The sequence below is a fragment of the Mustela putorius genome, unplaced genomic scaffold (genome assembly GCF_011764305.1).
Source record: "Mustela putorius furo isolate JIRA1106 unplaced genomic scaffold, ASM1176430v1.1 tig00000460_pilon_pilon_pilon, whole genome shotgun sequence".
NCBI classification, from domain to species: Eukaryota; Metazoa; Chordata; class Mammalia; order Carnivora; family Mustelidae; genus Mustela; species Mustela putorius.
Genome location: NW_025421389.1, coordinates 6,211,800 through 6,342,126, shown reverse-complemented (window position 1 = coordinate 6,342,126; position 130,327 = coordinate 6,211,800). Strand labels below are relative to the sequence as shown.

Genomic DNA, 130,327 nt, shown 5'->3' with positions numbered 1-130,327 from the left:
AACAATCTTTGATATTTGTGTTAATTAATACATTATATTTGATTAATTCTTGGAAACAACAACTTAAAAAATCCTCCCGTAACAAATGTGAACTATTAAAATATATAGGCCTCTTCTTTATTGTTAGGAATTTGACAAATTTAGTAAGTTGGGAAATTAATAGAAATCAATTTGAAATTTTGATTAGAAGACAAGGATATTTGCATAAGATCCTCCTAACATAACAATTACTTCATTACAAGCACTTATTTTCCTGCGATGGGAAAAGTTGATTGGAAATAGAGTATTTTCTGTGACATATGAACTGGTGTTCTGAGGGACTAACACCTGCATTTTCAACTGAAAGCAACCCTTGTTTTTTCGTTGAATAAGTTCTGTATGAAGGTAATGCTTGCCCTTATCATGGTGTGGGGAGAGAACCTAGGGATATAAAAATGCTTAAAATGTGATTCTTGGCATGAAAGAACTTATCACATCACTTGCCATCACTAAAGATTAGCTCCTTGGGCCAGAATCAGAGCCCCCTGGTCTTGGGTGCCTCACGCTGCCCCCAGGGAGCCTGGCTGGCTGAGGTCCACACAGAGCCACTTTTGAAGGAGAGACCTCTTCTGGGAGCTTGCAGGAGAGACAGCCATGTGGAAAGCCTTCCTAGAGTTGAGACATCTTGTTTCTGCATCAGCCGTCTGCATCCTGTCTCTGGTGCCTGACCTTTCTGAATGAGAGCTAATGACCCAACCAGCTATCCCCAACCCCTGCAGCTTCTTGGAACCTCTTTCTCTGCCTTGAAATAAGCATTCTGACTCTTCAAATGTTAGCATGTCAATCTCAGAAATAATTGTCTCCTTTCCCCCATAAAAATGGATGCAAGTTGTTTAAGGTCTTATAGTTTATCTATAGATAAATCAGATCTAAATGGCCAGTTCTTTTCCAATGCCACTGATTCTTGGATGGGTGACCTGATACTACATATAAACCTGACATCAACCCTACTCATGTGGAGAGCTCCTGGTATCAGTTTCCACACATTCCTGAGCATGTAGGATCTAACTAGTAAGTGATGTCCAAACTCACCAGAAGATAGCTGTTATTTCTTCCACACATGCTTGCTTACAGGTGGATTCACTGAGGCATGGGAGCGTGCAGTGTTCTTTGGTCTGGTGACCACTTTTATTTTCAGTCCATTGCCCTTAGAAAAAACTCAAGTAGCCATTGTTCTTAACATCAATGGTCCAATATCAGAAGACAGCATGACATGATGCAGAACTGCCTTTGGCAACTTGTTTTCTTTTTTAAAAAATTATGTTATCAAAGTTACATATGTAAATGACTATAAAAGTCAAATAATTTCTCAATTATTAGTTTTTAATAAAAACTCAATATAGTTTTTAATAAAAACTATAGCCTTCTTTCCCATCTCTCTCCATTGTTCTACATTGTTCTCCATAGTCATTTTCAAAACTTTCACCTGTTTCTTCAAGTTATTTTCTCCAGATTTCTAAATAATATGCTTAAATTCCTACATATTGATTTTCAATTTTGAATCAATTTATTATTCCTTGATATAAAAATTAGAACTTATGGCTCCTGGACTCCTTTTACTCATCTACATAGTCTTTCTCTCTACTTATCATCCTAGTACAGTTAAACCATGATTTTTGGTTAAATCAATATTCATATTTGGTTAAATATTTAATCATATTTGATCAAATTAATATGCATATTTTCTTTTTGGAAATCTTAAGTCTTGTTCCAGTTGACAATTGAGATACCAAATAAGATAGAATTGATAGATATTTGTCTATATTACAGTCTTTGAAATAATAAATTTTCATCCCACAATGTACCTATAATGTTGATATCAAATAATATTATATAAAATATAACTGGTAATACTAATGTAAACACTAATATAATAATTAGTATTGATAATTATTAGTATTGATAATATTATTATTAATACTAATATAAAAACTAACATAAAAACAAATATTAAGAGAGAGATGTTGCAAAATGCAAACACTAAAATATCTAGTTTGAACTGACTTTCTGTTATGGAACAGTAGGGATGATGTAAAAATTTGGGATAGGCTTTAGGCAGGATGCCAGACTTCAAATTAATTACTGACTTAAATATTAAACATAAAACTATAAAACTTTTGGTAATAAGAATAGAAGAAAAATTTCAGGATGTGGGACTAGGCAAAAAATTCTTAGACTTAACACCAAAGCATAATCCATAAGAGAAAAAATAGATAAATTAGAGTTCATAAAAATGACAAGTTTTTGCTCTGTGAAAACCATTTAAATATATGTAATATCTTAATTCCAATATAGTTAACATACAGTCTTATATTAGTTTCAGGTGTGCTAATATATACACCTGATATATACACCTGTATAGTGATTCAGCAATTCCGTTAAACATCCATTGCTCATCAGAAGTGGACTCCTACATTCCCATCACCTATTTCACCCCCCACCCCCACCAACTCACCTCTCCTCTGGTAACCATCAGTTTGTTCTCCATATTTAAGAGTCTATTTTGAAAGACCCTATTAAGCTAAGGCTATGATAAACTATAGACTAGGAAAAAGAATCTGTAAACCACATTTCCAGTGAACTGCTAGTATCTGGAATATATAATGAACTCTAAAAATCAAAATAAGAAGCAATGCAATTAGATAAAATACATTTCACAGAAGATATATATGGCAAAGCTGCACATAAAAAAATGTTCAACATCATAATTATTAGGAAATGAAAGTTAAAACTACAATGAGATATCACTACACAATTATCCAAATGACTAATATTTAAAAAATAAAGACAATAGCAAATCCTGGTGAGGATCAGAGAAATTGGATTGCTCATACATTGCTGGTGGGATTATCAGTGGAAGACAATTTGGTAGTTTCTTTAAAAACTAAAGGTGGATTTACCACATGACCCAGTAATTTGTCAGAGAAATAAAGTCTTACATTCACACAAACACCTGTACATGACTATTTTTTTCATAGTAGTCCACAGTTGGAAGCAACCCAGATGCCTTTAATGGGTGAATGATTAAGGAGACTATGGTACAACCACGCACAGGATACTACTCAGTAGAAAAAGGAACGAACTATGGATATACTTAAAAACCCAGATGAATATCCAGATAACTATGCTGAGTGAAAAAAGACCAACCCCAAAAGATTACACACCATATGATTCCATTTATATAACAGTCTTGAAGTAACAAAATTATAGAAATGGTGAACAGATTGGTGGTTGCCAGAGGTAATGAATAGATAGGAAGTAGAGGGTATGGGTGTGGCTATCAAAGTTCAGTAAGAGGGTTCCTTGTGGTGATGAATTCTCTGTATCTTGATACCATTAGTGAAACTAGGCAAAGGGCACAAGGATCTCTCCCTATTGTATATTAAAATTGCATATGAATCTATAATTATCTCATAACATAAAGTTTAATTAAAAAGACATTAACCGGAATAGGAGTTAGATGAAATGATAAATAATAACCCACTAAGAAAATAACATAAATTCAAATATAAGTAAAGGAAAAATTAAATTTTAAGTAGAAATTGACATATCCACCATAATAGTGGGGACTTTTAAGACATTTCTGCCTTAAGCTCATAGATCCAATAATAAAATTTAGTGAGAACATAGATTTAAACAACACAATTACACAAGCTAGACCTAGTGGACATATATAGAACCCATCACCCATCAAATAGAGACTGAAAATACTTTTGAAATAGCTATAAAAATTGATCATGTTGGGCAAAAGTTTTATTTTTAAAAAATCTTATTGAGAATCTTTATCAATCAATAAAAGACTAAAACCCAATGGAAAATTAGTTATAGTCACAATAAAGGAAATCATAAAATATGAGACACAAAAATTTAATACATTTATAAAATTTTGTTTAATCTCACTAAGATTTAAAATAACTTATGTTCATTTGAAGATATTCTAGATTCCAGTATGCCAAAAAGGCTGATTCAGTGTTATCATTCTTTGTTGCTGGGTATGAGACTTTCTAGAAAGCATCATGCCAATATATTAACAGTTACCTAAACAGTCCTATAGAAAACAAAATCACAATGAGATACCACCTCACACCTGTCAGAATAACTAAAATTAACAACACAAGAAATGACAGGTGTTGGTGAGGATGCAGAGAAAGAGGAACAAGCTTGCTCTATTGGTAGGAATGCAAATTGATGCAGCTACTCTGGAGAACTGTACGGAGGTTCCTCAAAAAGTTAAAAATAGAACTACTCTATGTTCCAGCAATTGCACTACTAGGTATTTACCCAAAGGATACAAAAATACTCATTCAAAGGTACACAATGCCCCCCTATGTTTACAGCAGGATTATCAACAATAGCCAAAATATGGAGAAAGCCCAAATGTCCGTATTTCCATTGACTGATGAATGGATAAAGAAGATTTATATCTATCTATCTATCTATCTAATCTCCACATCTATAATGGAATATTCCTCAACCTTCAAAAAGAATGAATCCTGCCATTTGCAACAGCATGAATGGAGCTAGAGTTCATTATGCTAAGCAAAATAAGTCAGTCAGAGAAAGAAAAATACCATATGGTTTCAATCATATGTGGAATTTAAGTAACAAAACAGATGAACACCTAGGAAGAAGGGGATATAGAAAAAAAAAGAGAAAGAAGCAAACCATAAGAGACTTTTAATGACAGAGAACAAACTGAGGGTTGATGGGGAGAGGTGGGTGGGGGATGAGCTAGACTGGTGACGGGCATTTCAGAGGATACTTGTTGCCATGAACAACTGATGTTGGATGAAAGTGATGCATCAGCGAATGCTACTCCTGAAACCAATATTGCACTGTACATTAACTCACTAGAATTTAAATAAAAATTAAAACACTTCAAAAAAATTAAAACAAAACATGCTTATAAACTTTTCATCAACAATTCAACTTCTACAAAAAAATTTTAACATCTACTAGTAAGCTTTGGAAGAGATGTGACAAATTTCGAAAGTCAACATCATATAAGTTGCATTCCTTGAGTCTCTGATCATAATGCAATAGCATTAGAATTTTGGAAAAGACAAACAAACACATGCACATACTCATAAAAAATCACACATCAAAGAAAATCATAATAGGTTTTGAAACATATTTATAACAAAGTGGAAAAATCACATGACATTTTTATGATGAGCTTAAAAAATAATTAAAAATGTAAAGCTTTTACAGTTGCATCGAAATAATAAAATATCTAAGAAGAAATTTAACTAAAGATATTAAAGACTTGTAGACTGAAAACTATGACAGAGATTAAAGAAATTGAAGAAGACAAATAAATGAAAAGATATCACATGCTTATGGATCAGAAGAATTAGTACTGTTACAATTCCATACTACCCAAAACAAACTACAGATTCAATAATGTTATATGGTGACTACAATTATCATGATGAGCATTGAGTAATGTATAGAATTGTTGAATCAATACTGTATAGTAATCAAAACAGTATGGCAGTGGCATTAAAACAGACACAGAGATCAGTGAAACACAAAATAAAGAGGCCAGGAAAAAATGCATACATTTACAGTCAATTAATTTAAGACAAAGGAGCCAAGAATACACAATGTGAAAGGATTGTCTCTTCAGTAAACAGTGTAGAAAATACTGGAGAGGCACATGTAAAAGAATGAAACTGGACCACTTTCATACACCATTTGTAATAATTAATTTAAAATGGAATAAAGACTTGAATGTAAGATCTGAAACCATAAATCTTCTAGAAGAAAACATAAGTAATAAGCTCCTTGACATCTGTCTTGGTGATGAGTTTTTGGATTTGACACCAAAAACAAAAACAGCAAAAGCAAAAATTAACAAATGAGACTACATTAATCCAAAATGTTTCTGCATAGAAAAGAAAACATTTATCAAAATGAAAAGGCAACCTAGAAAATATCTTCAAATCATATATTTAATAAAGGGTTAATATCCAAAAAATATTTAAAAATTCACAGAACTCAATAGCAAGAAAAAAAAATCCAATTAAAAAATGGGCAGAAGATCTCAACAGACATTTTCCCCAAGAAAACATACAGATAGTTGATAAGTACATGAAATCATGGTCAGCAGGACTAATCAACAGGGAAATAAAAATCAAAGCCACAATAAGATATCACTTCACATTTGTGAGAATGGCTATTGCCAGAAAGACAAGAAATATGTGTTATCAAGGGCGTGGAGAAAAGGGGACCCTTGTATATTGTTGTGGGAATGTAAATTGATATAGCCACAATGGAAAACAGTATGGAGTTTCCTCAAAAAAGTTAAAAATTGAAGTACTGTGTGGTCCAGCAATATCACTTGTGGGTATTTATTCAAGGGAAACAAAAACACTAATTTAAAAAGATATCTCCTTCCCCATGTTTACAGCAACATCATTTACAGTAGCCAAAATATAGAAGTAAACCAAGTGTCCATCCATGGATAAATGGTTAAAGAAGATGTGGTGTATATATACAGGAATAAAATTCAGCCATTAAAAAGAAAGAAATTTTGCCATTTGTGACAACATGGATGGCCCCTGAGGGAATTATGCTAAGTGAAAGAAGAATAACAAATATTGTCTGATCTCACTTATATGTGGAATCAAGGGAAAAATCATAAGAGAACAGAGTGGTGGATGCAAGAAGCAAGGGGCTATGGAGGTGGAAGAAATGGGTGAATGGGGTAAAAAGGTACACAGTTCCAGTTGAATAAGTCAATGGACAGCATGGTGACCATAATTAATAATACAGTATTGCATGTTTGAAAGTTACTACGAGAGTAGATCTTAAAAGTTCTCAACACAGAAAAAAAATGTGTTATAATATTTATAGACATTAATTTATACTTATTGTGGTAATCACTTTACAATATGAACAAATATTAAATTGTTATGTTGTATACCTGAAACTAATATAATGTATGTCAATCATACCTCAATTTAAAAAAGAGAGAGAAGGGAGGCTGGGACTAAAACACATTTATCTTGGGGCGCCTGGGTGGCTCAGTGGTTTAGGGCCTCTGCCTTCGGCTTGGGTCATGATCCCAGGGTCCTGGGATCGAGCCCCACATCGGGCTCTCTGCTCAGCAGGGAGCCTGCTTCCTCCTCTCTCTCTGCCTGCCTCTCTGCCTGCTTGTGATCTGTGTCTGTCAGGTAAACAAATGGAATCTTAAAAAAAAAAAAAAAAGAAAGAAAACACAATTATCTTATTTATTTATTTTTTACTAAAGCATAACTAACATGCAATCTTATATTAAGTTTAAGGTGTACCACAAATGATAAACTAATAAGTCTAGTTACCATCTGTCAACATGCAAATTTAATACAATATTGTTGTCTATAGCCTCATGCTGTACATATCTGTGACTTAATCATTTTATAACTGGAAATTTATATATCTTAATCCCCTTCACTTATTTCACGTACCGCAATCTTCTTTCCTCTGGCAACCATTAGTCCATCCTCTGCATCCATTAGTCTAGTTTTGTTTCTTCATTGTTTTTTAGATTCCACATATAAGTGAAATCATATGGTATTTACCTATTTATCTTTCTTGTTCCGACTTATTTCACTTAGCATAATGCCCTCAAGGTCCATCCCTGTTTTTACATCTGACAAGATTTCATTCTTTCTTTTACGGCTGAGTAATATTCCATTGTATGTATATGTCACATCTTCTTTATCCATTCATCTATTAATGGATACTTAGGCTGCCTCCATTTCTTAGCTATTGTAAATGTTGTTGCAATGTTTATTTTTGCTTTTTTTAAAAAAAACATTTTATTTATTTATTTGACAGACAGAGATCACAGGTAGGCAGAGAGGCAGGCAGAGGGGGCAGGGAAGCAGGCTCCCCACCGAGCAGAGAGCCCAGTGTGAGGCTCGATCCCAGGACTCTGGGATCATAACTCAAGCCAAAGGCAGAGGCTTTAACTCACTGAGCCACCCAGGTGCCCCTATTTTTGCTTTTTGAGTTAGTGTTTTTGTTTTTGATTTTCAGATAAATACCCAGGAATGGAACTAGATGGTAACTACTCATGGTCTAGATGGTAATTCTATTTTTAATATTTTGAGGAATCTCCATACTCTTTTCCACAGTGGCTCACCAATTTACCTTCCTGGCAACAGTGCACAAGTGTTCCCTTTTCTCCATATCCTTGCCAACACTTGTTGATCTCTTCTCTTCTCTTCTTTTTCCCTTTTCTTTTTCTCTTTTTCTTCCTTCCTTCCTTCCTTCCTTCCTTCCTTCCTTCCTTCCTTCCTTCCTCTCCTCCCCCTTTTCCCTCTCCTCCTCCTCCTCCTCTTCTCCCCTTCCTCCCCTTCCTCCTCCCCCCGACCCCGTCTTCTTCTTCTTCTTGTTACTAGCCATTCTATCAGGAGTGAGGTGATATCTTATTGTGGTTTGATTTGCATTTCCCTGACAATAAGGGATGTTGAGCATCTTCTCATGTACCTCTTGGCCATCTGTACATCTTCTTTTGAAAAATCACTCAGATCTTCTATCCATTTTTGAATTGAGGTTTTATTTTGCTATTAAGTTGTATGAGTTCTTTATACATTTTGGATATTAGTTCCTTGCCAGAAATAGGATTTGTAAATATTTTCTCCCAGTCCATATGCTGACTTTTCATTTTGTTGATAGTTTCCTTCACTATGCAAAAGCTTTTTAGTTTGAGATAGTCCCATTTGTTTATTTTTGCTTTTATTGCCTTGCCTGTGGAGTCAGTTAAAAAAAAAACAACATTAAGACATATAAAAGACCTTTCTGCCTATATTTTCTTCTAGGAATTTTATGATATCAGATTGGACAATCAAGTTTTTTTTTTTAATTTTTTTATAAACCTATAATGTATTATTAGCCCCAGGTGTACAGGTCTGTGAATTGCCAGGTTTAAACACTTCACAGCACTCACCATAACACATACTTTCCCCAATGTCCATAACCCTACCTCCCTCTCCCTACCCCCTTTCCCCCCGGCAACCCTCAGTTTGCTTTGTGACATTAAGACTCTTATGGTTTGTCTCCCTCCCTTCTTACCCCCAAACCCCCACGTTGCATCTCCACTTCCTCATATCAGGGAGAATATATGATAGTTGTCTTTCTCTGCTTGACTTACTTCACTCAATATAATACCCTCTAGTTCCACCCACATCATTGCAAATGACAAGATTTCATTTCTTTTGATGGCTGCATAGTATTCCATTATATTTTTTATATATATATATATATATATATATATATATATATATATATATATATATATATGCCACATCTTTATCCATTCATCTGTCGATGGACATCTAGGTTCTTTCCATAGTTTGGCTATTGTGGACATTGCTGCTATAAACATTGGGTGCATGTGCCCTTTTGGATCACTACATTTGTATCTTTAGGATAAATACCCAGTAGTGCGATTGCTGGGTCATAGGGTAGCTCTATTTTTCAATTTTATTTTTAAAAAAATGTTTTTAAGATTTTATTTTTATTCATTTATTTATTTATTCATTTATTTATTTGTTACAGAGTGAGGGAGAGAGATCACAATTAGGCAGAGAAGTGGAGGGGGGTGAAACAGGCTCCCTGCTGAGCAGAGAGTCGGATGTGGGTCTCGATCCCAGGACCCTGAGATCATGACCCAAGCTGAAGACAGAGGCTTAACCCACTGAGCCTCCCAGGCACCCTATTTTCAATTCTTTGAGGAACCTCTATGCTGTTTTCCAGAGTGGCTGCACCAGCTTGCATTCCCACCAACAGTGTAGAAGGGTTCCCCTTTCTCTGCATCCTCGCCAGCATCTGTCATTTCCTGACTTGTTAATTTTAGCCCTTCTGACTGGTGTGAGGTGATATCTCCTTGTGGTTTTGATCTGTGAAATGCTCTTGGCTTTTTATTTTTGTTTTCATTTTTTTCTTTCAGGCTTGTGAGTATATCATGTCACTCCCTTCTGGCCTGCAATGTTTTTGCAGAAAAAATCTCCTGATCATCTTATGGTAGTTCCCTTATATGTAATTGGTTTTCTTTTGCTGCTTTTCATTTTTTTAAAAGTTTTTAAAGATTTTATTTATTTATTTGACAGAGAGGGAGAGAGAGCACAAGCAAGGGGAGCAGCAGATAGAGAGAAAGGGAGAAGCAGCCTCCGTACTCAGCAGAGAGCCCAATATGGGGCTCAGTCTCAGGACCCTGGGATCATGACCTGAGCCAGAGGCAGACACTTAGCCAGCTGAGCCACCCAGGCGCCCCTCTCTTGCTGCTCTTTACTTCGCTGTTTCTTTTTAATTTCTGACACTATAATTAAAATGTGTCTTGGTGGAGAACCATTAGGGTTTATCTTTTTGGAATTTTCTGGGATTCCTGCATCTGGGTGTCTGTTTCCTTCCCCATGGTAGGAAGGGCTTCTGCCATAAATTTGGGAGTTCTTACTATTTTCTCTTTTTCAGACACTCAGACACTTATAATGCAAATGTTGGCCAGCTTAAAATTGTCATATAAGTCCCTTTAGATATCTTTGGGTTTTTTTTTGTTTTTTGTTTTTCACAAAAGTAGTAAGATATTCAGCCATTGTCTCCTCAAATAAATTTTCTGCCCCTTTCTCTCCCTCTTCTCTTTCTGGGACCACTATAATGCTATTGTTGGTCCACCTAAAGTTGTCACATAGCCCCTTGAGGTATCTTCACTCTTTTGCGTTCTTTTTTCGTTTTGCTACTCCTATTAGATGGGTTCTAATGCTCTGTCTTCAAATTTGTTGATCTTTTGTGGTTCAACAAAACTCAACTGCATTTTTTTTTCAGTTCAGTTTTTAATTTTTTTAGCTTTATTACTTCTATTTAGTACTTCCTTTTACTTTGTATTTCTGTTGAGATTTTTACTCTTTTTCATTCTTTCTTCTCCTGACCTTGGTGAGCATCTTTATAAATTTTATTTGAACTATCTATTAGGTAAATCATCTATCTCTCTATTCCATTAAGATCTATTTCTGGTGTTATCTTATTTTGTTTGAAACACATTTCTCTGTTTCTTCACTTTCTTCAACCCTCTGTGTTAGTTTCTTTTCATTAGATAAAACAGCTCCTCTCCCAGTATTGAAAGAGTATTCTCTTGTAGGAGACAAACTTGGGCTTGGCTCTAGGTTATCTAGCTCTAGGTTATCTGGCCCTAGCTCTAGGTTATCTCTCAAACTTTTGTCATTGTCCAGGCTGACTACTTTATTTTTAGTGGCTCCCAATAGTTAGTGAATGTGTGTCAACATCTGTCAGTGTCCCAAATGGGACCTGGATGCAGGTTGACTGGGAATCAGACAGTCAGGGATCAGGTTTTATTTTTTAATTTTTAAAGATTATTTATACATCTAACATTTGAGAGAGAGACCAAGAGAGTGGGGTCGGGGGGAGAGGAAGAGGGAGAGGGAGAAGAGAATTCAAGTAGACTCCTCGCTGAGCATGGAGCCTGATACGGAACTCAATCTCATGACTCTGAGATCACAACCTGAACCAAAGGCAAGATTCAGACACTCAAATGACTGAGCCACCCAGGTGTCTGGGCATCATTTTTTAAAGTACACAAATACACCTCTTTCAGGGGAAGACTAGTGAGTGGAGTTTCTGTTTGCTCATTCTGTACTGAGCCCTGGGGTGATACCCAGTTAGAAACCGTTTCTCTCTTTGCTACCATACCACTAAACCTGTGAACACAAGCCTTGGTGGGCACCAGAGCTGGCTATCAAGGGATGTATCCTTTGGGTAGCCACCACAAAAACCAGGGTGACAGATGCGTACATAAACTGGTTATTTTTGGAGATGTTAATCTCACATGAGACAGATTGAGAGTGTGAAGATGGCACCTCCAGCCTCCCTAGTTTCTGGAGAGGATTGTAGTTAGCCCCTAGATGTTAATTAATTAGAAACTTACCCCTCAGGCTGCAGCTATGAAAACAAGATAATAGCCATCTTTCACAGATTCTAGAGACCTGGAGAAAGCAGAGGAAGAACTCAAAGATAGCATCCACCAGCCTCTGTCTCCAGAGAACACCTTAGTAGGCTCCTTGTTATATACCAAACCAGAAGCCTGCCCCTTGGGCTGAGTTTCAAGGCAAGCAAAAAGATCACTTTCACAGAAATAATGGGCATATGTTTCACTTTGTTTTTTGTACTGTGCCCTGAAAGTGGTCACATGTCCAGAATGGTCTCTCCATTTGTTAGAGTCTTAGGGGTCCTACAAATGCAAATCCTCCTGGCCACCAGAGGTAGGTGATCAAGGGGCTTTCTCTGGGCAGCAGCCATGAAAGCTGGAGTAGCAGATGTAGAAACTTGGGCACCAAGTCCTTGAATAGCTTCCCCTTGGGAGATACCAGATCTCTGGAGCATGACAGAAAGAGGGTAAAAATAGCAGCCACCCTCTGAGATCTCTGGAAAAGATTAAAGTCAGCCCTTAGATGTGTGTTTAATTAAAGGCCTACCCCTCAGGCCACAACTATGAAGTTTAGCTAATAGCTCTTTCAAAGAATGGCTGGGTGTCTTAGTCTGTTGCCCCTTTGCTCTGTCCTGGGGGAGATTGGTTAAGAACCTCTTCTCCATTTATTATAGTCCTGTGGGACTCATAGCAGAGCTCTGTTAGTCATTAGAGCCAGATAATCTAGATATGTCACATGGCTAGCAGCCACAAAAATTGTGGTGTCAGACAAAGGTATAGCTGCTTCCCAGGAGCTATCAGTGAGCTGGAATGAGGCGGAGAGAGAAAACAAGGATGGCACTTTCCAGCCTCCATCTTTGGAGAATATTTCCATAGGCCCCTACTTATGTGTTAAATTAGATGCCTCTGCCCTTTGGGCCAATGCTGTTTTATTCTTTCTTTTCTTTTTTTTTTTTTTTGAAAGGGGAGGGGGGAGGGACAGAGGGAGAGGAAGAGAGAGAGAGAGAGAGAGAGAGAGAGAGTCTTAAGCATGAAATGGGGCTTACCTCAAAATATTGAGATCTTGACCTGATCCAAAATCAAGAGCTAAATGCTTAAGTGACTGAGCCAACCAGGTGACCCAGGCCAATGCTTTAAGATAAATAATAAGCCTTTTCCACAGAAATTCTGGGAGCTTTTTGGTCATCTAGCTGTCTCTGTGCTGACCCCTGGGGTGAATGAGTTCATACATGCAAGCCCTTTAAGAACTGTTCTACAGTTTTCTATAGGCTTGTGGGTATCATTGGCTTTCAAAGCTAGATGTTTTGGGGACTCATCTCTCCAGCACAGGTCTTAAAAGTTGAAGTGCCAATGCAAAAGAATAAAACTAGACCATTTTCTTATACCATTTACAGAAATAAATTCAAAATGGCTTAAATATCTAAATGTGAGACACGAAACCACTAAAATCCTAGAGAAAAACACAGCCAGTAACTTCTTTGATATTGGCCATAGCAACATTTTACTAGATATGTTGCCTGAGGTAAAGGAAACAAAAACAAACTATTGGAATGACATCAAAATAAAAATCTTCTACACAGCCAAGGAAATAATCAACAAAATTAAAAAACAACCTACAGAATGGGAGAAGATAAATGCAAATGACAAATTCAATAAAAAGTTAGTATCTGAAATACATAAAGAACTTGCCAAACAGTCCCCAAAATAAATAATCCAATTAAAAATGGTTAGAAGACATGAGTAGATATTTTTTCAAAGACGTACAGATGGCCAACAGACACATGAAAAGATGTTCAACATCACTCATCATCAGGGAATTGCAAATCAAAACTGTAGTGAGATATCACTTCACACCTTTCAAAATGGCTAAAATCAACAACACAGGAAACAATAGAAGTTGGAGAGGATGCAGAGAAAGGGGAACACTTTTGCACTGTGGTGGGAGTGAAAACTGGTGGAGGCACTGTGGAAATCAGTATGGAGATTTCTCAAAGAGTTAAAAATAGTACTACCCTATGGTCCAGAAGTTGCACTACTAGGTATTTACCAAAAGAATACAAATATACTAATTCAAAGGGATACATGTTTATAGCAGCATTTTCTACAATAGCCAAATTACAGAAAGAGCCCAAACACCCAGTGACTGATGAATGGATAAAGAAGTGGTATGTTATATACAATGGACTATGACTCAGACCTCTTGAACTCCAACCTCCATTCTTCATTCTGTAAAGGCATTCACTTACACATCACCTTCTTATTAGGCTTTCTTCAGCTACCTTATCTGAGATAGTGTCTTCCATATCCCTAGCTTTCCTTTATCTTTCCCGGTAGTACCCACCATCTAACATAGTATAAGTTTTACATATTTATCTTTTCTGTTATTTATCTACCATGTTGAAATATAAACTCTATGAGGGCAAATTTTTATTGGTTTGTTATTTTCCTTTGTTTTGTTACTAGTACCCTGAATAGTGCTTGGAATAATATAGGTTCTCTATAAGTATTCATTATTCAGTGAATAAATAAAAATTAAAGCATGGTGTTATGCAGAGAGAAAAACTGTGTATTATTTTTAGGCCCAAGAAAGAGATCTCAAACATTTAAACACCATGTGCTTAACTGGGATGATCTAATTACAACTTGATGAACTTAGTAAAATGATTCTAAAATTCATCTGGAATAATAAATGAATAATCAGGAAGACTCATTAAATAGAATAACAAAGACATGGACTTGAGCTGTATAATATGTGTTTGATGAATTAAAAATATTCTGATCTACTATAGAAAACAAACAGAAAGAATAAAATTCAATGTTTTGTGAGGCGTAGATAAATTAGTCAGCTGTGAAACTTGTTAGATGAAGTAGGTAGATCATATGTATATAAACATAGGGTTAGAAGGACCAAACAGAAAATTAAATGTTTATGACATTCTGAGAATGCCACCTTAAAATTTTGCACCCTATATAGTCCACTCTAATGAAACCCTGTACATAAGCCTAAATGTTCATAAGTTAAATGTATATGAAGCAAATGAGGCCCTCAAAATTCATGAGGTCCTAATTCCCTCCCATTAGTGATACTAATTCTGGTTTTAAGGATCTTCTACTCAAAAAACATTGAAAAGGGGAGGAGTTAAGATGGGAGAGGAGTAAGGGGACCCTAAGTTTGCCTCATTCCTTGAATGCACATAGATAGTTATCAAATCATTCTGAACACCCAAGAAATCAATTGGAGGTCTGACAAAATATATGCTGTAAGTCTACAAGCAGAATAGACACTATTTGGAAGGTAGGAGTTGCAGAGATTTGAATCCAGTGTGATACAGCTGAGGATATGGCAGCAGGAAAGAAGCCTGCTTAAGGAGGCTATTGCAAAGCATTTTAAGCAGCGTAGTGCAAAATTGGAAATTTTAGAAGTCTGCTGTAGTGGGGTGATATGCCTGGCTTAAAGATGCTCAGGTGGTGAAGCAGGGAGAATCCAGGTGTAACAAGGTAGTCTGCCGATCCCCGGGATTGCAAGAAGAAAGTCTGGTGCATAAGTGGGGCACTATTCCCAGGCAAAGGAGCACGAAATCTGGCTGAGAACAGTGAGTATGTTAAGTGCCGGCTTTCTGCTCTGTGTTGCCATAAACTACGAACCACTGCATGGTCATGTGATCATGTTCCTGGGATAGGTGCAGCAAAAAAGCAGAAGCATAGGGAGACCTCCCTCTCCCAGGGGAAAAGCACAAGTCTGCTCCATGGGAGTCCCTAAAATTTGGAGTTTGAAACTGAAGTTGCATGCCTGAAATAAAAATAGCTGGACACAGACCAGGTGAACACAAGAGTTCTGAGAGAAACTGGGGAGACAAGAGTGATTGATTGCTCTTCTGCGAGGGCTCACTGAAGAGTGGGGGCACGAACTTTCAGCTTCTGTGCTAGAGAGTGGGGCACTGCCATATTCATTGAGCCCATCAGTGCTAAAAGCCTTCAGGGAGCAAAACAGTGCTACCTGAGTCCAGAGCTGTTACCCCAAGCTAGGCCTCCCTGCACACTGGAGGTACATTTCAACTTTGGTATGTCTACCTGAGAATCAGCACAACAATCCCCTCCCCCAGAAGACCAGCACAAACTGCTGGATGTCACCAAATTTACTGATCATAGAGGGCTGCAAAGCTTAGCTATTGTGAAAAACAGTAGATAGCATTTTTGTATTTTTATTCTTTAGTCTCTTAGTATTATTTTTTCTGTTATGTTCTTATTTTTTCAATTTTAAATTCTTTTTTAATTTTAATTTATATATGTACTTTATTTTTGTTTCCTTTCATTGTATTTTCTTATATATATTTTCTTTCTTATTTTAGGGTCTAGTTTTTTTGTTTGTTTTTGTTTTTAACAAACAGAGCAAAACACACAAATGATCTAGGTTGTTTTTGTTTTTGTTTTTGTTTTTTTTTAATTTCTTCTTTTCTTTTCTGGACAAAATGATGAGGTGAAGAAATTTGGCCCAAAAGAAAGAACAGGAGGTAGTACTTATAGCCAGGGATTTAATCAATATGGATACGAGTAAGATGTCTAAACTAGAATTTAAAAAAAAAAAATCATAAAGATACTAGCTGGTCTTGTAAAAAGCATGGAAGACACTAGAGAATCTCTTACTGTATAGATAAAAGAAAAGAAGTAAAATCTAGTTAGGCCAAATTTAAAAATGCTATAACTGAGATGCAGTCCCAAGTAAAAGTCATATAAATGAAGATGAATGAATCAGAAGAGTGAATCAGTGATACAGAAGATAAAATGATGGAAAATAATGAAGCTGATAAGAAGAGGGAAAGAAAGCTATTAGATCATGAAGGTAGACTTAGGGAACTCATTGATTGCATAAAGCAAAATAATATACATATTATAGGACTCCCAGAAGAAGAGGAGTGGGAAAAAGGGGCAGAAGGCTTATTTGAACAAATTAAAGCTGAGAACTTCCCTAATCTGGGGAAGGAAACAGGCATTCAAATCCCAGAGGTACAATCAAAATAAAAAAAAAAAATCAGTCCACATTTGACATATTTCTCTTGGAAATTACAAGAGAAAGAAAAAATCCTAAAAGCAGCTGGAGACAAGAGGTCATTAAACTACAAAGGTAGACATACAGGGGTTGGCAGCAGACCTGTCCACAGAGACCAGGTAGGTAAGAAAGGACTGGCGTGATATATTCAATGTGCTAAATGGGAAAAATATGCAGCCAAGAATATTTTTTTCAACAAAGCTATCATTCAGAATAGAAGGAGAGATAGTTTCCAAAACAAAAACTAAAGGATTTCATGACCACTAAACCATCCCTCTGAGAAATATTAAAGGGGGAGCTTTGAGTGGAAAGAGAGCCCAAAAGACCAGAAAGGAACAGAGATGATCTACAAGAACAATGACTTTACAGGTAATACAATGGCACTAAATTCATACCCTTCAATAATTACTGTGAATGTAAATGGAGTAAATGCATTAATCAACAGACATAGGGTATCAGAATGGATTAAAAAAAAACAACAACAACAAGACCCATTGCTATGTTGCTTCAAGGAGACTCATTTTAGACACAAAGAAACCTCCAGATTAGTAGGGAGATGGAAGAACATTTATCATGCTAATGGACATCGAAAGAAAGCTGGAGTAGCAATCCTTATTAGACAAACTAGATTTTATTTCATTTTTTAAAGGATTATTTATTTGAGAGAGAGAGAGAGAGAGTGTGTGTGCACACACAAACGGAGAGGGAGAATCAGCCTCCCCAATGAGCAGAGAGCCCAATGTGGGGGTTTGATCCCAGGATTTTGAGATTTTGACCTGAGCTGGAGGGAGATGCTTAACTGACTGAGCCACCCAGGTGCCGCCAGAGAAACTAGATTTCAAGCCAAAGACTGTGATAAGAGATGAAGAAGGACACTATATCATAATAAAGGGGGTCTATCCAACAAGAAGATCTAGCAATTATAAATATTTATGCCCCCAGATTGGGAGCACCCAAATTTATAAATCAATAATAAAAATAAGAAATGCATTGATAATAATACAATAATACTAGGAAACTTTAACACCCCACTCACAGCAATGTATAGGTCATCTAAGCAGAAGATCAACAGGGAAACAATCGCTTTGAATGGCACACTGGACCAGCTGGACTTCACAGATATATTTGGAACATTTCATCCTAAAAATAACAGAAGACAAATTCTCCTTGAGTGCAGATGGAACATTCTCCAGAATACATCACATACCGGGTCACCACTTAGGCCTCAATAAGTACAAAAAGATTGAGATCATACCATGCATATTTTCAGACCACAATTCTATGAAACTTGAAATTAAATGCAAGAAAAAATTGGGGATGATCACAAATACATGGAGATTAAAGAACATGCTACCAGAGAATGAATGAGTCAACCAGGAAATTAAAGAATTAAAAAATTACATGGAAACAAATGAAAATGAAAACAAGACAGTTCAGAACTTTTAGGATGCAGCAAAGGCAGTCCTAACAGGAAAGTATATAGCAATACAGGCCTTCCCCAAGAAGCAAGAAGAAAAGTCTCAAATATGCAACCTAACCTTACACCTAAAGGAACTAGGGGAAAAAAGAAATAAAGAAATAAAGAAATAAAGCCTAAATCCAGAAGTAGAGGAGAAATAAAGATTAGAGCAGAGATTGCTGAACTGGAAATTAAACAAACAAACAGAACAGATTAAAAAACAAAACAAAACAAAACAAAAACAAAAAAACCCCTCAGAGCTGGTTTTCTGATAAACTGCAGAAAAAGAGAGACTCAAATGTCAGCAGGGAACCCCACTTCCTGTCCTTGTTTCTTGAATTTGACCCAGAAAGAATTCAGAGTCAAATGCTTAGTAAGCAAGCATTTATTAGCAGCCAAAACAAAAGGAAGGTAGAGCAGACTATGAGACAGACAGACACACACACAGAGGTAAGGAGAAAGAGAGAGAGAGTGCAGGAGCCCTAAGGTGTCAGCACTTCCATCTTTTTAGCTACATTTTCTTTCTTGTTCCTTTGGTCCCCCCCTTCCCTTCCCCCACTTCCTCATTTCTGTATTTAGTCTCCTTAGGGTGAGCCATTTTGATTATTTGCCATCATTTCTTATGAAAATGGGGGTGGGGAGGTGAAGGGTATGGTGTGTGTGTGTATCTCTGTGTGTGAGAAACTGCAATGTAAATGTATTAAAATGAAGCTGTGGGTCCTTTGAGGACAGTGGTTACAGGGAGTTGCATCTGCATTTCTCTCAGGGATTTCTCCAACTATTTATGCTCTGGAGGTGATTGGTGGGTTCTGGCTTTTTCAACATTTGGAAAAAACCCGTCCCTGCTCATGTCTGGCTAACTGCCTACTCTTTCAAGAAGACTGGAAATTCAAAGATTGATAAGAACAAGTTTGGAAGATACATTGAAAAAATGATTGTAGCCAGAAAGCAGAATTTTAAAATCTTACTTCTTGGTGATGAAATAAATTTTATTGCAAGTGAAATTATATAATTTGGTAGGTGAAACTGTGGGTAATGATATGAAAATGTTGGGATTCAGGAGCAAATGGTCCAGAAAGAATTGTTGAGGTGACTTTGGTGCAAAAAAGGTGGTTTTATTAAAGCACGGGGATAGATCCTTGGGAAGAAAGAACTGCACTGGGATTATGAGGAGTTGGTTACATACTTTCAAGTTGGGAGAGGGTTAGGAATAGCATAAGTCTCTAAGGAATTTGGAAGCAAGGTTCCAGGACCTTGAGGGGCTAGCTATTGTTAGGAAAGGTCATTTACTACTGTCTAATAAAATCTTAGTCATGAGACCCTTCAGGTGTATATTTTCAGGCCCTATGCTTGGGGATGATTACCAATACATATGTTGGGGGGCAGGGACAAACCAAGTTTCCAAAGGAATTTTTATATATTAAAGTAGACTTACAGACTTACAGGTTCTGGGGCGGGGAAGAGGGAAATGTGTGGAGGTCGGACTAGGATTGTCTTTTTTTTTTTAAGATTTTATTCATTCACTTGGCATACAGAGATCACAAGCAGACAGAGAGGCAGGCAGAGAGAGAGAGGAGGAAGCAGGCTCCCCGCTGAGCAGAGAGCCCAACATGGGACTCGATCCCAGGACCCTGAGATCATGACCCCAGCCTAAGGCAGAGGCTTTAACCTACTGAGCCACCCAGGCGCCCCCTAAGATTGCCTTTTGCCTTTAGCAAAGTACAAACATTCAGGGGCACCGGAGTGGTTCAGTCCGCTCAGGCCGTTAAGCATCTGCCTTTGGCTCAGTCCTGGGATCCCCCTCCCCATTGGGCTCCTTGCTCAGTGGGGAGTCTGCTTCTCCCTCTCCCTCTGCTGCTCTCTCTGCTTATGCTCTCTCTGTGTCAAATAAATAAATAAAAGTTACAAATGCAGTGATCAGAAAGAGGCACCTGCACCCCAAAATTTATAGTAACAATATCCACAACAGCTGAGACTTATAAATGGAGCTTGATCTCCCATCCAGAGGGAGCCAAAAGCTGAAAGAAGGAGCAGCACAACCACACAGGTGCAGTTGCACCGATGAAATTAATTTAGAGCCTCTCCACCTCTTCTTCGGACCACCCATTTTGCCTCAGATGTCCTTTTTCCTGTGGAGGCAAGGGCGAGGGGTGGAGAGGGAAGCTGTAGACCTGTAGTCCCCAACTTTAGCGTACATTAGTATTGCCCAGAGTTTCAGATTCTGTAGGTCCAAAATGGGACAGAGCATCTGCGAGTTGATAAGGCTCACCCACACCACACTTTGAGCCGCTACTCCCAGTTACTAGCAGTAGGGTAGGCAGTGTGAAGGAAAATGGTCCTCCTCCTCCAGGATGTCCTCAGCACCTAGCACGGGGCGGGGGGCGGGGGGCTGTGGTTAGTGAACGCGCGCTGAAGCGACCCAGAGGGAGGAGCTGTGGTCGCTGTGGAGAGGAGGACACCCCTGTCCCCAACCTGGACGCTCCGGGAATGAATCTCCTGCCGCGACCCAGCGAGTGTGCCAGTGGCTCTGCTGAGCCGGCTTCCCTCCCGCAGCGCCGGCCTGGGAACCGCGCCTAAGTGGGTCCCGCGAAAGAAAAGGGGCGGAGGGGCAGGCGGCCCCGAGTCAGCACTCGGGGTTAGCAGCTCAGGACTTGGGGGAACGGATGGAAAGCCGTCCGCACTCCGCTGACAGCGCTCCTCAACTATTAGCTGTCACAACTGACGGAGTCCCCGAAGGCCAGAGCCGGCCTCTGGCTGACCAAGAGGGCACAGAGGGCCCGCTGAGCTCACTACGACGGCCGCACTTCTCTCTGCAGAGTCGGGGCTGCGGCTTATCAACCCCCCGGGCTCAGGGGCTGGGGGCGGATCCCCGGAGGGCAGGGAGAGTACACGGGGAAGGATGTGCTCGGCTGGGAGGTGGAAGCCGTTCTGCCGTGGAGCGGGGGCGGGTGTGGGGGAGGATCTGCCCGGGGCGGGGTGGGGAGCGGGTCGGCGGAGAGTGAGGCCTGCGCGGGGGGTGGGGGGGGGTGCTAGTCTGAGGTCTGGGAAGGGCGCGGGTGGTGGGAGGTTACTGCCGGCTGAGGCTACCCCGGGAGAGCCCGCAGCCGCTCTTTTCCCGCTCTGTCCCCCGCCTGGCGGCCGCTGCCGACCTAACGCTGCGAAGTTGGGGAAGGAGCAGTCCGGCCCAGGGCAAGGTAGACTCTGGCCCGAGCGCCCACCGGAGCACCCACGCCCGAGACAGCCCCGGGGCCTCTCCGCACCTCCCGCGCGGTGGCCTCTCCCAGCGCTGGGGCCACCGGCAGCTTGTCAACCTAGACAGCCCCTCGGGTTTCCTTTCTGGAATTTTTCTCTAGGCCCTTCGGTCAGGTTCCCTGGAGGTTCTGCTTTGTCCCGTCTGTCTTCTCCCCGGAAATCTCGGAGCGTCGTCTGATCTCAGTCCGTTGCCCCGGACTCTTCACGCCCACAGTAAGGAGTCGAGTGGTGCCCAGGGGGTCTGTCTTCTCTAATCCCTGGGCCCCATTCTCTTTTCCATCCTATTTCCCTACAGAAAACTGTTGCTTTCTACCCTCCCAACTCTGCCTGAGGGAGTCCTCAAGAAGCTCATGATAAAGCTGAAGCCTATGGAAGCGACACAGATGTTTTACCGATTGCGGCGACTCTTGTTCAGAAAACATTAGTTGAGCATTCCTGTAATTCAGGCGCTGCTCGGGGTAGCCAGCACTCAGCCACGCCCCATGCAGAGTGCTTCCCCACGCTGGAAGCTGCGCTGCGCCGGGGCTGGGCTAGGCCGCCCTGGTTCTGCCTACATCGGACCCATAGAACTTTTGATACCTAAGGAAAGAGCATTTGCCCCTGGGTGAGCAGCATGAAGAAGATCAGTAGCCACACGAATGCTGAGTGTATTCTGGGAGCTAATTAGATGGCGTCCTACAGTAGCAGAGAAGTAGAAAATTGGGATGGGGATAGAAATTGGCACCCAGCTACGGCTATGGAGAGAGTGCTACATTCCAGGGAGTGTTCTCTGATAAGCAGGGCTCATTCCTTACTAGTAGAAGGTCTCTCGCATATTTTGGAGAGATTATATTCTATTCTGTGAAATTTACTGGACTGACGCTTGATCTTCTCTAAAATGTAACAGGGGTCAGAAAACCCAGTTACTATCAGGAGGCTCTTCGTTGAAGCTGCAACACCCCCCCCCCCCCCCGCCCCCGGGTCTGTCGTGGGTCCTGGTCCTGCCTTCCAGTGAGGCCACTTCTGTGCTGCTCACCCACCTCTGCAAGCAAGGCCTCACTCAGCTCCCACCTTCTTCTCTGCCTCCAGGATGTCTGACTTCAGTTCTGTCCTCTCTGTTTAGCATGCTGACCTTTTTGTTGAGACCTGTGAGCATCCTGTACCTGTCTTCAGGGTTATTGGTAACAGCTCAGTTTGGAGGAGGCTTCTCACCCAGGTATGTTGGAGAAGGGTTGGGAAGTTCTCTTTGCACTGGAGGCATGCCTAGGGCCCTTGAAGGAAAGGCCTTTTGGATTTGCCCAAACTGTGTGCCACATGGTAACATCTTGAGGACTTCATACACCTTCTTTGTCCTTGCAGGATGAATCAAGTTTCCCTGACTCCCTCCCACATAATAAATCGCAATGTGGGTCTGAAAGTTGAAGGCTCAAGCTTCACACTTGATGGCTTTCCTTTCCTGATCATAGCAGGTACTATTCACTATTTCCGGGTGCCCAGGGAGTACTGGAGGGACCGCTTGCTGAAGCTGAAGGCTTGTGGCTTCAACACTGTGACCACGTGAGTGTTGGCCTCTAAGTAATTAGTTCAAGAATTTGTAGTCTTAATTTCTAGTTCTGAGACGTTATTAGACCAGTATAAGGGTTGACCCTTTTTGTATTTTCTTCATTATTCTTAGGATGTCTGAGTCTCCACTTGTTATCTCCAGAATATCCATTCTGTGGATAGAGCCTGCTCTGCTTGCTCTGAAAGGGCTCCCTTTAAACAGACTGTGGCCTGCATGTAAAAGTCTAACTTTCAAAGGCATTGGTCAGTACAGATGGATGTAGGTCAGTGGTCCCTAACTACTGAAGGAATTCAGGCACAGAGAAGTCTCTCTCCTCCTTGGATATCTTCACTTGCTATAGGAGTGATGAATCCTAGGATAGAATTCTGTTCCAGAAACCTTGGTCTTTGAAGATAGATTTCACTGAGAATCAGGCATGGCGAGTAACAAAATTATCCTCATTCTACAAGCTGAAATTAACAAAAATTAGTAATTTCTTTCTAGGCTTCAAAGCTTGGAAAGTACTTATCCATTACTGTTTTGATATCAGTTTTAGCTGTATTCTCCTTTTCAGTGTTTTGATTTTTAAGATGTAGGTTTAGAAGAAAAAATATTTGAGTGGAATTTGATTTGGTGAATGATGGAAGTGATATTTATTTATTTTTTAAAAATTTTTTATTTTTTAATAAACATATAATATATTATTAGCCCCAGGGGTACAGGTCTGTGAATCACCAGGTTTACACACTTCACAGCTCTCACCACAGCACATACCATAACCCCACCACCCTTTCCCGAACCCCTTCCCCCAGCAACCCTCAGTTTGTTTTGTGAGATTAGGAGTCTCTTATGGTTTGTCTCCCTCCTGATCCCATCTTGCTTCATTTATTCTTTTCCTACCCCCCAAGCCCCCTGCATTGCATCTCCACTTCCTCATATCAGGGAGATCATATGATAGTTGTCTTTCTCCTATTGATTTATTTCGCTAAGCGTAATACCCTCTAGTTCCATCCCCATAGTCCTAAATGGCAGGATTTCATTTCTTTTGATGGCTGCATAGTATTCCATTGTGTATATATGTATATATATATATATATATCTCACAGGAAGTGATATTTAAAAGCATTTACCCTGGAAAGAACCTAGATGTCCATCATCAGATGAATGTATAAAGAAGATGTGGTATATATACACAATGGAATACTATGCAGCCATCAAAAGAAATGAAATCTTGCCATTTGTGACAACGTGGATGGAACTAGAGCATATCATGCTTAGTGAAATAAGTCAATCGGAGAAAGACAACTATCATATGATCTCCCTGATATGAGGAAGTGGTGATGCAACATGGGGGCATAAGGAATAAGGAGAAGAATAAATGAAACAAGATGGGATTGGGAGAGAGACAAACCATAAGTGACTCTCAATCTCACAAAACAAACTGAGGGTTGCTGGGGGGAGGGGGGTTGGGAGAAGGGGAGTGGGGTTATGGACATTGGGGAGGGTAGGTGCTTTGGTGAAGTGTGTAAACCTGGCGATTCACAGACCTGTACCCCTGGGGATAAAAATATATTATATGTTTATAAAAAATAAAAAATTAAAAATTAAAAAAAAGCATTTACCCTCTAAACTGTCATAATGCTTTTTACACATCACATCAAATATTTTTTTCTTTTCATATATACATTCTTTTTAAAGGGTTTTAGGCTTACAGCAAAATTAAGCATAAAGTGTAGGTTGTTAATTAACAGTGGCCACTGAGAGTTTTTATTATGAATGGTGTTGAATTTTGTCAATACTTGGATCCTGTCTTCATTTCCTATAACATTAATATCGTAATTTTCTTCCTGAAACATACATTTGCCAGATATGGAATTTGTGTGATACTATGTGATATAATGAGAAATATATATTCAGTCTTCATTCCCAGTTCTGCTACACAGCTCCTAGAATACTTGGACTTTCCTGAGTGAAAATGATCAGAAGAGCATTTTTTGTTACTCATAACAAGACTTTTTTAAGCATGTTCGAATTTATGTTAATGAAGTAACTTTTAGAAAGCCTCTCAGGATGAGGAAGAACTGGTTGCCAGGGAACTAAACTGCGTGATTGGAGAGTTTGAACTTTCAGCATCTGCCCCTACCAACTCTGACATCTAGAGAGGGGAGAGGGGCCAAAGGTTGAGTTACCAATAACCAATGATTTAATCAACTATTCCTACATAATGAAGTCTCCATAAAACCCAACTGACAGAGAGATTGGCAAGCTTCCACGTTGGTGAGCACACTGAAGTGCTGGAAGTGTAGTGTGCCCAGAGCAGGCATGGAAGCTCCATTTACCTTTCCTATACTTTTTCCTATGCATCTCTTCTATCTGTTCCTGAGTTGTATCCTTTATAATAAACTGATAAAGCTAAGTGTTGCCCAGAGTTTTTTGAGCAGTTCTAACAAATTATCAAACTCGGAGAGGGGGCCATAGGAACCCCTAATTTGTAGGCTGTTGATCAGAAATACACGTGATAACCTGGGACTGGTATCTGAAATGGAAGAGTGAGGGGAACATCATGTGGGACTGAGCCCTTAACCTGTGGGGTTGTGCCAACTGAAGGCAATTAGTGTTAGAATTGAGTTAAATTGTAGGACACTTGGTTGGTACTGCTAGGAATTGGAGAATTGCTTGGAGTGGAAAAACCTACATATCTGGTGTCAGAACTATTGTGAGACAAAAATGAGACAAATTTTCCTTGAAACTGGCAATTTTTGTAGCACTTAAAAAAAATATTGTGCCACTTCCTTCTGGCCTCCGTAGAATAGGGTTATATTCCATGTCTCATAATTGACTATACTTCCAAGAGGGATTCCTCCCTAAGTAGAGCATCATTTCTCTCTGTCTGCTTCCAAATTTTTTCTTTTCTTTTTAGTTGTCTGTCTGTCTTCTTTTTTTCTTCCTTCCTTCCTTCCTTCCTTCCTTCCTCTCTCTCTCTTTCTTTCTCTCTCTCTCTCTCTTTCTTTCTTTCTTTCATGTTTCCATTAAAAAAAGACTTTAATTTTTAGAGTAAGTAATTTTAGGTTCAAACAAAATTAAGAAGAAGGCACAGAGATTTTCCATATCACACCAGCACCTGCCAGTGCCAGGACTTCCCTCATTGTCAAAATCTCTCATCAGAGTGGTCAACAAACCTACACTGACACATCAGCAATCACCCAAAGTCCATAGTTTACAGTGTAGTTTACTTTTGGTGTTACATATTGTATGGGTTTGGACAAATATATAATGACACATATCCACCATTAATAACACCATAGAAAATAGTTTCACTGTCCTAAAAGTCCTGTGCTCCACCGTTCATCTTCCTTCTCCACTAACTCCTGGCCACCATTGATCTTTTTACTGTCTCCATAGTTTTGCTTTTCACAAAATGTCATGTAGTTGGAATCATACAGTATGTGGCCTTTTCAGATTGACTTCTTTCATACAGTAATATGCATTTAATTTTCTTCTTGCATATACTTTCATGGTTTGATCAGTTACTTTTTCAGTGATGAATGATTTTCCATTGTGTGGCTGTATCATGTTTACTTATCCATTTACCTATTGAAGGACATCCTGCTTGCTTCTGAGTTTGGGCAATTATGAATAAAGCTGCGTGTCTATGTGCAGGTTTTTGTGTGGCCATGGTATCAACTCATTTGGGTATATACTTAAGATTATATGATAAAAATAGATTTAGTTTTATAAGAAACTGCCAAACTGTCTTCCAAACTGGCTATATCATTTTTCATTTTTAGAAAAGATTTTATTCATTTATTTGACAGACAGAGGTCACAAGTAGGCAGAGAGGCAGGCAGGGAGAAAGGAGGAAGAGGCTCCCCACTGAGCAGGGAGCATGACGCGGGTCTCGATCCCAGGACCCTGGGATCAGGACTTGAGCCAAAGGCTGAGCAGAAGGCAGAGGGTTTAACCCACTGAGCCACCCAGGCACCCCTCATTTTGCATTCTTATTATAAGTGACAGAATACATAAAAAAGAGAGTTCCTATTGCCTCATAGCCTTGGGAGCAATTGGTGGTGTTATTGTTCTAGATTTTGGACATTCTAATAGGTGTGTAGTGGTATCCTCATTCTTTTTTTCTTTTTAAAATTTTATTTATTTATTTGACAGAGAGAGATCACAAGTAGACAGAGAGGCAGGCAGAGAGAGAGGGAAGCAGGTGCCCTGCTGAGCAGAGAGCCCGATGCAGGGCTTGATCCCAGGACCTTGAGATCATGACCTGAGCTGAAGGCAGAGGCTTAACCCACTGAGCCACCCAGGCGCCCTGTGGCATTTCATTCCTATTTTAAAATGCGATACCCTAATGAGATAACATGTTGAGCATTTTTTCACATGCCCATTTTCCATTTGTATAGGTTTTTGATGAGTTGTCTGTTCAGATCTTTTATACATTTTACTTGCATGTTATTTTATTGTTGAGCTTCAAGAGTTTTGTATATTTTAGATAATAGATCTTTATGAGATAAATCTTTGGCAAGGGTTTTTCTCCCAGTCTGTGGCTTGTCTTCTTATTGTCTTGACAATGTCTTTTGCATAGCATGTTTTAAATTTTTAACGAGGTTCAACTTAATTATGTCATGCAATGTGCTTTTAGTGTTGTACCTAAAAAGTCATTGCCAAACCCAAGGTTATCTAGATTTTCTTCTATATTATCTTCTAGGAGGTTTATAATTTCATACTTTACATTTAAGTCTATGATCTATTTTTAGTTCATTTTCATGAAGGTTATAAAATCTGTACCTACATCATTTTTTGGTGTGTGCATTTCTTGGTTGTCCTGTTGTTGCAGCACCATTTTTTAAAAAGACTTCTTTTTTCTCTTTACTGTATTGTTTTTGCTCCTTTGTCAAAAATAAGTGGACTGTAATGTTTGGATATATTTCTACACTCACTATTCTGTTTCCTTGATCTACTTGTCTGTTCTTTCATCAGTGCCACACTTTTTTAAAATTTTTTTTTATTTGTATAAACATATATTGTATTTTTTTTAAAAGATTTTATTTATTTATTTGACAGAGAGAGATCACAGTAGGAGAGAGGAAGGGAAGAGATCACAGAGAGAGGAAGGGAAGCAGGCCCCCTGCTGAGCAGAGAGCCTGTTGTGGGACTCGATCCCAGGACCCTGAGATGATGACCTGAGCCGAAGGCAGCGGCTTAACCCACTGAGCCACCCAGGCGCCCCAAACGTATATTGTATTTTTATCCCCAGGGGTACAGGTATGTGAATCGCCAGGTTTATACACTTCACAGCACTCAGCATAGCACATACCCTCCCAATGTCCATAACCCCACCCCCCCAAACCCCCTCCCCCCAGCAATCCTCAATTTGTTTTGTGAGATTAAGAGTCACTTATGGTTTGTCGCCCTCCCAATCCCATCTTGTTTCATTCATTCTTCGGCTACCCCCTTAACCCCCCATGTTGCATCTCTACTTCCTCATATCAGGGAGATCATATGATAGTTGTCTTTCTCTGATTGACTTATTTCATGAAACATGATACCCTCTAGTTCCATCCACATCATCGCATATGGCAGGATTTCATTTCTTTTGATGGCTGCATAGTATTCCATTGTGTATATATACCACATCTTCTTTATCCATTTATCTGTTGATGGACATCTAGTTCTTTCCATAGTTTGGCTATTGTGGACATTGCTGCTATAAACATTCAGGTGCACGTGCCCCTTCAGATCACTACGTTTGTATCTTTAGGGTAAATACCCAGTAGTGCAACTGCTGGGTTGTAGGGTAGTTCTATTTTCAATATTTTGAGGAATCTTCAAGCTGTTTTCCAGAGTGGTTGCACCAGCTTGCATTCCCACCAACGGTGTAGGAGGGTTCCCCTTTCTCCACATCCTTGCCAGCATCTGTAATTTCCTGACTTGTTATTTTATCCATTCTGACTGGTGTGAGGTGATACCTCATTGTGGTTTTAATTTGTATTTCCTTGATGCCGAGTGATGTGGAGCACTTTTTCATGTGTCTGTTGGCCATCTGGATGTTTTCTTTGCAGAAATGTCTGTTCATGTCTTCTGTCCATTTCTTGATTGGATTATTTGTTCTTTGGGTGTTGAGTTTGCTAAGTTCTTTATAGATTTTGGACACTAGTCCTTTATTTGATATGTCGTTTGCAAATATCTTCTCCCATTCTGTCAATTGTCTTTTGGTTTTGTTAACCAAAACCTTTTGCTGTGCAAAAGCTTTTGATCTTGATAAAATCCCAATAGTTCATTTTTGTCCTTGCTTTCTTTGCTTTTGGCGATGTTCCTAGGAAGATATTGCTGCAGCTGAGGTCAAAGAGGTTGCTGCCTGTGTTCTCCTCAAGGATTTAGATGGATTCCTTTCTCACATTGAGGTCCTTTATTCATTTTTAGTCTATTTTCATGTGTGGCGTAAGGAAATAGTCCAATTTCATTTTTCTTCATGTGGCTGTCTAATTTTCCCAACACCATTTATTGAAGAGGCTGTCTGTTTTCCATTGGACATTCTTTCCTGCTTTGTCGAAGATTAGTTGACCATAGAGTTGAGGGTCTATTTCTGGGCTCTCTATTCTGTTCCATTGATCTATGTGTCTGTTTTTGTGCCAGTACCATGCTGTCTTGATGATGACAGCTTTGTAATAGAGCTTGAAGTCCGGAATTGTGATGCCACCAACTTTGGTTTTCTTTTTCAACATTCCTTTGGCTATTCGAGGTCTTTTCTGGTTCCATATAAATTTTAGGGTTATTTGTTCCATTTCCTTGAAAAAAAAAAAAAAGGAAGGTATTTTGATAGGAATTGTATTAAATGTGTAGATTGCTTTAGGTAGCATAGACATTTTCACAATATTTGTTCTTCCAATCCAGGAGCATGGAACATTTTTCCATTTCTTTGTGTCTTCCTCAGTTTCTTTCATGAGTACTTTATAGTTTTCTGAGTATAGATTCTTAGCCTCTTTGGCTAGGTTTATTCCTAGGTATCTTATAGTTTTGGGTGCAATTGTAAATGGGATTGACTCCTTAATTTCTCTTTCTTCTGTCTTGTTGTTGGTGTAGCGAAATGCAACTGATTTCTGTGCATTGATTTTATATTCTGACACTTTACTGAATTCCTGTACAAGTTCTAGCAGTTTTGGAGTGGAGTCTTTTGGGTTTTCTGCATATAGTATCATATCATCTGCAAAGAGTGATAGTTTGACTTCTTCTTTGCCGATTTGGATGCCTTTCATTTCCTTTTGTTGTCTGATTGCTGAGGCTAGGACTTCTAGTACTATGTTGAATAGCAGTGGTGATAATGGACATCCCTGCCGCATTCCTGACCTTAGCGGAAAAGCTTTCAGTTTTTCTCCATTGAGAATGATATTTGTGGTGGGTTTTTCATAGATGGCTTTGATGATATTGAGGTATGTGCCCTCTATCCCTACACTTTGAAGAGTTTTGATCAGGAAGGGATGCTGTACTTTGTCAAATGCTTTTTCAGCATCTATTGAGAGTATCATATGGTTCTTGTTCTTTCTTTTATTAATGTGTTGTATCACATTGATTGATTTGTGGATGTTGAACCAACCTTGCAGCCCTGGAATAAATCCCACTTGGTTGTGGTTAATAATCCTTTTAATGTACTGTTGAATCCCATTGGCCAGTATTTTGGTGAGAATTTTCACATCTGTGTTCATCAGGGATATTGGTCTGTAGTTCTCTTTTTTGTTGGGATCCTTGTCTGGTTTTGGGATCAAGGTGATGCTGGCCTCATAAAATGAGTTTGGAAGTTTTCCTTCCATTTCTATTTTTTGGAACAGTTTCAGGAGAATAGAAATTAGTTCTTCTTTAAATGTTTGGTAGAATTCCCCCAGGAAGCCGTCTGGCCCTGAGCTTTTGTTTGTTTGGAAATTTTTGATGACTGTTTCAATCTCCTTACTGGTTATGGGTCTATTCAGGCTTTCTATTTCTTCCTGGTTCAGTTGTGGTAGTTTATATGTCTCTAGGAATGCATCCATTTCTTCCAGATTGTCAAATTTGTTGGCGTAGAGTTGCTCATAGTATGTTCTTGTAATTGTTTGTATTTCTTTGGTGTTAGTTGTGATTTCTCCTCTTTCATTCATGACTTGATTTATTTGGGTCCTTTCTCTTTTGTTTTTGATAAGTCTGGCCAGGGGTTTATCAATCTTATTAATTCTTTCAACGAACCAGCTCCTAGTTTCATTGATTCTGTTCTATTGTTTTTTTGGTTTCTATTTCATTGATTTCTGCTCTGATCTTTATGATTTCTCCTCTCCTGCTGGGTTTAGGGTTTCTTTCTTGTTCTTTCTCCAGCTCTTTTAGGTGTAGGGTTAGGTTGTGTTCTTGAGACCTTTCTTGTTTCTTGAGAAAGGCTTGAACCACTATATATTTTCCTCTCAGGACTGCCTTTGCTGTGTCCCACAGATTTTGAACTGTTGTGTTTTCAATATCATTTGTTTCCATGAATTTTTTAAATTCTTCTTTAATTTCCTGGTTGATCCATTCATTCTTTAGAAGGATGCTATTTAGTCTCCATGTATTTGGGTTCTTTCCAAATTTCCTCTTGTGATTGAGTTCTAGCTTCAGACATTGTGGTCTGAAAATATTCAGGGATTGATCCCAATCTTTTGATACCAGCTGAGACCTGATTTAGGACCCAGGATGTGATCTATTCTGGAGAATGTTCTATGTGCACTGGATAAGAATATGTATTCTGTTACTTTGGGATGAAATATTCTGAATATATCTGTGATTTCCATCTGGTCCAATGTGTCATTTAAGGCCTTTTTTTCCTTGTTGATCTTTTGCTTGGATGATGTGTCCATTTCAGTGAGGGGAGTGTTAAAGTCCCCTACTATTATTGTATTATTGTTGATGAGTTTCTTTGATTTTGTTATCAATTGGTTTATATAGTTGGCTGCTCCCACGTTAGGGGCATAGATATTTAAAATTGTTAGATCTTCTTGTTGGACAGATCCTTTGAGTATGATATAATGTCCTTCCTCATCTCTTATTATAGTGTTTGGCTTAAAATCTAATTGATCTAATATAAGGATTGCCACCCCTGCTTTCTTCTGATGTCCATTAGCATGGTAAATTGTTTTTCACCCCCCTCACTTTAAATCTGGAGGTGCTTCGGGTCTGAAATGAGTTTCTTGTAGGCAACATATAGATTTTTTTTTTTAATCCATTCTGATACCCTGTGTCTTGATTGGGGCATTTAGCCCATTCACATTCTCGGTAACTATTGAGAGATATGAATTAAGTGCCATTGTATTGCCTGTAAGGTGACTGTTACTGTATATTGTCTCTGTTCCTTTCTGATCTACTACTTTTAGGCTCTATCTTTGCTTAGAGGACCCCTTTCAATATTTCCTGTAGAGCTGGCTTGGTGTTTACAAATTCTTTCAGTTTTTGTTTGTCTTGGAAGCTTTTTATCTCTCCTTCGATTTTCAATGATAGCCTAGCTGGATATAGTATTCTTGGCTGCATGTTTTTCTCGTTTAGTGCTCTGAATATATCATGCCAGTTCTTTCTGGCCTGCCAGGTCTCTGTGGATAAGTCTGCTGCCAATCATATATTTTTACCATTGTATGTTACAGACTTCTTTTCCTGGGCTGCTTTCAGGATTTTCTCTTTGTCACTAAGACTTGTAAATTTTACTATTAGGTGATGGGGTGTGGACCTATTCTTGTTGATTTTGAGGGTGTTCTCTGTGCCTCCTGGATTTTGATGCTTGTTCCCTTTGCCATATTGGGGAAATTCTCTCCAATAATTCTTGCCAATATACCTTCTGCTCCCCTCTGTCTTTCTTCTTCTTCTAGAATCCCAATTATTCTAATGTTGTTTCGTCTTATGGTGTCACTTATCTCTCAAATTCTCCCCTTGTGGTCCAGTAGTTGTTTGTCCCTCTTTTGCTCAGCTTCTTTATTCTCTGTCATTTGGTCTTCTATCACTAATTCTTTCTTCTGCCTCATTTATCCTAGCAGTGAGAGCCTCCGTTTTTGATTGCACCTCATTAATAGCTTTTTAAATTTCAACTTGGTTAGATTTTAGTTCTTTTATTTCTGCAGAAAGGGCTTTTCTATCTCGCGAGAGGGTTTCCCTAATATCTTCCATGCCTTTTTCGAGCCCGGCTAGAACCTTGAGAATCGTGTCTGAACTCTAGATCTGACATATTACCAATGTCTGTATTGATTAGGTCCCTAGCCTTTGGTGCTGCCTCTTGTTCTTTTTTTTTTTTTGTGGTGAATTTTTCCTCCTTGTCATTTTGTCCAGATAAGAGTATATGTAGGAGCAAGTAAAATACTAAAAAGGGTGGCAAGGACCCAGGAAAATATGCTTTAACCAAATCAGAAGAGACCCGAAATCATGGGCGGGAGAAAGGAGATTAAAAAGAGGTTCAGAAAAAAAAAAAAAAAGAAACAATTAAAAAAAGAAAACGAATAAAGAAAAAATATAAAAAAGAAATATATATATATATTAGATAAACTAGTTAAAAATGTTAAAAAAAAAAGAAAAGGGTAAAAGTTTATAAAAGAAATTTAGCAGAAGAAAAAGAAATTGAAGAAAAAAACCAACACAAATTAAATTAACTGCAAGAGTAATGAATCATGGGGAGAAAGCCATGAGTTCAGTGCTTTGCTTTCTCCTCTGGAATTCCGCTGCTCTTCTTGGTATTGAACCTGCACTCCTTGGTAGGTGAACTAGGTCCTGGCTGGATTTCTTGTTGATCTTCTGGTGGAGGGCCCTGTTGTAGTGATTCACAAGTGTCTTTGCCCCAGTCAGAATTGCAGTGCTTTTACCAGGGGCTAAGCTGAGTAATCTGCTCAGGATCGCTTTTGGGAGCCTTGTTCCCTGAACACTTTCCATAGAGTTCTGGAGGACGGGAATGAAAATGGTGGCCTCCTAGTCTCCAGCCCAGAGGAGCCGAGAGCTTGGGGCCCCACTCCTCAGTGCACTCTCAGAGAAAAGCGCCCAATAACTCCCATCTCCCTGGCCTCTGGCCGCACTCCGAGCTCACCCAGGCTGCTACCGGTTCAAGGTAACCCTGAGCTGAGAGCTCACTCCTCGGCTCTGACTCTGTAGCCAGCTTCCCCATTCTAATACCTGTAAGCTCTGTGACACAGACACCCCCGATCCTTCTGTGACCCTGCGGGACCTGGGGCCACGCTGATCCTGTGTGGGCATCACCCTGGTTTAGCGTCTAGAGTGATGTCCCTCAGCGGAACAGACTTTTAAAAGTTCCGATTTTGTGCTCCATTGCTCCACCTCTTGCTGGGAGCTGGCACCCCCCCTTCCCTCGGTCTATCTTACCGTGGCTTTGGATTCGCTTCTCCGCCACTCCTTTCAGAAAGTGGTTGATTTTCTGTTTTTAGAATTGCTGTTCTTCTTCTCTTCGATCTCCCATTGGATTTATAGGTGTTTGCAATGTTTAGATAAGCTATCTAGCTGATCTCCTGCTACCTGAGGTGGCCTCAGCCTACTATTTCTCCGCCATCTTGACTCCTCCCCTTCAGTGCCACACTATCTTGATTGCTGTAGCTTTATGGTGAGTTTTGAAGTTGAATAGTGTTATCTGTCCAGTGGTTCATTGCTCTTATGTAGGAAAATGATTAACTTTTGTATATTAACCTTGTTTTCTGAAATCTTGCTATTGATCACTTAGTAGTTCCAAGAGGGTTTTTTTTTTCCCTTTGGTCTTTTGAATTTTTTTTCAGATATTTTATTTATTTATATATTTGTCAGCGAGAGAGTGAGAGAGAGAGCATGTGCCCAAGCAGGGGAGTGGCAGGCAGAGGAAAAAGGAGACTCCTATTGAGCAAGGAGCTGGATGTAGGACTTGATCCAGAACTCTGGGATCATGATCTGAGCCAGAGACAGCTATTCAACTGACTGAGCCACACAGGCATTCCTCTTTTTAGTTTTTTAATAGACAATGCCACTAGTGAACAAAGAAGCTTTCATGTTTGTCTTCCCAATCTGTATGCTTTTTATCTAATTTCTTATTTTATTGCATTAACTAGGCTTTCTGGTACAATGTTGAAAAGACCAGAGATGGGAGAAACTTCCGTTTTGTTCTTTTTTTTTTTTTTAATTTTATTTATTTATTTGACAGAGAGATAGAGATGCCAAGTAGGTGGGGGGGGGGAGAAGCAGGCTCCACATTGAGCAGAGAGCCAGATGTGGGGCTCGATTCCAGGACCCTGAGACCATGACCTGAGCTGAAGGCAGAGGCTTAACCCACTGAGCCACCCAGGCGCCCAAGCTTCTGGTTTCTTATGATTAAGTTTGTTGTTAGCTATAGGTTTGTTATAGCTATTCTTTATGAAGTTGAGGGAGTTCTCTTTTCCTAGTTTACTGAGAATTTTTTGTCACGAATGGGTGTTGGATTTTCTCAAATGCTTTTTGTGCATCTATAGGTAAAATTATGTGAGTATTTTCTTCCTTAGCCTGTTGATGTGATGTATTGTATTAATAATTTTTCAATTTGAGTCTTCAGTTGACTGGATGAGCCCTATCCCATTACAGAGGGCAATCCATGCTACTCAGTCTACCAGTTCAAATGTTAATCTCTTCCAGAAACACTTATATACTGTTTGGCCAAGTGCTGGAGCACCTGATTGCCCAGTCAAGTCAACATGTAGGATTAACCATTACATCAGCTGTCTCTCATTCTAGTTTTTGGGACAGCAGTTTTCCCTGTGACCTGTCTCCTCTGATGGATAAGTGAGTTGTTGCTTTTCAAAGCTTCCAGCTTTTCAGCTTTGTTCTTATTGTGAGGATGGAAGTGACAGCTTTGAAGCTCTTTACCTCTTGGATCAGAAAGCAAAAGTCTTTTTGATGCCTTCTGTAACTTAATGAAAAACTTGCTCACTTTTTCTTGTTTTCCTCATTAAAAGGTTTGGCCGAAATTACCTACTACCTTAATGGTAGTAAATATTCTCAATTCCTTTTTTCCCTGTTCTTCTTCATTTAGTTTTATTTTAAAGTAATATTTGATTAAATCTTAACATTTGGATTATAAGAGTTTAGCTCGATGAATTTTGGTAAAGTGAACATACTTCTGTAACCAACCCCCAAAGCTTTGTAGTACACCAATATCTCAGAAGCTCTACCACTCTCCTTACAGTCATGACCTTCCACCAAAAGATAATTACTACTCATTATTCTTGGCCTGTTTTTGAGTTATTGTACTTTTCTTCTAAGAAAGGGAGCCTGATGCGGGGCTCCATCCCAGGACGCCGGGATCATGACCTGAGCCAAAGGCAGAGGGTTTAACCCACTGAGCCACCCAGGCACCTCTCTTCTATAATTTCTAATTTAATAAAATTTTATACTTTTATTCAAATAAGCAATTTCTATTTTTTAATAAAATTTTCCATCAACTAGAGTTTGAAATTCCTTTGTAAACAATTTTGGCATTATATTCTAAAAGTTATTTTAATATCTTTTGCCATATTCTATTTCTCTTTAATTTCCAATTTATCATGCATTATTTTCATTATTTTCCTGTTTTATAGATCATTTTTTAGCTTTATTGAGGTATAACTGACAAATTAAATTGTAATTGATAATTAATTAGCTAATTAATTAATTTGAATAGCATAGTGTAATTAATGTTCCCCCTTTTGGAGACAATCTGGAGGTTATCTGGTACTTTGGTATAGAAAGGATTTGGTCCCATATCTTACTGGCTTAAGACACTGAAAGGCAAATAAAGTTGGTAGTTCAGACATCCATGGTCTGGAGTGGAGTAGGAGGTGGATAGGGTAATAATTTAAGATAAATGAGCAGAACTTGGATGTGGGCTCCACTTCTTGTTCACAGAGGTAGTTTGTCCTGGGTAGGTGCTGGGGCAGCTGAAGGCACGTTTTACTCCTCAGGCTGGGTAAATGTTGATGGGTGGTTTCATCTGCTCAGTCTGCCAGCTCATTGCTCCAGAACCACAGCTGGAACTTTCTCTGGGTCCTTTCCACAGAGTTTCTGGTGTGGATGACTCTCTTGTTGATGTGGATGATAAAATCTCCACAGTGGTGCCAGGGGTGGCCTTAACTGAGTTGGTGCGGACCATGTTGGGGCCTTCCTAGATGATGGCATTATAGACCATGATCATTATAGGGCCAAGCTCCTGTAGCTGTGGAGGGCCTGGTAGAAGGGTTCCTCTGCAGACTATAGGTCATAGTAGTACTCAGCAAAGAGGCTCTCTGGAACCTGCAGCATCTTTTATTTATTTATTTTTTTAAAGATTTTATTTATTTACTGGAGAGAGAGAGAATGAGCATGAGAGGGCAGAGGGTCAGAAGGAGAAACAGACTCCACACTGAGCAGAGAGCCCGATGTGGGACTCGATCCCAGGACTCCAGGATCATGACCAGGGCGGAAGGCAGTTGCTTAACCAACTGAGCCACCCAGGCGCCCTGGAACCTGCAGCATCTTTATCCCCAGCTTGAAGCCTCTCCTCTCAAAGTCCTGGTCCTTTCCCTGATGAGTTACTTTCACACTCCATGTGGCTTCACTCTGACCAATGTCCACTCTCAGGTCCAGGAGAACCCTCCTGAACTGAGGTGCACGAGTAGGCTCAGCCTGGGCAGTTGCGTCACACATATGCCCCATAGTGGAATGCTCCTGAAGAGGCCACCTTGCCACTGGCTGAACACTGTGAGTAATATTCTTCTTGATGTCAGAGTCCCCCTTCCCCCAAAGGGAGCAACTGTAATATATTTAAAGTATACCAGGTGATGATTTAATATATGTACACATTGTGAAAGAATTCCAACCTATAATCTACTTAACACATCCGTGATTTACATATTTATCTTTGTTTGTTTGTTCTGGTGAGAACACTTAATTCCTACTTCCTTAACAAATTCAGTTGCACAATATAGTATTATCAATTATAGTTACCATGTTATACATTAGATCCACAGACTTTATTCATCTTATAATTGAAAGTTTATATCCTTGTACCAATCTCTCCCCATTTCCCCTTACCCTCAGGCCCTGGAAGGCACCACCATATTTTGTTTCTATGAGTTAATTTTTTTAAAAAAGATTTTATTTATTTATTCATTTGTTTATTTAATATTTTCTTTTCTTTCTTTTTTTTTGTGGTCTGTGTATTTTAAAATTTAATTTAATTTATTTTTTTTCAGTGTTCCAAAATTCATTGTTTATACACCACACTCAGTCCATGTAATATGTGCTCCCCTTAATACACACCACCAGGCTCACCCCATTTTATTTATTTATTTGAGAGAGAGAGAGAGATTGAGAGAATGAGTGGAAGGAGGGGCAGAGGGAGAGGCAGACTCCCTGCCGAGTTTAGACCACCCCCCAACAATGTGGGACTCTATCCCAGGACCCTGGGATCATGATCTGAGCCAAAGGCAGATGCTTAACTGAGTGAGCCACCCAGGTGCCCCTTTTGTTTGTTTGTTTGTTTTGGTTTGCTTTTTAAAGGTTTTTTTTTTTTTAAAGATTCCACATATAAGTGATATCATCTAGTATTTGTCCTTTGCTGTCTTTTCTTTCACTTAGCATAATGCCCTCCAGAGTGATTTAAATTGTCACAAGTGACAGGGCTTTCCTTCCTTTTTTTTTAAGGCTAAAACATATTCCTGTATATGTGCATGTGTTTGTGTTTCACATTTTCTCAATCCATTTATCTGTCATCAGACACTTAGGTTGTTTCTATACCTTGGTTAGTGTGAATAATGCCACTATGAGCATGGGAGTACAGATATTTCTTTGAGGTAATGATTTTATTTCCTTTGGCTGTATACCAATTTGAAATAGGATTGAATCATATGATAGTTCTATTTTTAATTTTTGGAGGAAACTCCATACTGTTTTCCATGGTGGCTGAACCAACTTATACTTCCACCAACAGTGCTTTAAGTATTCCTTTTTTTCCACATCCTTACCAACCTTTGTTATATCTTGTCTTTTTGATGATAGACATCCTAATAGCTGTGAGGTAATATCTCATTGTGGTTTTGATTTGCATTTTTCTGATGATTGGGGATGTTGAATATCCTTTCATGTACATGTCGTACATTTATACATCTTTGGAAAAAATGCTTACTTATACAGTTTCTTTGTCCATTTTTAAATTGGATTATTTGTTTTTTGCTCTTGAGTTGTGTGGGTTTCTTGTATATTTTGGATGTTAACCTCTAATCAGCTTTTGCAAATTTCATTAGATTTGCAGGTTTGTAAATATATTCTTCCATTCCTTAGATTGCCTTTTCATCCTGTTGCTGGTTTCTATAACTGTGTAGACCTTTTAGTTTGAAGTAGTCCATCTTGTTTATTTTTGGTTTTATTGCCTAGGCTTTTGGAGTCAAATTCAAAAAATCATTGCCAAGATTGATGTCAAGGAGCTTACCTTTGTTTTTTTCCCAGCACTTCTAAACATTTAGGTCTGTAATCTATTTTGAGTTAGTTTTTGTGTGGTGTGAGATAGAGGGCTAGTTCATTAATTTGCATATGGCTCTCTAGCTTTTCCAACACCATTTAAGAGACTCTTCTTACCTCATTGTATATTATTGACTGTTTTGTCATAAATTAATTGACTATATGGGCATGGGTTTATTTCTGGACTCTCTATACTGTTCCATTGACCTATATGTCTGTTTTTATGCCAATTCTATACTGTTGCAATTACTACAGCTTTATAATATAATTTGACATCAGGAATTGTGATGCCTCCAGCTTTGTTCTTTCTCAAGATTACTTTGGCTATTCAGTGTCTTTTGTAGTTTCATACAAATTTTAGTTTTTTTTTTTTAAATTTCTGTGAAAAAAGCTGTTGTAGCTTTGATAGAGATTTCACTGAATCTGTAGATTCTTTTGGTTGGTATGGGCATTTTAACAATATTAATTCTTCCAATCCTAGAGTATGGAATATCTTTCCATTTTTTTAAAAGATTTTATTTATTTATTTGACAAAGAAAGAGATCACAAGTAAGCAGAGAGACAGGCAGAGAGAGAGAAAGGGAAGCAGGCTCCTTGCTGAGTAGAAAGCCCAATGAGGGGCTCAATCCCAGGACCCTGAGATCGTGACCTGAGTCTAAGGCAGCAGCTTAACCCACAGAGCCACCCAGGTGCCCCTATCTTTCCAGATAATCATGTTGTTTAATTTCTACATATTTGTGAATTTTCCAGTTCTTTTTTTCTCAAAATTGATTTCTATTTTTCAGACCATTATGGCAGAAAAGATACTTGGAATGATTTCATTTTTCTTGAATTTATTAAGACTTGGTTTATGGCCTAATATGTGATCTATCCTAGAGAATGCTCCATGTGCACTTGAGAAGAATGTGTGTTCTCTGCTGCTATTGGATAGAGTGTTCTATATTTGTCAAATAGGCTCATTTGGTCTAATGTGTAGTTCAAGTCCAGTGTTTCCTTATTGGTTTTATGTCTGGATGATCTACTTATTGGTTTTATGTCTGGATGATCTACCTGATGATCTACCTGTTGTTGAATTAAATCATTTTTTAAGGATCCTGAATTCATTTCCAAAGTTTTTATATAAAGTTATATATCTAAATTCTTAAATTCCTAATTTGCTCTCTGTTTTTTTTGAATATATAAAGCTATCACTATAGAGTCTTAAAACTCGTATTTCCATTTTACTCTTCTTACCTTTGTACTATATTGTGTCATAGGCTTTGTTATGAGCTACAGAATTCATGATACATTATTATTTTTCTGCTTTGAACAGCTAGTTATATTTGAAAGGAATTTAAAGTGATAAATATCTTTTTTATTTACCACATATTTATCATTTTTAGTGCTCTTCAAGACCTTTGTATAGATTATAATTTCCATGTTGTATTTCCTTCTGTGGAAGGACTTCCTTTGACATTTCTTGTAGTGGAAGTCTGTTAGTAATGAATTCTTTTAGCTTTTGTTTTCTTGAAAGTTGATTTTTTCATCTTCTATTTTGAGGGATAATTTCACTGAGTATAGGTAGAATTCTAGGTTGACATGGTTTAATTTTGTTTTCATTTTTTAACTTCAGTATCTTAAAATGTTTCTTCATTTTCTCCTGACCTGCACATTATCTGATGACAAATCTGCTTCTTATCACACCTCCCCTTTGTTTGCATTTAAGATTTTCTCTCTTTCTTTGGTTTTTAACAATTTGATTCTAATTTGCTCGGGTGTAGATTTTTTTTCCTAAATTCTGCTTGTGTTTCACTGAAATTCTTGAATCATGTAGGTTTATAGATTTCATTAAATGGTAAAATTGTGGCTCTATTTCAACTACTATTTTTGCCTCCCCCCTTTTTTCCCCGGAGTGCAATTCCATGTATGGTAGACTTCTTGGTGAGAAAGCATAGGTCACTGATCCTGTATTCATTTTTATTTTTAGTTTTCCTTTTTTCTACTTTCCATTTTGGATAGTTTCTTTTGTTCTGACCATTTATTCTGTTGTATGTACTCTGTTATTAGTCTCAGCCAATGTGTTTTTAATCTCTGCTATTAATAGTATCAAGTATTTTTTGTTGCAGATGCTATTTTTTAAAATTTAGAAGTTCCATGTGAGTCTTTTTAGTATCTTCTATTTTTCTCCTTATCATGGTTATGCATTCCATTACTTATTAAAGGTATGGTACATACTTGTTATACCTTTTTAGTATTTTATTTTTCTGCTCCTTTCATCCTATATGTCCTTTCTGGGATTGTTTCTATTGCTTGATTTTTTTTTTCTGCTTTGTGTCACATTTTTCCGATTTTGCATTCCTAGTAATTTTCTTAATGTATCCCAAGTATTGTGAATCTTGTTTTGTTGTTTGCTGGATTTCATTTTATTCATTCAAAAGTTCTATAAACTTTTCAGCTCTTGCTGGTTTCCATTTTATGGTTAATGGGTTTTTCTTTTTTGCTATTATAGATATGGATTTAAATTTTCATATATTTTCATTAGTATTAAAAAAAAGAAATTTGTGGTTCCACCTCAGAGGGTGTTACATATATATTTATCTACCTGAAGTTCAGCATCAAGGAACGCTATTGGTTGCTTGGATCTGCACTGGGGATTTGAAGGATGAAAATTTTTTTTTAAGGTTTTGTTATTTATTTGACAGAGAGAGACACAGTGAGAAAGGGAACACAAACAGGGGGAGTGGAAGAGGAGAAGCAGGCTTCCTGCGGAGCAGGGGTCTCCATGCAGGGCTCAATGTGGGGCTCATCCCAGGACCCTGGGATCATGAACTGAGCAGAAGGCAGATGTTTAATGACTGAGCCACACAGGCTCCCCTGAAGGAGTAAATTTTTAAGCTAATACAAAGTTCACTCACACACAGAGTCTTGGCTATTGAAATCTTCAATTTCCTTCACAGTAGAGATAGGCCAGGTGCTATCTTAAAACTGGAGGAATCAATATGGAATAAGGTCAAATAAGGTAAAATATTTTTATATTTCTCTTTTTTCCACTGCAGGCATATTCCCTGGAACCTTCACGAGCCAAGAAAAGGCTGGTTTTATCTTACTGCAAACCTGGATTTCACGTATGTCTTAGTGCTGTGGTTGCTTCTTTCCATGGATTGAAGACAGGGGCTAGACTCTGGGATCAGATGAATAAATGCACCTTACTTTCTGTTTGGGAAATGATCAGGAAGCTCTGATAATTCTTTTCCCTGGTTTGAAGCCCTCTTGAGCAGTGAATCTGTTATTTGCAATAGAGCGTAGAGCTTAGTGTTTTTGGTGTATTTTATTTACAGTGTGGTTTAGGAAGTCTGCATCTTAAGTGCTGCAGTTTTAATCTATTATGAAGAACCTGCTGTCTCAGTTATAAGAGGATATTTCTGGATGATAGTTTACAAGATTTCTAGTATATAGCACAGAGTATACATGGTCCCCAACTTACAACGTTTTGACTTACAGTGTTTTGACTTTATGATGGTATGAAAGTGATATTCATTTAGTAGAAACTGTACTTCAAATTTTGAAGTTTGGTCTTTTTTCAGGCTAACAATATGTTGTACTATACACTTTTATGATACTGAACAGCACCGGCTAACAATAGTTCCCAGTCAGCCTTGCAATCATGAGGGTAGACAGTGATATACTTACAACCAATCTGTACCTATACAACCATTCTGTTTTTTCATTTTGAGCTTAGTAGTCAGTAAATTACAGGAGATATTCAACACTTAAAAAGGCTTTGTGTTAGATGATTTTGCCCAGCTGTAGGCTAATGTAAATGTTCTGAGCACATTGTAGAGTAAGTTAAACTAAGCTATGATATTCAGCAGGTTAGGTGTATTAAATGCATTTTTTTACTTACAATATTTTCAACTGATGATGGGTTGGTTAGGAAGCAACCCAATAGTAGTAAAATACATGTAGCAAATCTTCAGGAAGATCTATAATTGTTTATTCAAAAATATGTATTAGCTATCTGCTAGAGTTTAGACATTGTCTTTGGTGCAGGGATAGACAGATAATACTCTTTGTACTCTTAAGACTAAAGATTCCCTATAGAGAAGGAGACAAATATTATACTAAAACCACACAACCCAATTTATGGGAACAGATCAGGAAAGGTAACAGTGAAGTTATAGCTAAAGTAATTAAAATGTTGAGTAGGAGATTGCTAGAGGGGACTGAGTGGAATTTTAGGAAGAAGGTCCAGCAAGGGCAAAGTCAGAGATGTGAGAGAACATTTTTAAGTTACTTAAGGTGATGTTAGCTGCTATAACAAGTAAGCTTCAATGTCTTTAACAATAAAGATTTTTTTCATTTAAGTAAAATCTAAAATAGGTATTCCTGGTAAGCATTATGTCTCTTTTCCAAGAAATAATTGAAAGATTCAGGATCTTTCTATATGTGACTTCACCATCTTCTTCATATAGCTTCCAGGCTGCTATACTGCATCAAGTCAGCAGTGGAAGAGAGAGAAGGAAGAATCTTTTTAGGAAATCAGAACACATTGCTTGTGTTCACATTCTGTTGGCTTGAAGTCAGTCACATAGCAACACCACCTCAATGCATGCGAGGCTGGGATATGCAGTTGAGCTGTATGCCCAGGAAGAAAAGGGAATGGCTTTGGTGATTAACCTTCTGCCATACATTCTATTTTCTGGGAACTGCAGATAATGCTGTCTGGTTCTCCTATTAGTTTAACTAGAGATAATGCCAAAAAATGAAGCTGAATAGATAGTAGTAGATAGTAGAACACAGCTTGCCTTTATATTTACTATGCTTCACCATTTGGAATCTTTTCTGAAGTCATTGGGAGTCATTTGAAGAATTTTAATTTGGAAAGTTTGTATGTACATTTAGAAAGATTGTACCAGCAGTATTTTAAAGAGGCAGTATAATAATATAGTAGTTGATATTTCATTTCTGGAAGCTCTCAGATTGTACTTTTAGTTCTTCCATTTTCTGAGAATATGACCTTTAGGAAGCTCCAACTTATTTAAGCTTTTATTTCAAGCTTTATTTAAGCTTTTTATTTCATTGTAAAATGGAGATGATATTGATACTTATCTCACTGAACTGTGAAATAAAATAATAGTCTTAAAGAAGGCTATAGTGCCAGATGCTGATACAAGGTAAAAATTAATTTTTACCTTGTATCCTATTTTTGTTGTTGATGATGATTATTGATGGGACTGGAGAAGCACTGGAAGAAGGTAAGAAGAAGGAAGGAAAGCAGTCAGAAAACCACTGTCATAACTCAGGTGTGAAATAATTAGTGCTTTAATAAATGTAGTGGTACTAGAAATTAAGAGGAGTTTCATATTTGAAAACATTAAGTTGGAGGAATAAACATGATTTGGTGACTGACTGAAAGTAGGAGACATAGAAGAAGGAGGAACAAGGTTTGTAAGAATCTGCCTTAGCATGGCTTTCTTGCATGGTGGGGGCAGATGCATGGGGAGGAGTAGTCTTCTGGACTTGTTTTCTAGAAACATAAATGAGCCCCTTTGTAAGTGAGTGTAGGGCTCCATGTCTCTCTGGTTCATGCCACCTACAAAGACTTTTGTAGACCAGGCTGGGAGTTCCACCCATTCTAACCTCAGAAGAGAACTCAGTGATTCCAGTCTCAGCCTGAATAATAAATGATCCTTATTGCTTCGCTTCCCAGGACTTTTATATCCATGGCTTCGGAGGCAGAGCTGTGGGTAATTCTGTGTCCAGGTCCTTATATCGGTAGCGACTTAGACCTTGGAGGCTTACCCAGGTAAGTTCCTCTCTGAGGCCCCTGACCATGACTCCATATGGGCCCCTAGTACATACAAATGCAAGTTAGAGCAAAGGGTTTTGCTGGTTTTCTGTGTACATTTTTAACCTATACTATTTTCCCATTTAATGACATAGAAAATAAACTTCGATTTATTGGGATTTTGTAGTATTTTTTTTCTATAAACTTCCATCACAATTCTGCAGTGTAAATAAGATAGAGCATTTTTTTTTATTTTAGTAAAAACTAGTGGCTGCCACATAAGCAATACCTTTGTAAGTTCTAGTTTTTGTGATGGAGGTACAAGTAGTAAGAAATTGGGTCAATTATCTCTTTTTAAAAAGGGGCATTCCCTCTTGGTAACTTCCAATCATTTTTTATTGTAGTAAAATACACATAACATAAAAACTTACCATTTGAAAGTGTACAGTTTTGTGACAATTAACTACATCAAAAATGTTGAACAACCATCACCACTGTCTAGTGCCAGATTTCTTTGTCACCTGAAAAGGAAGCCCTATGTCCAGTCAACTCCCATTATTCCTTCCCCCAGCCCCTGGCAACCACCAGTTTGCTTTCAGACCCTGTCAGTTTGCCTATTCTGTATATTTCATATAAATTGAATTAGAGAATATGTGACCTTTTGTAACTGGCTTCTTTGCTTAGCATAATGTTCTCAAGGTTCCTCTGTGTTGTAGCAGGTACAGTTCTTCATTCCCATTTTATGGCTAAATAATATTCCATCAAAGAGCATTTTTTAAAAACTTTGAAACAACTTTACAAAAGTCTCACTCCAGACTAGGGGTTTGTAAAACTTTTCTGTAAAAGGCCAGATAATAAATACTTTCTGTTTTGAGAGCCACATACATAGTCTGTTATGACTACTCAATCCTGTTCCTGTAGCATGAACACAGCTGTGACAACATGTAAACAAATGGATCTGGCTGTGTTCCAATAAAACTTTATTTTGGAAATAGACATTGGCTCTGATTTGGCCTATGGGCTGCAGTTTGATTTCGGGGCTCTGGATCATTTCATCAGTACACAACTCTGATGTGGTTAAGGTGCTGAGCTATTTGCAGCTAGAATGCAGATTGCTTTTTTAAAGATGGATTAAGATCTGGCAATACACTGTTCTAGTGTGGCTGTCCTTGTTTTCCAGCCTCATGCTTGAGCATTTCTTATTCCTGTTTCCCACCACAAGAGTAATTCTTACCTTTTCAATCCTAGCTGGTTACTCCGGGATCCAAAAATGAAGCTGCGAACAACTTACAGAGGCTTCACTAAAGCAGTGAATCACTATTTTGATAAGATAATTCCCATGGTAGTACAACTCCAGGTAAATCCAAATTCACCATTCTTATGACCAAGAGAAGTAATTGCTTCAGCTGATTTCCTGGATAAAGTTAGCCTATTTTCTATCACACAGAAGAGGAAGTGCATATATAGCAGTTCGTTCCAATTCCTTATTTAAGAAATACCAGGTTTTTATTACCTTGCTTTTCTGCCTGTTTCCTATCTGCTGCCAACTGGAAGCCTTTTCTCTGGCAGTGGACTTGAAACTGGACTCTGTATATTTTTGTTTTCTCTTTCCCATTGTATCTTTGCCCTCAGTCACCATAAATGGGAAATTAGTGGTAGTCCTCAAAATGCCTAAATATGGCTTCTAAAGGTAACGACTTGTCAGTCCTTCACACATAATAGATTAGATGGGTGACCTTAAGTCAGCGATTTTGTAAAAGTTGAAATTTATTTGTTTTTTAACATCCCTCCACCACAATAAAGCCATGATGCCAAACATAATCATTGTTTAGTGATACTATATTTCTAAAATGGCTGGAAAACAAACCAAAACAAAACAAAACAAAAAGGACTATAAACCAGATAGAAAATGAACAAAGGGAGAGAACAAAAATTTAACATCTATTAGGCATCAAGATTTCTGTGAGGCAATCAACAATTACCTAGCATATTTCACTGCCACAGTAATCATTTGAAGGAGATATTATCATAGATTAAATGGAGGAAATGACAAACTTGTATGTGGGTAGGAGAGGGCTTCACAGAATGTGAATCTGAATTTACTATGGAGAGTTGGTTCTTAACACTGAGTATCTCAGTTGATCAGACTCAAGAAAGCTATTAAAACTACTAAGTGACTAAAGAGAATCTGTGTGCCATTTGGGGAATGTGGAGATAATCCTTCAAAAAGATTAGAGCTATGCTATCCAGTACAGTAGCTATATATATGCTTTAATTTGATTTAATTAAAATCAAATAAAATTTAAAAATAATTTCCTCTTTTATACTAGACACATTTTTAGTGCTCAGTAGGCATGTGTGGATACCTACCATATTGGGCAATGCAAACACAGAAATATTCATTATCAGAAAGTTCTGCAGGACAGCATTGTACTAGCCCACCCCAAATCAGACTTCTCAGTCTTGCAACTCCTGGAAAACTAAATTAATAATCAGAACTTTGCTTAGTTAACACAAAATCAGGGTCTGAGGCAGTTTGGAGGCCTTAAAAGCATTTTATAATGGTGTTATAAATCAACACTTGCAATGAGTAGCTGCCTTTTAGAACTTCTAGTTGTATTGATCTGGTTCTGGATCTGTCAATTTCTGGATCTTCCCTCTTTATCTATTCTATAACCTGCTATATTCATAATTGGATAGATGGGAAAGGGGAAGAGAGAAGCAGGTTTTGAAAAAGTTTTTCAGTGTTTGTTAGCAGAAGATGACATTTACATTTTTCAATGTTTGTCAGCAGAGGATGACATTTAAAGGTTTGAGAAACACTCTTGTGGGCCTTTTGTCCTCTTTTTTCCCTATCAGGATATAATGCAGTCATTCCTTGCTTGCTAAAGATTCTTCCATTTCAACTCTTTCCACCCAGTTGATCCTCAACCATGATGAATACAGGTTTTGATGTGCAAACACTTCAATGACACTTACACATGGTGCTGGGTGTTGTCCAGATTCTTACTTGCATGGTTGGTGTGCAGTTTAATCCTTAGAAATCAACACTATTTCTATTTTTGTATGCTGGGAGGAGTATCTCACGCTTCCCCATGTATCTCTGAGGGTAGGTTGAGGAGTTGCTGAAGTGGGCATGATAAACCTCAACTAAGGTGTGACAGGTGCAAGATATGAAGAGAAAATATATTGGCTAGACTGGTGAGAACTATAAAGATAGGGGATGACTGAATATGTTACCATCAACAGACAGGAATGAGTAGGGATGGGAAATGTGAAGATATTTGCAAGAGGGCATAATTACAAGAACAGAAGGGATGTGACTTAGCACAAAGTTGGGATTAATAAAGAACCATGAGAAACATCAACATTTAAGAGGTGGGTAGGGCAAGAGGAGCTCACAAAAGAAAACTGAAGTGTAGTGACCAGGCCAGAGGCAGGCCAGAAACTAGGAAAGAGCAATAGGAGACCACAGATGAGAGGTTTCAAGAAGGAGAAGGTAGCCAAGGATGCCAAATGTTGCCTAGAGAGATAGTAAATTTGAATTTAAATTTATTGCTTGAACTTAGCAAAGATAAGGTATTGTTAATAACATAGGTAGAATGGAAAGAATGGGAATGAGTAAAAGAGTAAATGAGTAAATGAGAGAAAAAGAAGTCAAGTGTTAGTTCAGGAATATTTCAGAGTTTGTCCATGAAGATGAAGAGGGCAAGATAGTGGGCACTGGAGGGGGAAGTGGTCCAGGCAAGTTATTTTTAACATTGGACTTTGTGTCAATTTAAATGACAATGGGGAAGGTTTAGTAAAGAGGGAGATGATGATATAGAAGACAGAAGGGTAGTCCAAAAAGAGTGAAGTTCCTGAGAAGTAAGGAGGATGAGAGACATTTGACTCATTTAACTGGTGCTAAGATAGAAAGGATGGAAGTGGAGGTGTGAAGCGTCATGCTTAATGCATTGAATTAAGGGAAGAGGGTGGGAGTCCATTAATAGGGAGTACTAGAAAAGGTAGGATTCTAGGAGCAGTTGACTGCTGACTGTGGAGTGAGAGAAATTGCCTGAATTATAGTGTAACTTGCAGTTGAGTTTAGGAACGTGTTATTTTTATGGCACTCTAAGTATGTGTGTGCAACAGCAAAATTGAGAAAATCTAGCCTTTCCCACAGTAACTTTACTCTCAAACTCTCATCTCCTTGACCCTCAGTATGGAAATGGAGGCCCCATCATTGCTGTGCAGGTTGAGAATGAATATGGTTCATATCATCGGGATAATCGTTACATGTCTTATATTAAAAAGGTAAGTGCTCCTTTCAATTTCCTCCATGTTCACATATTTTTTTCCTCATTTTGTTAGTTTGTGGAGCAAACTAACTATCCTGAGTAGCTATAGCTTGCATGATACCATGGAATATAAAGATGAATAAGGTCCAGTTTAATTTTTTTCATGCATTTATGTCTTAAGACGAGAAAAGAAACTACCTATATAACTCTCAAGTTAAGACAGACTGATGTTAAAATATTTTTCTTTTCTGTGAACATCATAGCTCTCTTTTGGTTGGTGTTTGTATAATACATACTTTTCTATCCTCTTACTTTCAATTATTCTGGATTCATATGCTTTTTTAAAAATTTTTTATTTTTTATAAACATATATTTTTATCCCCAGGGGTACAGGTCTGTGAATCGCCAGGTTTACACACTTCCCAGCACTCACCAAAACATATACCCTCCCCAATGTCCATAACCCCACCCCCCCTTCTCCCAACCCCCCTCCCCCCAGCAACCCTCAGTTTGTTTTGTGAGATTAAGAGTCACTTATGGTTTGTCTCCCTCCCAATCCCATCTTGTTTCATTGATTCTTCTCGTACCCACTTAAGCCCCCATGTTGCATCACCACTTCCTCATATCAGGGAGATCATATGATAGTGTCTTTCTCTGCTTGACTTATTTTGCTAAGCATGATACGCTCTAGTTCCATCCATGTTGTCGCAAATGGCAAGATTTCATTTCTTTTGATGGCTGCATAGTATTCCATTGTGTATATATACCACATCTTCTTGATCCATTCATCTGTTGATGGACATCTAGGTTCTTTCCATAGTTTGGCTATTGTGGACATTGCTGCTATAAACATTCGGGTGCACGTGCCCCTTTGGATCACTACGTTTGTATCTTTAGGGTAAATACCCAGTAGTGCAATTGCTGGGTCATAGGGCAGTTCTATTTTCAACATTTTGAGGAACCTCCAAGCTGTTTTCCAGAGTGGTTGCACCAGCTTGCACTCCCACCAGCAGTATAGGAGGGTTCCCCTTTCTCCGCATCCTCGCCAGCATCTGTCATTTCCTGACTTGTTGATTTTAGCCATTCTGACTGGTGTGAGGTGATATCTCATTGTGGTTTTGATTTGTATTTCCCTGATGCCGAGTGATATGGAGCACTTTTTCATGTATCTGTTGGCCATCTGGATGTCTTCTTTGCAGAGATGTCTGTTCATGTCCTCTGCCCATTTCTTGATTGGATTATTTGTTCTTTGGGTGTTGAGTTTGCTAAGTTCTTTATAGATTTTGGACACTAGTCCTTTATCTGATATGTCGTTTGCAAATATCTTCTCCCATTGGATTCATATGCTTAAGGAACATACCTTATAAGCAGTATATGATTAGAATTTGTTTTTGTTACTTCATTATGAAAATTCTTATCTTTTAAATGAGTTATTTGGCTAATTTAAATTTAATATAATTACTGACAGTTGCATTTATTTATTTTAAAAAAAATTTTATTTATTTATTTGACAGACAGAGACCACACGTAGGCAGACAGGCAGGGAGGAGGAAGAGGATGTGGGGCTTGATCCCAGGACCCCAGGATCATGACATGAGCCAAAGGCAGAGGCTTTAGCCCACTGAGCCACCCAGGCATCCCATTGACAGTTGCATTTAAATATACCATCCTGTTAACTTTCTATTTGCCCTACATGTCTTGTGGTCTTTTCTTTCTCTCTTTTTTTTTTTCCTTTTGGATTGACTGAGTATTTTTTTTTATTCCATTTTTTCCTGTATTAGCCTGTTAAACACTTTTTACTTTTCTTTTAGTATTGGCCATAGAGACTACTATTTATGCTAGACTACTGTTTATACTAGACTACTATTTATCCTAGAAATATTATTGTCTAATATAAATTAGTGTGTTTGCTGGTTCCTAGACAAATTAAGTTTAATTGCATTTTCCTCCTTTCTTTCCTCAGTACTATTGTTATTTCTTTTAATGCTAAATATATTTTATGTCCACAAGATATTATTTTTATTATTACATGGAGTAATTTAGATTTATGTACCTAATTTACTTTTTTGTTGCTCTTATCTCCTCTCTGCATCTCTGAGCTTTATCTCTCTTATCATTTCCTCTGCCTAAAGAATACCTATTTGTATTTTCTTTGTTGCAGGTATGCTATTAACAAATTCTCTCACCTTTTGTTTACCTGAAAATGTGCCTAGTTCATCATCCATTTTGAAGGATATTCGTACTGTATGTAGAATTCTAGATTGGCAGTTATTTTCTTTGATGATTCTCTGGCATACAATTTTTTTATTAAGAAGTTAGGTATTGATAATATTATGGTTCCATTGAAGGTAAAATGTATTTTTTTTCTGGCTTCTTTTAAGATTTATTTTTTGGTTTTCCTCAACTTTACTAAGATTTGGCTAGGTGTGGTTTTTATTTTTATTCTGCCTACATTTGTTTGCACCCCTCATTATGTGGCTTGAAGTCTTTAATTGGTTTTGGAAAATCTCCACCAACTGTCAGCTTAATTTTTTCTCTCCTTTCCTCTAGGACTTCTGTTATACAAAACTAGATATTTTCATCATATTTGTTTTGCTCTTTTCTGGCTTACTTTTTTCTAAGATATCTTGTAATTTATGAATTTTCTCTGCAGCTTTGTCTAAATTGATGTTAAACCTAGTTCTTAATTTCACATATAGTGATTTTTAGTTCTAGAATTTTCATTTGATTCTTTTCTGTGGTTTCCTTTTTTTGGCCAAAATTTTTCATTTTTAAAAGATTCCTTGAACACATTAATTATAATTATTTCAAAGCTGTGTTTAAGAAACCTAATGTCTAATTTCCTATCTATCTCTTCTGTTGTCTGTTTTTCTCATGTTTTCAGTAAATAATATCTTTTGGTATGGCTAATAATTTTTCAATCCTATTTATTTATGAAAACATGACTGAGATCATTTGAAGTTCTTCAGATGGATTTATTTTTGCTTCTAGAAGGTAACAAATGATTTGGAGCTGGGCTTTAATTCTTATGAGAGTAAGTCTAATGCTTGCTCACCTTCTCTCCTAGGGGATAGATAATCCTTTGTGACCCAGCTAAAAGTCTAAAATTGTTATGGCACCTCTTCTATTTTGGAAGTCTATAAACTGCAATTTCTTTCCCAACATCCCATAAAATGCTGGGGAATCTAATCAGCTTTTTTAGCCTCTCAACTGATGCTTGGGGAATCAATGTCTGAAGGAAAAAGTTTAAAACATGCTAGTTTCACCTCTCTCAGCTGCCTGCCTCTCTGAAAACTTGACTCCTCAAGTCCTTCCTTGGCATATGTCTAGTATTTGTCCAGCTCATCTAGTTGCTATTAGCAGGATGGTTAGTCTGAAGCAAAATAGCCCACTGTGCCTAGAAGTGGAACCTATTGCCCTCCCTATCAGTAGTGGTCCATGAATCCCAGTTAGCACCCTTTTCTTTACCAAGTGTTCTAGTTTAGATGAAAAGTTATATTGTCCTCTACCAATTTGCCATATTGCTTGCTGGTCCCCAAATTGGGAAACATTACATCTAATAGGACCTATGGTAGTAGAAGTTTGGCTGTAATTAATATATGACATGCTATCTCCTCTCACTCATTCTGTTCACCTCTCAGCCTTCCCTGTTTTTCAGAAGAGTTCAGGAGAAGCAAACCACCTTCTCATTCCCAACAAGAATAATTGCAGGAATAGTTTCACCTTCAGAATATTGCGATCTACAGGCCCAGGAAGACATACCTTTGGCTTTTCTCAGTATTCATGGCCATAGTCTCAGTATTTGATTTATCAAATAGATAAATTTCTTAGCCTCTTCTCTCTTTCTTTGATTTAGACTATCTTGGATTTATTTCTAATTGAAGTAGAGACATTAAAGTTTCAGGCAGCGACAAGTGCAACCATATACTGACTAAATAAAAATTTACCTGTGCATGCCATTGACTAAAGGAAAACCAGCAGTTGTGCGTGTGTTTCCTAATCCACCCCGTGAGCTGGGTCCCGGGCATGTAGATAATTTGCATATGAGTATGGAGGAGAAGTTTGTCTTAAGCTCTCTGATGCACTATACAAAATCTGGGATTCAAGGCCTTAGGGGAAAGCACTGTATTAAGGTGAATGAAAATAGTCTCACTGGCTTTTTCGCAATGGGTTTGCTGCCAGAACACAGGTGTCGCGAAAACCATCGCTCAACCTAAACCAGAATGGGGAAGGAAAAGGCTCTATCTACATTGTTGTCATTGGACACGTAGATTCAGGCAAGTCTACCACTACTGGTCATCTGATCTACAAATGTGGTGGGATCGACAAAAGAACTATCAAAAAATTTGAGAAGGAGGCTACTGAGATGGGAAAAGTCTCCTTCAAGTATGCATGGGTCTTGGATAAACTGAAAGCTGAACATGAACGTGATATCACCATTGATATCTCCCTGTGGAAATTCGAGACCAGCAAGTATTATGTGACTATCACATACTCCAGGACACAGAGACTTTATCAAAAACATGATTACAGGCACATCTCAGGCTGACTGTGCTGTCCTGATTGTTGCTGCTGGTGTTGGTGAATTTGAAGCCAGTATCTCCAAGAATGGGCAGACCCGTGAGCATGCCTTTCTGGCTTACACACTGGGTGTAAAACAACTAATTGTTGGTGTTAACAAAATGGATTCCACTGAGCCACCCTACAGCCAGAAGAGATATGAGGAAATCTTTAAGGAAGTCAGCATCTACATTAAGAAAATTGGCTACAACCCCAACACAGTAGCATTTGTGCCAATTTCTGGTTGGAATGGTGACAACATGCTGGAGCCAAGTGCTTACATGCCTTGGTTCAAGGGATGGAAAGTCATCCATAAAGATGGGAATGCCAGTGGAACCACACTGCTTGAAGCTCTGGATTGCAACTTGCCACTAGCTCGTCCAACTGACAAGCCCTTGCGTCTGCCTCTCCAGGACATCTACATTATTGGTGTTATTGGTTCTGCCCCTGTGAGCCGAGTGGAGACTGGTGTTCTTAAACCTGGCATGGTGGTCACCTTTTCTCCAGTCAACGTTACAACTGAAGTCAAGTCTGTTGAAATGCACCATGAAGCTTTGAGTGAGGCTCTTCCTGGGGACAGTGTGGGCTTCAATGTCAAGAACGTATCTGTCAAAGATGTTTGTCGTGGCAATGTGACTGGTTACAGCAAAAATGACCCACCAATGGAAGCAGTTGTCTTTATAGCTCAGGTGATTATCCTGAACCATCCAGGCCAAATTAATGCTGGATATGCACCTGTGCTGGATTGTCACACAGCTGCTCACATTGCTTGCTTGCAAGTTTGCTGAGCTGAAGGAGAAGATAGATCGTCATTCTGGAAAAAAGTTGGAAGATGGTCCCAAGTTCTTGAACTCTGGTGACGCTGCCATTGTTGATATGGTTCCTGGCAAGCCTATGTGTGTTGAGAGCTTCTCTGACTATCCTCCTCTGTGCCATTTTGCTGTTCGTGACAAAAGACAGACAGTTGCTGTGGGTGTCATCAAAGCAGTGGACAAGAAGGCAGCTGGAGCTGGCAAGGTCACCAAGTCTGCCCATAAAGCTCAGAAGCCTCAATGAATATTATCCCCAATACCTGCCACCCCAGTCTTAATCAGTGGTGTTTGTGTCAATTGGCCATTTAAGTTTAATAGTAAAAGACTGGTTAATGATAACAATGCATCGTAAAACCTTTAGAAGGAAAAGAAAATGTTTTGTGGACCATTTGTTTTTTTTTGTGTGTGTGTGTGTGGCAGTTTTAAGTTACTAGTTTTTAAAATCAGTACTTTTTAATGGAAACAACTTGACCAAATATCTGTCACAAAATTCTGAGACCCATTAAAACAAAAGTTTACATTGGGGAGGGTATGTGCTTTGGTGAGTGCTGTGAAGTGTGTAAACCTGGTGATTCACACACGTGTACCCCTGGGGATAAAAATATATGTTTATAAAAAATAAAAAATTAATTAAAAAAAATAAAAGTTTAATGAGGGGGAAAAAAAAAGAAAGAAAGAAAATAGTCTCACTGCCTCTTACTTTAGGTCCGATATTTTAATTGTCAGTTTTACCTTTCTGAGTGTGGCTGAGGCAGGGATGATGTTTTTTGGTTCTAATTTACTAACTTACAATAAGTTGGATGAAAGAATTAGGCTTGTTCTCCATTCCTCAGCTTCATTCCAGTATTTTTATCACCATCATTTTTTTTCTAGAGAAAAGCCATTCCATGGGATAAGGGACAGTTCATTTACCTTACTAAATTTCTTCACAGGCTCTGATCACAAGAGGAATCAAGGTGCTGCTTATGACCGCTGATAATGGAGATGAACTGACAAGAGGCCACTTAAAACGGGGTACAATTTCTCTTTATTCTTTTTCCTGTACTAGTGAAGTCTGAAACAGAACCGCAGTCCTTCTGATGCTTTATTTCTCCCATTTCCCGTGGATGCTTTATTTCTCCCCATAGTTTTCTTTTTAAAGATTTTATTTATTTGAGAGAGAGAGAGAGCATGAGAACATGCAAGCCCACAAGTTGGGGGAAGGGCAAAAGAAAAGGGGGAAGGAGAAGCAGATTCCCCACTGAGCATGGAGCCTGACTATGGGGCCTGATCCTTGGGACCCTGAGATCACAACCTGAGCTGAAGTCAGATGCTTAATCAACTAATCCCGAGGCCCCATAGTTTTTTAGGAGAAAGTGGTGGGGTGAGTTAAGGAACAAGTTCTTACCCTACTACCCCACCAGCTGTTAATTACAGAACCAACAATGCAGAACGCTTGCTCGATCCTTTTCAGTCCTTAGTGGCCAGAGTGGGGCCTGGCTGAGACCAGAGTAAGGGCTATCTTTGTCATTGCCAAATGTCTATGACTGAACAACAGGAAGTGGAGGCAGTCTGAGAAATCGTACTGTCATGGACCAAGACCCCAAACTCGGAGGATAAATAAGTTTGGGGAATAAATGTATTAGGGAAACATGGAATAGAATTCTAAGGAGGGAATATGGATTGACACTTAAGAAAATGGAAAAAGACGATGTGCAGACAGATTGAATCAGAGAAAACCGCTATCTGCAGTCCTTTCACACACACAGCCTGTCAGGCATGTTCTCTTCTGTTGGCCTTTCTCCCATCTTTTGGTGTCCTTCATCTTGTAGGAGAGGTAGGAGAGCATTCTGAATTAGAATTCAGGAGATCTATAGTCAAGTTTTAGGTCTTAGGCTATTCATCTCTTTGGGCTGAGTTTTTTCATTTGACTTTTGTTTATTCATCAGCATAACTTAATTTATTTTAACCAGTCTTGTTGTCTGGGTCATTCATTGTAAATGCTAAATGAAGGGATGTACGTGAAAACACTTTGTATGGAGCAGGTATGGACCCACATGCAGGAACATATCTTTATTATTAACTGCAATCAATAAAGTGTTAATGAGAACTCCCTCTGAGGTGTATGTGCAGAAGTTGTGGAGGCCCACATCTTCATCCTCTGTCTGGGAGTATAGTCTTTCTCTGCTCAACAGTGCTTGTAGGAGGACTTCATACACAGTGTCTCCTTTTCCTCCACAGTACTTTCCACTGTCCACATGAAAAATATAAAGAAAGAAACTTATGATACACTCTTATCAATTCAGGTAAGGATTTTTGAGAGATGAGAGATGTTTTGATTCTGGCTCACTCTAGGACCTCTATTTCATTTGGGGGGGAAATTCTCAGCAGTGATTAGTTCAGTTAAAACCTGGATGTGTTATGCCCTTGAAATGCCTGCTGTAGGTGGTTTGGGGTATAACTAAATCAAGTTCAAATGCTTACAATGTCTGGGCCATAGCCCTTTAGAAGAATCCGGAATGAGAAACATAGCATACTAGCAAAGCAGCGTCAGTAGGAATCCTCACAGCAGTCCAGGGGCAGTCCCTACCCCCAGTGACAGCTCAGGTTTTAGGGAATGGGAACCATCCTTGCAGAGAAGCCTCAGTCTCAGTGGGGGAACCAACCAGTATCCTTTTTCACAGCTCTATAGGTATAGATTCCAAGTCTGCTAAAGGGAACTCTCGGTTTCAAGATACACTGCATGCAGGCATCTAGGTCTACACTAGGAACTTGAATATCATTCATAGTCCTCCAGTCCAGATACAATTTGCTAATCAGAGATCATTTTAATCATAGCAATCTGACTGATAACGTGCATAACATTTGACTTTATCTGGTTTTCAGGTAGACCTGAAGTTAGTTTGCATGGGCAAAGAGAGAGGTTTTTGTTAACCCCTTACACATGGCCCCATTCACCTGTAAGTACTTATGATCCAGTGAGAGAGACAAGGAATGTAAATAAACACAAGATAGGAAGTGCTAATTGCAGTAAAACTATTAATGGGTAACTGGAGATCAGAGGGTGGTATAGATTCCTACCACCAGTTGAGATCCATGGTCATGTGTTTCATTTTGCACAGGACTGAGATATGTGGTATTAGGAGCAAAAGAAGAATATGTTAATTACCATCAATATAAAATAACGTCTGGAACTCTAAGAACCGTTAAATCCCTGATTCTCCTCCCCTATGGTCTGAGATAGCACTTAAGATTTAGAGAAAAGATACAAAGGGAGATGTCCAGCTTTGTAATGACTAGGCCAACATCAGGAAGTGGTACAGGAAGCTCAGAGATGTGCAGGGATTAGGGTCAGTGCATTCCAAGGGAATATGAAGAGGTGCTATAATTCCCATGACAAAGTAAGCACTCAGATAGATGTTAACATTATGATAATGGAAGAAGAATGGGGGGGCAATAAAACCAGTGGAATCCAAAGTTAAAAATGATATGCTGTCTATAATTAGCAAAGTTCTGAAAATGAGGTAATTTGTTTATTTATTGAGTAAGTCAGCAAATGTTTTTAACATCTACTGTGTACCAGTTAGGTACTTTTCAAGGCACTGTGTATAAAGCAGTGAATGAAATCTATAAAAGCAGAACTTTTGGAGCTTATATTTTAGTGGTAAGAGGCAGACAATAAACAAAGGCAAATACAGAGTATGAGGTATTAACAAAAGCTAGAAAAACTTGTGATAATATTTAAATACACAACTTTATGTAATCTTCCTATTTTTTTCATGTTTACTTCCTATATTACCATGTTAAAAGCTATTAATCGTACTCTCATTTTGCAGATGAGGAAACCATGACTTAGGTTAAATTACTGATTTGAGATCACAGGTTGATAATCAGACCATGTAATAGAATAACTCAGGCTTAAACTTAAAACTTCTGCTCCCAAATCCCATGCTCTTCTCACTTTCTTATATCATTAACTGTTTAAACTTCTTCTGTGGTAAGAAAATTATTTGATACAATATAGGAGCAATCACAGGAATTAAATAACAAAAATAAGTACCCATAGCTTTAGAAAGTTCATTATAACTTGCTTCTAATACATTTCTTATGTGAGAAATTGAACATGAGAGAAACACAATTCTTAGGACAGATGTAACTAAATATGGGGAGAAAGCGGAGCTTTTGAATCCCTATTTTGTTTTTGTATTCTCTATCAAAAGAGATTCCTCTCCAGACTGGACAAGGTAGAGCATACATAGTTAAGGGGGAGCTAAAGCTTGAAGTGGATGAGAAGTTAGATGTTTCAAATTTAGATCAGAATGAGCACATTATTTTGAGTGGGTACCTTGTGCCAGATCCTGTGCTAGGCTCTGGATATATACTGATGATCAAAAAGATATCTTCTTTGTCCTTGTGGAGGCTGTTTCCAGGATTTTTCAATGAGTATGGGGGCTCTGTTGTTGGTTCTGTTCTGACTGATCCTCTTCTGAGGGAAGATACAGAAGCTGTGCTTGTCAAAGGTCTAGATGAGACAGTGCTGGAAAGGAGTGCTCATACACCAAATGATGGGATCTGCTGTATTAGAGTAGGCTGAAATCAACACAAATAATTATAAAGTCCCTGCATTAAAATTAACAAAACAGCAGCCGCAGAGCTGAAATACCAAAATGCAGAAAGGAAGAGATCCATCCTGCTGGCAGTTTATACGAAAGAGATTTAGAATGCTATCTGATGGCAGCTTTCACTTAAATAAAATCTGTGACATCTACTACCAAGTTTTGAAAACTTGGGTTTTATTACTATGAGTGATATTACCATATTTTTTCATACTGGTTGGAGCACAATTGAAGAATTTGTTTTTGTGTTTTTGTTCAGGCTATTTTGTTTTAGGAGATATTTTAACAAAGTGGAATGCTTCCAGGAAATGTAATTTAGGATTTCTCTGAAAATAAATGAAAGGTACTGGGAGTTCAGTTTGAAGTTGACCAAGATGGTGACAGGAGACTGCTGAGCTCCCTTCCTCCCACACATACCCCAAATATACAGCCACCCACAAGCAATTCCCTCTGAATTAGGTATAGAAACTAGCTGAGTGACTTTACATATTGTGAGAATGAAAAAATATTCACACCAAAATAGGTGGGAAAGGCTGAGACATGTTCTTATCATAAACCTCATCCCCTGATATAGTGTCAAAATTGAGAGGGAATCCTCAGCCCCTAGCTTCTCCCTGAGGAGTGGAAGATTCGGAACCCACATCTAGTGTCCCAACTTTTAAGACTCCCACTGGAGATATGGGCTTCCAAACACCTAGCTCTGAAAGCTGTGCCCATGAAACCCATAAAACTCTCTATAAAAAAGGAAGCAATTGTAATGGCCACATGAGCACTAATCATGACTGCCCCCCCCACCCCACAGGGCTCAGCACAGAGGGAAAGTCAAAATCATCTATGTCCCAATCTGTCCCCAAAGAGGTATATCTGGAACTTTAAAGGTTACTGTTTGAGGGCCAGCCAGGCTTCTAATTTAGCAGGCAGCTAGAAGCTGACTGCAATCTCTCCAGTCCTGGGGAGCCAGCAGACACATTTCACACATTCTTCCAGTTCACTCCAATAATAAAACCAAGTCCCCGAGATCTCTCTGGATGGAGCTTGTGCACATATCTGGTACCTAGCTTGCAGCAGTGACCTGAGGCTGCTGGATCACCTGGTTGTAATAGTCAATAGCACCTCTACTCATGAGCACTACAGTACTATAGCAAAGAGTCCTTAACAAGGACAGAAGCTTCTTCTTCCCAACTGGCTATACATACCTAGGCCCAACACAGAGAAAGCAAGCTAAAATGCCCATCTCCCAGTTTCTCCCTGAAAGGAGCTTAGCAATATATTTCTCGATGGTGCCTGAGCTTCCAGGCTCTAATCAGTCTGCATCTGGCTGCTGATTGTGATCCTCTCCTTTGGGACAGTGTCAGCTCCTGGCACTTGCTCAACTACTATGAGCCACAAAGAAGACGGCTCAGACAATCTCAAAAGTTTGAGAGACAACTAGGAACCTGGGCTGGGATGATCAACAAGGCTCATCTACATGAGATCATTCTGTCAAGATGGGGAGAGATGACTCTTTGTATATAATACACAGGAGTTAACAGAGAGTAAAAGAAAATGAAAAACAAACAAACTAAAAACCAGAGGAATATGTCCCAAACAAAAGAAAAAGAAACTCCAGAAACAGATCTTAATAAAATGTAAATAAGTGCTTTGCTTTATAGAGAGTTCAAAATAATATCATAGAGATACTTATTGAGGTCAAGAGCACAACGCATATGCAAAGTGATAATTTCAACAAAGAGATAGAAAATATAAAAAAGTACCAAGCAGAAATCATAGGGCTGAAGAATATAATAGTTGAACTAAAAATCTAATAGAGCGGCTCAACAGTAGAGTTGATGAAGTGGAAATAACAGATCTGCAAACTCAAAGACAGTGTCGTAGAATTTATCCAATCTTAAGAGAAAAAGAAAAAAGAATGAAAAAATAAAAAATGTTCTGAGAGCTTAAGGGATTTATGGGGCACCTTATGGGACAAATCAGAGAATATACACATTATAAAGATCCTGAAGGGAGAAGAGAAAAGGGAACAAAAAATAATGACTGGAAACTTGCCTAGGTTAGGGAATGAAACAGACATCCAGATCCAGGAAGCCTATAAAGTGCCAAATAAAATGAATCCAAGGAGATTTATACTGGAACATATCAATATAAATTTGTCAAAAGGTAAAGACAAGGAGAAAATCTTAAAAACAAGAAAGAAGCGACCTGCTACAAATAAGAGAACCTCTATAACGCTATCACAGATTTTTTTTAAAGTTTTTATTTAAATTCAATTTAATTGACATATATTGTATTATTAGAATTCAGGGATTCATCAGTTGCATATAACACCCAGTTCTCATTACTTCAAGTGCTCTCCTTAATGCCCATCACCTAGTTACCCGATCCCCCCATCCACCTCCCCTATAGCAACCCTAGGTTTGTTCCCTATACTTAGAGTCTTTTATAGTTTGCCTCCCTCTTTTATTTTATTTATCCTTCTCTTCCTCTATGTTCATTTGTTTTGTTTTTTATATGAGTGAAATCATGTAGTATTTGTCTTTCTCTGACTGACTTACTTTGCTTAGCATAATACCCTTTAGTTCCATCCATGTTGCTGCAAATGGCAAGATTTCATTCTTTTTGATGTTGAGTAATAGTCCATTATAGAAATATAGCACATTTTTATCTGTTCTATGTTGTCTGTTGATGGACTTCTGGGCTCTTTCCATATTTTGGCTATTGTGGACATTGCTGCTATAAACATTGGGGTGCATGTGCCCCTTCGAATCACTGTTTGTATCTTTTGGATAAATACCTTGTAGGGCAATTGCTGGGTCATAGAGTAGCTCTATTTTTAACTTTTTGAGGACCCTCCATACTGTTTTCCAGAGTGGCTGTACCAGTTTATATTTCCACCAACAGTGTAAGAGAGCTCCCTTTTCTCCACATCCTCACCAATATCTGTTGTTCCTGACATGTTAATTTTAGCCATTCTGACCAGTGTGAGGTGGTATCTCATTGTGGTTTTGATTTGCATTTTCTTAATGACAAGTATGGAGCATTTTTTCATGTTTCTGTTGGCCATTTGTATGTCTTCTTTGAGGAAATGTCTGTTCATGTCTTCTATTTCTTGACCAGATTTTTTGTTTTTTTTTTTTTTGGGGGTGTTGAGTTTGATAAGTTCTTTATAGATTTTGTATACCAGCATTTTATCTGTTAAGATAGTTGCAAATATTTCTCCCACTCTGTAGGTTGTCTTTTGGTTTTGGCAACTGTTTCCTTTGCTGTGCAAAAGCTTTTTATCTTGATGAAGTCCCAAGAATTCATTTTTGTTTTTGTTTCCCTTGACTTTGGGGACATGTATAGCAAGGAGTCGCTGTGGCCAAGGTCAAAGAGATTGCTGCTTATGTTCTTCTCTAGGATTTTGATGGATTCCTATCTCACATTGAGGTTTTTCATCCATTTTCTTTTTATTTTTATGTATGGTGTAAGAAAATGGTCCAGTTTCATTCTCCTGCATGTTGCTGTCCAGTTTTCCCAACACCATCTATTGAAGAGATTTTTTCCATTTGATGTTCTTTCCTGCTTTGTTGAAGATTAGTTGAGGGTCCATATCTGGATTCTCTATTGTGCTTCATGGAGGTGTGTGTCTGTTTTTGTGCCAGTGCTATATAGTCTTGATGATTACAGCTTCAAATCCAGAATTTTGATGATTCCAGCTTTGTTTTTGTTTTTTTTTTTTAACATTCCTTTGGCTATTTGGGGTCTTTTCTGGTTCTGCAGAAATTTTAGGATTGTTTGTTTCAGCTCTATGAAAAAAAGCTGATGGTATTTTGATATGGATTGTATTGAATATATAATTACTTTGGGTGGCACGGATTTTAACAATATTTGTTCTTCCAATCCATGAGCATAGAATGTTTTTTTTATTTCTATGTGTCTTCCTCAACTTCTCTCATAAGTGTTCTATAGTTTTCAGAGCATAGATCTGTACCTCTTTGGTTAAGTTTATTCCTAGGTATTTTATGGGTTTTGGTGCTCTTGTAAGTGGTATCAATTCCTTAATTTCTCTTTCTTCAGCCTCATTGTTAGTGTATAGAAATAAAACTGACTTCTGTGCATTGATATCCTTCCACTTTTCTGAATTCCTGTATCAGTTCCAGCAATTTTTTTGTAGAGCCTTTTGAGTTTTCTACAGAGTATCATATTGTCTGTGATGAGTTAGAGTTTGACTTACTCTTTGCTGACTTGGATGCAGTTTATTCCTTTGTGTTGTCTGACTGCTGAGGCTAGGACTTCCAGTACTGTGTTGAACAACACTGGTGATAGTGGACATCTCTGTTGTGTTCCTGACCTTAGGGGAAAAGTTTTCAGTTTTTTCCTATTGAGAATGATATTTACTGGATTTTTTTTTTGTTTTGCTTGTTTGGCTTTTATGATATTGATATTGATATGATATTGAGGTATGTTCCTTCTATCCCTATACTGTGGAGGTTTTAATCAACAAAGGATGCTGTATTTTGTCAAATGCTTTTTCTGCATCTGTTGAGAGGATCATGATTCTCACCCTATCTTTTATTAATGTGTTATATCACATGGATTGATTTGCAGATCTTCAACCACCCTTGAAGCCCTGGAATAAATCCCACTTGGTCATGGTCAATAATCCTTTTATTATTGGATTATAATAAATAAATAAATAAATAATTATTTATTTATTACTGTTGGATCATATTAGCTAGTGGCTTGCTGAGAGTTTTTTTTAATCAATGTTCATCAGGAATAGGTCTGTAATTCTCCTTTTCAGTGGGTATCTTTGGTTTTGGGATCAAGGTAGTTCTGGCTTCATAGAATGAGTTTAGAAGTTTTCCTTCCATTTATATTTTTTGGAACAGATTTAGAAGAATAGGTACTGGGACGCCTGGGTGGCTCAGTTGGTTAAGCAGCTGCCTTCGGCTCAGGTCATGATCCCAGCGTCCTGGGATCGAGTCCCACATCGGGCTCCTTGCTCTGCAGGGAGCCTGCTTCTCCCTCTGACTCTGCCTTCCACTCTGTCTGCCTATGCTTGCTCTCGCTCACTCTCTCTCTGACAAATAAATAAATAAAATCTTAAAAAAAAAACGATATATTAAAAAAAAAGAAGAATAGGTACTAATTTTTCTTTAAATGTTTGGAAGAATTCTGCTGGGAGGCCATCTGGTCTGGGACTCCTGTTTCTTGGGAGATTTTTAATTACTGATTCAATTTATTTGCTGCTTATGGGTCTTTTCAGATTTTCTATAGCTTCCTATTTCAATTTTGGTAGCTTACATGTTTCTGGGAATTCATCCATTTCTTCCAGATTGCCTAATTTGTCAGCATATAATTGCTCATAAGTCTCTTATAATTGTTAGTATATCTGTGGTATTGGTTGGGATCTATCCTCTTTCATTCATGATTTTATTTATTTGGGTCCTTTCTCTTTTCTTTTTGATAAATCTGGCTAGGCATTTGTTGATCTTACTAATTTTATTACTATTAATTTATTGATCTTATTAATCTTATTAATCCTTATTAATCTTATTAATTCTTTAAAAGAACAAGTTCTTAGTTTCATTGTTCTGTCTTACTGCATTTTTAAAAAAATTTCTATATTTTGATCTCTGCTCTAATCTTTATTATTTCTCTTCTTCTCCTGGATTTTGGCTTTATTTGTTGTTCTTTTCCAGCTCATTTAGGTGTAAGGTTAGGTTATATATTTCTTATTTCTTGAGAAAGGCTTGTATTGCAGTATACCTCTCTCCTACAACTGCCTTTGCTGCATCCCAAAGGTTCTGAACTGTCATGCTTTCATTTCATTTGCTCCTATTTTTTTTTTAAGTTATTTTTAGTTATTCCTTAATTTCCTAGTTGACCCATTCATTCTTTCTTAGGATGCTCTTTAACCTCTGTGTGTTTGTGGTCCTTCCAAATTTTTTCTTGTATGTGACTTCAAGTTTTAAAGCACTGTGTTTTGAAAATATGCATGGAATAATCCCAATCTTTTCATACCATTTGAGACCTGATTTGTGACCCAATATGTGGTGTATTCTGAAGAATGCTCCATGTGCACTCAAGAAGAATGTATATTCTGGTGTTTTAGGATGAAATGCTCTGAGCATATCTGTGAAGTCCATATGATCCAGTGTGTAATTCAAAGCCCTTGTTTCCTTGTTGATCTTCTGCTTAGATGATCTTTCCATTGCTATGAGTGGAGCATTAAAGTCCCCTACTATTATTGTATTATTATCAATGTGTTTCTCTAATTTTGTTATTAATTGGCTTATATATTTGTGTGCTCCCAAGCTGGGAGCATAAATATTTATAATTGTTAGACCTGGTTGGACAGATCCTTTTATTATTATATAGTGTCCTTCTTCATCTCTTATTACAGTCTTTACTTTAAAATCTAGTTTGTCTGATATAAGGATGGCTACTCCAGTTTTCTTTTGATGTCCTTTGACGTGTTAAATTTTTCTTCGCTCCCTTACTTTCCACTTGGAAGTGTCTTTGGGTCTAAAACGAGTCTTTTGTAAACAGTATATTGATGGGTCCTGGTTTTTTTTTTTAATTCATTCTGATACCTTGTATCTTTTGATTGGAGCATTTAGTCCATTTATATTCAGAGTAATTATTGAAAGATATGAATTAGTGTCATTGTATTATCTATAACGTTGCTGTTCCTGTAGATTGTCTCTGTTCCTTTCTGGTCTTTGTTACTTTGGGGCTCTCTCTTCGCTCAAAGTATTCCCTTTAATATTTCTTATAGCGCTGGTTTAGTATTCACAAATTGCTTTAGTTTTTGTTTGTCCTGGAAACTCTAACTCTCTTTCTATTCTGAATGACAGTTTTGTTGGATAGAGTATTCTTGGCTGCCTGTTTTTCCCCTTTAGCATGTTGAATGTATCATGCCAGTCCTATCTGGGCTGCCAGGTCTCTGTGGACAGGTCTACTGCCAGCCTTATGTTTCTACCTTTGCAGCTTAAGGACTTCTTGTCCTGAGCTGCTTTCAGGATTTTCATGTTATCTTTGAAATTTGCAAGTTTCACTATAATATGTCCAGGTGTTGACCTATTTTTGTTGATTTTAAGGGGAGGAGGTTCTCTGTGCCTTCTGGACTCAAATGCCTGTTTCCTTCACCAGATTAGGAAAGTTCTCAGTTATAATTTGTTCAAATGTCCCTCTACCCTGCTCTTCATTTTCTGGAACCCCCATTATCAGGATATTATTTTGTTTTATGGAATCACTGAGTTCTCTAAGTCTTTCTTCATGATCCAATAGTTGTCTTTTTCTTTTCTTTTCAACTTTTTTATTTTCCATCAATTTGTTTTCTATAATGCTGACTCTCTTCTGCCTTATTTATCCACATTATTAAAGCCTCCATCTGTTACTGCATCTCAGTAACAGCATTTTTAAATTTCAGCCTGATTAGATTTTAGTTCTTTTATTTCTATAGTAAGGGATTCTCTAGTGTCTTCTGTGCTTTTTTCAAGCCCAGCTAGTATCTTTAAAATTGCTCTTTTTAAGTTATAGTTCAAACATTTTTTTAAAAGATTTTATTTATTTATTTGACAGAGAGAGATCACAAGTAGACAGAGAGGCAGGCAGAGAGAAAGGGAAGCAGGCTCCCCGCTGAGCAGAGAGCCCCATGTGGGACTCGATCCCAGGACCTTGAGATCATGACCTGAGCCGAAAGCAGCAGCTTAACTATATTGATTAAATCCCTGGCAATGACTATTACCTTCTGCTTTCTTTTAGGGTGAATTTTTGCCCTCATAAAGATGATCCTGCCAGATGCAGGGTGTCAGGGTTTAGTGTAGGGTACTCCAGCTTCCACTGGAGGTGGAAGTCTGTGCTTGTGGGTGGGAGAGAATGATGTGAAGGAATGAGAATATGGTGTCATCCCCCATCTTGTCTCTGGGAAGCAGAATTCACAGATACCCCTGTTCAGGAGGCCCTGTTAGAAGAGCAAAGAATCTTCTGTGTGCTGGGATTTCATCAGTTCCTTGTCTTTATCCTGTCTGTACCTGAGCCATCAGCATGTCTGGAGCCACAGAACTCCTGGATTTTCACTCTGGTCAGTGGCTTGGATTCAAAACTCCGGGTTTTAAAGGACCTGGTAACGTGTGGGCCTACTCCTGTCCCTCAGAGGAGAGGCTCATGGTGTGCCCAGCACTGTCCTACCCCTGAAAAGCCATTATATAGTATGCACTCCGACTCTAGAATTTATGTAATGCTCAACAAAAAGCTGGAGCCAGGTTATTGGCCATCTGCACTTGACTCAGTCCCCTACTTCCTTCTGTCCCAGAGAGACCATCACAGAGGCTTGCATCTATTGTGGCAGACAGTAAGAAGTGGTGGCTAAGTTATCTGCAGTCTGCTCCTTTCTTTACTTTCTGCTTAGTTCTGTTGAAGAAAAGCAGCCACTTGATGTGTGCACAGAGATTTAAACCTATTGTGACTCCTAGCAAAAAGTTAAGAGGCCAGGGCGCCTGGGTGGCTCAGTGGGTTAAGCCGCTGCCTTCGGCTCAGGTCATGATCTCAGGGTCCTGGGATCGAGTCCCGCATCGGGCTCTCTGCTCAGTGGGGAGCCTGCTTCCTCCTCTCTCTCTCTGCCTGCCTCTCTGCCTACTTATGATCTCTCTCTGTCAAATAAATAAATAAAATCTTTAAAAAAAATGTTTTAAAAAAGTTAAGAGGCTTTCTGTCCTCTGCATGCACCTCTGACTCTGCTATTGAGCACCACTCAGTGTCTCCTGGCTGGCCTTTTGTCCTTGGAGAAGCAAAATATTCTCTTCCAAATGCCCTTTAGGAAGGGAAGTGATCTCTCACTGTGCTACCCAGAGGATATCCTTACCAAGATTTATTGTGCACTCCCGACCCACTGGGTTCTTTCCCACTTTCTCTCTCTTCCTGATTTGCTCCATGCAAAGGGTTTCCTCCCATCAATGACCATGAGGCTTTCCTCGCTCCCAATTCATGATTCCAAACATTGCATCTGCTATGTTCTCTCCCTCCATCTGTGCAGATTTTCTTAATCCTCGGATCATCTTCCTAGCTGTTCAAAATAGTTGAATGTTGATCTAGCTGTATTTGAAGGGAAAGGCAAATTCAGGGTCCCCCTAATACTCCACCATCTTAATTTTGCCCCCTCCTTATGGCTGCCATAGATTTTTCAACAGAAATCTTGTAGGCCAGAAAAAGTGGGGTGATATATTCAAAGTACCAAAAGAAAAAAAACAAACAAACCCACCAACCCAGAATACCCTACCCAGTGAGGTGTCCTTCAGAATTGAAGGAACAGTGGATTTACCAGACAGATAAAGCTAAAGGAGTTCATCACAACAGACTAGCCTCACAAAAAATGTTAAAAAGAGTTCTTTAAGCTGAAAGAAATGGTAAGTTAATTAGTAACAGAAAAAGCTAATTTGTAACAGGAAGACACATGAAAGTATAAAACTCACTGGTAAAAGTAAATGTATAGTTAAATTTAGAAAATAATGTCATGGGTAAATAAATTTAACTCCAGTATGAAAGTTAAAAGACAAAAGTATTAAAAATAATTATAGCTACAATAATTTTTAAATGATCCATTAGGTAAAAAGAGGTAAATTGTGACATTAAAAATATAAAAGGTAAGGAGAAGATTAAATATGTAAAGTATATGTTTGAAGTTAACCTGTTATTAGTAGTATAGACTGCTATGAATATGAGATGTTTTATGTAATCCTCCTGGTAACCACAAAATAAAACCCTGTAGTAGATATACAAAAGATAAAGAAAAAGGAATCAAAGCCTACCAGTACAGAAAAATCATCAAACTACAGAGGAAGAGATAAAGAGAGGAACAAAAGAATTATAAAAAAAATACAACAAACAAGAAAAGCATTAACATAATACCTTCAATAATTACTTTAAATTTAAAATGGGACTAAATCCTCTGATCAAAAGACACAAAGTAAATGAATAGATTAAAAAAAAAAAGACCCAACCATCTGTTGGCTATAACAGACTCACCTCAGCTTTGAGAATACACACAGACTGAAATTGAAGGGGTGGAAAAAGATATTCCAAGCAAATAGAAACCAAAACAAATAAAACAAATCAGGAAGTAGCTATACTTATAGCAGACAAAATAGGCTAAGACAAGCTCTCTATCAACAGTCAAAGAATGTCTTTATATGATGACAAAGGGGTCAATTTATCAAAAGAATATAACAATTGTAAATATTATGCTCCCAACATAGGACCCCCATATACATAAGGCAAATATTAACAGTTCTGAACAGAGAAATAGACAGCAATACAATGCCAGCAGGGGTCTTACATTCCTCAGTTCCAACAATGGAGTACTCATCTAGATAGATACTAAATAAAGAAGCATGAGACTTAAATTATATGTTGGACCAGAGGGACCTGCAGAATATATACAGAAATTCCCACCAACAGCAGGAGAATTCACATTTTTCTTAAGCACACATGGAATATTCTCCAGAATAGATCATATATTAGGTCACACAACATGTTTTAATAAATTTAAGAAGTTTGAAATCATACTTTCTGACCATAATGATATGAAACTAGAAATAATTACAAGGAAAAAAACTTAATAATTCACAAATATTCACATGTGGAGATTATACAACATGCTCCTGGACAACCAACTGGTCAAATAAATGGAAAAAGAAATTTTTAAAAATCTTGAAGCATATGAGAATGGAAACACAACATCTCAAACTTATGAGAAGCAGCAAAAGCAGTTCTAAGAAATAAGTTTATAGTGATAAACACATACATTAAGAAAGAAAAGACCTCAAATCAAAAACACAACTATTTACCTCAAGGAACTAGAAAAAGAACAAATTAAGCTCAAAGTTAGTAGAAAGAAAGAAATAACAAAGATCAGAGGAGAAATAAGTGAAACAGAGATGAGAAAGACAATAGAAAAGATCAATGAAACCATGTTTTTTTAAAAAAGATGAACTTGACAAACTGAACTATACTAAGAAAAAAGAGATCAGATTCAGTACATAAAATTTTAAGTGAAAGAGTGGAATTACAACTGGTACCACAGAAATATAAAGGATCATAGCTTCTACTAGTATGAACATTCATATGCCAAAAAATTAGACCACCTCGGAGAAATAGATAAATTCCTGGAAACATACAGCCTACTAATACTGAATAATGAAGAAAGAGAAAATCTGAACAGACCAACCAAGTATTAGTAAGAAGACAGAATCAGTAATCAAAACCTCCCCAACAAAGGAAAAGCCAAGACCAGATAGTTTCACTGCTTATTTCTACCAAACATTTAAAGCAAAACTAGCACCAATCCTTCTCAAACTCTTCTACAAATAGAAAGGAGAAAATGCTTCCAAACTCATTTTATGAGACCAGCATTACTCTGAGACCAAAGCCAGACAAGGACACTATAAGAAAAGAAAATTACAGGCCAAGATCTATGATAAGCATAGATGCATAAATCTTCAATAAAATATTATCAACCAAATTCAACAATACATTAAAAGGATCACACAACATGATCAAGTGAGATTTCCTCTGGGGAGAGGAGGTGTTGGGAAAACTGGATATCCACATGCAAAAGAATGAAACTAACTTCCATCTTATCATGCACAAAAATCAACCCAAAATGGATTAGAGAGTTGAACATAGGATCTGAAACCACAAAACTCCCAGAAGAAAAGATAGGCATAAGCTTCTTGATATTGATCTTGGTAGTAGTGTTTTGCATTTGACATCAAAAGCAGAAGTAAACAACTGGGACTATATCAGAGTAAAATGTTTCTGCACAGCAAAGGAAATCATCAATAAAATGAAAAGGAAACTTATGGAAATGGGGTAAAATATTTGCAAATCACATATCTGATAACAGGTTAATATCCAAAATATATAATATCTTGTACAACTCAATAGCAAAATAAGAAATCCCAAGTAACCTAACCAAAACTGAGCAAAGGGCCTGCATTATGCATTTTTCTAAAGAAGACCTGTAGATGTCCAATGGGTACATGAAAAGCTGCTCAGTATCCCTAATAATTAGGAAAAGGCAAATCAAAACACAATAAGACATCCCCTCACTCCTGTTAGGATGTTAGGATACAACAAATGCTGGCAAGGATGTGGAGAAAAGAAAACTCTCATATACTGTTGGTAGAGATATAAACTGGTACAACCACTATGGAAAATAGTATAGAGGTTAATAAAGAAATTAAAAATAAAACTGCCATATGATCTAGAAGTCTTATTTCTGGGTATATATGCTAAAGGAAATGAAATAACTATCCTGAAGAGATATTTGTACTCCTATGTTCATAGCAGTATTATTCATAATAGCCAAAGTATGGAAACAGCCTAAGTATATGATAATCAATGAACAGATAAAGAAAATGTGATTGTTTCATATGTATATAAATAATGTATATGTGTTTCAATAGTGTATATATAAAAACTTGATTATTTTATAATTACATGTGATATTCCATGGTGTGTCTAAACTCATATATATATGTTCATATATATATATATTCATATATATTCATATATATATTAAATCTTGCCATTTACAACAACATGGATAGATCTAGAGAGTGTAATGCTAAGTGAAATAAGTCAGAGAAAGGCACTGATATGACTCGTGTGGAATTTAAGAAATAAAATAAATGAACAAACAAATAAAAAAAGAGACAACAAACTTAAATACTGTTTTTTTCAATCCACAGTCGCCAGGGTGGTGACTGGGGGTGATGGGTGAAATAGATGAAGGGAACTAAGTATACAGGATAAGAAGTGAGAAATGTACAGAATTGTTGATTATTATATTGTACACCTAAAACTATTAGAACGCTGTGTGTTATTTATACTTGAATAAAAACAAAACACAATTCTGAGACTCAGGGATTCTTATTTAATGGGATTCAATATTTTTAGCATTCATTTATTGAATATTTTTAGTGCTTCCCCTGAGCAAGATGCTTCTATACTAGACCTCTAATCTGGTCACTAAAGGGAATGAAGAGATTCTACTGTTCCAGAAAGGAAAATGTGGCAATAGCAGTTGCTTTTACCAAAGCCCGAGGAATAAGTCCATTCAAACTCCAAAAGGAATAATAAGACCAAGGAAATGACCTGAGAATGAAGAGTAGAACTCAGGGTTTGTGAGCGGTGAGGGGATGCTCCTAATTATACAGGAGCTTTGTGAGAACTGGACCTCACATTGCTCTCCTAAGCAATTCAGGGCTTCTAAACTGTACCGAACTTTACTAAATTGACATTTCATTTTTCTCAGGGTCGTAGCCCTATAATGATGACGGTGTATACAGCAAGTTCTTTGGATGGATGGGGCACTGCCCCCCATTCTGTGAATTCACATTGTGAGTACTTCTTAGATCCTTTCTCAGGAGAATAGATAACAGAGATGACACTGGCCTGTTTCTTTTTTTTTTTTTCCCTGCTGGTTAGAGTACTTTGAATATCAGATTTAGGGGGCTAGGCTGAATGGAAACCCCAGAGTGAGTTGAAACTAAAATTTTAGCAGTGTTTCCACTCTGCTTATATTTTGTGGAGGCTATTAAACATTAGAGTGAGTCGTTCTAACAGGGCAATTCAGTGAAAGCGTATTGGGTGGAAGTAGTGTGTTCTCTGGTCCAAGACTATCTGCCACAGCCTTCCAGGAGAGTTGATGAAGATCAAATCTGGTTTGAAGTAAATGTTTCTGGTGCCATGATTTTAGGTTACTAAAGAAGTTACCTAGAATTTACTGAAAAGTTACTAAGAGCTCCCGAAACACTGAGCTTGACATCTATTTACCTGAGACTAAGACATAAACAAATATTTAATGCGTACAGTTTGAACATTCCACAGAGGTCTATTAATTCTCCCAAACTTTGTTTTCTCCCCCATTTCTCCTTTTCATCCTATCTATGTGCAGTGTTAATGAGAGATGTGCATGAAATGTTCAATGCTAGTTTCTCCCTCAACTTCTATATGTTCCATGGTGGCACCAACTTTGGCTTTATGGGTGGATCTGCATCTTTGGACCAGTACCTCCCTATGGTCACAAGCTATGGCAAGTACTTGACCCCCACAGCTGTCTCCAACCTAGGCCACCTGCCATTTGAGCCTGGAGCTTCCTAGGGTGGGTCTCTGGGAACAATCTCTGGGCCTGTTCATATGTTTTGCCTTTAACAAGTGCTGGAGATTGAAGGTTTGATGTTTATTCCTCTTGATGGTACTAGAATTTATCCACCACTAGAATCTAGGCTGTCTGAGACTTTGCAGGCAGAGGCCTTGGTAGCTTAATCTTATCTATCCACTGTGCAGGCCCTTATTCTTAGAAGTTCACTGTGAAACCAGTTACTCTGGATCTCTTGATAACACTAGGGCTTTTGTTAATGGGTCTTCCCCAGTCTATAACTCCACTGAGAGATCAGGTGACAAGTCAAGGGTGAAAGAGAGAAAGAAAGGAAGAAAGAAAGGAAGAAAGAAAGGAAGAAAGAAAGAAAGAAGGAAGGAAGGAAGGAAGGAAGGAAGGAAGGAAGGAAGGAAGGAAGGAAAGAAAGAAAGAAAGAAAGAAAGAAAGAAAGAAAGAAAGAAAGAAAGAAACTTAATTAGAAATTAAATAGAAAGTAGAAACCACTGGATTGGAGGATTGGAGTCGCCTTGGGCTCTCAGCCAGGACTTACTAGATACCAGTTGAAAGCCCTGCAAAGTACAGCAGATGGCTCCTGGTTTGGATTAACTGGGATGTGGTATTTTCTTATTTAATGCCCCAAATCTTTCCTTCCTAAGCTTCTGTATTAAGGATCCTTTTGCTCACTACTAAACTCACATGTCTTCCTTTACTGAAGTTGAAGATTTCTTGGGGGAAAGTGACAAATTTCTTTATATTTTTCAGACTATGGGGCACTGCTGACAGAGAACGGAGAACGTACAACTGAGTACCTTGCATATCAAGAGTTCTTTAGCTCTTCTTTGGGTACCAACAACAATCTCAATCTGAATAGTAACTCAGATGAGAACAGTAACAGTAACTCAGCATCTCAATTGGTCTCTGTCCTATGAAGAGGGGATTGAGGGAATAGATAAAGGTGTACTTTTGGGGAGATATCCAGTTTGTTCCAGTTTATTTTATCATAAGGCACCAGGGATTCAAATATGCCCAAATACAGGGCCCACCCTCTAGGTTCTCAGCACCTAAGGCCATGTGTATCATGGGCTGTGCATCAGAATCCTCTGTGGAACTTGTAAAAACCAGAGATGCCAGGTCTATCCCAGAGCTATTAGAAAGCATTTCTTGGTTGAAATGGGGAGGAAGGGGCAGAATCTGAGCATATGTATTTCCTCATTGGACTTTAGGAGATTCTAATGAGTGACCAGGGTTGAGAACTAATTACTGGTACAGCAGTGGCATTGATGTGCCACCTTCTTTTCCTGGACAGCAGGGCCTCCTGCCTCAGAGCCTATAGATATGGAAGGAATCCCACTCACTCTCTTCCTATTATGATTCTTCCTGGAATTGGGAAGGCATGTCCTGTGATGGCCTGGGCCCTTCATCCTTGGTGGTTTGGGGTGGTGCCATTGAAGGGGGTTGGAGTAGGATCTCATAATGGTCCAATCTCCTGTTTTTCATTGCAGGGATTCACAAGCCTCCCAACCTAGATTCTATACCTATGGCTGTATATAAGTCAGTGATAACAGAATACTACATGTCACTGTGGGATGTCATGCCCTACTTGGGGGAGGTAAGCATCTCCTGGTAGTAAAAGCATGGGATAGGCTTTGGACAGAAGAGAGAAGGGAAAGGCTTAGCTCAGAAAATAGGATGTAAATTACTGGGGAGCCAAAAGCAATTCTTTGTTGTGATGACTTTTGGGTTTTGTTTTGTTTTGTTTTTGTTTTGGGGTTTTTGTTGTTGTTGTTAGTTTCAGAGGCAGAATTTAGTGATTCATCAGTTGCATATAACATCCAGTACTCACCACATCAAATGCCCTCCTAATGCTCATCACCCAATTATCCCTTCCCCCACCATTCTTCCCTCCAGCAACCCTCAGTTTGTTTCCTAGAGTTCAACATCTCTTATGATGTGCCTCTTTCTCACTTTTCATCTTATTTTTCCTTCTCTTCGCTTATGTTCGTTTGTTTTATTTCTTAAATTCCATATGAGAGAAATCATATGGTATTTGTCTTTCTCTGACTTATTTCACTTAGCACAATACCCTCTAGTTCCAACCATGTTGCTGCAAATGGCAAGATTTCATTCTTTTTGATGGCTGAGTAATATTCCATTGAAAAATATATATCTATATATACATATATGTATGTTCGTGTGTGCGTGTATATACACACACACACACACACATACCATCTCTTCTATATCCACTCATCTGTCAATGGATATCTGGGCTTTTTCCAGAGTTTGGCTGTTGTGGTTATTGTTGCTATAAATATTAGGGTGCATGTGCCCCAAACTGGCTGCACCAGTTTGCATTCCCACCAACAGTGTAAGAGTGTTCCCCTTTCTCCACATTCTCACCAATATCTGTTTCCTGACTTTCCTCCATTCTGACTGGTGTGAGGTAGTAGCTTATTGTAGTTTTGATTTGTATTTCCCTGGTGCCAAGAGATATTGAACATGTTTCCATGTGTCTTTTAGCCACTTGTATGTCTTCTTTGGAGAAATGTCTGTTCATGTTGTCTGTCCATTTCTTGACTGGATTATTTGGATTTTTGGGGGTGTTGAGTTTGATAAGTTCTTTTTAGATTTTGGGTACTAGCCCTTTAGTGGATAAGACATTTGCAAATATCTTCTCCCATTCCAGAGGTTTTACAATTCAGAATAATAAACCTGGAATAAGAATTCAGGAATATTCAGAAGATTTAAATGTAAAGAAACAGTGTAAACATTCCAGGATACTGGGAAAATCTCCTTTCAATAACATAGCCAAGAAGATATCCCTTGCCTTCTGAAGATGGTTAGAATGAAGGCACGCTGACTAGATCTAGGACAATGATTTTGAAACTTTTGATTTAGTAGAATGACTCTTCCTTTAAACTTACTTCAAGTGTTCAGTACATAAAACATGCACTAGTTAATCGGGGGGCTGGTTCTGAGGCTCTGTACTTGCATCGTAAAGGTCAGTCATCCTTTCTTTAGGGTTGCACATATTAGAATGACCCATATGCCACTTCTGACTTACTTGTAAGATTTAAAGGAACATAGTTTGAAAACCACTGGTATAGAGGAAAACCTGCATAGTTATTCACACAATACTCAGTAAACATTAATTTTGGGGGGAATAGTATTATCAAGGTGTTGTTTGGGGGGAACTTCCAGTCTAATGGGAAGGAGAGGTGAATAGAGATTAGGGGGTTGTAGGTCCCATGGTAGAGGAACGAAGGCAGCACAGCATTGTCAAGGGAACATAGTATTGTGCTAAAGAGTATAAGTTCTGGAGTCGAGTGGGTTTGAATCTTTACTCCAATATTTACCTTGGGGTGGTCATTTAGCCTCATTATAAGTTTCCATATCTAGAAAATGAGGCTAATAATTGCACTAACCTCATAGGATTGTAGTGTGGATTAAACTCATACTATTTGAACCTGACACATGGAAGTGCTAGCTGCTGTTTCCTTATTTAGAGATATGTTCAGCATGCAGGACTGTCATAAAATCTAATATTATATCCCAGGTGAGATGATTTTGAGATCCAATGGATGAATAAGAGCTTAATGAGATAAACTGTGGGGTAGAATGAGGGAGGGAAAGGAATGTGAGGCATAGTGGAAACCATTTGTAAGGACATGAAAGGAAGTGCATGTTTAGGGAACTGCAAATATGACTGCAATGAAAAGTGTTTGTGGGTTAGTGCCAAGTGAGGGACAAGGCACCACGTGTCAGAGGACCTTTGTGGTTTTGTTTTAAGTGTTTTCTGATGGAATTTGGAAGACACAAACAAATGGCACAGAGAAAAGTAGTGAACCCCTATGTGCTCAACATGCAGCCTCAATTTATTAACGTATGGCTAATACCCTTTCATTTATACCCATACCTTCTCTTCCTCTACTCTTTCTAAGATTATTTCAGAGCAGATCCCAGACATCATATAATTTTAACTATAAATGGTTTAATATGTATCTGAAAAGATAAGAACTCCTTAAAAACACAACTACAAAATCATTATTGTCCTTGATGATGATGATGATGATGATGATGATGATAGTAATAATAATAATCCTTTAAGTCAGTGATTTCCTGGGAAATACTTAGTAACAGACTCTCTAGAAGAAAAAACTCTGTTAGTAGTGCTTGCCAATTCCTGTGGCATAAGTACTCCCACAATGTCTAATTCCAAGCCTCTGGCATGACAATACTGAATACAGAGACAAAATACAGGGTTGGGTATAGATGTGCACAGCTGGCACTAATGAACTGGCTCAGACTGGCTGTGTGTGTGTTTCACCACTGCTAAAAATCATAAAATATCCAGTGTTCAGATTTTCTCAACTATCTCATGACTTTCTTTAGCACTGATTTATTTATTTATTTTAAATTTTCTTTACATTTATTTATTTATTTATTATTATTATTTTAAATTTATTTATTTTTTTCAGCAGTATTCATTGTTTTTGCACCACACCCAGTGCTCCATGCAATCTGTGCCCTCCATAATACCCACCACCTGGTTCCCCCAACCTCCCACCCCCCACCACTTCAAACCCCTCAGATTGTTTTTTGAGTCCATAGTCTCTCATGGTTCACCTCCCCTTCCGATTTCCCTCAACTCCCTTCTCCTCTCCATTTCCCCTTGTCCTCCATGCTATTTGTTATGTTCCACAAATAAGGGAAACCATATGATAATTGACTCTCTCTGCTTGACTTATTTCACTCAGCATAATCTCTTCCAGTCCTGTTCATGTTGCTACAAAAGTTGGGTATTCATCCTTTCTGATGGAGGCATAATACTTCATAGTGTATATGGACCACATCTTCCTTATCCATTCGTCCATTGAAGGGCATTTTGGTTCTTTCCACAGTTTGGCGACCGTGGCCATTGCTGCTATAAACATTGGGGTACATATGGCCTTTCTTTTCACTACATCTGTATCTTTGGGGTAAATACTCAGTAGTGCAATTGCAGGGTCATAGGGAAGATCTATTTTTAATTTCTTGAGGAATCTCCACACTGTTTTTCCAAAGTGGCTGCACCAACTTGCATTCCCACCAACAATGTAGGAGGGTTCCCCTTTCTCCACATCCTCTCCAACACATGTTGTTTCCTGTCCTGTTAATTTTGGCCATTCTAACTGGTGTAAGGTGGTATCTCAATCTGGTTTTAATTTGAATCTCCCTGATGATATATTTTTTATGCATTATATCTCAGATACATAGTGGCTGGTCATTTCTGTTTTCATAATTGATCAGTGGGTTCCGGAGCCTTTAACTCAGTCTATCCATTATCCATTTTCCCATCAGCCTTTTACTTAATGGTTTTAGCAATTATTACCTATATCCAATAATTATACCAATTACCTATGTCCAATATTTCATTAAGGCTTTCAAAATAGTATCATTCTTATTCTGTAATTCCTTCTTCATTTATTTTACACTTGAATTATTCTATGTAGAAGAGCTTTCCTTTACTATTGTCTTGTCACCTTAATGTACTGTTTATAAAGAAAAGTTAGGACAAATTTTCAAGTATTTTCTTTTATCCGATAATGAATTTATTCCTGGATATCCTCCAAAGGTGGCCAGTGAGTTGTTTTGCTGCTGTTGTCTTTATTTGATTATAAACTTATAATTTAAAAAATTTTGTTTTCAATTACAGTTGATATACAATACTATATAAGTTTCAGGTATACAAGATACTGATTTGAAAATTATACACATTACAAAATACTCAGCACAATAAGCTGTGTCTGTCACCATACAAAGTTATTACAGTATTTCTGACTGTAGTTTCCAGGCTGTACTTTTTATCCCCATGACTTGTTTATTTTATACTTGGAATTTTGTACCTCTTCATGACTTTCATCTATTTTCCTCAACACCTCTCACCCTGTGCCATCTGACAATTGTCAATTTGTTCTCTGTATTTATGAGTCTGTTTTTGTTTGTTTACTTTGTTTTTAGATTCCATATATGAATGAAATCACCTGATATTTATTTCTCTGACTCATTTCCCTTAGTATAATACTCTCTAGGTCCATCCATATAGTTGTGAATGACAAGATTTTATTCTTTTTATGGCTGAGTAATATTCCAATATACACCCCCCCACATTTATTTATATATCTCCCATCTTTTTTATTTTTTATTTTTTAAAATTTTTCAGTGTACCAGAATTTTTTTAAATTTCTTTTCAGTGTACCAGAGTTCATTGTTTATGCACCACACCCAGTGCTCCATGCAATACGTGCCCTCCATAATACCCACCACCAGGCTCACCCAACCTCTCACCCCTCACCCCTTCAATACCCTCAGATTGTTTTTCAGAGTCCATAGTCTCTCGTGGTTTGTCTCCCTCTCCAATTTCCCTCAACTCCCTTCTCCTCTCCATCTTCCCATGTCCTCCATGTTATTTCTTATGCTCCACAAATAAGTGAAACCGTATTATATATCCCATCTTCTTTAGTCACTCATATATCAGTAAACACTTATGTAGTTTCCATATCTTAACTATTATAAATAATGTTACGGTAAATTTAGGGATACATGTATCTTTTCAAAGTAGTATTTTTATTTCCTTCGGGTAAATACCCAGTGGTGGAATTACTGGGTTGTATGGTATTTCTATTTTTAATTTTTTGAGGAACCTCCATACTGTTTTCCACATTGGATGCACAAATCACATTCCTACTAACAGTGCACGAGGGTTCCTTTTTCACCACATGCTCACCAACACTTAGTATTTATCTTTTTGGTATTAGCCATTCTGACTACTGTGAGGTGACACCTCAGGGTGGTTTTCATTTACACTTCCCTGGTGATTAAAGACATTTAACATCTTTTCATGTGTGTATTGGCCATCTGTATTTCTGCTTTGTGAAAAATGTCCGTTTAAATCTTCTACCCATTTTTAGATTGAATTATTTGGTTTTGATAATGATTGCACAAGTTCTTTGTATTTTTGGATGTTAACCCTTTATCAGATATATCATTTGCAAATATCTTCTCCCAATCAGTGGGTTGTTTTCTCATTTTGTTAAGGGTTTCCTTTTCTATATAGAAGCTTTTTAGTTTGATATAGTTTCCATTGTTTATTTTTCCTTTTGCTTCCCTTGCCTGGAGAGATAGATCCAGAGAAATATTGCTAAGGCTGATGTCCAAGAGTTTAATGCCTATGTTTCCTTTTAGGAGTGTTATAGTTTCATGTTTTACATTTAGGTATTTAATCAATACAATTTGAGTTTATTTTCATGTGTGATGTAAGAGTGGTCCAGTTTCATTCTTTTCCATGTAGCTGTCTGGTTTCCTCAACACTATTTATTGAAGAGACTCCTCCTTCTTGTATAGTCTTGACTCTTTTGTCCTAGATTAGTTGTAAGACTGGCTCTCTCCTCCCCAGGCAAGGAATTGCTTTAGAGGGGCACTGGTATAGGCCAGGGCTGCCCAGCAGGGGTGGAAGCCAACTGTCACTCTGAGGGGACTCTGATCTCTGGACTCTGGCTGTAGTGGGAAGGGTGCCTACTAGATCTGGTCTGTAGGAGAATTCCAGGGTGGGTCAAGCCATGCTAGCAAGGTCGATGGATAATGTTAGAAATGGCTCCACAAGAATAGGACTATCTAGGCTATAGGAGGGCCAGAAAAATGGCTTCTACCTGCTCTTCCATTCTAGGAGAAACTTCTACAGATCCTTACCCCTCAGGCATATGTTCTAAAATCAGACAGTAAATCTTTATGTATAACCCAGGTGCTTTTCAAACTGCTGCCTCTGTGCTAGGTCTTGGACCAACTGATACCAACATTCTGCCTCTACATGGGTAGACACTTGGTTTCCTATTGACCTTTGATTTTCCTGATATTAGGTCCTGCTGATTTTCAAAGCCAGAGTTCTTCTTGGTACAGGTCTCTGGGACCAAGGGTGTCTGATAGAGGGCTTGATCCCCTCCACTCCTCAGGGATGACCTCCATGCCTGGAATCCTCTTCCTGCTTGTGAGTTGCTATGCCAGGGATTTGATTCCATTGCTTCTTGCCCCTTCCACCTCTCTCAGTGTGGCCTTCTTTTTATGTCTCTAACTGTGGAACATCAGTTATGCCAGTCTTCATATCATTTTCAGAGTGAGGTGCACAATGTGCAGCTATAGCCTTGATATGTCTGTGGAAGGAGGTGAGGTCAGAATCTTTCTGACACCATCTCCCCAAGATCATTCTGAAAACTTACACTTAAAACAAACAAACAAAAAAAACCAAAAAATAACCAAAAAAAAAAAAAAAAAAAACCCAAAAACCGGAGAGGAGTCAAGATGGCAGAGAAGTAGCAGGCTGAGACTACTCCAGCTAGCAGGAGATCATCTAGATAGCTTATCTAAACATTGCAAACACTACAAATCCAAAAGGAGATTGAAGAGAAGAAGAACAGCAATTCTAGAAACAAAATCAACCCCTTTCTGAAAGGTAGGACTGGCGGAGAAGTGAATCCAAAGCGACGGGAAGATAGACTGCGGGGGAGGGGCCGGCTCCCAGCAAGCGGCGGAGCAACGGAGCACAAAATCAGGACTTTTGAAAGTCTGTTCCACTGAGGGACATCGCTCCAAAGGCTAAACCAGGGTGAAGCCCACGCAGAGTCAGCGTGGCCTCAGGTCCCGCAGGGTCACAGAAGGATCGGTGGTGTCTGAGTATCGCAGAGCTTACAGGTATTAGAACAGGGAAGCCGGCTACAGAGACAGAGCTGAGGAGGGAGCTCTCAGCTCGGGGTTACCTTGAACCATTCACAGGCTCAGTGAGCTTGGAGTGCGGCTAGAGGCCAGGGAGACGGGAATAATTGGGTGCTGTTCTCTGTGGGCGCACTGAGGAGTGGGACTCTGGGCTCTCAGCCCCTCCGGGCCGGAGACTAGGAGGTTGCCATTTTCATTTCAGTCCTCCTGAACTCTATGGAAAGCGCTCAGGGGACAAAAGCCACCGAAGCAAACCTGAGCAGATTACTCAACCTGGCCCCTGGTAAGGGTGGAGCAATTCCGCCTGGGGCAAAGACTCTTGTGAATCACTACAACGGCCCCACCCCCAGAAGATCAACAAGAAATCCAGCCAGGACCAAGTTCACCTACCAAGGAGTGCAGTTTCAATACCAAGGACAACAGTGGAATTCCAGAGGAGGAGAAAGCAAAGCACGAATTCACTAAATTCATATCTCTCATGGCTTTCTTGCCATGATCCTTTAGTCTTGCAGTTAATTTAATTTTTTCTTCTTTTTCAATTTTTTTCCCTTCTTCTGCAAAATTTTTAAAAACTTTTACCCTTTTCTTTTTTTAACGTTTTTTTAAACTAGTTTATCTAATATATATATATATATTTTTTTCTTTTTTTTCTTTATTCATTTTCTTTTTTTAATTATTTCTTTTCTTTTCTTTTACTTTTTTCTTTTTTCTTTCTGAACATCTTTTAATCCCCTTTCTTCCCCCTCACAATTTGGGATCTCTTCTGATTTGGTTAAAGCATATTTTCCTGGGGTTTCTGCCACCCTTTTAGTATTTTACTTGCTCCTTCATATACTCTTATCTGGACAAAATGACAAGGAGGAAAAATTCACCACACACACACAACAAAAAGAACAAGAGGCAGTACTGAAGGCTAGGGACCTAATCAATACAGACATTGGTAATATGTCAGATCTAGAGTTCAGAATGACGATTCTCAAGGTTCTAGCCGGGCTCGAAAAAGGCATGGAAGATATTAGGGAAACCCTCTCGTGAGATAGAAAAGCCCTTTCTGCAGAAATAAAAGAACTAAAATCTAACGAAGTTGAAATAAAAAAAGCTATTAATGAGGTGCAATCAAAAATGGAACCTCTCACTGCTAGGATAAATGAGGCAGAAGAAAGAATTAGTGATATAGAAGACCAAATGACAGAGAATAAAGAAGCTGAGCAAAAGAGGGACAAACAACTACTGGACCATGAGGGGGGAATTCAAGAGATAAGTGACACCATAAGACGAAACAACATTAGAATAATTGGGATTCTAGAAGAAGAAGAAAGAGAGAGGGGAGCAGAGGTATATTGGAGAGAATTACTGGAGAGAATTTCCCCAATATGGCAAAGGAAACAAGCATCAAAATCCAGGAGGTGCAGAGAACACCCTCAAAATCAACAAGAATAGGCCCATACCCTGTCACCTAATAGTAAAATTTACAAGTCATAGTGACAAAGAGAAAATCCTAAAAGCAGCCCAGGAAAAGAAGTCTGTAACATAAATGGTAAAAATATTAGATTGGCAGCAGACTTATCCACAGAGACCTGGCAAGCCAGAAAAAAATGCATTGATATATTCAGAGCACTAAACGAGAAAAACATGCAGCCAAGAATACTATATCCAGCTAGACTATCATTGAAAATAGAAGGAGAGATTAAAAGCTTCCAGGACAAACAAAAACTGAAAGAATTTGCAAACACCAAACCAACTCTACAGGAAATATTGAAGGAAGTCTTCTAAGCAAAGATAGAGCCTAAAAGTAGTAGATCCTAAAGGAACAGAGACAATATACAGTAACAGTCACCTTACAGGCAATACAATGGCACTAAATTCATATCTCTCAATAGTTACCCTGAATATTAATGGGCTAAATGCCCCAATCAAAAGACACAGGGTATCAGAATGGATAAAAAAAACAAAACCCATCTATATGTTGTCTACAAGAAACTTATTTTAAACCCGAAGACACGTCCAGATTTAAAATGAGGAGGTGGAAAAGAGTTTACCATGCTAATGGACATCAGAAGAAAGCAGGAGTGGCAATCCTTATATTAGATCAATAGATTTTAAGCCAAAGACTATAATAAGAGATGAGGAAGGACACTATATCATACTCAAAGGATCTGTCCAAGAAGATCTAACAATTTTAAGTATCTATGCCCTTAACATGGGAGCAGCCAACTATATAAACCAATTAATAACAAAATCAAAGAAACTCATCAACAATAATACAATAATAGTAGGGGACTTTAACACTCCCCTCACGAAATAAGACAGATTATCCAAGCAAAAAATCAACAAGGAAATAAAGGCCTTAAATGACACACTGGACCAGATGGACATCAAGGATATATTCAGAACATTTCTGAATAGAGAAGAATAACATTCTTCTCTAATGCACGTGGAACATTCTCCAGAATAGATCACATCCTCCGTTCTATATCAGGCCTCAACTGGTATCAAAAGATTGGGATCGTTCCCTGCAAATTTTCAGACCACAATGCTCTGAAGCTAGAACTCAATCACAAGAGGAAATTTGGAAAGAACCCAAATACATGGAGACTAAATAGCATCCTTCTAAAGAATGAATGGATCAACCAGGAAATTAAAGAAGAATTTAAAAAATTCATGGAAACAAATGATATTGAAAACACAACGGTTCAAAATCTGTGGGACACAGCAAAGGCAGTCCTGAGAGGAAAATATATAGTGGTTCAAGCCTTCTTCAAGAAAAAAGAAAGGTCTCAGGTACACAACCTAACTTACACCTAAAGGAGCTGGAGAAAGAACAAGAAAGAAACCCTAAACCCAGCAGGAGAAGAGAAAACATAAAGATCAGAGCAGAAATCAATGAAATAGAAACCAAAAAAACAATAGAACAAATAAACGAAACTAGGAGCTGGTTCTTTGAAAGAATTAATAAGATTGATATCCCCCTGGCCAGACTTATCAAAAAGAAAAGAGAAAGGACCCAAATAAATAAAAACATGGATGAAAGAGGAGAAATCCTAGCTAACACCAAAGAAATACAAACAATTATAAGAACATACTATGAACAACTCTATGCCAATAAATTTGACAATCTGGAAGAAATGGATGCATTCCTAGAGACATATAAACTACCACAACTGAACCAGGAAGAAATAGAAAGCCTGAATAGACCCATAACCAGTAAGGAGATTGAAACAGTCATCAAAAATCTCCAAACAAACAAAAGCCCAGGGCCAGACGGCTTCCCAGGAGAATTCTACCAAACATTTAAAGAAGAACTAATTCCTATTCTCCTGAAACTGTTCCAAAAAATAGAAATGGAAGGAAAACTTCCAAACTCATTTTATGAGGCCAGCATCACCTTGATCCCCAAACCAGACAAGGATCCCAACAAAAAAGAGAACTACAGACCAATATCCTTGATGAACAGAGATGCAAAAATTCTCACTAAATACTAGCCAATAGGATCCAACAGTACATTAAAAGGGTTATTCACCACGACCAAGTGGGATTAATTCCAGGGCTGCAAGGTTGGTTCAACATCCACAAATCAATCAATGTGATACAAAACATTAATAAAAGAAAGAATAAGAACCATATGATACTCTCAATAGATGCTGAAAAAGCATTTGACAAAGTACAGCATCCATTCCTGATCAAAACTCTTCAAAGTGCAGGGATAGAGGGCACATACCTCAATATCATCAAAGCCATCTATGAAAAACCCACCGCAAATATCATTCTCAATGGAGAAAAACTGAAAGCTTTTCCGCTAAGGTCAGGAATGCGGCCGGGATGTCCATTATCACCACTGCTATTCAACATAGTACTAGAGGTCCTAGCCTCAGCAATCAGACAACAAAAGGAAATGAAAGGCATCCAAATCGGCAAAGAAGAAGTCAAACTATCACTCTTTGCAGATGATATGATACTATATGTGGAAAACCCAAAAGACTCCACTCCAAAACTGCTAGAACTTGTACAGGAATTCAGTAAAGTGTCAGAATATAAAATCAATGCACAGAAATCAGTTGCATTTCTCTACACCAACAGCAAGACAGAAGAAAGAGAAATTAAGGAGTCAATCCCATTTACAATTGCACCCCAAACCATAAGATACCTAGGAATAAACCTAGCCAAAGAGGCTAAGAATCTATACTCAGAAAACTATAAAGTACTCATGAAAGAAACTGAGGAAGACACAGAGAAATGGAAAAATGTTCCATGCTCCTGGATTGGAAGAACAAATATTGTGAAAATGTCTATGCTACCTAAAGCAATCTACACATTTAATGCAATTCCTATCAAAATACCATCCATTTTTTCCAAAAAAAATGGAACAAATAACCCTAAAATTTATATGGAATAGGAAAGACCTCGAATAGCCAAAGGAATGTTGAAAAAAAAAAAAAAAGCCAAAGTTGGTGGCATCACAATTCTGGACTTCAAGCTCTATTACAAAGCTGTCATCAAGACAGCATGGTACTGGCACAAAAACAGACACATAGATCAATGGAACAGAATAGAGAGCCCAGAAATAGACCCTCAGCTCTATGGTCAACTAATCTTTGAGAAAGCAGGAAAGAATGTCCAGTGGAAAAAAAACAGTCTCTTCAATAAACGGTGTTGGGAAAATTAGATAGCCACATGCAGAAAAATGAAATTGGACCATTTCCTTACACCACACACGAAAATAGACTCAAAATGGATGAAGGACCTCAATGTGAGAAAGGAATCCATCAAAATCCTTGAGGAGAATACAGGCAGCAACCTCTTCGACCTCAGCTGAAGCAATATCTTCCTAGGAACATCACCAAAGGCAAGGGAAGCAAGAACAAAAATGAACTATTGGGATTTTATCAAGATCAAAAGCCTTTGTGCAGCAAAGGAAACAGTTAACAAAACCAAAAGACAACTGATAGAATGGAGAAGATATTTGAAACGACATATCATATAAAGGGCTAGTATCCAAAATTTATAAAGAACTTAGCAAACTCAACATCCAAAGAACAAATAATCCAATCAAGAAATGGACAGAAGACATGAACAGACATTTCTGCAAAGAAGACATCCAGATGGCCAACAGACACATGGAAAAGGGCTCCATATCACTCGGCATCAGGGAAATACAAATCAAAACCACAATGAGGTATCACCTCACACCAGTCAGAATGGATAAAATTAACAAGTCAGGAAATGACAGATGCTGGCAAGGATGTGGAGAAAGGGGAACCCTCCTATACTGCTGGTGGAAATGCAAGCTGGTGCAACCACTCTGGAAAACAGCATGGAGGTTCCTCAAAATCTGAAGTTAGAACTACCCTATGATCCAGCGATTGCACTACTGGGTATTTACCCTAAAGATACAAATGTATTGATCCAAAGGGGCATGTGCACCCGAATGTTTATAGCAGCAATGTCTACAATAGCCAAACTATGGAAAGAACTAGATGTCCATCAACAGATGAATGGATCAAGAAGATGTGGTATATATACACAATGGAATACTATGCAGCCATCAAAAGAAATGAAATCTTGCCATTTGTGATGACGTGGATGGAAGTAGAGGGTATCATGCTTAGCGAAATAAGTCAATCGGAGAAAGACAACTATCATATTATCTCTCTGATATGAGGAAGTGGAGATGCAATATGGGGGCTTAAGTGGGTAGGAGAAGAATCAATGAAACAAGATGGGATTGGGAGGGCGACAAACCATAAGTGACTCTTAATCTCACAAAACAAACTGTGGGTTGCTTGGGGGAGGGGGGTTAGGAGAAGGGGGGTGGGGTTATGGACATTGGGGAGGGTATGTGCTATGGTGAGTGCTGTGAAGTGTGTAAACCTGGCGATTCACAGACCTGTACCCCTGGGGATAAAAATATATTATATGTTTATTAAACACACACACACACACACACACATACACACATTTAACATGCTTTGATCCTGTTGCAGTCATTCCTTTTGATATTCAAATTGTCCTATCTCCTTTAAGTTGGCCCCTGTTGCCCTCTTGTCAGACATGAGTCTGGTAGCTTCTTGATGTCTTCTTTGTCCTTCCAGAATGTTTCAGGCCATGCGGCTCCACAGACTAGGATCATGTATTTCTCATGAAAAGCCGTGTGTGTGTGTGTGTTTGTGTTTATGTGTCTCTGTGTGTGTGTGTTTAGAGATTTTACTTATTTATTTGAGAGAGAGAGAGAGAGAGAGAGAGAGGAGGAGGGCAAGCATAGTTGGAGGGAGGGGCAGAGGGAGAAGCAGGCTTCCTGCTGAGCTGGGAGCCTGATGGAGGGCTCCATCCCAGGACCTTGGGACCATGACCTGAACCAAGGCAGATACTTAACTGACTGAGCCATCCAGGCACCCCAACCCATGTTTTTATGCTAGGAAATTTGAACATTTCCCTGAAAGTTATGGAAGCTATTTTAAGACATGGGAATTAGATGACCAATTTTGCATCAGAAAGATTCCTTTGGTAGCTGAATAGGGGATGGAGTAGAGTGGGACCATGCTAGAACACTGAAAATGAATAAAATGCTACTGAAGTTGAGCTTAGATAATGAAGGTGAAGAAGGATTAGTGAAACAGAGATTTAGAGTCAGACTCTAAAGGAGGTGATGACTGGTTGATTGGGGATATTGAGGAAAAGGAAGAGACATTGTACATACTTTTTACCTTTTTGACTGGATGGTTGGTGTTGCTCTGGACAGGAAAAAGAGTAGGATGGGGAAATGTGGTAAATACAGTTTGGCAGATACTACATTGGAATCATTTAGGGATCTTCATCCCTAAATGAAGGATGAATCATTTTCCTTCTGTTAGAAGGAAAAATCTAACAGACACGAGGGTTAACAAATATTGAGTGCTTTAGGTCACTGTTAGATAGGCAGATCCATGGATAGTCACAGTTAGACCGTGGGTTAGGATGATTTCTTTTACTATATGAAGGAACAAGAAGAGATGACCAATGATAGAGTATGGAGCAGCTGGCATGGAGTTCCTGAAATCAGGAGTCTAGTCCAGACTTTATCATAAATTGATGAGCAAGGTAGAGAAATATAAAGGTGGTTAGGAAAACTTTTAGTTTTTAAAAAGGACATTAATATGTGACACTTAAGCATGATTATCATTATATATTCCTTTTTTATACATTTGTCTTCAAGACTCTTTGGGGGCAGTTCCACTGGAGAAGTGGGCTTTGGGTTTTGGTTTTGAAATCTGTCTCTCTAAGCCTGAATGTTCAGCTTGGTTTTTGTTCCTGTTTCTGTCTCAGCCCATCAGCTCTGTCAAGCCGATTTGCATGGAGGAGCTATCTGTGAACCAGGGGAATGGTCAGTCTTATGGATACATACTTTATGAGACTGTGATCACCACCAGTGGCCTCCTTACCACAAAGAATCATGTTAAAGACCGAGGTCAGGTAAGGGACAGTGGATGGGTCCCAGTGGCACTTCTCTGCTAGTAAAACCCGGTTGTGTTGCTGAGGTGAATATCTACATGACAGTCAAATCTTTTTTACTTTCAAAAATTCATCACTGTTTCTTAACCTTTGTCTTGTTTGTTCAAACATTTGTAAAATGTTTGATATGTGAGCTACTGTTGTCATAGGTCAGAGGTTTCTGTTAGTTCCCAGGGAGGGAGCATATTCATTGAATCCTTATGGGAGTTGATGGAGTTCTTTAAAGGAGACTCCAGAGGAGCTTCAGGAGTCCCTGTACTTAACTGCACAGCAATCCCTACATTTACACAGCACCTTACAATGTGCTGCTCTCATTTAATTCTCAAAACGCCCGTCTAAGATATTTGTGACAAATGAGAAAATCTCAGAGAAGTTAAATGACTTTCAGAGGATATTTGACTAGAAAACAACAGAGCCAAGGGTAAAGACTTCACCATCTCACTCCAAGTTAAGAGCTAGCAGAGTTTCCTCAGGTCTTGGTGAAATTCTCCTGCAAAAAGCCCTCTCTGTGCTACCTGTGTCATCTTCTCCCAAAGTTTCAGGCACTTCCGGTGGTAACTCCAACCCTCCCCTCATTATCCTGAGCTGCAGACCTAGATTCCTTGAGAATTCCTTGCTGAACATTTTTCTTTGCTTAGATATGTGTTCTGCTGGTTCCTCGTACTCATCATGTTCAAAACCAAATTCATCACCCTCCTAAATAACCCTCATCCTGTACTCCTCATATCAATCATGGACTTGCAGCCTCCCCACCTGAAAATGCTGTTCCCCTCATCCTCTCTCTACACCTTATTCTCAGCTGGCACATGCTTGCTGCAGTATGACTCACTGGGTTTTCTCTCAAACTCCATGCCACCATGGCTTTAGAAGTCTCTTTGAATCTTGCCTCTACTACTATTAGAGTCTCATAACCAATCTTCCTTTTTCAGATAGCTCACTTTTCCCCTCCTCTTTGTCAAATCCCTCCCTCACAGTGGCACCAGTTTCCTTCCCAAGATAAAATTCTCAGCATGACTCTTCCCCTGTCTACAGTCTTCTATTGATTTTCCCAGTCCCCTATCATCATTTTCACCAAATAGCCTGGACTTGGCTGTGGGTCAGGACTTGTCACTTTCTTCCCTGTGCTTCCGTGGCATTCTTCCTACAGTTCCATGTTAGCTATTTTGGAGTATCCTAAAAATTTATTTGTGTCACTCTCTGAGTTCCTCAATGGCTAGTGTTAAGCTTGGTGATGCTTTGCTCCAGCCAGTAGGTGTTCAACAAATGATTATAGTGTATTTAATCCTTGTATAGTGTATTTAAACCTTGTGATTAGACTCTAAATAGCTTAAAATATAAATTCTGCGTTTTGTATAGTATTAATATTTGTGTTTTTAATATCTGTGGATTTTAGGGGTGCCTGGGTGGCTCAGTGGGTTAATCCTCTGCCTTCAGCTCAGGTCATGATCTCAGGGTTCTGGGATCGAGCCCCACATGGGGCTCTCTGCTCAGCAGGGAACCTGCTTCCTCTTCTCTCTCTGCCTGCTTGTGACCTCTATCTGTCAAATAAATAAATAAAATCTTTTTTAAAAATCTGTGGATTTTAATTTTTATAGTTTCCTAGTCAAACTTCATTTGAAAATTATGACCTGACTCAAATAATCTAAGGAGCAAATTTTATCCTTCTGTGGTCCTGCATGGCTAGGGCAGATTCTTCTGGGTGACGTTATCTGAGCCTGAAGCAGTATAATAGATAACAGGGGAAAAAAAGGATTTATGTCCAGGTCATTCTTAAAATGAGAAACAGTGGTGGCAGCAGCCTCTTCAGATAAGGGTCGGGGGAAACCTGGAAGACTGTATCCATTATGAGAGTGAACCTAGGCAGGCAAGGCCGGCAGATTCCTGCATCTGGAGTCCCATCTTCCCTGTGATCATCACTTCTTTCACAAGATCCATTCAATCACAAGACTCATTCTCTACCTTCCTTTTCCCCTCATTCCCTGCAAGTTTTTAAAAATTTTTGTTCCTTCTCTCCTTGCCCTATAGTACAGCAAGGCCCAGATTTGGTATTGGAACATCCTTCTCCAGACTTTGCCTCACACATCTCACAACTGTACTGCTTTGAATATGTTGTATTTTTATCAACTCATAGTCCGCTTGTAATATTCTATGAGACAGAGTTAATCCTTCTCCTAGAACTTGCCTTTTCTTTGCTTTCCTATGGACCATTTTAATCCCTTTCCTTATGAAGACCTAATGGTGCTCTCCTCTTTCTTTGGCAGGTGTTTTTGGATGAGAACTTTTTAGGCATCTTCGACCGTTCTACTGATCAGCTTACTATTCCCAAGAAAATGGTATATAATCTAGTGTTGATGAACTAATACTTCAGCACCCTGGCTTAATTGTAAACGTGGCCTGACCTCGTGATAGCTTATTTTCTCCTCCACGGTTCTTTGAAATGTTCCCAGCATAAGAGCCCAGCAGAGATGCAGGAGACCTGTATGTGTTTCTTTTTCTTTTTAAGATTTTATTTATTTATTTGACAGAGAGAGATCACAAGTAGGCAGAGAGGCAGGCAGAGAGAGAGAGAGGAGGAAACAGGCTCCCTGCTGAGCTGAGCAGAGAGCCCGATGCGGGACTCGATCCCAGGACCCTGAGATCATGACCCGAGCCGAAGGCAGCGGCCCAACCCACTGAGCCACTCAGGCGCCCCTGGATGTGTTTCTAAAGTACAAGTGTATATGCTTTGGGTGAGGAGAACTTCAACCTGTTGGATATTTGCTGCTCAGAAGTTCTAGGTTTGTCACCTGCCTCAATAATCTCTAGTGAAATGTTCGAGTGACTGTTTTCTGAAAGGCCTAGTATGGGGGTGAGGGTGAGTATGGAGTAAGTAGGAAGGGCAAGAACCTAAGGGTTTACTTGACCCAGGGCTGGAGTTCTGCAGGCTTTTGAGGCCTGCTGTCTGTCAGTCACCCTGCTTACAATCTCATCTGAGTTTCAGAGAAGACTTAAGAGGTCTACAGAAAAGTTCTCTGAGTGGTACTCACTGTGGCTCGTCTATCTTGGACAGGTCTACAACGATAACCCAACACTGAGGATCCTGGTGGAGAATCAAGGCCGCCTTGCCTATGGGCAGGACATCAATAAGGAGAGAAAAGGTAGGCTTCCTTCCTTCCAAGGGTGGAGAAGTTTGAGACCTTGAGGCATCAAATTCCTGTTGCTCTTATTGTAAGCTGGACAGTCATGGCCAGGTGTATGATTTAGTGGACAGCAGTATCTCTGCTGTATGTTGGACATAGAGGCATGCTCTAAGAAGTGTACATGTATAACAGAAGGAAGAACTTATGTAAGATTTTGCAGAAACCTACCATTTGATAAAGGCAGGAAAACATCTTCCTTCAGGGGGAGACCTGGCCACAACCTGTTTACATCTCTGTGTTCACATCCCTTCTTGCCTTCTTCATGTTCCTTTTATTCCCTCTTTTGTAGGTTTAATTGGGGATATCTACCTGAACAAATCTCCTTTAAGAAATTTTAAAATCCATAGCCTGGATATGAAAACTAAATTTATACAAAGGTGGGTGCCAGACCATCAACTCAAGGTGATTGATCAAAGATGGTTCTGATTTAGAGATGGAAAGAAGCTCAGAGACCAAGCAGATTAACCTCCTTTGTTTTCAGATAGGAGAGATGAGACCCACAGTGTTGAAGGAAATGACCCCAAGTTTCATAGTTGTCTGGGGCAGAGTGATGAACATTCCCTCCTTCATGCAACTCCTGGTCTGCTGATCTTTTTGTTTGTTTGTTTTTTCTGCATCATATCCCCTTAGAGGCAAAGAGGAATGCCAGGCTTGGGCACAAAGGGGACTTACCTCAAAAATCACAGCTGACATACAAAGAAGGGCATGACCTTTCCATTGGTGTTTGATTTCCTCTTAGGGACCTTCCTAACATCTGGAAACCAGCTGTATTCAAACATCAGGGCCCTGCCTTCTTCCTTGGTATCCTGAGAATTGGTAATGACCCCAGAGACACCTTCATAAAAATGGAGGTTAGTGATATTTCTCCCCTGCCTATTCCCCTCACCCCCATCTGAAAAGGATCTTTGAGATAAAGCTCCTTGGTACATGGGCCCTATCCTGTGAAAGGACATCAGCCACTCCACAGCATTCTGGAGGCTGTCCCTTCCCTGGTGTTGACAAAAATGAGGAGTAGATGCTTAACAAATGCAACAGAGGCATAAGTAGTATGTTCTAGTGCAGAAGCTGTAAAATCTACTACATGAAGAATTTAGTGAGTGTGGTTCACTAAATGTCCAGACATAACCCAAGACATTGAGACCCTCAACCCCTTAGAACACACATCCAATCTGTGGTGGGGATGTTGAGATTTTAATGCATATGTACAGCCACCCCAAAATTCTAGAATTCAAACTTTGTTTGGGGCTCAGCATGTTTTGGTAAATGCCTGATGGTCAATGGAAGGACCCTTCCCTGACTTGGGACAGACGAGTTAGAAAACAGTACCTTTTTTCTTGAGGCCTAGTTGTTGAGCCAACCCCAGGCCAGGGGCAATAACATAGACCTCTCCAGGTAACCTTCCATTTAAGGCCATGTGTGGTAATCCACTCCATCTATGTGTATCTATGACTGTGATAAGATGTATTTATGGGTTGTGTGTGTCTTCATCCTAGTGTCATTACATCTAGAACTCAGGTCTTGAATCCTTCATTCCAATCTTTTTCAGGGCTGGACAAAAGGTGTAATATTCGTCAATGGAAAGAATCTGGGACGCTACTGGAATATAGGTCCCCAGGAGACTTTTTACCTTCCAGGACCCTGGCTTCGTCCTGGATCAAATGAGGTAAGGTCCCCCCTACACCTCCCTCATCCCAGTCCACTTTGTTTGGCCTTTGCCTTGCAACGAGTCAGAACTTGAATCTCATGGCCACCCCACCTCCTTTCTCTTCACAGATCATTGTGTTTGAGGAGTTTAAACCTGGCCTGGAGATCCAATTCACAAACATATCTCGTCTAGGTATGATATTCAGGAGGGTAAATTTGCAGCATCTGAGTCAATCCTTCTGGGTCTTTCTAGCTGAGCTAGAGATAAAGAAGTCAGAATGTACTATCTCCCAGGAACTTGAGCACTTCCTCACTGCCTTTGCTTGATAGCTAGGTTTTCTCTTTTACCTTGTATAGCTATACTCATCACCTCCCATTTCCAAGTGACCTGACTAGCTCACTCTAACAGACTTAACCCAGCTCCCTGGGGGCCTCCCTTCCTTCCAGATGTTTCCAATGTGCTGTCTGGATCCCTCCTTCATTGTAAACCAAGGTCCCAACATTTTTCACTTCTTGCCTTTTCTGAAATATACTTCCTACTGCTCTCTCTTGTGCTGCCATGTATGGTCATTCCTAGGCACTTTTCCTGGTACCATTTCTTAGGTTGCCAAAGGGAGGACTGCATGGCCCAGTCACCACAGGTGAGAAGGTTGCAGAGTGTCTGTGCCTGCCCATTTGTGTCTTACGCCCAGCTTTCCTGATCCTTATGTTGGTAGCAGGATCCAGAGGTCTTTTTGGAGAATCACCCTTGTTCCCTTCATTAGAGACTTTGTGGGACTGATAATCACACTGCCCTTTCTTCTAACCTGCAAGTGTCCTTCCCTGCCAGGTGGGCATGTGACATACAGTAGATTAATCAGACTTTCTTTTTCAGGATATTGAATCTTGAGTGTTGTGACATAATGTATGAAATTGATTGAGATGAATCACTTCAACAGTGGGGCTGTGAGTAACCTACCCATCCTGATAACTCGGTTGCGGAAACTACCCTGGCTTCTCCACTTACCCAGTCCCTGCTTTGGGCTTACCATCCTTTTCCTAATTTGCCAGTACGTTCCTCTTTTGGCATAGGTTAGCTAACCTTTTTCTGATGCTCATTACAAAATAGACCTACTTAGTGCATACCCTTTATCATACTGCTACAATAAAGGCTGTTTGACCACCAAATAAAATGCTGAAAAAATGAGATGCTCAGAATACTTGATCCCACAAATGTAAATTTGAAGCAAAAGTGATCTTTTGAAGAAATCAAATAAAATGTAAACATTAATGCAGTTCACATACACTCTGTGTTTTCAATGTATTTTTTTAAAAAAGATATTTTCCTTTTACCCTCCAGTTCTTATTCCACACCATACCACTGGCTTTTCTATAGTCAAGGGGAAAGCCCTGCTTCTTTGAGACTCATGACACCAACTGCCTGGTCTGGTGCCTCCTTGTCACCTTATTATTCTTTACCCACCACCTGACTACCATCTTTGGTACCTGATATGCTACTCTTCCTGAGTCCATGTTTTACTCCCAGTCCTCTGGGTGCTGCAGACCTTCTGAGCCATAGTGAGAGCACAGGGAGCTACTTAAGTGTTGGAGATGCATCGACTGTCTGGACAGGCAAAGGGGAGATCTGTGGAGCTTTACTTTATACTGTGGCAAATTTCAGCAGGGTATAAACTGGCCCTGGGGTTAGCTGACAGGCTTCTGGGAAGCTTGGGAGAGTGGGTGACGATGAAGGTGAGTTGTCATTGCATCAAGGGCTGTCGAGACTTCCAAGCCAAGACCATAAGGAATCACAGCCAGATTTCAGTTGTGCAAGAGGCTGCATTCCTCCCAGAATCAAGATCCTGAGTCCACTCTTTGCATCTGCAAAAGCCAGGGGACCAGCAGTATCCATGTGGACCAGAACTTCCATAGCCCAAGGAGGTTGGAGAGCGTGATCTCCCTGATTGATGCTTCCTTCACTTTCCATCCCACCGCCACATCCCTCAGTTCAAACCTGCCAAGGAGGAAAGAGCAAGCTGGCAACAGGGCTTCTTCCTCTATCTCTTGTTTCTCCTTTCACCATAACCCAGATCTGGAAAGTATCAGTGGTCCTGTATCATTGCTTCTGACTTCCATAGAGCACAAGCCTTAGTGTGGGCATCACCTGGAGGGCTTGTTAAAACACAGATTGCTGGTCTCCTTTCCCAGAATTTCTAGTTCAGTTGTTCTTAGGGGGGGGGGTCTGAGGATTTGCATTTTTACCAAGTTCCTAGGTGATGGCAATAATGCTGGTCTGAGGACCACACTTTGAGCATCTTAGTCATAGAGCAGGATCTCAGCCTGTCTCAAGACTGTTACTCTTTTGGGCCAGACAAGTCTGTGTGGCAGGGGCTGCCTGACTATTGCAGGATGTTGAACAGCATCCCTGGTCTCTATGCACTACATGCTGGTAGCACAACCCTCTTAGTTACAACAACCAAAATGTGTGCAGATATTACCCAGATTTCCTCTAGAGGCAAAAATCCCTCCAGGAGAGAAACACTCCTATAGAGCATACCAGGTTCTCCTAGTCAGAAGTGGTGCTTTCCCTACCTCACAGGAAAGAGCTAGAAGTTGGGGATTAAACTTTTGTAAATAAAAGGCAACAATGACAGAATCTGGGAAATCTTCCTTCAAGATAATAGTCTATGACTCTGTTTTTCTTCTGCATAATCCTAGTTCTGAATGACAGAAACAGGTTTATTCTTTCTTTTTGTACTACTTTTGAAAGAAATTCTAATATCCTCATAGATTAATGGATTCATAGTGTAAACTGGGGTTAAAGTCCTAGAGGGGATAGACTAAAAAGAAAAATCACATGACATTTTTACTAATATTATCCCTTTACCTCTATAAATTAGCACAATATGGTGTGTTGCTATAAGAGGCACAGCGCATTACTGGTGTCTGGTCTTCATGATTCCTTAAGATCCCAGGTAATATAGACAACACTTAGGCCAGTCAAATATTCTTACCTAGTCTATGCTATCTTACTGGAAGAAGCTTTAACGGCGATTTAATGTTATTTTTCCCCGCAGATAACCAGAAGTTAGTGCCTTGGGTGAAATACCAGGTTAATTAATAGCCTAAATGCAATTTCTCTATCCAAGTGAGTTGCTGTGTGAATATTTCTCCTTCTTTAATTGTTGTATCTTTATGGTCCATCAGTGTTAAACACGGAGATACTCAAGCAAAATTTAGTGACACTGAATATTTTCATCTAGATTCTGTCAAAAAGCTCAAACAGGAAAACTAAGTGCGGGTTCTGTTCTTCTAGGGGCGGGTTGAAGAGGTTGAGGACTGACAGAGAAGTCTGTCCTCTCCTATATAATACAGATGTCTTTGTATAGTAGGCAATATTTCTGTCCATAAGCTTCCTACACGTCTAGCCTTAGGAACACAAATCTGTCTGGGAAGGGAGTGGAGCACCTGAAACCGTTCTGTAATCTGCTAAACACTTAGCTGGTTTCTAGATGTCCTTTCTCTCTCTCTTTCTCTCAGCAACCTAAATTTATGCAGGAATACAAGCTCTGCTCAGTTTTTGACAAATCCGTGGAAGGAGAGAAAATTAACCAACATGGGGGCCGGAAAGCCTTTATGCTTGTTACCCTCTGTAAACTTGCTGTCCCTCAGGCGATAGCTCTCCATTGCTATGCCAGTGTAACATCATCAAGATCACAGCCATCTGCAGCCAGGCCCAGCCTCTCCCTGACACCTGAAATCTACCTGATAACAGACTCCCATCCCTGGCTTACTAACATTTGGATGAACAAAGGTATCATGGGTTTGTCAAACCAGGAGAAATCCTGAGTGGCAGTCATCCAAATTCTAAAGATACAACAAAACCAACCCAATAGAGAACTTTGTATTCTGGAGACAGGTGTGGTAGATTCATTTGTCACCTAACCATTAGAGCACCATCCTCTGAGTTCACTTTAGTAGCTCTTGCCCCTAGACTTGGCGACAGACCCTCCATGACTGTGCAGCACAGACTGGAAGGGAGGCTCCTCAGGGAGACAGGACAAGCAGCAGTCCCCGCAGGAGCTGGGGTGCATTTCTGCTTGATTACACCACTTGCAGTAAGAGTCCTTTCAGTCAAAGCAGGGCATTTCCTCTTGATATTTTGCTTACTGAAACCCATGAAAAGGAAGAGTGAACCCACATCTTCTGGAAAGAAGACATTACGTCAAATAACAGGTCCAGGATCCAAATAGAGTTAAGAAAGGGGCCTAATGCTCTTGACCTGTATGATAGTGGTTCTTCACTCTTGGTGTGTATCAGCTCACCTGGAGAACTAATAAAAAATATAGTGGTCCAGGCTTACTGAAGTAGCATGAAGCCTACAACTCATAGTCTTACCAAGTTCCCCAGGTGATGTTGATAAACACCAAAACTTGAGAACATTGCTCTAGGGCACTAGTTCTAAACTTGTCTATACATTGGAATCATCTGGGGAAGTTTATAAAAATAATGTTTAGGTTCCACCTCCAAAGGATGTGATTTGATAAGTATGGAATATAGTGTAGATATCAAGTTTTAAAAATAATATTTATTTATTTATTTATTAATTCACTTAAAAATAAATTCAATAAACTCATTTTTTATTAATAAAATTTTAAAGTATACTTTAAAAGTTCAGTGAGAAATATATCATTGTTTTACATTTTGGCTAATGTCTTTAGGCTAAATAGATGATGCCTGGATTCTCATATGTGCTTCTAGATTCAATCCACTGCATTATGTTGTTTTTGTTGAAGCATATGAAGAAAATCCAGCTTAACACAGATACGTAACTGGAAAAAGGAGACGTATTTTAACAGTCTTCACAGGAAATTATTTTGGATATTCTTTGGTGTTACACCAAAATGTTACAAGAAGTAGTTTCTTAAAGATTAGTAGAGATGTGGAATCTAAAATCTTATAAACGTCTTGAACTCAGTTACATTAAAATCCATTGTCTGACTTGGCATGGACCTTTCACTCAGGCATGATCTGGTAAGTTTTGATTTGTACTTCCCTAAAGATATGATGATAATGAATGACAGTGTGGAGCATTTTTCATGGTTATTGGCCATTTGTTTACATGCTTTGGAGGAATGTCTATTCAAATCTTTTGACATACCCTTAATCTTTTAAAAAATTTGGTTTACTTTTTAATTGATGCATTATGAGTTTGTATATTTTAGATACAAGTCCTTTTTCAGATATATGATTTATAAATATTTACTCTTGTTCTGGGGGTTTCTTTCATTTTCTTCTTCTTTCTTTCTTCTTCTTCTTCTTCTTTTTTTGAAAAATATTTTATTTATTTACCTGACAAAGATCACAAGTAGGCAGAGATGCAGGCAGAGAGAGATAGGGGGAAGCAGGTTCCCTGATGAGCAGATAGCCCAATGTGGGGCTTGAACCCATGACCCTGGGATCACGACCTGAGCCAAAGGCAGAGGCTTATCCCACTGAGCCACCCAGGTGCCCCCTTTCTTCTTCTTTAAAAAAGATTTATTTATTTATTTAGGACAGAGAGAGTGTGCATACTTGTGCACCTGGGGAGGGAGGTGGAAGGAAGAGGGAAAGAATCCCAAGGAGTCTCAGTGCATACCATGAGTTCAATGTAGGACTCAATCTCACGACTGGTAAGATTATGACCTGAGCCGAAACCCAAAGTCAGACATTCAACTGACTGAGCCACCTAGGTGCTCTTTCATTTTCTTGATAGTATCTGAAGCACCACACGTTTTAAGTTTAATAGAGCCCAACATATCTATTTTTTCTTTTGTTGTTCATGCTTAATGTCATTTATATCTAAGAAACTACTGCCTGACTCAAGGTTATAAAGAATTTAATTCTATGTTTTCTAAGAGTTTTGCAGTTTGAACTCTTAAATTTAGATCTCTAATAAATTTTGAATTAATTTGGGGGGTCCAATTTTATTATTTCACACAAGAATATCCATGTGTCTTGGATATGTTGAAATGACTCACCATTTGTTGAAATGACTGTTTTTCATCAAATTGTCTTGTAACCTTTGCCAAAAATTAATTGACCATGAATGTATGAATTTATTGCTGGACTGTCAATTTTATTCCATTCACTTTTGTGTCTATTTTTAGGCCAGTACTGCACTATCTTGATCACTGTAGCTTTCTGTTAAATTTTTAAAATCAGGAAACTTGAGCCTTCTAATTTTGTTATTTTTCCAAACTTGTTTTAGATATTCTGGTGGACACAAGAGTTTTTTAAATGCTTTCTAGATGATTCCGTTTTACAGCTAGGTTTGAGAGTCATTGTTTCTAGTAGATACAAATTGCCTAGATATCTGTGCCACCTTCCTAAAACTCCTCACTTGTAAGTTTGTCAATTGTCCTTTAAATGTTTTATCTGCAAATTCTGATGGTTTCTGTCTACATTTTAACATCTTAATCTTATTTTCCTTTTTTTTTTTTTTTTGGTATTATTTATTGGTTTGGCTATAATGACAGCAAAATTATTGTCTATTCAATAGTCTCTTCCCCTTCTTCCTTGCTAACAGAACATGATTTAGTTGGAAGGCAAAGGGCCTCAGGTCATCAGATTTAACTTTCATCAGGTTGACAATCAATATTATCTACAGATCTTCTACCAAATATATTATGGAGAAATAGCCACATTAAATTCTGGAGAAATATAGGAGCTCCACTATTACCATTTATCAACATTCTGTTGGCAGTCCTAGCCAACAGACAACAACAACAAAAATAATACATAGAAAGAAGCACTGAAATATAAAATGCAGAACTGTAATTGATCTTTATATAAAACTCGAGAGACTCCATTGACAAACTCTTAGAAATTAATAAGTTACTAGACTCAAGGTTGAAATATAAGAACTAATCGAGAGCCCATGTACCAGCAAGCACGAATTATAGCATGTTATTAAAAAAAAAAAGATACTGTTCATGTAAGGGCTTACTTAGCCAGAGCAATTTCATCTTGGTTAAACAGTGATTTTGTTGTTTATGCGGTAAAACTTAAACTGACTTTGCCTGCCCTCCCCACCCCCCAAGGGGAACTTACTTAAAAGCAAGTCCGGGAAACCAGTAAAATATGGTTGACCAGTCCCTGATAACAGAGCCCAAATACAAGGGTGGGTCAGTTCAGATGGAGATAATAGCCCAAATGCAAGGATGAGTCCGACCAGATGGAGACATCCAATCAGTGGAGTGCGCATATGCCTCCCTAGCTACCAAGGAGTGTGGGCCCCGCCTTTTGGGCGCCAGTTCTGACCAACGTGATAGGTTAGTTCGAATAGCTACTATGGGGTGAATTGTAATTCAGTTGGCCACCCATGTGTGACCTAGCATGACTGTGCAGCTTTCTCTGTGCATTACAACCTCACTGGCCACCTGTGTGTGGCCAGGCCCAACCACATGGCCTTTGTTCTATAAAAGTTAGTCTGTGAGGCAGGGAGGGGTCACCCTCTCTGTAAGAGGCGGCCCCGACCAATCTGTTTGATTCTCCATGCTTGGTGCGAAATAAAGCTTTGCTTGACCTTCGCTTTGTATCAGTCTCGTCCTTTGATCATGGACCTAACATTCATGATAGCAACAAAAACTATAAACTTTCTGGAAATAACCCTAACATAATGTGCAAGACTATTATAGAGAAAAATACAAACTTCAATTGAAATACATAAAAGAAGACCTTAATGAATAGGAATATATACCATGTTTTTAGATTGGAAGACTTAATATTATTAAAATTTAATTAATGTACACTCTAATGTAATTCCAACTAAAATCTCAAGAATTCATGGCATTTATCAGAGTAATTCTAAAATTCATGTGGTCCAGTAAGAAAGCAAATTTCATTCTGGCACTTATTAAAATACATAGCAATAATTGCAAATGTTTGTACAGTGTTCATTAAATGCTAGGTACTGTCCTAAGAGCTTTATACTTAAGATATTCACTAATAGGATCAGTCCCCAGAAATGGACCTATGTTGTAAGCGTGTTAATCCCTAACAGAACTCATGTCCAGAAGCTTTGAATGAGTTCCAGAGCAAGAGAAGGCTGCATGGCACCTGGGAGGTTAACAATCTGCATCAGAAAAACAGTGGCTGACTCAGTGCAACCCTGGAACATCAAGGGACCACCACATTAAACTGCTATTATAAAATGCTACATTTGAAACCTTTTCTCCTAAAATAAATTTGTGAAAAACAGCTCCCACTGTTTTCTTAACTCCAGTTTCAAAAATGTAGCAATAAGCTGGAGCAGTAAGGGAAAAAGGAATCCCCAGGCAGATGTTCTCCTCTGCCCCATTCACCACTCCATCCTTAAAGGCTGATACTTGTCTTACTATCACTGATCCACTGTTTCCTTCCACACCAGGCCAGCTAACTTGGTCATTACATCTGCATATTTTTGGGCTAGGCTGGAAGACTTGCTAGTCTAGATCTTACCAGGAAACAGGAGTCAGGAACTGCCATATTTTTCTTTATTTTAATAATTTTTAAAAAGAAGATGCACAAAAAGTAGAATTTTTTATTTCAAAGTTTAATGCATATGCAAAAGACATTGCAATTAATGATTCTGTATGCATGTGTGAAAAACAAATATCAGGAGAGAGAAGAGTGTGGGGTTGTTACAATTCCAAAATAAGTACTTAATTGTATTTAGCTCCTTGTAAACATGTAATCAAGGTCTCCTATTTCTGGCCAAGACACAACATAAGAGATTCCCAGGAAGGGGAAGGAACAGAACATCTCACAGACATATTGATGGTGACAAAAGTTATGCTAGAGTTTTAACTTTTATTATGCTAAGGAGAAATTTTGTTTACAAAGAATCCTAGAGAGACAGCAAATAATGAAAAACCCCAAGGCCCACAAACGCAAGAGAGTTATTACTTGGCATATGCTTCCATTTGGACTAAAGTTTCTGGTGTTCCACTTTAAAAAGCTATGCAGGGCGGGCATCAGGAAACCCCTAACATAATTTAAAATGTAGAAAGTGAAGGGAAAGAGAAACTTCTTTAAGTGGTTCAGATTTTGAGTGAGCTGTTATTTTAGTCTTAAAATGGAAATGCATCCTGGGGCACCTGGGTGGCTCAGTGGGTTAAGCTGCTGCCTTCAGCTCAGGTCATGATCCCAGAGTCCTAGGATTGAGCACCGCATCAGACTCTCTACTCAGCAGGGAGCCTGCTTCCTCCTCTCTCTCTGCCTGCCTCTATACCTACTTGTGATCTCTCTTTCTGTGTCAAATAAATAAATAAAATGGAAATGCATCCCTTTTGCTTTAAGAACTCTGAGAACAGAGGCATTCAAGCCTGTCATAGGAGCTTAAAATGTGGAACAAATGCTACCCAAGTATTAAAGATTATGCAAAACTGGTCTGAGCAGGCTCAGGCAGACTTGTTTTCCCATATATCCCACAACCTGTCCCAGTGCACTCTGTGCCTTAAAGCTGCAACATCCTGACCTAATGACTGATGTCCACTGGGTGACATTTCTCAAAACAGATAATCAGAAAGCAAAGAAAAGGAAGCTGCACTGTAGGCGAGTATACGTACAGGCCAGTAAGATAAATGAATGGAGTGTCTTTTGGATTTGCCCATTTGGGGCAGTGGCCATTGAGGGAGCGGGGGAATAAAGATAGGCTTTCTATTTTTGGTCCTTAAGAAAGCATACTTCAGAGGAACATGGGTGGCTCAGAAGGTTAAGCTTCTGCCTTCAGTTCGGGTCATGATCTCAGGGTCCTAAAATCGAGCCCCGCATCAGGCTTTCTGCTCAGTGGGGAGCCTGTTTCCCCCTCTCTCTCTGCCTGCTTCTCTGCCTACTTGTGATCTCTCTCTCTGTGTCAAATAAATAAATAAAATCTTAAAAAAAAAGAAAGCAATCTTCATTATCACATTCCACAAACATTACATGGCACCCAAGCACAGCTGATTGAGAAAGAATGGGGATTGAATGAAGACAAAATCCAAGACCCAACTTCTTAAGCAATCATCTTAGGTAAAATCTTTGGGCTGTAGCCTGAAGAAAAATTCTACACCCAATTAAAGATAAAAGATTAAAGTGGTCCTTTAGCCACTAACTACAGAGAAAAAAGCCTAGCACTTGATTGGTCTCTTTGAAAAATTCTAGACAATATATCTCACATTAAGGAATTTCCTTAATGCAACTATCATCAGTCACTAGACAGACGGCCAAATTTCACTGGGACTCCCTACAGCCTTTTAAGTAATCTGGGAGAGAGTAATCCAACCCTGCCCCAGATCGCCTATCTCTCCACAGAATTAGTATTTGTGGCCACTTCAGAGTCAATTGGAACCTTTGAAATAAGGCTCCAGTGGCATCATCAGTCTCTATGCTTTGGGGTTTGAGAACTTCCTCTTTCTGAGAAGCTACGGAAGACAGATTGCCTCATAGAACAGTCATGACTATCTGACCCAGCATTTTCATCTAGAAATTGATCCTCTCATGGGGCACATGGGTGGCTTAATCAGTTAAGCATCTGCCTTTGTCTCAGGTCACAGTCCCAGTATCCAGGGATGAAGTCCCAGGTCAGGCTCCCTGCTCAGTGGGGAGTCTGCTTCTCCCTCTGTCTCTGCCCCTCCCCCTACTTGTGCTCTCTTTCTCCATCTCAAATAAATAAATAAAATCTTTTAAAAAAAGAAAATGGTCCTCTCATCACTAGATTTCCTTTTTTTTTAAAAAATTGAATTCAATTAGCCATCATATAGTACAACATTAGTTTCAGATGTAGTGTTCAATAATCCATCAATTTTATATAATCTCAGTGCTCATCACATCATGTACCCTCTTTAACGCTTATCACCTAGTTGCCCCGTCCTACCACCCATCTCCCCTTAAGCAACCCTCGGTTTGTTTCCCAGAGTCAAGAGTCTCTCATGGTTTGTCTCCCTCTCTGATTTCTACCCATTCAGTTTTCCTTCCTTTCCCCTATGATCCTCTGCACTATTTCTTATATTCCACACATGAATGAAACCATATGATAATTGTCTTCCTGTGATTGACATATTTTTCTTAGCATAATATCCTTCAGTTCCATCCATGTCCATATCAATGGTAAGTATTATCCTTTCTGCTGGCTAAGTAATATTCCATTGTATATATAAACCGCATCTTCTGTATTCACTCATCTGTTACAGGACATCTCGGCTCCCTCCACAGTTTGGCTATTCCACAAACATTGCTGCTATGAACATTGGAGTGCAGATCCCCTTCATTTCCCTACATCTGTACCTTTGGGGTAAATACCCAGTAGTGCAATTGCTGGATCATAGGATATCTCTATTTTTGACTTACTGAGGAACCTCTATACTGTTTTCCAGAGTGGCTGTATCACTGTTGCATTCCCACCAACAGTGTAGGAGGGTTCAACATTTCCTGCATCCTTGCCAACATCTGTTGTTTCCTGTCTTGTTAATTTTAGCCATTCTGACTGGTATGAAGTGGTATCTCATTGTGGTTTTGGTTTGTATTTGATTTGTATTTCCCTGATGACAAGTGATGTGGAGCATGTTTTTCATGTCTGTTGGTCATTTGTATGTCTCTTTGGAGATATGGCTGTTCGCGTCTTCTGCCCATTTCTTCACTGGATTATTTTGTTTTCTGGGTGTTGAATTTGATAAGTTCTTTATAGATCTTAGATACTAGCCCTTTATCTGTTATGTCATTTGCAAATACCTTCTTCCTTTGCATAGGTTACCGTTTAGTTTTGTTGACTGTTTCCTTTGCTGTGCAGAAGCTTTTTATTGTGATGAAGTCCCAAGAGTTCATTTTTGGTTTTGTTTCCTTTGCCTTTGGAGACATGTCTAGCAAGAAGTTGAAGAGGTCAAAGAGGTTGCTATCTATGTTCTCTTCTAGGATTTTGATGGATTCCTGTCTCTCATTTCAGACTTTCATACACTTTGAATTTATCTTTGTGTGTGGTGTTAGAAAATGATCCAGTTTCATTCTTCAGCATGTGGCTGCCCAATTTTCCCAGCACCATTTATTGAAGAAACTGTCATTTATCCATTGGATAGTTATTCCTGCTTTGTCAAAGATTAGCTGACCATAAAGTTTAAGGGCCATTTGGGGTTCTCTATTCTGCTTCACTGAGCTATATGTCTGTTTTTGTGCCAGTACCATGCTGTCTTTTTTTTTTTTTTTAAAATTTTTTATTTTTTATAAACATATATTTTTATCCCCAGGGGTACAGGTCTGTGAATCACCAGGTTTACACACTTCACAGCACTCACCAAATCACATACCCTCCCCAATGTCCATAATCCCACCCCCTTCTCCCAAACCCCCTCCCCCCGGCAACCCTCAGTTTGTTTTGTGAGATTAAGAGTCACTTATGCGTATCATGCTTAGCGAAATATGTCAAGCAGAGAAAGACAACTATCATATGATCTCCCTGATATGAGGAAGTGGTGATGCAACATGGAGGCTTAAGTGGGTAGAAGAAGAATAAATGAAACCATGCTGTCTTGATGATCATATCTTTGTAATGTAGCCTGAAGTCAGGCATTCTGATGCCCCCCAATTTGGTTTTCTTTTTCAACATTCCTCTGCCTATTCAGGGTCTTTTCTGGTTCCAGCCCTGTGAAAAATGCCCATGGTATTTTGATAGGGATTGCATTGAATGTGTAGATTGCTGGGTAGCACATACATTTTAACAATACTTATTCTTCCAATCCATGAGCATGGAATGTTTTTCCATCTCTTTGTGTCTTCCTCAATCTCTTTCCTAAGTGATCTGTAGTTTTTAGAGTACAGATCCTTTACTCTTTGGTTAGGTTTATTCCTAGGTATCTTGTGATTTTTTTGGTACAATTGTAGATGGGATCAATTCCTTAATTTCTCTTTCTTTAGTCACATTGTTGTGTATAGACATGCAAGTGATTTCTATGGATTGATTTTTATATCCTGCCACTTTGCTGAATTATTGTATGAGTTCTAAAAATTTTGGGGCTCAGTCTTTTGGATTTTCCACATAAAGTGTCATGTCATCTGCGAAGAGTGAGAGTTTGACTTTTTTGCCAAAATGAATGCATTTTATTTTTTGTTGTTGTTCTTTGATTGTTGAGGCTAGGACTTCTAGTAGTATACTGAACAACAGTGGTGAGAATGGGCATCCCTGTCATGTTCCTGACTTTAGGGGAAAAGTTCTCAGTTTTTCACCCCTGAGAATGATATTCACTGTGAGCTTCTCTATATTAAGGTATGCTCCCTACACTTCAAAGAGTTTTAATCAAGGAAGGATGCTGTATTTTGTCAAATGCTTTCTCTGCATCAATTGAGAGATCATATAGTTCTTGTCCTTTCTTTTATTAAGGTGATCTATCATGTTGATTGCTTTGTGAATGTTAAACCACCCTTGCAGCCCAGGAATAAATCTCACTTGGTTGTGGTGAATGATCCTTTTAATGTACTGTTGGATCCTATTGCCTAGTATTTTGGTGAGTATTTTGGAATCCATGTTCATCAGGAATATTGGTCTGTAATTCTCCTTTTTAATGGGGTCTTTGTCTGGTTTTGAGATCAAGGTAATGCTGGCCTTACAGAATGAGTTTGGAAGTTTTCTCTACCCTTTCTATTTTTTGAAACATCATCAGTAGAATAGGTATTATTTCTTCCTTAAATGTTTGGTAGAATTCCCCTGGGAAGCCATCTAGCCCTGGGCTCTTGTGTTTTGAAAAATTTTTGATTACTGTTTCCTTGCTGTATTTATAATTTCTTTGATGGTTATTGGTCTGTTCAGATTTTCTATTTCTTTTAGTTTCAGTTTTGGTAGTTCATACTTCTCCAGAATGCATTCATTTCTTCCAGATTGCTTGATTTCTTTGTATATAGTTGCTCATAATATGTTCTTAAAATTGTATTTCCTCGGTGTTGGTCCGGGACTCTCCTTTTTCATTCATGATTTTGTTAATTCAAGACCTTTCTTTTTTTGACAAGTCTGGCTAAAGGTTTATTGATCTTATTAATTCTTTCAAAGAAGCGGTTTCTAGTTTTGTTGATCTGTTTTACTATTCTTCTGGTTTCTACTTTATTGGTTTCTGCTCTAATCTTTATTATTTCTCTTCTCCTGCTTGGTTTAGGCTTTATTTGCTGTTCTTTCCCTGGATCCCTTAGGTGTAAGGTTAGCTTGTGTATTTGAGATTTTTCTAATTTTTGGAGAGAGGCTTGTATTGCAATGACTTCCTTACAGCAAAGGCTGTATCCCAAAGGTTTTGAATGGATCTGTTTTCACTTTCATTAGTTTCCATGAATTTTAAAACTCTTTGATTTCCTGGTTGACCCATTTAGTAGGATGTTCTTTAACTTTCAAGTGTTTGCTTTCCTTCCAAATTTCTTCTTGTGATCGAGTTCAAGTTTTAAAGCACCGTGGTCTAAATATATGCAGGGAATAATCCCAGTCTTTTGGTATCTGTTGATACCTGATTTGTGACCCATTATGTGATCTATCCTGGAGAAAGTTTTATGTGCACTCAAGAAGAATTAGTGTTCTGTTGCTTTAGGATGGAATGTTCTGTATCTATCTGTGAAGTCCATCTGGTCTAGTGTGTCATTCAAAACCCTTGTTTCTTTGTTGATTGTTGCTTAGATTATATGTCCATTGTAGTGAGTAGTAGTTCCCTACTATTAATGTATTATTATCAATGTGTTTCTTTACTTTGGTTATTAATTGGTTTATATAATTGGCTGCTCCTGTGTTGGGGGCATATATATTCACAATTGTTAGATTTTCTTATTGGATAGACCCTGTAAGTATGATATAGTGTCCCTCTTCATTCTTTTTTTTTTTTAAGATTTTATTTATTTGACAAAGAGAGATCACAAGTAGGCAGAGAGGCAAGCAGAGAGAGAGAGCGAGGAAGAAGCAGGCTCCCCGCTGAGCAGAGATCTTTATGCGTGACTCTATCCCAGGACCCTGAGATCATGATCTGACCTGAAGGCAGAGGCCTAACCCACTGAGCCACCCAGTCACCCCCATCTTCATTCTTATTACAATGGTTGTTTAAAATCGAATTCGTCTGATAATAAGATTTCTTTTGAGGTCCATTAACATGGTAAATGGTTCTCCACCCCATCACTTTCAGCCTGGAGGTGTCATTAGGTCTAAAATTAGTCTCTTCTAGACAGCATATGCATGGGGCTTGCTTTTTATTTTTTTTTATCCAATCTGATACCCTGTTTCTTTTGATTGGAGCATTTAGCCCATTTATATTCTAATTAACTATTGAAAGATATGAATTTAGTGTGATTGTTTTGGTTGTAAAGTCCCTGTTTCTGTAGATTGTCTCTTTTTCTTTCTGGTCTATGTTACTCTTGGGCTCTTTCTTTGGTTACAGGATCTCCCTTATATTTTTTGCAGGGCTGGTTTGGTGGTCACATATTCTTTCAGTTTTTGTCTGTCCTGGAAGCTCTTTATCTCTCCTTCCATTCTGAATGACAGCCTTGATGGACAAAGTATTCTTGGCTGTATATTCTTCCCATTTAGTACCCTGAATATATCATTCCAGTCCTTTCTGGCCTGCCAGGTTTCTGTGGATAGGTCTGATGTTAGTCTGATGTTCTAATAGCAGATGTTCCTCCCTCTGTAGGTTAGCCTCTTGTCTTGAGGTGTTCTCAGGATTCTCTTTTTCTCTGAAATTTGCAAGTCACTATTAAATGTCAGGATATTGCTCTATCTTTATTTATTTTGGGAGGGGTCATCTCTACGTCTTGGACATAAATACTTGTTTCTTTCCCCAGATCAGGGATGTTCTCAGCTATGATTTGTTCAAATAACCCTTCTGGCCCTCTCTCTATTGCTTCACCCTCAGACACCCCAATAATTCTGACACAGGTACATTTCATGGCACCACTGATACCTCAAAGCTCTCTTCATGGGTTATTAGTTGTTCTCTCTTTTCGTCAACCTCCTTTCCATCAACCTGTCTTCTAGATCACTACCTCTCTTCTGCTTCTCACCCTAGCTCTTAGAGCATCCAATTTAGACTGCATCTCAGTTATAGATTTTTCATTTTGGCCTGATTAGATTCTCTAGTTTCTTTTATGCTTTTTTTTTTTAAAGCCCAGCTATTAACTTTATAATTGTTATCTTGAATTCCATCTCTGACATGTTACTTATAACCTTGTTGATTAGATCTGTGGCAGAGAACATTACCTCTGGTTCTTTCTTTTGTTGTGAATTCTTCCTTGTAATGATTTTTTCAAGAGAAAAATGGGTGAGTGAGTGAGCAGAATCAAAAATATCAACTATGATCTAAGCAAAATACACATTATACAAATCTGAAGAGATCAGGAACCAAAACAGAAAAGCCAACAAAAACAAAACAAAACGCGGGGCTGAGGGTTAAGAAAGAATGTAATGTCACAGGGTGACATTACAGGGTGTCACAGGGTGGACAAAACAGGATGATCCACTTGTGCCTGAGTGAATTTTGGTCTGTTTGTTAAAAGACACTAAATCCCAAAATTGCAAAGAGAGCAAAACTTATATATATACAAAAAGAAAATTGAATAGAATGAAAAAAGGCCCATCAAATGAAGATGTAAAAAATAAAACTTAAAAAGCAACTTGAAAACAAAGAGTTGAAAAAAAAATAAACTAGTTGTAAAGGGAAAAAAGAAAAAAAAGAAATAGAAAATTTTAGTCTGAAAGATAAATGAATCAAGAGAAACGTCCTTGAGTTTTATATACTACTTCACCCTAGCACAGAAGTTTTAAAGTCTTGTGCTGCATCTCAGGTGTCTTTGCCTAGGTGCTGTTGCACCATCCCTTGCCAGGAGGCTGGGCTCAGTGTAAGCTGGCTCTTTCTATGGCTTTTGTTCCCTGAAGTCTTTCTGTGCTTCTGAGGATCAAAATTAAAATGCCCATATCCTGATCTCCAGCCCCAGAACTGTAAGATTGTTCAGTAACCCTGCTGGGACAGTTTGTGTGTTTCAAACTCCACAGACTCCTGCCAGTGCATGCCCACAGCAATCCTCCCATAGGAGTTTGAGGGTCCTGAGTTACTGCCCTTTGTAAGGCCCCAGGGCTGAGCGCAGTCACAGAATCATGTGCATATCCATTCCGCTGCTCCGAAGGGAATGGTGGATGGTCCCCGAGTTCCAGTCCACCGCTGTATGCCCAGGCAGAGAGCAGTCACCTGATTTGGCCAGCTTGAAGTTTCTGACAACCTGAGCTGAGATCCCCTTCCTGGACTTCCTGGTGATAACCAGTTTCCCCACTCCACTGCTTTAGCATTCTACCAGCTCAGGCATCCCTGTTAGTTCTGACTCCTGAGATCCTGAGACCATGCTGACGCACCTAGAATTCTGCCCATTTCATCTCCTGAGCCTCCTTCACTGAGGCAGATTTCTAAGAGTACTGATTTTGTCCTCCGGGGTTACATCACTTTCTGGTAGCCAGCTTATGGAGGATCTTCCCCACGCCCTTCACCTTCTGATACCTCCCCTCAGATTCACTTCTTTGCACTTCCTACCTAGCAAAAAAGCAGTTGCTTTTCTACTTGTAGAGTTCCAGATATTTTGTTCTTAACATCTCAGGCTGATTTCATGGGTGTTCAGAATGGTTTGATAGCTATCTACCTAAATTCAAGAGACCAGATGAAATGAGGTTCCCTACTCTTCCACCATCCTGCCTCCTCCTCATAACTAAATTTCCATCTGGTAAAAAAAAAAAAAATTCCAAAAAGTTCCATTGTGATATGAAATTGAAACATCTTATTATGAGCTACACTTGGCCCCAATGACCAGTATCACCTTCATATACAGTTCTTCTCCTCACCCCAAGTTACCCTTGCTAATTATATTACTGGATCAGGGCCTTGTCTATAAGATTTAATACCTGGAAAGACAGCCTGGTTCACAGGTGAAATAGTTTGTCCCTAGGTGGAAATATCCAATATAATTTGCAGCCATCTAACCTAGAGGTGATGAATTGCTAATAGCCTCACTGCACTGAATGCTTTCACAGTAGGCTGAGTTTCAAATGGTATTCTTGGCTATAGAGCAAAGACTAAATACCTTTACACAGACTGGTGGATCAATAATAATGCCTTAGGACTAGATTATGAAATACCTCTCTATGGAAACAGATACAATTTACTAGGTACTGGCTTTAAGATACATGTGCATACAACAATGCACATGTGCATGAAGCAACTCCATCTAAAGAAAGGCATCTGGTGATTCAAAGGGGCACATGCACCCCAATGTTTATAGAAGCAATGTCCACAATGGCCGAAACATGTGAAGATTTCCATCAACAGATGAATGGATAAAGGATATGTGCTGTATGTACACAATGGAATATTACACAGAAAGAAAGAAATCTTGACATTTGCAACCATGTGGATGAAGCTAGAGGGTATTATGCTAAGGAAAATAAGTCAGAGAAAGACAAATACCATACAACTTCACTCATATGTGGAATTTAAGAAACAAAACAGATGAGCATAGGGGAAGGGAAGGAAAAATAAAATAGGATAAAAATTGAGAGGGTAGAAAACTGTAAGAGACACCGAACTCTAGGAAACAAACTGAGGGTTGCTGGAGGTGAGGTGAGAGTGAGTAAGAGATAATTGGGTAATGGACACTAAAGAGGACATTTGATGTAATGGGCACTGGGTGTTATATACAACTGATGGGTCCCTAAATTTTACCTTTGAAACTAATAAAAAAAGAAAGGATGTTATCTGGATTGAAAAAAAAACAATCAAACATGTAAAATCATCATCTCAATGAATGAAACCACTATAGAAGACTGGGATCCCCAAGAACAGGTCTTTTAACATGTATGGGAACGACCATTCTCTCCAAAGACAGTCTCCATGGAATCAGCTCACGTGGCTCTTATCAGTCATTTATGTGTCCCACACAGCCATACCTCTTTATTCTTGGCTCAGCAACTAGGTACCCAGAACTCATGAGCTGGGGAAATAGGAGAATTTGAGGAGGAACGGAACAGAACATTTCTTTCCCCTTTTTTTTTATGGCATAATACCACCTCTTTTTATGTGTGTGTGTGTGTCTGTTTGGTCTCAACAGACAGACGGATACAGATCACACTGTGCTTTCTTTGAATTCAGTGGATGGTCTCACAGTTCATATTGGTCAGAACTAAGACCAACTTTGAAAAACTTGAACTTGGACATTGACTGCCCCAGGTGCCTCTCACCACCTCCTTTGGCTTCTTCGGTCACTTGTAATAACAGCATGACAAGAGTGGAACTCATTGCTCTGGGGGGAAAAATTAGCTTATTTTTAAGAGGGGATAGTAAGCTTTAATTGGTTGTGCTTATGTAAATCAGAACTTGAACAGTGGGATGGGACAAAGTGGAGTAGAAATCTTTTTCCCTATTACAGAAATGGACTAAGAGCCCCAAGTAGCCTTCATTTCTAGGCAGTAACTCATCATGAGAACACTTCATGATGTTTGTTCATCTGTCCCGGACCATGGGATGTTATTGGCGTCTCATTCTATTTTTTTTTTTTAAGATTTTATTTATTTATTTGAGAGACAGAGACCATAAGTAGGCAGAGAGAGAGGAGGAAGCAGGCTCCCCACTGAGCAGAGAGCTTGATGCGGGGCTGGGTCCCAGAACCCCAGGATCATGACCTGAGCCGAAGGCAGAGGCTTTAACCCGCTGAGCCACCCAGGCGCCCCTGACGTCTCATTCTTAGACAGACTTGTGGAAACCACTATCAATGAGAAATATTAGTGATAGAGATAGTAACTATATTTAATGAGCCCTCAACAACATGGCAGTGGATTTATAGGTGATAAATCTGAATGGCCCAGGAGTTTCTTGTTCTTCTAATGTGTCATTAGCTTAGCAGAAATCTGGCTTAACAGGTCTGAGTTAGTTCAACAGAAGGCTGATACAAGCTTATATCAGCCAGAGGTTTTTTTTTTTTTAAGATCACTTCTTCAAGCAGAGAACCTCCATTATTGTGTAAACATGTAGATGTTTCCTGCCCTCTGACCTATAAATATGGAGGACATTATAGGTTGGGGCCATGATGCACAGCGGCCGCTTGGCTTAAGCACTGGGATGATTGGAGCTGAGGGGAGGGAGAAATTTATATACTCTACTACTTTACTGCTTGTACATTTGTCCCCTATAATGCTTCTTGTGCGTATGTATCCTGTGGTGGTAATAGTGTGTGTTTGAGATTCCTTTGTACAACATTTCTGAATATCCATTCTTCCTGGTATACAAAACTTAAGCTTTGCTGTGGGATCTACACCTTGGTAAGGATAACCCTAATTGCTGGTAGAGCTCAATTCTAATGATCAAAGGCTGGTAATCCTGTTGCGTTTATCAGTGATTGGTTTGGAGGTGGGCCTATGCTCCTATAATGAATCATGAGACATAAGGGAAGTCTGCTGGAAAACTTCATCACTTTTAAAAGAGATATACAGATGGGGGCACCTGGGTGGCTTAGTTGGTTGATCATCTGCCTTCAGCTCAGGTCATGATCCCAGGATCCTGGGATCGAGCCTCACATCGGACTCCCTGCTCAGCCTGCTTCTCCCTCTCCTTCTGCCTGCCACTCCCCCTGCTTGTGCTCTTTCTCTGTCAAATAAATGAATAAAATCTTAAACAAATAGAAATAAGAAGAGATATACAAATAGATGTCAACACTGATGTGTCTGAGTCTGCATTCGATGCCTGAAGCCATTGCAGTACTGGCCACCATCTGGCCGGCATCTGGGCAGTTTGGGTCTCAAAGGGCAGCAGGAAAGATGAGAAAAGGTGAGATGAGTGTGTCACTGAAATAACAGACCCTAGAGTCATTCTCATACAAAATTCTTGTTTGGAGAAAAAACAAAATATTATTGTAAGATAGTTGAATAAAAACTTTCTGTACTGATGTAGTACCTTTTATGTAAAAAATTGCCACTCCTAGTTTTCTGAAACTATTATTTTTAATTTTATTTGTGTGTTGAGTGCTTTTCTGCATCCATTGAGATGATTAAATGGCATTTTTCTTAATTGGTAAATAACACAGATTTTTTTCCCCATGTTGGAAATGAGCAGTTACTTTGCTCAGATAAACCCAACTTTATTATTATTGTTTTGGCTTGGATTTCCTATATGTACTTAGAATTTTTACATCTATTTTTATTAGTCATTTAATATTATCTCACTTTATTATTATTCATTATTATTTCACTATATTATTTACTATGATTTTCTTTCTTTTCCTACATTCCCCTTGTTTAGCAGGTTTCTTGCATAAAATGGACTTAGTAGATTTCTTTTTCTATTATCTGGAGTTCACCATTTCTGGAGTGACTTGTATGAGATATAGTTCATCTATTTTTGTAAACATCTCCTGTAACCTTGTTTGGGCTTGTAGTCTTGCTGCCTCTGAGACAGACACCGGCGGTGTGTTGGGCATTTATCAGGAGTGCTTGGGCAGGCAGCAGTGGAAAACTGCAGGACTTCTGTCCTCCCAGAATGCAGAGAAAAGCAGGGAATATTCACTTCCCATGTGTGGTCTGGCTCCATAAAGCTCCAAATGTTGATGTGCAGCACACCCAATTTCATTCAGTTCTACATATTTAAAAATATGTATTCTAATTTCTTTTTTTAATCCATGGATTATTTTACTGTATGATTTTCATTTCCAAATGCATGGTTCTTAAATATTTTTTGGAATAAAAATAAAAGTTTATTGTACAAAATTGAGGCTTGTATTTTACTTAGTTCACTAAGGCTAACCAAAGACCTGGTGTTTTTTCTTTAATAATTCATAAAAATTTCTTTCTTTCCCCTCCAACTATTAAAATGGCCTGACCAAATGTTATCAAAACAAACATTAAACATGACACCAAGCCCTTTACAGACACCTATCCCATAGGCTGTATCTTGGCATAGGTGATCTTCATGGCATAGGATGTATGATTTTAAATTCCTGTAAAGCATCCCTAGCAGTTCCGGCCTTTCCATCATTTTCAAATTCAACGAAAGCAATGTCATGACTTGCAGGTACCAAATACTGCACCATATGGCCAAACTGAGAAAACAGGGCATTAGGGATCTCTTCAATTCTTCTTTTTTAACTTTGTCATTTATATTGTTGATATAAACTGTACGATTTGGTCTGACGTCCATGTTTTGGGTTGAACTGTTCAAATAGCCTGAGTCCTACACTGGTCTGGTATGTTATTTTTTTGTTTCTTTGTTTATTTCAAGTTTTTATTTAAATTCATGTTTGTTAACATCTAGCGTAGTATTGGTTTCAGAAGAATTTAGTGACTCATTATTTACATATAATACCCAGTGCTCCATGATGTGATGAGCACTGGGTGTTATATGCAACTGATGAGTCGTTGAACACTACGTCTGACACTAACGATATACCATATGTTGGCTAATCAAATTTAAATTAAAAGAAATAAAATGAAACAAGATGGGATCCGTAGGGAGACAAACCATAAGAGACTCTTAATCTCACAAAACAAACTGAGGGTTGCTGGGAGGTGGGGGGGTAGGGAAAGGGTCACTGGTGATGGACATTGGGAAGAGTATGTGCTATGGTGAGTGCTGTAAATTATGTGAGCCTGATGATTCACAGACCAGTACCCCTGGGGCAAATAATACATTATATGTTAATAAAATAATTTTAAAAGATAAATTAATTAAAAGGAATACCCAGAGCTCAATGCAATGAGTGGCCTCCTTACTGCCATCACGAATTAGCCCACACCACCATCTACCTCCCCTCCAACAACCCTGTTTGTTTTCAATAGCTAAGAGTCTCTTATGGCTTGCCTCCCTCTCTGTTTTCTATTTTATTACATTTTTCCTTCCTTTCTCCTATGTTCATCTGTTTTATTTCTTAAATTCCACATATGCCTGAAATCATATGGTATTTGTCTTTCTCTGACTGACTTATTTCACTGAGCATTATACACTGTAGTTCCATGCTGTTTGCAGATGGCAAGATTTCATTCTTTTTGATGGCTGAAAATATTCCATTGTATATATACATCTTCTTTATTCATTCATCAGTTGATGGACACGTGGGCTCTTTCCATAATTTGCCTTTTGTTGATAGCGTTGCTATAAACATATGGGTACACATACCCCTTCAAATCAGGATTTTTGTATCCTGTGGATAAATACCTAGGACTGCATTTGCTGGGTTGTAGGGTAGCTCCATTCTTAACTTTTGGGGACCCTCCATACTGTTTTCCAGAGTGGCTGCACCAGTCTGTATTCCCACCAACAGTGTAAGCCCCTTTCTCCACATCCTCACCAACATGTTATTTCCTGAGTTGGTAGTCTGTTTTTTTTTTTTTTTTAAATCTTTTTGATCCTGATTCCCAATTTGGTGTTTATTTATTTTTTTAATGTTTTTGTTTATTTGTTTGTTTTTGTTTTTTAAAGATTTTATTTATTTGACAGACAAAGATCACAAGTAGGCAGAGAGGCAGGCAGAGAGAGGGGTTAGGGAAGCAGGCTCCCTGCTGAGCAGGGACTCCATTCCAGGGGCTCCATCCCAGGATCCTGGGATCGAGATCTGAGCCGAAGCAGAGGCTTAACCCACTGAGCCACCCAAGTGCCCCCAATTTGGTGTTTATGTATGGAAAATACTTTTCATAAAATGTCAATTACTCAAAATTTTCTGACACATTGTTGGAACCTAATAATATATAGTCAAATGTGGGAAAAATTTGTATGTGTTTGTTGTACCTATAAGAGACTCTATATATCCCTTAGCTTAAGCTTATTAAAAACATTATTCAATGAATTAATTTTTGTCTGATTGGGCTAAGGGTTTTGTCTGATTGAGCTAAGGGTTTTCAGTATGTATGTATGACATATACATACATACACTCAGTATGTATGTATGATAAAGTCCCCTATTTAACATTGAATTTGTCAGTTTCTCTTTGTAATTATGTTACTTTCTACTTTATGTATTTTGAGGTTACATTGTTAAATTTATATGTGATCAGGATTGCTAGGTTTTCTATGCAGATTCCATTTTCCTCACTTAAGTACTATCATTCCTTAATGTTATTAAATCTGTTTGCCTTAAATGCTATTTTGTCATTTATTAAGTGTTACTATACCCATTATCATCTGCATCTATCTCTTTAAAAATTTTTTCCTGAGATCAAATCCTTTTAGTGAATTGTCTGTTCTAATTTTATATTTTTGTCCCTCTTAGCCTGGCTTAACACCCTTAGAACCAAATCCCATATGTGATCCCTAGACTCCTGTTGATACCAGCTGATAAACTCTTGACACTCTTAAATCTATAGCCCATTTTCTCCTGGACCAGGCCTTGTACTCTGCTAGTGGGCCATGGTGGGATGGGGGATGGCTGATTTAAGGTTGGAAGGATTTGTTCTCAGCTGCATTTGTGTCTGTCTGCTGGTGCCATGACTGAGTCCACTCAGACTGTGCCAAACTCCATCAAAGGCTTTCTTATTTTCTTCCCTTTCCCTGAATTGGAAATTGAGAGCTTTTAAGTTGTCTTCTCTCTTCTTTCCTGGGCTGTGCGTACATCCTGTGTACTTCACAGTCTTTGTTGCCATAGGAAGCAGTGCCCAGCCCCTTGATCTCCTAGTGCCCGCCTTCCGTCTGCACTCTACCCCATGCCTGTCATAGTGACAATTTGAGTAATCATGCCACCAACCAACACCAAAGACATCTCATTTCCCTCCACCAAGAAAGTTACCTATGGGTTTACTAAACATCTTTGTAACCTCATTTTAAGGGTTTATTATTTGAGGCTACTTCTGCTATCAATTACTCTACCAGTTAGGTTTCCAGCAGGGAAGAAGGGTACATTCAGAAGGGGTATGACTGAGGTAAGCTTTGTTAGGGGTGAATTTAAAGAAAACCAGAATTTAAAGAAAACGCCCTTCTTTTGTAGGTACAAGTCCTCATCATCGCCATTCTAAGTGGCTATCCTCTCTTAGATAATCCTATTTGCTTTCTGTTTTTATGGGATTCAAGTTTTCTGAAATCCCTTGCTTTTGAGTTTAGTTGTATTCGCTTATTTGAAAATTGAAGTCTGTCTTCTTGATCATTTCCACCATTTGGTACAAGGGAGGAAGATTGCAGATATGTCCACTTAACTAACTTGAAACTAGAACTCTATGTACATTGCAATAATAATATTAAAATTTTCAACTTTATAATCCCTTATCCGTAATTCTGTCATTTACAAAATTTTGTGAAACCTTGCATTTTCCCCCCAAGTCGTTTGGCATCTTGATGCAATGTGAATTAACTTAACAAAATTAATTAATAAAACCTGTTTTGAATTGCCCTGACACTTTTTGATTGTCTTTATTTATTCTCCCTAATATGAATGTTCAGATGTATAACTGCAGAAATATTAATATATTTCCCATAACTTCTGTAGATTTATTCTGTTAAAATAAATGTACAGATTTATGGTACAGGTGGAGGAGTTGAGCAGGTGCACTCAGTACTTTGTAGATCCAGTTCTGGACTCTCTGACTTTGGGCAAGTTGTTCAGACAAAGCCTGCATTCTGCAGATAGAAAATGCAGATCATATTTGCACTGGTATCAGTTGGTTACTATGAGGCATAAGTGAGATAACAGCATATTTTGTCTATTATTGAGCACAATGCTTGAAGCACAGTGAGCTCTCAAAACTTAGAAGCTATTACTGTTACGATGATCTTTTTAGCAAGCAACTCATATATGAATGGGACTGTACTGTGCATAATACTCTGTAACTTGCTTTTTAAATTAAACAGTATTGTGACCTGGTTTCCATGTCATTAATTTGATCTCTGCGTTTTAATGGTTTTATAGTGTAACCTCTACTGACCCCTGCAGTTGAGTTCCTTCTGCTACTACCCAGAAGTGCTTGCTGAAATATGAATTTGAGTACATGTCTCTCTGTTCCAAACCTTAACTGACTCCTCTTTCCTTAAAGTGTCAAGTCTAAACTCCTAGTGTAGTCTGAACACTGCTTCTGTAACCTTAGCTGCCAAGCCTATCACCTTTAGCTTCTGCTTTAGGAATTCCAAGGACCTGTATTTCTCTACTTCTGGAAAATCCTTTGTAATTTCTTGGCATTCTATTTTTACACATTTTGTTATGGCCCAAAAGAGAACAGAGAGAACTTCTCCCCTTTCAAGAGCCTGATCAAGTGAATAAACCCTTTCCTGTCTGAATGAATCCCTTTCTCCTCGTAGTGCCTGCATAGGCATTGCAGGGCTGTGTAGGGCTCTCTCCACCGTGGTGCTTAATATTGTCCAGAGACTTGCACATCTCTTTATAGGATTGTCACCTCATCAAGGCTCAAACAATCTGAAGGGAGGAAACATATCATTGTTATCATATTGTATCATATCTTTGAGTCTAGCACAGTATCACCTCGGAGATACACACACATATTTCCAGACAAATAAAAAAATTTGATCATTTCTATATGTAGCACATCCTTTTCTAATTCTCAGTTTCAGGAAGTAAGGTGATTTCTTTGAAACATTATCTGCATCCTCTGGTTAAAGGTAATCTTGTGGAGGATCTGTGCCAGATCTCATTTGTTACTGCTTCCTTGTATTGTCTTGTATAGGACCTAACACAACAATGGACAGTGGCAAAGTAGCAAATATGACTAAATTTAACCACGAGGATGAACATCTCAGAGAATTAAATACATTTTCTAAAGTTGTACATTTAGCCAGTTGAGGAGCTGAGGTCAGAATTCCGGTTTTCACATTCTGAGGATATACTTTTTCTTCTCTTTGCAAATATCTTTTCTTCAGTTCCCAACTCTGTGCTGACCAGTTGATGTGCTTCTAGTCTGTCACCTAAAGATACTCAGTTCTTTATGTATCCTCACATAAAGCATCAAAAGGGACTTTGTTTCTCTCTTTCTAGTCAACACAAATTTCTCAGATCAGGTTGTTTTCTAGGGTTTATTGTTTTGTAGTAGTCACATCAAAGAGCTTTGGTAACATCTCTGTACTTGCTCGTAATTAGAAAAAACAGCCATAGCAAACTTGCAACACAATCTAGAGTCTTCTACTGGATTTATGCTCACTATGGAGTCCGACTTCCACATGGTCAGGGACTGCTCTAAAGGTTCCCAGGTGGCCTGTGAAGAAAACAGTGAGGGATATGAATCTCCTTTGGTTTGTCTTTTCTTTGTTTTCTCTGGATAAATTGAAACTAGGAGGGGGGATCGTTAAAGGATGGGCAGGGGAGAGTTCCCTCCATCTTCATTTTCTGCCTTTCTTCAAACCAGGAACCCTATGTTTGGGCTGTCTTTGTCACAATCCCCAGGGGATTTCTATTCTCTCCCACTCGATTTTACCACCCACACACTTCCAGCATCCCTTTGACTTGTCTCTCTTATCTGGCTCCACCTTACCTCAGTGAAACTTGAGATGAGTTATATATATATATATAATATTATATATATATATATATATTTCTCCTCACCCTTTAATTTATTTTGCCTCTTGGCTGTATCATATATCAATCACTTTTTAAAAAGGTTATTTATTTATTTATTTGGGAGAGAGAGCAATCATGAGCAGGGGGAGGGGCAGAGGGAGAGGGAGATCTTTTTTTTTTTTCCTATTTTTGGTTAAATTTTTTTTTAACATCTTAATTTTATTTTATTTTTTTCAGTGTTCCGAGATTCATTGTTTCTGCACCACAACCAGTGCTCTATGCAATGCCCTCCTTAATACCCACCACCAGGCTTAAGCAGACTCCCTACTGAGGTCAGACCCAAATGCAGGGCTCAGTCTCATGACCCTAAGATCATGATCTGAGCTGAAAGCAAGAGTCGGATGTTTAACTGACTGAGCCACCTAGGCTGCCCTCACTTTTTTTTTTTTTTTTTTTAAGCCAAAGGGAACTTTCTAGACCCCAATCCTACAGCTGTTCTACTTGAAAGGCTTCTTGGTGGAAAATCAAACTACTCTTTTTCACTTATCAGGCTTTTTAGGGTCTATTGTTTAGGTCTTTCCTTGTATTGGAGTGATGTGTCTCTAGCTAGCACAGTTTCCAATCTATCGTCGGTTAAGATTCTTTCGCAGAGTGACTAAACAAGAAACTGCTTCATTGAGGACAGCCATCAGACATGCTCTTAACTTTGGATGCCTCTTTCTTATATTACTGGAAAGCCAGGTCATTCTTAAAAATATATATACTCAACTCTTCAGTGACAGCATCTGGTCCTGAATCCTGTTCCTACCCTGGCCACAGACTCTTTTATGGGTTTTCCTGGGCTACACTCCCCACTCCTGATAATATGGATGCCAGTCCCATTTGTGGGAACAGCAGGTGTCTACTGGCTCCCACTGAGTTAAGTTTGCATTTTAAAATGCACTAACTTCAGATCACAGAATTAGTTATGGAGACACATGAACTCATGCTTCTTTGTTTTATAGGTATTTTTATTAATTTTGCACTCCCTAGTAAAATTAGAGTACACACTCATTTCAGTGGAAAGACTATTGGAAAACCAAGACAACTTTGACAACTCTGTTCTAGTAGTATTCCTATTAAGTTATGCATGTTTTTTCCTAGTGGAAGCATAGTTAACTAGTTTCACAAAGACCGATGACTTGTCTTTTTATCTCAAAGGATGGCCAGTCCTGTGCTCTTGCTTCTTGTTTCTAAAACTCATTCCCAAGACTCCAGAGGCTTCCCTCCTTCTGAGCCTGTACTTCACACCTCAGACTGGCATTTCTTTCATATTTGGAACACCCAACCCTCTTCCTGCAGTTGTCTAAATCATTTATGTAGTCAATAAGCACTTGTTGAAGGTTTGTTACATGCCAGGAAGTTTTTATCGGTGTTAGGCTCCAATAGTGAATTGGACAGTCACAGTCTCTGCCCTCATAAAGCAGAAATTTGTGATATTGAAAGAGACACAACAGATCAAAAATGGAGTCACTTGGTTGCTAAGCTCATGTAACCAAACCAAAACTTAATACTTAATCTAATTGCAGTTTCAACCTCTCCCAGGAAGGTAATCTTAAACCAAAAATCTGGAATTTTCTGGTCAGCACTAGTGAGTTAATTCATTCCACAAACCCCTACCATTCCCAAAAGAAAAATGAATTAATCTGCTCTTTCCTTGCCCCTCCCCGCTTATGTGTACAAAAGTCACCTGCTCTGTTCAGCTCTTCAGACCTTCTTTCCATCATCTGCTAGATGGGATGCTGCCTGCATCATGAATCATTGAATAAAGTCCATTACATCTTGAACTTTATTCAGTTGAATTTTGTTTTTTAATAGTGGGGATTGGGTACCTTTTTTTTTTTTTTTTAAAGAGATAGCATGATTTTATCGAAATGTTTTAGCACAAGATTGGGGAATCTTAAAATCCTATATTCTAAGCCAATGTGAGCATTGTAAATAACATATTCCTGAATTTAGCTGGCATCATATCTGAGTAAAGTTATAATATGAAAGTAGTACTAATAAACTAATATAATTTAAATTGGAGGCTAAATAATTTTGGCATATTCACATTTCTCTGGTTGACCTTTATGACTAGACATACTCCAAGTCTACCTTCTTTCAACTGAGTTGGACAGGACCAAAATATTTAGTGGTCTCACTTAAAAGTCTTCACACCACTAGTAGCAAGGAATAGGAAAGTTCTGGCATTAAGATACAGTCAATGTGTATCACGCAATTACTTTACCAGGTTACAATGTCATTCTTTCTCAAAAGCCATTTTAAGATTCAGCAAAATGCCACCCTCTGCAACAATTAAATGATAATTCTAACTTTCATCCAAACTGTGATGCGGTAAAATTTGAAGTTTTAAGAATTGTTGTTCAGTGGGGCGCCTGGGTGGCTCAGTTGTTAAGTGTCTGCCTTTGGCTCAGGTCATGAATGATCCCAGGTCCTGGGACCAAGTTCTGCATTGGGCAGAATCTCTGCTCAGCGGGAAGTTCTCTCCGCTCAGCGGGAAGCTTGCTTCTACCTCTCCTGCTCTCCCTGCTTCTGGTCCCTCTCTCGCTGTGTCTCTCTCAGTCAAATAAATAAAATTTTTTTTTAAATTTTTTATTTTTTATAAACATATATTTTTATCCCCAGGGATACAGGTCTATGAATCACCAGGTTTACACACTTCACAGCACTCACCAAAGCACATACCCTCCCCATAAAATCTTTTAAAAAAAAAAATAGTTGTTCAAGTTTGTTAATGGCTTAAATAGACTTGATTTTTCACCCACAGCATTTAGATCAAAGAATTTATTCTCTAAAAGTTTTAAGATTCGACAGAAGGGTGAGATTGTTGTTGGTTACCAGCCCTCCTCTTTTGGGGCTGAAGAAATCAGTTGGTTGTCTACCAAAGCACACAGAATAAAATTCACAGAGTCAGGGCATGACTTATGCCAGAGACAGTGAGGTACTTCACTTAGGAGAATGCTGTCCAGAGTCATCTCACAAATAATGACTACTCAGTGAACTTCTCCTCCATGGCACTTTTGGGGCCACTTTTTAAAAATTATCTTACTAGAGCAACTAAAGTTTAATTATTTGTATTTTTTCCACAGGCCTCTCCTACCCACATTTTTCATGTAACTGCTTTAGTTAAAATAATCAGTTGCCTTGAGTCTTGCTACTTCGGATTACAAAAAGCAAAAACACAACCAAAATGAACAAATGTTTAAATATGCATTCAGTGGCGCTCATAAAAATTTGCCTTTTTATTTATGTTAAAAGCAAAATAATGATCATCAGACTGGTAAATTTGATGAGATTTATAGGAGCCTTTATCATGATGAAAATCCAAAATATGAAATTATATTGGGAAAAAAATGCAAAGTAAAAGCTATGGTTAAAAATGCAATGTAAAAGGGCAAGACCTGAGCTACACTAAAGAACCATCCATCTGGGATGGAGAGAGGGGAGTATCAGTGTGACAGTGACTTTGGAGACTGTATCTCAAAATACTTTGTCGATCAGATCTTTGGCCAAGCAGAACTTTGGAATTTTAGCACACAGCATTTCAGGCAATAGCTATGTAACCAAACCCAAGTTCATCTGTCTGATGTGCAGTAAAGCCGATCACTGAGACACAGAAGAGGATCCAAGGAAAAGGGTTCATGGTAGAGGCAGCCAAATGAGAAAACAGGAGACTAGCTTAAATCCAGCTCCCCAGCTGAGGTTAGAACCAGGTCTTAATAACCACAAGGGTTGGGATTACACACGTACTAATGAAATGGCAGGGAAAGTTATGATCATTCATGAGGAAAGATGGAACATATGCATTGAACAAACACGTAGGTAACATATTGTGTGTTCACTGTGGGGTGGAGATTTAACACTAAAATTAGGCAGATTTGGCCACTGACATCAGAAGGTCTTCAGGACAAGGAGAGGAGTTGTGTGTGAACTCAGAGAGCTGATATAAACCGGATCGGGTCTTGGGCTCCTTATCTCTGGTAAGGTATGCAGGGCCTTGCATGTTCACAGGCTGGAATCATATCAGTGACCTTCAGTAGTGTCAGCTCAGGCCTCTGTGGAGACAGCTAGTGCATTTGTTGGTGGGCCATTTTTATACATCCTCCTTCAGGAACCATGACATGGGGTGTTAAAAGATAAACTTAGCCATATTAAATTTTTTTAAGTTTATTGGAGCAAAACTTCGAGTTGGCCAGCATCCAGTCTTGCAGAGAGAAAGAAACTCTGAGGAGCCATACAAAATGAAAGACTTTTAAAAGGTTGAAATGAGGGGGTTTAAGAAAATTATACTAGCATAAGAGTGGGTTGCTTTATGCAAAGTTACTTTCCTTTAGAGGATGGCAGGGGTGTATTATGCAGCTTATCTCACTAGGGCTGATCAGGTAATTGACTGGTTTAAGATTCCACTTCTGGGGGCACCTGGCTGGCTCAGTGGGTTAAAGCCTCTGCCTTTGGCTCAGGTCATGATCTCAGGGTACTAGGATGAGCTCCTTATCTGGCTCTCTGCTCCTCGGGGAGCCTGCTTCCCCCTCTCTCTCTGCCTGCCTCTCTGTCTACTTGTGATCTCTATCTGCCAAATAAATAAAATTAAAAAAAAAAAAAGATTCCATTTCTGGGAGAGCTGAAAATATAATTCTCAGTTTAGTGACATGGGCTTCACTTACGTGACTCCATTTTGGGCCTGTTGTCTTGTTTGATATCTTTTATTTTCAAAGAATATGCATATTTGCATTTTTCTTTCATTCCCTTGTCGATTTGGGGTTATTTCCAAGAGGATAAGGGGAAACTACAGCCTTTGCTCTACCATTTAAACAATGGAAATTCTCTTTATTCATTCATCCAATATTTGCAATTGCTCTTTTCTTTTGGCATTTAGATTGACTTACGCATTCAGCAGGTTCTTGGGAAAGACAATGAGAAACCTCTTTCTAAACAATTTCATTCACAAAAATGAGCATCTTTTTAGTGTTACCAGACAGGAGCACTTGGATATCCAAATTCGCTGTTTACTGCCCTAAGTTTTATTTTGAGTGAATTCTTCATTTAAGGAGCTCAGATTCTAGAAGGGGAAAGGATAAAAGGCAGATTTCGAACATGTTTTCTGCCTTCAAAGGCTTACAATTTAATAGGGAAATTATAAGACATTCAGCTACAATGTTAGTTCATGATTCATCCACGTTAGAGGGAGAAAGCCTTTCAAACCAGAAGGATTTGAAAAGAATGGATTCAAGAGGGGGACACAGAATTCATAGACATAAGTCTCTGAATACACAGAATGTCTGAAGTGAATGGGCAAAGTGGATCCCAGCTGGAACAGGGGTGGGAAGACGTGGGAGGACAGCTGCAATGTGCATTTGAGGAGGCGGCTTCTTTTTCAGCTTATGGTGATCTGGGGAGAGAACGGGTAGGAAAGTCCAATAAAATTGGAAAGGTATATTGAGCTTGAATTTAGAGGGTCATACACACCAGGTAAAGAAGTTTGAATTTTACTTGATCAGCAAAATACACAAGATATTTTTAATCAGGAGAAATGCTGAGGGTAATGCCTTTAAAGGAGAGTTTGAAGAATGGCTATGAATGGGGGTGGGTAAGGTGTGAACTAGACTAACCCAATCAGGAGGTGATGGTCATAGTCAAATGTGTAGTAATTGAGTTTCAATATGACTGCAAGTGAGAAAGGGCAGATGTGAGGGACAAGGGGGCTGGTGTTGAAAATGTCTTGCACTGTGACTACCTTTGGGGGTTCACATGCTGAGAGGTCTTACACAGAACTAAGGGACTCACAGATGTTATATTTTCTCTTTCATGGATTCTCTCTTCTTTAAGGAAATTTGGTGAAATTATAGCATTATTAAATGGACATTTGTCACAAACACTCTCAATTTTGTTTTCTGAGTGTAACTATAATAACTATCTTAACATCCTTTTCTGCTAGTTCCTTCACTTGTGAATATGTTTCTACTGATTAATTTTTCTCCTGGTTATGCACCACACTTTCCCTGGTAATTTTTTAAAAGATTTATGTACTTATTTGAGAGAGAGAGAGCATGAGCAGAGAGAGGGATAGAGAGAATCCTCAAGCCCACTCCCCACTGAGCACAGAGCCTGTTGCAGGGCTCTATCCCAGGCCCCTGAGATCATGAGCTGAGCTGAAATCAAGAGTTGGCCACTCAGCTGACTGAGCCAGCCAGGTGCCCCTAGCTGGTAATTTTTGATTATATGCTGGGCATTGTAAATTTTATGTTGTTTGATGGGTTTGCTGTAATTCTTTATGTATTTCAGAATGGGATGTCACTATGTCACTTGGAATTAATTTGATCATGAAGGATTATTTATAAGCTTTGTTAGAAAGAGAATATATTCCAAATCATTATTAGGACTCTACTGGGTTCTCCACACATTAAGATATCATCTTCCCACTCTGGGTGGTGAGATGTGAACAATTCCCAACCCTGTGCAACCCTGAGGATTTTTTTCTGCTTAATCCTTTTTAGTCATTTTTTTCCCCCTGGCCTTGGTAGTTTTCTCACATGCATGCCCAGTTCAGAACTCAGACAAAGATTCATGGGAACCTCTCTGCAGAACTCCAGAGCTCCCTGTGCAGATTTCTTTTGGGCACTTTGTTCTACAAAGTAGCTATCTTGATACAATTTAGCTATCTTGGTCCCCCTGCATTTGGATCTCTTATTTGGATTCCTTTACTGTGCTATACCCTGGAAGCTGCATGCAAACACTAAGCTCATGCAATAATAGGGCTTATCTTGTTGGCAACTCTTATCTCAAGAATCACAGTCCTGTGCTGCCTTCTGTCCATGTCTGGAAATCATTGTTTTAAATATTTCTGTATGGTCTGGTTTTCTAGCTGTTTAAGGCAAGAGGGTAAATCTGTTCTGTGTTTTAAATGTTACATATTACACCTTGGTTGGATCAAGTTCTCTCTCTAGATTTTAGGATTATGGAAACTGCTCTAATTTTCATTTTATTTAAATGCCTAAATTTAATGAATGGTAAATGTGAGAAGCTGAGTAATATACATACACTTTGTTATAGTAGGGATAATTAATAATGAGTGTTGGATTAATTTATAAGAAAGTTTCAGAAATTGGAAAAAATATATAAATATGAAAACCAGGTAAGAACCCTGAAGTTTTTTAGCAAATTAAGTAATAACTTATAAGTTATTTGATCAACATAATCAATAAAACCTATCTCCTGTACTATAATATAATTTCTTAGCTATGATTTTGATATTTCACATAGCAATGTATTTTTACCCACAAAAAAGATTTTATTATATTTAATTTTTTTCCTTGAAGGTATTAGAAGCAAGTGAGAGAACTATGTCCTAGATTAATATATTTATTGTGTTGTAATATCTTTCCACTAATACAAAAGCATTTGGCACATTTTCTATTACAGATTATTTTAACCTGTATTTCTTAAGATCATTATAGCATTTTCTTCCTTCCATCTAACTTTTCCTCCTGAATACAATCCAAATAAGCTAAAAATCTCCTTTGTTTTTACAACCAAATACATGAATTTCAATTTTGAGGTATTCCAGATGATATGACCTGTTCTAACAGTTATGGCTTTAAATATTTTTATTATCCTGGTTTATATCTTAGTGTAAGTACTTTTTAATTTCTATGTGTAGGACAGTTCTTCTAAGCTGAAAGTGTGATAGATTGTGTACACATTTCTTTTAGGCTTAGGTTTCAGTACTAATACTTCAAAAAAATACCAGGTTGTCATTTAGAATATGGACTCCCTTTCCCCAGTCAGTGACACCAAGGCAGGCACAATAGGAAGAGCTCCCAGCAATAGCAGGGGCCACTCTGGGGAATCTCTCTGTCTTTGCAATCCTGAGACACTCCTTGGTGTCTAAAGACACCAGGGTAGTCAGGGACATAATCACAGCGGGGGATAGAGGG

General features: G+C 38.7%; 1 protein-coding gene and 1 pseudogene across 1 annotated transcript; both read left to right on the top strand.

The window, feature by feature from the left end:
* Positions 1 to 21,530: 21,530 nt before the first annotated feature.
* LOC101671676 (beta-galactosidase-1-like protein 2) lies at positions 21,531 to 96,187 on the top strand. Its single transcript, XM_013062172.2, has 17 exons — positions 21,531 to 21,939; positions 22,829 to 22,921; positions 23,065 to 23,262; positions 42,733 to 42,801; positions 45,387 to 45,482; positions 46,713 to 46,821; positions 49,668 to 49,760; positions 56,049 to 56,130; positions 57,337 to 57,401; positions 89,905 to 90,051; positions 92,352 to 92,423; positions 93,140 to 93,227; positions 93,559 to 93,646; positions 94,009 to 94,120; positions 94,816 to 94,932; positions 95,043 to 95,106; positions 95,788 to 96,187. Exons 2-17 carry the CDS (start codon positions 22,830 to 22,832, stop codon positions 95,793 to 95,795), a joined length of 1,500 nt encoding a protein of 499 aa, XP_012917626.1. The 5' UTR covers positions 21,531 to 21,939; position 22,829; the 3' UTR covers positions 95,796 to 96,187.
* LOC106006984 lies at positions 54,000 to 55,380 on the top strand (annotated as a pseudogene).
* Positions 96,188 to 130,327: the final 34,140 nt, after the last annotated feature.

What these genes read in the sequence shown, in the direction of transcription:
- LOC101671676 (XM_013062172.2), top strand. Translation starts at nt 22,830, where the DNA reads ATGCTGACCTTTTTGTTGAGACCTGTGAGCATCCTGTACCTGTCTTCA. An exon ending in AAGAGGCCACTTAAAACGGG is followed by an intron (nt 56,131 to 57,336) that starts GTACAATTTCTC and finishes TTTCCTCCACAG; the next exon opens with TACTTTCCACTGTCCACATG. An exon ending in TTACTATTCCCAAGAAAATG is followed by an intron (nt 92,424 to 93,139) that starts GTATATAATCTA and finishes TATCTTGGACAG; the next exon opens with GTCTACAACGATAACCCAAC.